At 36.0% G+C, this 144,179-nt stretch overlaps 1 protein-coding gene across 2 annotated transcripts; it reads left to right on the top strand.

Annotated features, from left to right (window-relative positions):
* Window positions 1–23,910: 23,910 nt before the first annotated feature.
* Window positions 23,911–103,771, top strand: GNAI1 (G protein subunit alpha i1). Of its 2 annotated transcripts, XM_063098766.1 has the most exons (9): window positions 23,911–23,935; window positions 24,427–24,703; window positions 72,005–72,047; window positions 72,143–72,284; window positions 86,094–86,251; window positions 89,781–89,909; window positions 97,383–97,512; window positions 98,567–98,720; window positions 102,948–103,771. In XM_063098766.1, the coding sequence occupies exons 2-9, from the start codon at window positions 24,586–24,588 to the stop codon at window positions 103,136–103,138; spliced, it is 1,065 nt and encodes a 354-aa protein (XP_062954836.1). In that variant the 5' UTR covers window positions 23,911–23,935; window positions 24,427–24,585; the 3' UTR covers window positions 103,139–103,771. The 2 variants fall into 2 exon arrangements, with proteins under 2 accessions (XP_062954836.1, XP_062954834.1); XM_063098764.1 differs by lacking the exon at window positions 23,911–23,935 and having other exon boundaries at window positions 24,281–24,703.
* Window positions 103,772–144,179: the final 40,408 nt, after the last annotated feature.

The raw sequence follows: 144,179 nt of genomic DNA on the forward strand, positions 1-144,179 counted from the left end.
TCAAAAATCAGTAAAATATAGAAAAGTTACTTATTGAAGTATTTCGTGTCAAACTGCTTATTTGGAAAAGAAAGTGCTTTCATCAGCTAAGCATATAATTTACTCAGTCCTCTCAATTAAACAAACAAATTCAAAATTGAACATGGCATAAATGTTTGCTAGAAGGCCAAGAGACACAAAATAAGACTCTTTACAAAAAAAAAAAAAGTTGTATAGATATTTGTGAAGCACAAAAATTCAAGGAACAATTTTTAAAGTATTTTAGTATTGTTATTCATATTTGTGACTTTTCTCCTTGCTTTTACTATGTATTTCTATGTACAAGAGCATTCAAGACTAAAAAGAAGAGTAATTGCAAGGTACAATTTTTGTATTCTGCTTAAGCATGTAGCTACTCATAGCGGGTTCTATTTCCGTGTGAAATCACACACTGCTTGGTATGAGCCAATCTAAACTTGGATTAAAAACAATGCCTATTTCTAGCAAATTAATCAATCCTACCCTTATGGTAAGCTACTCTGTGACAATTTTCTTCTGGCCCGCTGGGTTAATGATGAAAGAACACAGTTGCATTAAATGTAATGTTTGTCTTCTTGGTTTTTACTTTCTCTACCAAGAATTATTTATTTCTGAATGGATGTTAGTTTTCCAAATTGTACCACAATATCAGGTTCAAAAATGCAAAGGATACATCAGAAATATGGAATTATGGAAATGATCCTAGCCACACTTAAAAACGTTTATTGTAGGGCTGAGCCCGTTGCGCACTCGGGAGAGTGCGGCACTGGGAGCGCAGTGACGCTCCCGCCGCGGGTTCGGATCCGGATCCTATTAGGACTGGCTGGTGCACTCACTGGCTGAGTGCCGGTCACGAAAAAGACAAAAAAAAAAAAAAAAAAAAAAAACGTTTATTGTACTCATGTAAATGAGACTGCTTTAACTCAAAAATCAGATAGAAAATGAAGGTTCTGATTACCAATGAAATAGAAGAACTGAATTTTTAAATACCTGTTTTCTTAATATAACAAGGTAATATCAAGTCATTTCAAGGTTTACTGAGAGGTAGAAGAAGCAATATGTGGACTGAAGGATCTTGGTATACATCATCAAACATATAACTAATTGATAATAAAACATTACATTCATGATATTTTACATTTGCACTGTTATGCTAGATTTACTATTTTCTTTAAAAAAGAGGAATTGTAACATTTATTGTTTTAAAATATCATGATGCATAATAGAAATTTTCTTACAAATATATAATAATTAAACCAAGGGTAACAAATATTTATAGTAATATATTAAATAGTTTATAACAGAACAAGAGCACATAGGAAATTGATAATACTATTGTTCTTGAATTCTTGACTATTTGCCATGTTTTAAAAAATTTCTATGAACGTGGTATGCAAACTGAGTTTTGTGTTTGCAGCGAAGAACCTAGATAAAATATAAATTTATCACTTATGTTGATTAACACAGTTGTATGTGCCTAAATATCTTGTAATGCATAGAATGATTAATTAATGGTTTGTAGTAATTTGGGTAAACTCTCAGTTTTTACAACAGAAAGCTCATTTTTATGGTTCCACAACTCTGGGCAATGCTGGACCCACTCTTTAGTCCCTAATGACACATCAATATATTACCAAGGCTATTTATTGCAGTTTGTATATATTTTGTTTTGTTTTGTCAGAATTCTCTTCATAAAACATTCCTTATCATTAGTAGAAGAGCCTTATTACTCCAATGCGGTCACTGGATCATCAGTACCTGCATCTCCTGGGAGTTTATCAGAAATGCTGACTCAGGTCCCACTTCAGACCTGCTGAATTGTAATTTACATTTTAACAAGATTCCCAGGTGATTTGTACGCACATTAGAGTTTGAGCAGCAATGCTCAAGGGATTAAAAATCTAGTATGTTGGAAGGTTTAAAGGTCTCAGGTGGCATGGAAAGAAAATAAATTCCAAGGAAATGTAGCCCAAATCATATTCTTGTCATCTTGACTTTTTCTATCTTCAATTTGCTTTTTTGTTTGTTTGACTATTGTTGTATTAACTAGGGCTTGATGTCGTTTCTTTTTTTCTTTTTTTAAAAAATTTTTATTGAATCATAATTGATTGTACATATTTTGGGGTTCAACGTCGACATATCAAATCAATAGTTCTAGCATAAATATTGTTACAAATCATGCTAATTCTTTATGCCCTTTGTCCAACCTCTCCTCATCCCCCTCTCCTTCCCCCCGCACCACTGATAACCCTAGATTTCTTTTCTCCCTCTGAAAGAATAATGGTTACTCTGTTGATTTGTTGCCTAGATGATCTGTCCAATGCCGAGAGGTGTGTGTTCAGGTCCCCCTATATTATCATACAGCAGATGCTGCTTCTGTCACTCTGAAATGGGCTTTGTGGAGAGAGACATCCTATTCTTTTCTCTGGTCTCTGCTGGTCACTCTCCTTGTATCAATGCACTCCAGTGGCTGGCGGACCATGTGCATGGTGGTTGTGGTGTCTAGCTGCTTTCGCGGCAGCCGTGGTTATAGTGGTGGCTGTAGTGGGCCACCCACACGGAGGTGATGTTTTTGGCATGCTCCTTAGTGCTGGCAGTGTGCCAGTTTGTGGGGGGGGAGTTCGATCCCTGGCTCAGTGCCTCAGGACCCCGGGTGGGCCCCAAGATGCTGGCAGTGTGCCTGGTTGTAGGAAGAGGGTCTGGTCCCGCCTCCATGCCTCATATCTTCGAGTTTCTTTAGAATCTGTATATTTTACTGCAATCGGGCCATTAAGTGAGTCAGTTAGACAAATAAGCATAGTTCCGAATTCGGTGGAAATGAGATTTTATTTGCACAGTACTGTTGGAAAATGGTTTTTAAATAGAGAAAGATATCAAGTGATTATTAGTGATATGTTTTTCTGGTTAATTTCTTCATCATTTTAAATCACAATTTTAATATTTTCAATATGTCACTGAACCAAATGCAAAATTCTTAAATAATCAAATGATTGAGCATTTCATTCACTTTCTTTGCATGACTTGAAAAATATTTCCAAATCCAAGAAGCTGTAATACAGTGGAAAGTATAGGACTTGCTCCTATTTTGATAGTTCACTAACTGTATGTGCTGGAAGTTTTCTGCTTCATACATTGAATCCTCTACAAACATTTGTTAAATGAATGAGTTAGTGAGAAATCAAAGATAAGGACTATTCTTTCCAGAATAGACTGTAACAGAAAAAGACACAGGACGATATTCAAAAGGAAGATGCATTCAAAATGTTTGTTTGACTATTTATAATGCCAGAAAGCCAATTTGTTATTCTAAAATAATAATTACACTATCAAGAAAAAAGGATACTCATATTTGCTGATCAGTACATTTTCTTCTTGGGGAAAATATGTGTCAGAAGCAATGTTATAATCAGAAAGTTATTGTGAGCTGAAGACATTAGATGGATGATTATAATGGCCATTACCATCATGCCTGAAAAACTGATACATAGTTTTTTTACCACAGAGTATCCTAAACCCACAGAATACATACTTGATTTTGTAGGTTCAGGGCACTTCTTCATGATATCAGTACAGAGACATTTTATTACTGTGTGCCCTTCTGATTCTTCCTTCCTTTTCTTTCTTTTGGAGCACTGCTTGGAATGGGAATAAGAATAGATTGAGGGAGGCCGATTAGGAAACAATTGCTCCAATGTGTGTGTGCATGTGTGCATGCGTGTGACCTCAGGTACTAATTTGGCTGAAACAAGCCTTGTTTATACCTATTTAGCCTTTGTCCGGGATTTTTCATTTTTATCAAAGTATTATTATTAATATTTATTTTGTTAGATTTACTCTTTGTATCTCCAGCTTCTGTTATGGTCTGTCAGGCACATGATTATATTTTAAAATCGTTCTTCAATAATTATCTGCCTTTTCCTGAGCCTTTCTAGATTTTGTACAACTCACATCTCCCTTTCAAGGACAGCACACAGTAGCTCACTGATAAAACCAAGAACACTTGGACATGAGTGGCTAGGGTCAGTCAACTCTTTGCAGTTTCATGTGGTGATAGGAGAAGTTTTTGAAGCTGCAGCCTCACCGGACACTTGGTAATCCAGCCAGCTCTGTCACAGCATGTGCCACAGCCTGGAAGATGAAAGAAGCCAACAGTTAGCTGTTAGCAGGGTCAACATGAACTGTGGTAAACGAAGGGTTAGACATACGTGATACTTCTGTGGTATAATGTAGCAAGTACTTTAAAATCTCTTGCTACAGTAGGTTGTTGTTTATTGAAAACTATAACTCTATAAATAATTACTTTATTATTTGGTTAAGCTTTTTTATTTTGCTATAGACACTTTATCAGCAATGAACTCAAGATGTGAAGAGCATGCTTAATGAAAAATTTAGTATTGAATACCCACTTTTCAAACAAGTGAATAATTAATATACACTTGCATAAAAATGTTACTAATGCTTACCATTCACATAGGGGCCATACTAAAATTAATAATCACCAGAAGGCTAAAAAACACAAATCTCTGAGGAAACATTGACATCTATTTCAAATGTTAATAGGTATTTTGAGAAGGATGTTTCCAAAGATAATTTAAGACATGCAGCTGCTACATTCCATTCTGAAAAGCATGAGTTTTCATTTAGATCAAATGAGTATTCTTCTATATAATGTTGTTTTCAATTTCAATTTTTCTTAGGCACACATGAAAAGTGAAGCAAATAGTTCTAAAGGCAGTTTTATAAGTATAATTAGATGCTTCAACTAAGAAATCATGTAAGTTGATTCCAGTAACACAAGATGTTTTCCAACCCAATTCATGAAATCAAAGTAAAAAATTTGTAGAAAGTGAACATGTCATTTGTAACATAACATAAATGTAAATTCAATTTAAAAGTTCAACGTTTAAGATACAATTATTTATTTTTACAATGATAATATGAATACGAATTTTGGTAGAGCAAGCATTGTGGTAAAAACAATGTTGCAGGTAATTTAAGAAACTTATTGTATCAGTTGTCATTGCCACATTAATGCTCCATAATAAATCACACCCAAATACAGTGGTTCAAACAATGTTTATTCTCATGGATATGTGGTTAGCTGTCAGTAGTTAAGACCAGCTAAGGGATGAATGCAATAATTGAGTGAGATCATGGTGGCTCAGACTAGGATAAGAGTGACGGCTTGAGTGGTAGTAAGAAGTGACTGAATTTAAACATATGTGTTGGCTTTGCTTCAGACTGTGACAGCTCAGGGGTGACTGATCTGAGCTCCATTCAGCTGACACTGTATTCCATGTGTTTCTCATCCTTCTCATGGGAGCAGTGTGCTATACCAGAACCTGTTCTCATGGTGATGGCAAAAGCTCAGGAGGGCAAGCAGAATTACTGAAGGCCTCTTAAAGCCTAGTCTCAGATCTAGCGCACAATGAAATCTATCTACATGCCACTGTGGGCCAAAATAAGCCAAGGGATCGGGGACTACACTCTGCTCAAGACGGCAAGGGCACAGATGCAAAAAACTATGCAAAGATTTGGACCGGTTGTTCAATATACAAACTCTTCTTGCAGTAATAATCTCAAAAACAGACACATACTTGGAGTTGGCTGTGGTGCATCCCCAAAAGTGCAATAATGCTCTATAATCAAAACAGAGAATGTAGATGTCAGAATTTACACATTTTTACATTTTCACAGAGTAGGTGGACTACAAATTTTTTGTGCTAAAGCTGATGTTAAATTAAAACATACTTCAGCCTGGGAGTACACGCTTTCTCTCTTTGCTGCTCATTATGAATAAGATTTTAAAAATATTTGAGATTTGGAGGAATGAGCTTGTAAAATAACTTAAGAGGCCCACAGTGGAATTAAACCGTTTTTGAAAAAACAAAAAGCCTCTAAATTTTGGTTCATTTTGTTCAAAACTAAATTTGGAAAACTTTAATCAAAATATTGTACAAATGGAAGGATAAAAAACTGTAGCTTTTCAAGCTTTTGGAAAAGTAAAATTATTGAAAACATTATTTAAAACAGGAACATATTAAAATCTATCTCTGTAATAGAAAGGGAGAGACTGAATAAAGTAAGGGATGAGAGTTCGAATAGTATGCCTGATTTAATTTTGGAATCCTATAATTGCTCTTTAGAATATTTAAATTTGTGGGATGAAACTTTTGATGAAAGTCTTCTTTTTAATGGATAAATTTATAATTTCTACTAAAATTGAACAAAAGACTTACAATTTTAAAACTGGTGGAAACAACCAAAAGAATAATAAAAAGAGGTAACTTATTTGACTAGTTATTTTCCCTTATAAAATATACATCAAAGAAAGGTTTTCTGAATGGGGGCAAAAAGGTAAAACTTGTCAAATTATTTATGTTGTAATATTTGCACACTTGTATGCAAAAATAAAGAAAAGGAATTGACAATATCGTCTATTTAGCAAAATTTTCTCAGATCTTGCCAGCCATCTTAGCATCTATAAAGAGAATATTTGTTTAATTAAAAACATGATGGTCCAGAGGAGAAAATCAATCTCATTTTCAACAATTTACAATTTATTAACCATAAGATGAAACTTTTAGGAAGATTGCAGGTAATTTTATAAACACTGAAAATTATTAAGACCGTATTAAAAAAAACATTCTGGAGAAAAACACTAGCATTATTACACATAGAAACATCTAGCAAACTAATTAAAGAATATAAATATTTTCTAGGAACAATTATTCTGCTTATATTTTTAATATTAATAATAATAATGTTGATATATCCAGTAAAATCAATGTTAAAAATTTTGTTTCATTGAACATGGATATATACTACTTTTTTATTATAGAAATTATTTTATAGTTTCAGCATGGTAAAATTATTTTATTATAAAAAATAAAATTATTTTATTACCATGCTGAAACTATAAAATAATTTTTTTGGTAAAGAGAGAAACATTTTTTAAAAATATGTAATTTATTTTAGCAACCTCTTTCATTCTCAGAAGTATCCCAGATTGAGATTTAAAATAAATGGTCAAACATATATGAGGGTACTTCAAAAGTTTCATGGAAAGATATTTAAAATATCTTTTAAATCCACAAACTTATAAAAGTACCTTTATATTTCAGTAGTTTAGGCATAACATGATAGTAGCCAAAACTAGGTAGATGATACTTGTCAGAGAGAAACATGGATAGAGCTCAATTACATTTAATAAGTAAAATCAATAGGGTGTGAAGTAGATACTTCCAGGTTTTACATTTTGATTAGTTGAACTAGTTGGTTAGTGAAACTAGTTACTTAGTAGAAGGTGTTTGCCCTCATGGGATAAAAAAGAGAAAAAGCATAAAGAGGTAAAGTTTGGCGGGAAGCCAGTTTTCACGTGGGGAGGTTTAAGAGACACTGATACATGGGCCTGAAGCCCAGAGAAGTCTGGCCTACTGATATAAATTGAAGGACAGTTTCTTCCCTAGATGACTATATCCAAGGAATTTCTCTTATCAAATGTACAGAGTTCTAATCATTTGAAATCTCTGAATGTATAGTTATTATAGTTATTTTAAAACAATATTAAGAAAAGGATAACACTTTCTGTATTTATCTTGGTATGACAGAATACTAATAAGTTAGTAAACAAGAAAGAAAAAAATACTCGTTAGGTATTAATTTTCTGTGATACCTAGGCAAATCAATGAAGAGTCCACTAAGATAATACAGAACAAGTTAATTTTATAATTCCATTTACCCAGTAAACACAATGCATAATTCAACTAAACAATAAATCTGTTGGAATTTAGGGCTCTGAGGAAATTAAGAATTAATATATTTGCACTCTATATTGATTTATTTTATTACTTTTATGAAAAAGAAAACACTGTTTTGTCATGTACAAACATACACATGCTACATATACTGAAATAACAGCACATGTAATACTCCAGTTGAAAATGTATAGATGTAACATATAAAACTGGGGCAATTTGGCATTTTAAAAGTTTAAAAAATAGACTATTTCAAATTTTAAACCTGGTTAACCTTTTCTAAATTCATTTTTTTCTTTTTTTGTTATAATTACTATATTTATCATTACATGATGTTATCATTTTTTGTGGCCCTTTACCAGTTTCTTGCTAATTCCCCCTCCCCTTAACCCGCCTCCTTTGGTGACCTCACTTTTATTCTTTCCTTTTGAAAGTTCCATGAATTATTGTGATGCTGTCTTTCTTTCTTTCTTTGTTTCATTCTTCCTTTCTTCCTTCCTTCCCTCCTTCCTTTATTTCTTTCCTTAACTCCCACTTACGAGTGAGGACATGCAGTATTTCTCTTTCTGTTGCTGGCTTATTTCACTTAACAAAATTTTCTCTAAGTTCATCCGTGTAGCTGCAAATAGCAGAATTTCATACTTTTCAATGCAGAGTAGTATTCCATGTATATATATACCACATTGTCTTTATCCAGTTGTCCATTGATAGACATTTAGGTTGGTTCTATAACTTGGCTATTGTAAATAGAGCTGCAATAAACATGGTAGTGCAGGTATCCCTTGGACATGATGATGTGTATATACACCCAGTAATGAGATTGCTGGATCACATGGCAGTTCTATCTATAGTTGTTTGAGAAAACTTCATACTGTTTTCCATAATGGCTGTACTAATGTACAGTCCTACCAAGAGTGTAGGAGGATTCCCCTTTCTCCACATCCTCGCCAGCATTTGTTATTCTCTGTCTTTTTTATTATGGCGAGTCTAACTGGCATGAGTTGATATCTCAGTGTTGTTTTGTTTTGCATTTCCCTGATGCTGAATGATATTGAGCTTTTTGCCTGTGTCTGTTGGCCATTTGTATATCTTCCTTTGAGAAATGCCAGTTTAGCTCCTTTGCCCATTTTTTAATTGTTACTTGTTTTTTTACTGTTAAGTTGTTTGAGTTCCTTGTACATTCTGGATATTAACCCCATGTCAGATACATAGTTTGCGAATATTTTCTCCCACTCTGTAGGTTGTTTTTTCACTCTGTTAATTGTTTCTCTTGCTGTGCAGAAGCATTTCAGTTCGCTATGATCCAACTGATTTATTTTTTTCTTTTTCTTCCTCTGCTTTTGTGGTCTTATTCATAAAGTCTTCACCCAGTCCTGCTTCCTAAAGTGTTTCCCTTATGTTTTCTTTCAGTAGTTCTACCTTTTCAGATCTTATATTTAAGTCTTTAATCCATTTTGAGTTGATTTTGGTATATGGTGAGAGCTACAGATCTAGTTTCATTCTTCTACTTATGGGTGTCTAGTTTTCCCATCATCAGTTATGGAAGAGGCAGTCTTCCATATGTATTTACAATGTATGTTCTTAGTGTCTTTGCTGAAGATCAGTTGGCTGTAAGAATATGGGTTGTTTTCTGGGTTCTTTATTCTATTCCATTGGTCTGGGTGTCTCTTTTTATGTCAGTACCATGCTGTTTTGGTTACTATAGCTTTGTAGTATAATTTGAAGTTAGGTAGTGTTACACCTCTGGCTTTATTTTATTTACTTATCTTGTTGTTTAGGATTGCTTTGGCTATTCAGGGTCTTTTGTTGTTCCATATAAATGTTAGGATTGTTTTTTATATTTCTGTGAAGAATGTCATTGGTATATTGATGGAGATTGCATTGAGTCCATAGATCACTTTGGATAGTATGGACATTTTCACAATGTTTATTCTTCCAATCCTAGAGCATGGAATGTCTTTCCATATTTTTGTGTCCTCTTTAATTTCCTTCAGCAGTGATTTATAGTTTTCATTGTAGAGACCTTTCACCTATTTGGTTAAGTTGAATCCCAGGTATTTTATTTATTTATTTATTTATTGGTGACTACCGTAAACGTACAGGCTTGCTGTCTTTTTCTGCTAGTTCATTAATGGGTTATTAAAACACAGTTTATTTTTGTGTGTTGATTTCATATCCTGCAACTTACTGAAATTATTTATCAGCTCTAAGAGTTTTTTGGTAGAGTCTTTAGGTTTTTCTCTATGTAGGATCATGTCATCTGCAAACAGGGGCAGTTTGACTTCATCTTTTCCAATCTGGATGCCTTTTATTTCTTTCTCTTGCCTGATTGCTCTGGCTAGTACTTCCAAAACTGTGTTAGATAGGACTGATTCCTGTTCTTGAGAGGAAAGCTTTTCAGGATGATATCAGGATGATATTGGTAGTGGGGTTTTTGTATATGGCTTTTATTGTTTTGAGATACTTTCTTTTATACTCAGTTTACTGAGAGTCTTTATCATAAAGGGATGTTGAATTTTGTCAAAGTTTTAGTCATCTATTCAGTTAAACACTAGATACTGCTTTAGCACAAATTTGGTCCTTTATTTGCAAAATCTTATTATGATTACTAAAATCCTAAAATCCATGTTTTTGTGCTATTTTTTCAAGATCTTAAATTGTTTTGTAGGTTTATCTTAATCATTTATTTGAAAATCTTGAAAAGAAATTTTGCATATGTCTGTATGTGTTTAATTTGGAAAATTCTTGTAGATAATATGACATAGAATCCTGTGGTAATACAATGTCTGAGTTGACAGGATAGGAACTGGTATTTCGAAGACTACTCATTACGTCAGAGGGACTCAAAATACCAAATACCACTCTTTATTGAAGAGATTTTGATATTTAATCTGGCTAGGTGTCAGTAACTGTAGATAATCAAGTGCTTTCCAGACAACTAAAAACAGAATAGAAAATAAATGAGCTAAATAAAAACAGAATAAATTAGATTCTAACAATTAGAAAGCTAATTCTAAAATTAACATGAGGCCTTATTTTCCTAAACCTTTAAAAATGTATCATTCATACTACTTGATACACTTATCTTTTATACCTTGAAAAGTAACTCATTCATTATTCTAGAATACAACAGAAATATCCCCTCCTTGTTCCTGGTAAGCCCCCTTTTCCACTCCACCCCCAATTAACTGCTACCCAGGTCTCCCTCTTATTATCCTTGCCTCCCTTTTCCCTGCCTATAGCTCTTAGCTGATGTACTCCCCATGTCATTGTTCACTGAGATACATTACTACTGGGGAATTTCCTCACATTCTCAGTTAGGAATCTATCCACTTCCTCTGCCACACTACTACATAGGAACTAACTGTCCTATGGAACCTATTCTCATCAGCATAAAGATATGCTCTATTATTTCCATTTTAAAATCCCTTCCCCAACCCCGTTTTTCCTCCAGTAACTGCCCTATTTTTTTAGTCCTCTTCTCAGCAAAAATTCCCAGTTTAGTTGATTTGCTTACTCTCTCCAACTCCATTTCTCCAATTCATCTACCAAACTGCACATATCTGACTTTATTTTTCTTTCCACTATTTATCACAGAGTTGCCAATTCCAATAGTAACTTCTCTGTGTTTAACATACTTGGCAACACTGTTCTTCCAGAAACCTTTCCTCCTGGATTCCTTGACCTAATAGTTTCAGGCTTTTCTTCCTACCTCACTATCTCCTCCAACTCACTCTCTGATTTGGGTCCTCCTGCTATTTCTGACCCAAGACTTAGTTCCCCTACCCCCACGTCTTTACTACCCACATCTTCTTCCTAGACTGTCCCTTTCTTTCCTATTAGGTTTCTTTTTTATTAACTTTAGGTAGCATTCCTGTGCTCCCATGTCTCAAGTCTCTTTCTGAGGTCAGACCAATTCCCTTGGTCTGAATTCTAGGCTTGTGTAACTGCCTATCTGACATCTTCACTTAGATATCTGTATTAGTCCGTCTCTGTTGCTTATAGCAAAATACCTGGAACTGGGCAATTTGTAAAGAAACAATATTTATTGCTTCAGAACTGGGAAGTCCAAAGTCCAAGGAACACAACTGGTGAGGGCTTTGTTCTTGCTGGGGACTCTATTCCGTGTCATATGGTTGATGATAGAGCAAGAGAGGCAAAATCCTCACTCCTTTTCCTTTTAAATCCCTCAGAACCACACCCATGACCATCATTATTAATCTATTTCCTAGATGGTCTTCACAATCTAATCACCTCTTTAAGGCTCTACTTTTCAATTACCATAAAAGGATTACCCACCCTCAACAGTTACAGTGAGGATTAAGCTTCAATATACGGACTTTGGAGGACACAATTCAATCAATGGCAATACCTAAGTAGGCTGAAATGTTCAAAAGGTAGCTAGTGATTCTCTCCACTAACCCATTCTTCTCCCTGTTTTGAAATGAAATGGCCCTGCCAATTACTTAATATAAAACAAAAACAAAATAAATATCTAAAAATCATGCTTGATTTCTCCCTTTCTCTGTTCCACACCACCATCACTGACATCCAATTGATCAGCAGGTTTTGTTAGTTCTAACTCTGAACTGCCACTGCTGTATTCTAAGTTATCTTCATGTCTTTTTTAAAACACTGTGAGAACTTCATTACAATCCCTGCTCTCATTAACAACTCTTCTATTATCGAAATTGTGGCAAGAGTGAGCTTTTATTTTTTCAAATTTTTAAATTTATTTTTATTGAAACAATTAATTATACTTATTTGGGGGGTACAAAGTTGAATATCAATTCCTGTGTAAAATATGTGGTGATCAAATGAGGATAATTAGTACATTCCTCATTACACAATGTAATCATTTTTGGTGGAGTGTGCTTTTAAAATTAATCAGATAACATCTTTTTTCTGTTTATTTTCCTTTAATTGTTCCTATTGCACCTTTTTATGATCAAGCTCCTGTTGACCTCTGCAAACACAGGTCCTCCACCTCATCTCTTGCTTATTCCCTATGCTTCAGCCACCTGGCCTCCATGCTGCTCTTCAAATATCCATGTTACCTTTTTCTGCATGCTTTTCCTCCCACCCCTACCTTCATATAGCTTATTCTCATCCTTCGGATTTCAGCTCAAACTCTCCTTTTTGGCGAGCCCTCCCCTCCACCATACCATTTAAAATGGCCTCTGTCTACTAGTCTCTATCTTCTCCTGTTTATTTTGACCACATATATCTATGATCACGTGAAAACATCCTGTTTATTTTCTTGTTTACTATTGATCCATTTGGATTTCCATTTTAATGGAAGCTCCTGAAGAACAGGGACATTGTCTCTTTGGATCAGTTTTGTATTTTCTTGGCCCTAGACCAGTACGCACCCTGTATAGTGCTTGATAAGTAATTGCTTAATAAACCCATGGCTAAATGAATAGATTATTTACACAGCGTGTTTGTTGTACAAAATGATCAAGGATTGTGAAATTGAATGATATCACTATCTTACCCAAACCCTCAAATGTCTAGAAAATTCAGAAAGTATAAAATAATCTCATAAGGCATGGAGCAACAGCACAGGTGTTCTAGTGTGGCTACCAGAAAATTTAAATTACATGTATGGCTTACATTATATTTATATTGAATAGCACTTTTATACTTGGATATACACATATATTTTTTATAAAACATATTTTTTATAAACTACTCCTTTGACTTAATATTATAAAATCATCTTTTGAAGTCAACAAATACAGATTTATATTTACCCTGTTTGAATGATTGCTTAGTATTTCACTGTGTGGAATATTAGAGATACTTTTTATTAGTGAACATTGTAATGGTTTCTAGATTTTCACTTTTATACACAATGCTAGGAGAAACAGAGTAAACAGTGCTTTTATTGGTGAGGGTTTAGTATAAAGGCCAAGCACTTTCAATGATGAACTTCAAAAGAATTGGAGAAGGCCGTGGAAATTTTTAGAAAATAATTTTTATAAAATATATAAACTTATATACTTATATTTTATGAAGTAGACAAACTTATATACTTGTATTTTATATACCAAAGTACTTATTTTATATAAACTTTATAATGTATATGATTAAGATTTCTATCAACAACAATTAAAATTTTTTAAGTGCTAAAGACAGTTCAAATTTTCATACTCTGGTTTCTCTTCAGATCACATAAATCTTTCGCCTTTTACAGTTCAAATTTTCCAAAAAAAATATAGTATATGATGATTTCATCTCTCTGAGAACACTTTTCATAATTTTAGATAAATGAAATACTGCTATTTTAAAAAATGCAATACAAGCCTTTGGGTATAAAGGCTGAAATCTCTGGCCTATTTCTGTAGATTTTGCCTGTCTCTGAGAAGATGCCCTGAGTACAATCTCAGAAGACAAAGAGCCTGCATAGACAGGTACATTGGAGCAGTCCTCCTGAGAAAGTGTGTGTCATCCCTGTGCCGACATCATCCATCTATGCTCTCTGGCCAGGGGTTTGCAAAGATGTGGACTGGAATTGATTTCAGGCTAGGTTAGGGAGGCCTTTACCTCCGTGAAATCCAACGTGTTAAGCTACTCCAGGTTGCCAGAATCTATAACAATGTTGTCTCCAGAGAATCATAATACACTTCACATTAGAGGAAATAAACAGAGTAGGACTGACTGTCTTGATTTTCCAAGTGTTTTGAGTACACCATATGCTCAATATTTCAATATTGTATGAATTACGTACACCCTGTGTTCTTAGGTCACTATAAGGTTTTTAGATAGCAAAATATTCAAATTTAATATAGAGAAAATTATGATACAGAAAAGGAAATATTTTATGATATCATATCAAATAAAAAGTTAAAATTTAGTATTACTGGAAAAAGTCTTTTGTAGTACTTCCCCTAGAAATAAAATTGTATGACTTTCTTGGCTAAGATCAGTACAGTTCAGTCTTTTTCATTTGCTTGTGAAATCAATAAGGGTTTTGCCTTCTATGTCCTACATTGGAATTTTACTATAATTTCACTCAATTTAAATGGAGAATAAGTAGGACCCAAACATTGTTCTATTTCCAAGAGTTACATCTTTTATATAACTTAGGTTGGAAATTCAGTTAGCAGGCACTCCTCTCTACATCATGTCTGTAATGTCACAAAAGCACCCAGAAGCTCTGTCCTCTATTTCTGTCTCTGCCAGTTACTGATTATGTAACCGGGGATATGTCAATTAATCTCTCTGAAAGTCAATTTCCTCATCTACATGGGGACAATAAATCCTGTGCTATTTACTTCACAAGACTGTCATGAGAATCAAATGAGGTAAAACATATAAATACATTTTGGAAAAAAAGAAAAAAAAGAGAGATACCATTCCTGGAAACCTAGAACAATTTTAATTGTAATAACAATAACAAGTCCTCAATTGTAACTATTTCTTACATTAGGAATATTATGATTACAAGAAAAAGAAACCAATTGAAATTAGCTCAAGGGGAGCAAAAGGTGGAGAGAAGTTTTTAATTATGAGAATACAAAAGCATTTCCTGGTATCTGAAACCAGGAGCATATCAAAGTCTCGGGAAAGAACTAGAACCAATTACTACTCCTCTCTTCTCTTATATTTGTTCTCTGTTTGTCTGAAGCATTTTTACATATCTAAAGATAGATTTCTTCTGCTTATTCTTGCATGAAAATGTGGCTGCCCACAGATCAAGAGCATACATTTTACAGATTCAGCCACCTAAAGACACTGATTTCTCCATCATTTCCAACTACAAATTCACAGGAATCTGGTTATGCTTGGATTATGTGCCCACCTATAGTCCTATAAATTGTGATAAATGATCCAAAAAAAAGATAAATAAAATAGCTGTGAGGTGAATACTGCTATCCTCTAATATATTGGAAAGAGAGACCATTCCCCCCCCCCAAGAAAAGGGGTTGTTGAATATAGAGTTCCTTAGGTATCCACTACTCTCCTAAACTTTCCAAAGCACTTGCACATGTGAATGAAGTGAGAAAGTGTTTGATCTTAACAGATAGAAACAGAATTTCTCTGAGGGATGGGACTATTTTTGTTGAGAGGGGAAAAACAGATATTTTGACAAAAACTTTGAAAATGAAGTGAGATCTTGAGGGCATTCGTGCCAGCTGAGTCCCCAAAACAAGGGTGCTTAGAACGCTCTGCTTCCAAAAATGAGACACATTGGATGTTGCTTCTAATACGATTGGGAAGGAAAAAAGATTAAAAAAAAAAAAAAAAAAGAGGAGACTGGGAGGCAAAGAGACAGAGAAATGCTGTGCATCAAAGCTGCATGGAGTAAAGAACTTGTAAAAATATCACTGGTGGTACAGTCCGCTCTCGTCTCCGCACACCTCCGTCCCCCACCACACACACACACACACACACACACACACACACACACACACACACACACACTTTAAGAAAAGGATCCAATATGTGCAATATGTGATTTTTAGTTGTTTTTGTATAATTTGGGTTATATGTCTACTTTTTGGATGTCATCTGAATAAGGTAAGAGAGAGAGAGAGAAAGTGTGTGTGTGTGTGTGTGTGTGTGTGTGTGTGTGTGTGTAAATTAAGTACTTCTGGATCAAATCAGTATAGAACAGAGAGAATGTGTGCTCCAGCAGGAGCAGAGGCAGAACATACACCACCCAAGATGTCAAGGGCAGGTAGGCAGCAGCTGGCTGTGGGTTATAAATGCATTATTTCCTATGATCTGCCTAACCACTTGTCAAGTAATTGAAACAAATATCATTACCATTTGACAGATGAGGAAACTGAAGGCAATCATTTCCCCGGTGTCTTACAGCAAATTAGTCTCAGAGCACAACTGAAGCCTATATGTCTCTTCACTCCTGGACTCATGTTATTGCATTACATTTACTTCCTTTGAATGTCATGACAATGACAGAACAGTGGTAGCATACCTTAGAGGCAAGAGCCAAAAAGACATCCCTTTAAATAAAATGCTTTTATTGCAACCACTGAGATGACCTTTTATTCATTTTTCCATTCATTCAATTATATATTTGTTGAATTCCTACCCTGTAACCAGCACTGATAGGTGTCACCCCTTAATTTATAAGTAAGAATCATTTCACTAAAGTGAATCTTAAAATCATAAAAGAAAAAAAAAAAAAACAGGAGGGCCATGAAATTCACCGTATTCTTGATTTTTTTTTTTTGTACTTTTTGAAATTGCAGTGACATACAGTGTTATCTGGTTTCAGCAGCAGATGTGACTAATTAAGAACTCAATACTAACTCCATCAACCCTCATGCACTGATGGTGGAAATGTAACAGTGCAGCCACTTTCAAAAACAGCTTGGTAGTCCCTCAAAAAGTTAAACATCGAATTACCAGATGACAAGCAATTTCCCTTCTAGTTATATGACCAAGAGAAATGAAAACAGGTATTCAAACCAATACATGTGCGCAAATGTTCATACCAACACTATTTACAGTAGTCAACAAGTGAAAAAACTCAAATGTCCATCAACTGGTGTATAGATAAACAAAATGTAGCGTATCCATACAATAAAATAATATTATTCAGCAATAAAAAGGAATGAAGTATTCATACATGCTACAAAATGGATGAAACTCAAAAACAGTATGCTTGATGAAAAAAGCAAGACACAAAAGGTCACATATTATATGATTCCATTTATACAAAATGTCTAAAATAGGCAAATCCATAGATAGAAAGTAGATTGGTGATTACTGGGGGTTGGAGTGAGTAAGGGATTGGGAGTGACTGCTAAAGATTATGGGCTTTCTGTTGGGGGTGATAAAAATGTTCTGGAATTATGGTAATGATTGCACAATCTTGTGAATATGTTAAAAACCACTGACCTGTACATTTTTAAATGGTGAATTTAATATGTGAATTATATCCCAATTAGAAAAAATAAATAACCACATCTCAGTTCTACTTGTATACAGGATAATAAAACCAGTGTAAAAATGAACATTAACCACTCTGAAATCACAGTACTACACACATCGCTACATTGCTACATTCTCCTTTTCAAAATTTTCCTATGTTATCCAAAATTTTCTTCAGTCAGCCACTTTCTGTTAAAAAGCAATCTCAATAGTCTCGAGGAAGCTGAACTTCTAAAAAGGAATTATGCCTTGGTTTATCCTTCGTTTTCAATATTCTGGCTCTATTTTGCTATTTTTAGCTACTGTTCTCAAAATAAACTTTTTGTTGTTGAAAAGTGGCTTAGTGGCTCATCTCTGCTTTGAGAATTGTTAGAGGTTAAGGGTAAAGCTTTGATAATTATTTAAAAGTTTCTTTTCTAGAATGAAGAAATGCTTGGTAAGTGCCCAGCCATCTTAAATACTGTTTCTCATCCAGGAGTTCCCAAGGAGCATGCTATGGTCGGAGTGTTTGTGTTCCCCAGATTGCATATGTTGAAACCAAATCCCTAAGTCAATGGCATTAAGAGGTAGGACCTTTGGGAGGCAATAGCCCTCTTGAATGGAATTAGTACCCTTACATAAGAGGCCCTGGGAAGTTTGTTTGCCTCTTCTGCCAAGTGAGTTCAAATAAAAGGTGTCACTTATGAGGAATGGGCCCTTACAAGACACTGTATCTGCTGGTGACTTGATCTTAGACTTTCCATCCTCTAGAACCGTGAGCAATAAATTTCTGTTGTTCATAAATTATTCAGTCGAAGGTATTTTTTTACAGCAACCCAAGTGGACTAAGACAGAGCTGTTTAGAAAAGGGACAGGGGAACTTTGTGAACTAAAGCACAACTCTGTCAATAGCTGTGTAGCACCAGATACCCAAAATAGAGCCTCAGTAAAAGGAAGAGGTTGAATTTATGGATGAAGCTTGAGGGTTAAATAGCACCTCCCAGTCAATGCAAATTAAAAACATGTGGGCCAATGTGCTCTGGCTTGCTTGTGAAAAAAACAGTGTAATCATTCAGGTGCATTAAATAGAAGAGAGACAGTTGTAGAGGCCCTGCTGAGTCTCCTACCTCATGCAGACTAGAAATTGGGCATGCAAGCAGAATGTGGAGTCTGGAAGCCTGCCTTTAAAGGAAGTCAGTGCTCTGGAACCCACTACATGTCTAAGGCTTTGGCCTACTGAATTATTTAATGTGTCTTCCTGGGTGTTAGGGTAACAGTAAGTAGGAATAATGAGGGCAGGCGTAGGCCGGGCACAAGAGGCAACCAAAGATTTTATTTCAATACATGTATATTGCCCCAGTTATTTTCTCATAGGAGATCTAGAATGTGATCTTTAGCAGTTGGCTGATTGTCTACATTTTTGCATGCTGCTGTGGTTAGGTATATGGAAGATCTGGATATGTTTATTCCTTAAAGACCTTTGTATGTGATTTTTCCCTATTCAATGGCCCTGAACTCTCACAAAGAGATTATTTCTTAAATACGTAATATAAAACATTGTTTGTCCCTTTTAGCTTCTAGTACATATATAGCTTAACGAGGTGTTGATAGTCAACAAGTGTTGGCTAAACTCCTTAACACCATTATTTGGAATAATATTGCCACTAACAGTAATGAGGACAGAAAAGCTCTCAGTGCTTCCCTGAATCCCTTTGGCCTGGTTCCTACTCCCAGTCCTCTGTCAACCCTTCTGTTGCAGTTCCTGCTGAGCCGAACAAGAGACACATGTCAGCTTCACAGTTTAAACAGAGAGCTACAGTGAAAGGAAAACAGCTGAGCCAGCAGGAAGCATAAACGGGGTGGCGGGGGGATCAATATAGCTGTTCTTTTAATCCAATGTAGTAAATAAACACATAGGCTTTAATAAAGCCAGGTAGCTCCTTTCTTGAGAAGCTAGCCTATACTTCCGGATTGGCCCTTTTTTCTTAAATTTCTTCCTATTTTACTTATGTGCTGTCTTAATCTTCACTGCTCCCTGGCCTCATCAACAATAACTTTAAGACTTACCTCTTTGGCAAGAAATTGTCTCCTAAAAGTGTTCCCCAAATATTTCTGAGAGTCCACAAAGCAGGCATCATATTCACAAGCTAGTCTTTTAGTTGAAGTCACTGCCTAATATCCTCTCTCTTCTGCTTAACAGTTCTCTTCTGTCACAGCCACTGTCTATGAAGCTACCTGAGGGAGACAAAGTATTGCCAGTGGTGCAGGGCCCATCAGAAGACCAAGAAGTTCATACCCAAGGTGCTGTCTCTAAATTCTTTCAGCCCATCTCTGGGGCCTGAGTGGTGGCATGTTTGTTCTGTGCAGAAACGATGGCCTCCACATTATCTCTGCCACAGCATTGTAAACCTGTGTACCCAATGGGTGCTACTTATCTCATAAAGTCTCCCAGTAATAACTCAATGGACTTTTGTTTGTCAATCTTTGCCCAGAATCTCATATCTCTAATGAAAATAGTCTTGATTTGGAGCATTTTTATCTCTAACTATAGAAGAGTACATATGCCAGGCTACGCCCTTTATCCTCCTAAATATTCCTAGCCTCACCCAAACCAAACTCTTTCCTTCTCTCTCTTTCCTTTCCTTTAGAAAGCAAAAACCTCAGTGCAAATCTGCTTGCAACCTAGCTAGCCAAAGATATACTCTGCCCTTCTGAAGTCTCTCTTTCTCTGTCTTTATACACACACACACACACACACACACGCACACACACACGCGCGCGCACGCACACACACACACACGTATGTCAGGTTGTCCTGACTCTGTCTCCCTATCTTCACACTAATCTACCAACATACCAAACCAACAATCTCAGATGAACTCTTCTTTCTCACTTTTGCTTGTTTGTGTGATATCAGGATGAGTAGGGAAAGCATTAGAGGCCAGAAGAAGTTTCTGAGTTTTAGTCTCAGTTTGATACTAAACCCATTTGACATAATATAGAATCTCAAAGTTGAAAGAGATCCTAAAAGTTCACCTAGCTCTAAATTGTGCACAGTATAAGATCAAGTCTAGATTTTTACATCTCAGTCAAGAATGGATGGGTTTCTAAGGTTGCCTATTACCTTTGTGAGAATTGTATATTGGTTTTCCTCACACCAAAGTGAAATTTTGTTTGCTGTAGTTTTCTTTCAATACTTCTGAATGTATCACTTTGAAGCCAGATGGAAAACGTCTGACCTCATTGATTTAGGACACCTCTTCAGTCATTTGGAAATAGCTATCATGTCACTTTGTATCTTCCATTCCTATGTTAAATATCCCCCATTTCTTATTCTGTATGAGTTTGAAGTTAGTTTAAAATCTGATGCTCTCAGTTGAATGTGCTCCAATTTGTGTCAACATATGTCTCTAACTTTCTCAACATATGATGTTCAGTGATATTCAGCAATAAAAAGAAATGAAGTACTGACACATGCTACAACATGCACAAACTTAAAACTTTATGCTAAGTGAAAGAAGCAAGGCACAAAAAACTACATAACTATATTGTTTCTTTTATATAAAATTTCCAGAATAGGCCTATCTAGAGAGACAGAAATTAGATTAGTGGCTGTCTAGAACTAGGAAGATGGAAGGACTGGGGATGACATTGGCTAAGGGATATAGAATTTCTCTTTGGTGTGACAAAAATGTTCTACAATGGATTGTGGTCAGGTTGCACAACTCCATGAATATGCTAAAAGCTACTGAATCTTATACTTTGAATGGGTAAATTCTACGGTATGTGGTTTACATAGCTCAATCAAGCTGTTAAACAAGTGAACATGATGTTCAGAACGGAAAACAGTACTCTGAGTGCTTTAACCTCTGTAATTTCAATTTCACTTTCTATAAAATACATGAGTTAATAATCTGCTCCACCTCCTTGACAAGGTTATTGAATCATATTTTGCAGCATCATAATTATGTAAGTTGTTAGTTTGAGTGACTCTTACCACCTCATATCTGGATTACTAATGCAATCCACTTACTGATAACTCATTTGTTTTACACATAGTGGTAAGAGTTTTTTTATTTACAAAAAAAAAAACAAAAAACCTCAAGGGAATGTAAGGGACACTTAGTACCCACTGCATCAAGACCAACTCTTCCCCTTAACATTTAAAGCTCTTTCCCAACTTTGTCCTGAACATCCTATCGTTCTTCAGTCAGGCTACATTTCAATTATAAAACAATTGCTTTCTTCTATGTGTGCTTTGCATATTAACCCTTTAGCTGGTTATTTTTCTCAAACAAAATATACTCTACTATGGACTGAATGTTTGTTCTACCCAATATTCATATTTTGAAGCCTTAACCCCCAGTGTGATGTTATTTAGAAGTGGGGTCTTTGGGAAGTAATGAAGTTTAGATAAGGTCTTGAGAGTAAGATTCTTATGATGGGATCAACGACTTTATAAGAAGAGAAAGAGAGACCAGAGCTGTCTCTCTTTCTCTCTGCCATGTGAGGACACAACAAGAAGGTGGCCATCTGCAAACCAGGAAGAGAGCCCCCATTGGGAAACTGAGTCAGCTGGCACCTTTATCTGATACTTATCAGCCTCCAGAACTGGGAGAAATACATTCCTGTTGTTTAAGCCACTCAGTCCATGATATTTTACTATGGTAGCCTGAACTGACTAATACATACTCCTTGACACTTCCCACCAATACCCTGTCATTATTCCCTTCAAAAGTTTTTTCAAAACTTTCTTCTCTTGGAATTTCACACCTTACTGATCACTCCCTTACTCTGCATCGTCTTAGAAGTTTTGCTTCCTGTAAAGCTAATTTGCAGTTCTTATTCTTCTATGTATTACATTTTAACCTCTCACCTTCTTGACAAGCTTTTCAAATAAAAGGTGCAATGTGTGTAATTCTGTTACATCTCCATTTTTCCAAAACACCAGTTTTGTGGTCATTTCCACCAGTATTCAGCCATGATTACTGCCTCTTCTACTGAAACTTGTTCCCACACTCAATTTAGCCTGAATCTTATAGGAAAAAGTCAGAATAACAGATAATCCAAAAGAGCTAATACACAAACATTGTGTTGAAAGTTGATTTTGTTATGTTTAATTCCAGAGTTCCTGATAAGCATTACCATTTAGAGTGCCTAGAACTGCAAAGCGGGTAGAAGGTGATTAAGTACAATTAAAGATCGCTCCTTTTTGTTGTTATATTACAAAAGGATACAGGAAAAGTTAATGCAGATCTTGAAATTACAACTCTTGTGCAGAGCATGTTTGACTATTTATTATAGGAGAACAGAAAAGGGAGTGTCCCATCAGGAGGGAACCAACAATCTCTGCTAGCTCACAGGCCTGATGTAAGTGACCCACTCTAAAGCTATTCTGCCTGTATCATTGCTCCGCCTCACTTTTTTGGAAAACCCAAGTCCAGTTTTCCCAAATGATTTTTAGAAAATAAAACTTCCAGACGGGAACCAAAGAGTAATTTCCTAATTTTTAATACACCAAGGAAGATTTTTTGTTGTTGTTGTTGTTAGCTAGACTCATCTTCTAAACAGTCAGCACTTCCTATAGTGTCTGTAAGGGAAAGGTGTAGCAATTGAAAGGGAGAGACCAGACCTTAAATCTATGCTCATTCACTCTGTGCTGGGTGGAATGTCTTGCAGGCCCCAGGAGCGATAGCATAGATCAACTTCTCATTTTATGGGCAAAGAAGCTAAGGCCCGCAAAAAGGAATGACATACCCGATGACACAGGGGTCACTAACATGGTCATAAATGTTGGTTCAGAACTTGGCGTGGAAGCTTACATGTTTCCCTAGAGGAGATCAGTTATGTGTGGAGTAATTTGTCTGGGTGTGTTTTATTGCTCTTATCATATTTTAATATACACTTTGATTCTTTGTCTCACGTTTTCTCAGCTTATGCGGAAATCCTTCAAAATGTGAGAACGAATGGATATTGGGAAGCACAGAAGGATGAAACAAGGAAGAAAGTTGACCCTGGTGCCCCCCTCCTTCTGTGTTCTCCACCGTCCCCACCTCTGGTTTCACCAGGGCTCCATTCCCTTCCCAGCTCCCTCTGGTTCCCATGGCCCTGAACGCCAGCCGACAGGGGTTTGCATTCTGAAAACCCTGGCGTGGCTGCCGGCGCTGGGCATGCTCAAACGCTCAGGACTGGCTTTATTTTTTTCCGGCTTCCAACTTTGGCAGCTTTCCCACCCCCACCCGAAGGTAGGGGCAGGAACGCACAGATCCCTCGGTGTGAGTAAACGGGAAGAAATTACCCCACTCCCATGGAGGGAATGGGGAAAGAAAGCGCGAGGGGCCAAAGCCACGTCCCCGCGGGGCAGTACCGCGCTCCGGGGAGATTCCAGGGGGAGCGCGTGGGGACGCCGCGACCTCGGGGTTGCGCCGCGCAGGGGTCGGCGGCCACGCGGACGGGTGGGCGACCGCGCGCGCGCGCCCCTCCGAGGGGCGCTGTCCGAGGGCACGTGCGCGGGCGGGCGGGCGCGCGCTCTGGGAGTGGTCGCGGGGTGGCGGGAGGGGCGGGCAGGGGCGGGGCCGCGGCGGCGCGCGGACGCCGAGCTCGGCTGGGCTGTGCGAGGCTGCGGCGAGGCCACCGGCGGGAGGGCGGCAGCCTCTGTACCCGGAGCTTCTCAACCCCAAACCCGGGACTCGGGGGCACTGAGCGGCGCCAGGAGCGGAGGCCGGCCGTGGGAAACAGCCGCCCGGCGCTGCTTGCTCCTTTGCAGACAGCGTTTCCCTCGACTCCGCTTCGGAAGTGTGGTGGGGGTGGTGTGGCCAACGTCGGGAGCTACTCGAAGGCCCGCATCGAGAGCGAGAATTCACCTGTGCTTGGCGGCGGCACCCGGGCGTGGAGGGAGCGGCGGCGAGCTCTCGCTCTCGGCACCATGGGCTGTACGCTGAGCGCCGAGGACAAGGCGGCGGTGGAGCGGAGTAAGATGATCGACCGCAACCTCCGCGAGGACGGCGAGAAGGCGGCGCGCGAGGTCAAGCTGCTGCTGCTCGGTAAGGGCGGCCGGGCGGGGCCCGGGGGTCGGGCGGGTGGGCGCGGCGCGGCGGACGCTGCGGGGCCCTCGGCGTGTTGAAAGCCGGAGGGAACGTGCAGCAGCGGCCGAGCAGGGTTTCCGAGCGAGAGCCGGGCTTGTGCGGTGCCGAGCCCCGGCGGGTCCTCCCCTCACGGGTCCCCGTCCTCCCTCCTCCCTGTCGGGGGCGAACTCCCCGCCGTGGGGCAGGCGCTTCACTTCTCTCGGATGCGCAGTGTGACCCCGGGAGAAGCCGAGGAGCGATTCGAGGGCGGGGGTCTCGTGCAAACCCTGTTCTTTGAAGTTTAGCTGTGCCTTGTAGAGATGAAAGGGCATTCGCCACCAGAAAATAAAAGCACGCTGCGCCCCCCCGCCCCTGAAAACCCTTCATACGAGGCGGTGTATCGCGGTTGTGGCTTTCCCATGCCGAGAGTGACACGTTTGGTGAAATCGGTGCACCTTTTGGGGGGTTGGGGGGCTTGAAATGTGTCTTTCCTGTTAACTTCCTGTGGCGACTCAGTAAGTGTTCAAGGAGCACTGGTTACGTGCACCGTTCTTAAGGAAATAGGCTGCGCTGGGTGCTGGATTTTTATTATTGTGGGGGCATGGAAACCACCAAAGTTGGGTACATTTGGTCCAGTAGTAGGTAAGGCAGACTCTCGAGTGGAAAAACCGCTGTCAGGGGTGCGAGAGGGTCACGCCGCCGGACAGCAGGATTCTCTCTCCGCTGCCGCGGTTTCCGATGAATGAGGTTTGCCAGGTACCCGCCAGGCTCCTTTTTGTTCTTAGCACTGTTTTCTTCGTGAAACGCTACGTGGAGGTCTTTTCCAGTTGTTTGAACGGGAGGAAAATCAAGAGTAAACCAGGGTTTTGAGGGAGGGGTATATTAGGAGAACATTCACAGCTTAAGAGTTTTAGATCTATGAGTTAGGATTTGCTTTTGTTCGCTTGTTTTTCCTTTCACACTTCATAGGTACTTAGGTAGAAAAGATTTATCAGAATCTTCATTTGAACCTCCAGCAATTGGCTTGTATTTGTGTAACAGTTATAATAAGAGAGAAACATTGTTCAAACCCGTTTTCAGTAAGCTTCTGTTTCGTTGGCTTAATCACTGCGGAAAAAATGGTGGGGTTTTTTCTCTATTACTAATAGGCGTAGAAGAGCAAACTTGGCATGACTGAAAGTAATAATGATCTGAGTCATTTTGTAAGTAAACTGTGAAATAACTTTGCATTTTAAAGACCTGGGTGGCTTTCTTCACCCTCCCGCCCCCAACATAAATCTTTCTCAGATAATACTGCTTACCTCAGTTTTTACATGATAAGAAATATTAATAATATTTTGACGAGGTCAGTGTATTTTTGGTATATTGAACGTAGAAGAAACAACTTGATACGGAACCGTGTAAGGAGCTCATGCTCCTCTTCTGAATTGAATGTGCTTGAGACAGAAAAGAAATAGAAGGAAGATTAAAAAGTTCTCTGCAGTTTCTGCACTCCTGCTCTGATACATTATATCAGTGTATTTCTGGGTGACTCCTAGATTGAGCCAAATATCCACCATGTTTAAAGAGATTGAAAAATGAATTCTTTGGCGTTGTTGTTTTGTCCTTTAATTAGATGACTATTAGAGAGATACGAACTAGGATAAAGGTCCCAAGAGTAGCCTTTTTGCTTGTATTCAGAAGAGATCAACGTTGCTTAAAACTTAGCACTACTTGCATTTTGGGGTGGATAGTTCTTTGTTGTGCAGGCTGTCTTGGACATTGTAGGATGTTTCCCAGCATCTTTGGCCTTTACCCATTAGAAGCTAGTAGTTGCCCCCCCAGTCTATGACCCTCAAAATTGTCTCCAGATATTGCCAAACGTCTACTGGGGGTAAAATTTAACCTTGGTTGAGATCCACTGTTGTAGATTAGCAATTAAATATAGTTGAATGTGTAGTATAGAACCAAAAGTAGAGTCTCTACAGCCATCTGTATTGAGTTATGAGAAAGATGTAGCATAGTCTTGATTTTCAGAAGAAATTTTGGAATTGTGATTTTTCCATACCAGAAACATTAGGAAGATTTCAAAATGATTTTTAAAAATCTTTAAGTGACTGAATTCCTTCAGCTGTCTTTTTTAGCACTGGTCTTTGCTTTTCCTGAGTATCTTCTGTCTGTGGAACTCCTGCCACATCCCTGTGTGTTGGCCCAGCCCTCCTCCTCATCCTTCTCCTCTGCTCCACTCTACCCTTTTGCCCAGAGTTCCAAAAACCCTGGGTCCTATAAACAGAAAGCTGGCTTACTTATTTCATAATTCTTAATTCTTGGGATGTTTGAAAGCATTTTTTTCCCTAATTTGACTTTAGCAGTGAATTGTGACCTTTGTTTCCTTTTTTGGGTGTTTAAAGCATATGTGTAAGCCCATCAATGAAATCATTCCATCTAAAACATGGAAACTGAATCAACTAGAAATGTAAGATGGTTTCTAGGTAATCTCTAGTGTCACTTCCATTTACATCCGGTCTTCTTCCTCTTCAATTATTTTGTTTTTCTCATCGTGTTTTTTTTTGTTTGTTTGTTTTTTGTTTTTCATTTAAGGCATAGTCTCTAAAGTACATTTAAGGCAGTGTATTAAATAGTTTATTGTATTGCATTTTTTCTCTTAAGGCACATATTGTATTTTTAGACATCTGGGCTGAAAGATTCAGGTATGAGACTTGCACATTATTAGTAAAGATTTTGCTACTGTGTGTCTAAAATATATGATTTAAATCAGAGGTATTTCACTATGCTATTTAGGAGCAGTGAATTAGGCCTTAAAAAAGAGAGGACCTAATCTAATCATTGACCTAAAGGAAATTATGTCAGTGTTTGAGTGGTTTAAGGTTTAAGACTTTTTGGTTTAGTTTTCAGGATTTAATATTAGAATAATAATCCTAAATGGCAAAACTTACTATAATAAAACGAATAATAATGATAGTTTTCTTTCTGTTATATATGGCTGTCACAGGGAATGTCATTTATCGTTATATCTTTGAGAATGTTACAATTTATCATTAGGCCTCGGCTGTTTTTTAGTAAGACTATAAGTCTAATATAAACTACTACTACTAGTACTTATTAAATATTATTCTGTTATGATTTTTGAAGATATAAGGAGTTAGACTATATAAAAGTGAAGTTTTCATGAGTTAATTGTCCCTAAATCATTTCACTCCAAAACTTTGAGCTTTATTCTCCTTCTCTCCACCTCACTATCCACCCACCCCCACAAACAGAGATCCACCCATATCTCCTTTTTTATTTGGTTTAAACATTACAGATTTGGGTGAAAATGAGGTGAAGGATTGGATCTCTTCTGTTCGTTGGATATTTTTCCATTGCCACCAGCAACCAGCTATTTGGGATGATCCACCACCATTAATCATTTTTACTCCCTTTGAACTTGCCCTATGACTTACCTAGTTGAGAAATTCTGGCATTGCAGGACTTTTGATTTTGCATTGCTCTAGCTATTTCCTTAGAAGTGGCTCAGGATCTTAGATGCCAAAAGCCCATTTCCTTGAATAAATAGACCTGGTATTTCAACACGGGTTGCGTGTTTTTCTCTCACTGGAATACCTTGTTTCAGCAGTTACTTTAATAGAAGCCTTTAATAGAATATAAAAGGATGTTTTGAAAGCACTGATTCTTCTGTTTTTCATTCTCATGTTCATAGTGAAGTCTTTCTCTGCCTCTGGTAGCCTAATTCCAGGAGACTGTCCTGCTTCTGGTCTTTCTCTCTAGCCTGTCCTTCTTACCATTGGTATCATGCTACTTCCTTGTTCAGAAACCTTTGTTGACTTCTCCATTGACTGCAGAATAAAACCTTTTTGATACTTGTCTTTCCTCTGTCCTTGTACCATTATCCTCAGGGCACCCACCCTCTCTAAACAGGCACAGTTGGGATATATTACAGAGTATTTGCACTTGGTTTCAAGTGTTGTTTAGTCTTAACACTATGATGGTTTCTTACTACTGTGAGCCCTTCAGGGGCAGAAGCTTTGTAAGTGATATTTGTATTCCTAACAACCTTTCTACTTTGTCATGTGTGAAGTGAGTTCTTAATTATCTCAAATTATTATTTTGCTGGAATATAAATCTTGTACCCTGCCAGTTTCAGTATGGATGGGAGTAAATAACTGCCCAAACAATGTAAGCAAGAAAGAAATGGTAAAGTATGTGATGACTAAAGTAAACGCATAATATCTAAAAGCAAATTGTTTGGTTTAAGATTTTTTCCATATCTATAAGCTTTTCACAGTCATTTGGTTATTTGATAAATTAGATAAATTAGAGAAAATGACAATGGACATTCATCAAAGGAGATCTGTTATGTTGCAGTTGTGGTGTTATTCCTTAATTTTTTATTTTTTATTTTTTGGTAAGGGTAAATCTCATGTTCTAATCTTTATTTTTGCCTCTTTGTATTATAAATAAAGAGCATAAGTCTTGTTAAATTTATCAATTGTGGGAAATATAATGCCTGTCTTGTAGGATTTAGTAGAAGATGTTATTTAAACCTGAAAAAGATTGCTGTAATTATTAAGCAAAAATTGGGTATGCAACCACAGTATTAATTTTTATTTTGTTTTGCATTTCTCATTGCCTTGGAAAATTCAAGATACAGCAGATTCAAGTGGGAGGACCTGAGTGTGTTGGTCACATTTCTAGGTCACATATTTCTTGGTCACATGTTCTGGCATGCAGTTACCCAGTGTGTACTACTCAGAGAATGACATTGGTGAAATTTAGATCCCAGATGGCATTTGAGCCTTATGAACGAAAGTCAGCTTTACCTAATCTTGTTGGGTTTAGGCCGCTTTCTGTCATGAATTGTTAAGTACTAATTAAAAACCTTAACAGAAATAGGGTTAAAATAATTTTAAAATAACTATCATTACCATAAACTTAGTGACTTAAAACAATGCGACATTTATTATCCTACAATTCTAGAGGTCAGAAGACTGAAAAGTATTTCCACTGGGCTAAAATCAGGATATCAGCAGGGCTTCTTTTCTTCTGGAGGTTAGGAGAATCTATTCCCTTGCTTTTTCCAACCTCTGTCTACGGGCTACCTGCTTTCACTGGCTCACGGTGCCTTTCTCCATCTTCAAAGCCAGCAGCATCCGGTGGAGTCTTTCTCTTGTGGCATCACTTTCCTGTCTCCCACTTTCACTTATAAGGACGTTTGTGATTACATTGATATCACCCACATAATCCAGGATAACAGCCCCATCTTAAGATTCTTAACTTAATCAAACCTGCAGAATTCCTTTTGCCATATAAGGTAACTTATTTACAGATTCCAGAGTTTGGAACATATGTATCTTTGGGAGCTGTTATTCTTCCTGTCACAGTTTGCCCTCTGGCTCCCAAAGATTGATATCTGTCCTGCATGAAAAATACATTTACCTTTCTCAGCATTTTCAAAAGTCTCAACCCGTTTAAGCACCAATTCAGATTCCAAAATCTTATCCAAAGCTCATGATCTAACTTAGGAATGGGTGAGATTCTGGGTATTACCCGTACTGAGACAAAATTCTTCTCTATTTGTGGACCACGAAACTAGAAAACAAGTTATCTACTTCCAGAATATAATGGTGGGACAGGCATAGGTTATCAGTCATAGACATTCTCATTCAGAAGGGAGAAAAATGGAAAGATAAAAGTAGTCATCAGTCTCAAGCACTTTCAAAACTCCATTTAGTTTCAAGGCCTGGGCATAGTCCTCTGTGACTCTGCTCTACCTTTTGGGCACCGGATTCTGCCCTTGGACTCATCCTTTCTTTCTAATGAAAAGTAGCACATGTTTGCAGCTGAGTAGCATTATCAGCCTGTTCCTTGCCTGTAGAATTATGATGGTCTGATAATATTATTTCATTTTGTACTTACTTCATTTCTTTTTTTCCTCTTGTACTTCACTATAACCCCAAGAAGGAAACAGGCCATACGTTCAACATGTTGCTTGGAAATCTACTCATTTCAGTATCCAAGTTCACAGCTTATAATGTCTGCTTTTCCACGTTAACTGCAAGACATAATTGAGCTAAGCTTTCTGCCTCTGTAAAGGATTCCTTTCCTCTAGTTTCTAATAATATCTTCCTCTTTTCCATTGAAGTCCTCATTAACAGCACATTTAAAGTTCATGTATCTATCAATAGTCTTTTCATGAGAATTTAGATATTTTCTAAGATATGTTTCTCTACCATGTTTCTCGCTTCCTTCTGAGCCCTCACTAGGAGAGACATTAACATTGTAATTCTACTGTGTCAAGGCAATCTAGGCTTTTTCCGTGCTCCTCATAATGCTTAAAATTCTTTCAGCCTCCGTCCATTGCCCAACTCCAAAGCCATTTCTACATTTTTAGGTGTTTGTTATAGCAACACCCCACTTACAGGTATCTTTATTGATGTCTCTTGCATAACTTTAGGGAATGCATGGTGATTGTAATTTTCTATTCTCCAATGCTTTGTAATTTGTGTAACTCTCATGGTAACACTAAAATCACCAGGTTCTAGCACTTTGTGTTGAACCCATGGTATTTTACTCAGGTCAAACTGAAAAAAACTTTTCTTTGTTTGCCTTCTCTTCAATTAAGTTTTTCCTGATCATCCAGTCTAAATTAGTCTTCCTTCCTCTCCCTTCTTAATTACACCATATTGAAATCATCTTATGCATTTACCTTTTTATTGTCTGTTGCCACTTTCTATGGGGTTGATTCCATCAGAGCATGAATCCCGTCGGACTTGTTTATAACCTGTTGGGATGTCACTTAGTAGCCTTTTCAGAAATGTTGGTTAAATGAATGAATAAATTATTGAACGTTAATTTTGACTAGAGCCCTTTAAAGGGAAAACTTTGATACATTTTTCTTGTGCTTTGTGCCATTCGAGTGAATTTTGGCTCAATGTATCTCCGTTTATCTTTTTTATATCTTGCTTGTTAGAGTAACTAAAACCTAAATTATTTCTAATACAACTCTAAAAATTAAATTATTTGGCAGACCAAATTCTTATTGTATGATCAGGAAAATATCATGACTCTTGGTAAATTAAGTGGTAGAGGGAGGTGTGATTTTTGTATTTGTATATCCTGGGCACTGTTTTCAGCAGTATTGTTTGTTGCGTTGCTTCATGTCAACTGCTTTCTTAAAATGCATACAGTAATACAACCAGGCATTTGATATAGCTCACAACTATATATATAACACAGTATGATGTGATTATGGGCAACGCTGGCTTTCAGGAGCCAGCAGGGTGCTCAGAAGCTCAACACCAGTCTTTATGCCTTGCCTGTCCTTATGTGGTGAGAATTATCATTGACATTTGTAAAGTGTGTTCTATGTTTTGGTGTCAGGTTATGCCCTTGGTTTACCAGTTGTTAAGAAAATTTACCGTCTACCTAGGGAAATAACATAAATACATAAAAATAATTCCTCATAATGGCAAATGAGGAAGAAGTAGAATAATAATAGATATTTGAGGAGGTGAGATTCAATGTTGGGGACTTCAATATTGATCTTGTGGGGTGGGGGTGAAGGTGATGGTATCATGCCTCTCAGAAATTACTGTGGTTATAAATCTTTCAGTTTCCTTTATGTAGTTCTGAGTGTATTATTTGATCCTGACTGTCTCCACACCCTGTGTGGTATAGAAACTTAAAATTTAGAAGAGACTTTGCTACCTATGAATTTAGTTTTCTTACATTCTCCGCATATAAGTAATTTATCTCTTCGAGGTTTATTTAGCTCTGTAGGGAGTCCAGGTAGGAAAAAGCAGTTGACTTAGAACTTTGAGGGTAAAATTTATCCCTTGAGACCTTGGGCAAATTATCCAAATTATTTAAGCTTCAGTTTTCTTTTATATAAAAGCATGATAATAAATTTATCTGCCTTGTAGGGCTGGGGACAAAGTAAGCTGATGTATCTGAAATACATAGAACAGTACATGGCATGTAAGTTCTTCATAAATATAAGCTGTTATTATAAATACTTTAGAGGCTCTCTGGGATCAGCCCTCCCTTGCAGTTTGATCCATTTATGGTCATAGACATTAAATCCTTCTGTTGGCTTTTCTTAGCCAAGGGTATGTATATAACAAAGACTTCAAGAAGTATAAAATCAATTTTAAGTACTACTTTCTGATCCCACCATAGATTCCTTATGGGATTTGGATTTCTGTTAACAGTCTCCTCCCTGGAACTGGACCAGGTAAATATCTGTGCCATGTTAAGAATTCATTTGACTTGATTCAAATGTGAATATGCCATTTCTCAGGGGAGTTTATGATTACTTCCCACAAAATTTAAAACCTTTCTGAAATTTTTTGTACTGTTGACTCAGAGATTCCTAATAAAACTCTAGAATACCATGAATTTACTTTTAGGAAAGGAGAAGCATCTCTTGAAAAGTGCTAGTAACCTTGAAATAGAAACAGTGAAGCATTAAATCTGTGATAGTATTTGTGCTTTTTAATAAATTGTAAAAGGAGTCCCTTAAAACTAAGTTGTCTGGAACTCCTCCTGTTTACCTAAGGCACAGTCTAGAATTTTTTCCAATAATTTATTTATCTAATCTGTATTATATATTTTTCTTGATTAGGCACATGCCTTTTATTTGACAGCCTTTTCTTGAAGCTCACTAATTTTGTTCTTCATGGTATTTACGAGGCATGGAATTTGTGAATAAACCTGCAGCGGAGATGAATATGATGTAGCAGGAGTTAGAAAACTGCCTTCATATGAGTTGATTCTGAAGTTGATCTGGTTTCAAGATTTTCATTTATGTCTGTACAGTTTAAAATTGGTCCACGTATGGTAGCTCACTGAGTTTTCACAAACTGAGCACATCAGTACAATCAGCAGTCAGATCAAGAAATGCATACACGGGGTGTGGGTTGTGATTATAAAAAGTGGTAACACTGGAACTAATGAGATAATGCTCCCCTAATTCAAGGCCAGCACTCTGCACTTGCCCCTGCCCATTTGTCCAGCACCTATTTCCATCCACCTGATTCTCTAGCATCTTCACACTGCTTTCAAGACTCTGGGTCCTGGTCCATATACATACTCAAGTCATGCGTAGCATTAAAAGTAATATAATGCAAACAAAACTGTTCATGCACCCCTTAAATACTTTTTAATCTCTCATTTTTTTCATCCAAACTTTTCAAAATATTAGGATGCAATCCTATTTTTACTTTTTCACTTTCCAGTGAAAAATTGCTTTTTACTTCGAATTATGGACTTTTTCATGGATATAGAAGTGCTGAGAAATAGAACAGACATTCATGTAACCATACTTATGTATATATATTTTTTAGAGATAACGTCTTGTACCTATTTTCTCTCTTCTCTCCTTCTGGAATTCACTTTATATGTAGTTTGGGCTTCTCATTCTATCTTCTATTTAACCTATCTCTGGTTTTTTATCTCTTTGTCTTTTTGTGCTATTTAATGTATCCTTTAGGTTCATTTTAATTTGTTCAGTAATAACATAATTTGCCTTTTAATGTATTAAGTTTTTAGTTTTAATGGTAACATTTCCATTTCTAGAAACTTTTTTAACCTTTCTTTTAAAAATTGTTTATTATTCTGTTTATTTTTTAGCTATTTTTTAGTCACTTTCATTATACCATAACTATTTTATAGTCTGTGAAAATTTATTATTTGAAGTTCTTGGAGTTCAGCTGTTTGTGATGTCTTGGCTGTATCTCATGGTAGTTTGTATCCTCTTGTAATTTTTCACTGTGAATGTGTATTAAGCAGCGCATTATCTATGTGAATCCTTTGGCCCCTGAGTTGGCTGTAATTTCCCTTTCATTCCCTGGGATAAGGGATGGAGAGGGCAGGTTTATTTCTAATTTACCTTAACACGATATGTCCAAAAGCCGAAGGTTATCATCTCTCACCTCTTATTCTACCACATTCTCCTTCTCCCTGTTTTCTCTTACATCGTGGCATCATCAATCCTTGACATCTCGTTTGCCTTCACACAGATAAGTCCAAAGCCCCATTTATTCTAAATATTTTACTCATTTTCTTGCCTCACATTTTTTGACCTCGCAACAATGAACTTATAGTTTCCCTTAAGAAAGTAGGGTGGGGGAGAGTCTCCTGCTGCTGTTCTGTGGATCCCCATGACATCCATGGTGTCACTGTCCCTGGTGTCCCACTCATTTCTTGTGTGCTAGCATCCACTGCTGAAGTATGAATATACTTAGTTCATCATCTCTAATTTTGGTCACAGCCAGGACCATCTCTCTTAATGTCTTGGCCCTACTTTGTCTCTTGAGGATACCGTGGCCCTTCCAGTCCCCGTTTTCCCCAGGCAGCCCTTTGTAGCAGAGCCAGTCTGTGATGGCCAGGCTCTTAGCTATCAGGAGTGCTCTGCCTTCTCCGGTCGTCTCAAGCAGGAGGAAAATAAAATGCTGTATCCATTCCCCGTGGGTGCCACAGTGCTGGGGAGATGCGCTCAGGTGTTCCCTCTGCTTAGCCACACTTCTCCGGACTGCTTGGATGTTTCTTATTCCAAATTGGCCCCTCTGCCTTTAGCAGTTTCTTCATTTTCTCTGACATACTGTTCACCTCTGTAACTTTGGCTGAGAGAGCAGATCAAAATAGAGGTCTAATTCTCTGCCTCTCTGATCCCTATCTTCCTTGTTGCTACAGATTGTCCTGTGGCTCCCAGTCTTGCAGGCTGTCCCATGGGATACCTCAGAAAGTAAGCCATGTACTCTTCCATTTCTGCCTGGGTGACATGAGTGTCTGCCTCTTCTCCCATGATTCATGTAAATTCAAAAGGTGAAAAAGCACATTCATAATTTTCAGCCTGTTTCTCCCATTACATTCTCTATTGTCCTGCTCTGAAGTTAGGGGTTTTTTTGTTTTTGTTCTTTCCCACAATTGTTCCTATTGTTCTTGCTGCACCACATGTGCTAACCTTATTTTTCTAGAGCCAATCTTCTTAAACTTAAACATGCATAGAAATAATCTGGAATCTTTTGAAATGCAGATTCTCATTCTGTAGGTCTGGGGTGGAGCCTGAGACTCTGTATTTCTCAAAAACTCCCAGGGGATGTCTTGTTGCTGATCCACAGTCCAGTCCATACTTTGAGAAGCAAAGTCCTAGTGGAGCTGACCAGCTGACTCTTTTGTTTATCCATTTCATAAGCATTTTGTAAGTCTTATCTGGTCTTTACCACATAACCTTATCAATCAAGTGTTTAAAATAGTGCCTCGCACAAAATAAGCACTCATTTTGTTTTATAAATTCACATATACACACAGACACACACACACATATATATTTATATATATTGACTGTCGCACTCAATATTTTTGTTGTTCTGTAATTAAACTTCTTCTGATGTTAATCCAGGACCTTGTTTTAGTAGTGCATTTTGAGAAAAATAAATTGATTTTATCTTACATGGAAACATGCACTTCCTGGGGACTGACCAAAAACTATAATTAGTGATAATGAATCTTCCGTGTATTTAGCAAGAACTTTTTAAAGTAGATTTCTTCTTTTGATGATATGATTATTCAGGTCAGGTTGAAAGTGTCCCCATAATAGTTTTTATGACTGTTTTCATTTGGCGATGTTCATGATGAAATTCTTTTCTCAGAAGGAAATAAAGGGTGGTTGCTGCTATGGATGAATGTTTCTGTCCTCCCCAAATTTACATGTTGAAACTCTAACCCCCAATATGATAGTATTTGGAGAAGGGGCATTTGGGAGGTAATTAGGGTTAAATTAGGTTATGAGGGTTGGGCCTTCATTAGGTGTTTAATACCCTTATAAAAAGTGAAGGACACACAGGAGCTTTCTGTGTGTGATGAGTGGCCACGTGAGGACATACCCAGGAGGAGGGCCATCCTGGGGCCCAAGAACATGACCATGCTGGCACTCTGGTTTTGGATTTCCAGAGCTGTAAGAAATAAATGTTTGTTGTGCAGCCACCCAGTCTATAGCATCCTGAACCGACCGAGACAGTTATAAATTCTGGTAAAGTTTGGACTTGAAATAAACGATTCTGCTATTTTTATATAACCTCAGCTCTCCTAATCTATAGGCATATACAACGTATTTACCATTACCTTTAAAAGGGAATTCTGGTCTTTAGAAACTACCCTTCACTTGAATATTTAGTGATAAAATAAGATTAAACAGATTAAACGTAGCGTTAAGTGTTCTGTAGCTTCTGCTTTCATCATAGTATCATTTGCTGGTTAGGCTTACTTGAAGTTAGTCATGACATCTGGTTCTTATGAAACGTGTTAATTCATTCAGCAGATATTTATAGACTGCCTACTCTATGGCACACGATTTCTAGATTTCTGAGAATGAAACAATCTTTGAGAAGCTGATATAAATTAAAGCAGAGAAAATATTCTTTAAACATTTTACCATTAGGTAAAACAATATGGTTATTTTGGCTTGTTTAGTTATAAGTGTTTAAAAAAGAAGGGTTCTGGGTTTTTTTCCTCTTCCATTTGTCTTAGTTTGCTCTTGTAATAGATCATCTTAACTTTGTTTTGGATGATTGCTCTTTATAGGTCAGGGTTGAATTTTATTACTTTTTGTCAAAAGCTATTCCAAAACTTTCAGAGCAAAGACTAAGCAATGAGCTCCACAGTAATTTATGCTGCGCACATGGTGGTGCTTGGAGTTTCAGAACTAATTTCCTGAAAAGTTTTCAACTGACAAATGTAGTCCATTGTAGACTTAGCAGTCACATCTGAAATAACATAAGCTCTAATTTAAAAAGTAACTGGTATAAAAGGAGTGATTCTGAAAAATATAAAACTTTTAATGAGATCTTAATAGTGGTTCCCTTTGGATAATCAGCAGGACTTATGCTTTATAATTCATAGCCTTGTATGGATTTTGAGTTGTATTTGGGTATATGTGGATATTTTTGTCCATCAATGAGCAAATGTTATTTTAAAAAAAAAAAAAAAAAAACTTTGAAAATTCAGGTACCTGAACAAATCTGTCAGATGAGCAACTTCATATTTTCTGAATATAAGTAAAAATTGCTGTGAGGAATTTTTAGAATAGGTCTGTATATATGAGGAAATAAGTTGAGAGCTGAACATTATTTTAGAATTGTATAGTAGTATCCTGGAAAAGATGTACCATAAAGGTATGTCTGTGTTTCTGAAAATTAAGATTAGGTATTAATATTTATGATAGTTTTAATCATTAAATGTTATGTGGATAAGTTTACAACTAATATAGCCAGCTTATTTGAAAGAACTTTTGAAGTTCTATAGAAATATATTTGAAGAAATATAGAAGTATAAGTTACTTGTCATGTATTTCCCATATATATAGTCTGTGATTGAAGAAGTGTTGGTTTTTAATAATGTATATATCATTTACATTTGTGGCATTTTCAAGGTTTAGTTTACTATAATTTAGTTTCTAAACTTGATATGTGAGTGCCTTAAATTGAAGTATTCAACTAGAGCACTTCTCTTATTTGTAGTAATCCTCTGAATATGTTTCTTTTACTAATAATGAATTATATGGTATAGATCCAAGATTGTTTCATATTTTAATGCAATCTCTTGTGATATCAGTATAAAGACTTTATAAAAGATGCATTCTGCAACTTTGTTGGTCATAAAATATTTATGAAGTGTTTTTCTTTTCTAGCTAACTCTGTCTCTCTGATCTTATATTTAATGCTTATATATCATTATCTTATAAGAATAAATTGGTATCAGTGCTGGTAGATATGGTAAATATTCGGCATGGTGTGTGAAGAAGACTTCTGATTTTAGGTAGGGCTCTTTAGGGGTAGGAAGAGAGACTCCTCAAGCTAGCTCTAACAAAGGAGGTGTTCCATAGAAGACTGTATGGCATGGCCAGGTAATTTCCATCCAACCTTCTGGTTTCCTTACTTCATGAGCTTTAAGCTCAGTTCACACCACTCACTGCCTCAAACTCTTAATTAGTTTTCCCAAAACAGACAAATCTGATCTGCCCATCTCTGCTTTTGCCCAGGCTGTGCAGTCTTAGGCCCTTGGCTGGTTAAGATTGAGCTGTGTTTTGGTTAGGCACTCCTCTGTGGTCCAGGCAGTGGTGGTCAGGAGTTACAGTGTAGAGTCACTGTACCCACTTCTCAGCAAAGCCAGGGAAAGGGCTGTCAGACTGTTTTTTAAAAAAAGCTTCTAAATCCTTCATATCTCCAGTATCAGAAAGTAGTGTTTTATTGTCTTTCAAACAGAGAAATAGCTTTTTATTAAGCTCTTCTAGCTATGATGACATATGTTAATTTTCTCTGATATGAGATATTACTAAGTAATATCTCAATGTAACTTGAATATCTTAAGTTATATGCAGAAGCAGTATTTTATTATAGGAAGAATATATAGGCATTGCTTTCTTTTTTTCTAGTATTTAATTTATTTTCAAATGCTGATACTCTAATTATAAAGTATTATGTGTATACTTTGTACGTTTAGGAAAAAATCACTTGAGGAAATTCCTTTTCTCTCTAAATTTTGAATAGCTGACATCATACTGTGCACTTTTTTTTTGGCTTAAGCATTTACCCATCATTAAACATTTTCTGTAAATCCCAAGTTTAGTGGCTACATAAAAATCCATTGTATAGACTGACCATAATTTTTTTAATCAGGCTAATGTTGACACTTGACATCTTCCTGTTTGACAATCATGTATTATCTTGTGGTAATCATATTTTATGTGTATTATTGCCTGTATTCCTGATTATTTCCTTAAATTACTGGATTAAAAATTTGAACTGATTTAAGGCTTCTGATGTGTATAGGTAGATTGCTTTCACCAAATATTCCAGTTTTTCCCGCTACAAGAAGTATGTGAGGCTGCTGTGTTTTATCTCACCCTCATCAGCATGGAATGTTCTTGTAATTATCTGTACTAAGTTGATGGGTAAAAATGGCTTGGCATTGTTACTTTAATCTGCAGTTTTGGAGTTGCCGAGGAGTAGTAAAAGGACTTTCTGTTTTAAAGAAGTTAATGTGGTCCATTTTGAGATTTGTCAGAACCTGTCCTGCAATACTTTGCATATTTTTATATTTTTCCCCACTTGTGAACGTCTCGATTTTGGTACTTTTTGACATAGAGAGCTTGTTTTATTTCAAGTTAAATGAGAAGATTTAGAATTGTTGAAATTGTTGGCCCATATAATTATTCCTTGAGTGGTTTTAAAAAGGCATTTTAAAATTCATTTAATTGTAAATGCCTGCAGGATGTATACAACCTAGAACTTTTTTCATCAGAAGTAGAGGAGAATTTTTTAAGAAAAAATGCAAACTATAGTAATTAATCAACACAAGATTGATTAATCTATGTTAACACTGAAGATATACGAATATGTACCATAAACAAAGTGGGGCATAAAGCATACCATATACCACCTGTTATCATAGAAGTGCAAGTTAAAATAAGATACCATTTCACATCTGCTAGAATCAGACAATACCAAATGTTGACTTGGACAACTTTAATACACTGTTGGTGGGAGCATCAGTTGGTAGAACCATTCTGGGTAAAGCTTTGTCAATATTTATTACAGATACATGTACTCTTGGACCCAGTAATCCCACTCCTAGGCATAGACTCCAGAGAAAGTATTGTACATGTACCAAGGAAAATATTTACTGCAACTTTGCTAGTAAGAGCAAAATTTGGAAATAACTAAATTATTCATCATCAGGGAAGATAAATATGTGAGCAGGAATGAATATATAAATGAGGGTGTGTATTAAAAATGAAGTACTATGTTACAACTATACAAATGAAATACTGCACAGAGAAAGTGAATGTATGATAAATCTTGATGACAGATTAAGTTAAATATGCAGTTTGAAAAATGACATACTCTCTGACTCATTCATATGAAATTTAAAAATTTTTAAACCTGTACAATTTATTTATACATACAGACATATGTAGGAAAAGTGTAAAGAAATGCAGGGAGAGGATAGACAGCAGCTTCACAGTGCTGGTTACTTCTGAGGAGGGACAGAGGGAAGTGGATCAGGAAGAGGCATGTGGGGTCCTATAATGTTTTCATTCTTAAGCTGGATGAGGGATACACAGATGTATATTATCTTATTTTCTAGATATTTTTGTATAACTAAAGTATTTCATAAGTAAAAAGAAATTTTGTTATTGTAGGCTATTCATGTCAATTTTGGCGTACTCTCTCCCCCTGCTTTTGCAACCGGTTAGTTCCTAGGTCTTGGTTACCTTCATTTGCATTGCTTGTCCATCATCCTCGTTTCTTTGTTTTCACACGTTGGTCTGTTGTAATGTCCTCCTACCTGGTCTTCCTACCTACATGCTTTCCACCCTTCAATCTATATTAATCCTCCTGAATGACAGCTTTGATCTTATCGGTAACTGCTCAGAAGTCTTCAGTATTTCTGACTATTTACAGGTATTGCCCTGCCCAGTTTATTAGCATGGTATTTGAGAGCTTCTGTGTTGTGGCTTTCCATATTCTCATGATTATCTCTTGCTGCTCTCTGAGCACTACCTATGTTTTCCTGTCCTAATACCCTTTCTTATGCTGTTCCTCTTTCCACCCTTATCTGTTTCCAGTCCTAACTGTGTATGTTCATGAACAGAGTTTGGGACAGATTTTTTTCAAAATTGAATAATATCTGGATCCTTAATAAAACAATTCTTGTGGATTCCTAATATTGATATTAAATGTGTTCCGGTATCATTTAGATATATACAATTATACAAACATACAAGTTAGATATAAAAATCATGTCTCACTCCTAGGTAACCACAAAGCCAAAAAAACTACACGGAAAACTAATACAGTTCTCATTAACATTACTTATTCTGTGCTGGTCGTGATGTCAATCAGGTATGAACTACTTTTGCATTTGAAATGCCTACTACCAGATGCCACAAGATGTCTCAATTCTCCCCTCCCCTTTCTCTAATTGCAAAACCTGCATTCCTGGCTGCTCCCACAGTTCAGTGGAATAAATGCCTCAATGAGACATCATCTGTGGTATCATGAGTCATAAGGCTCAACAGTGTTCCTACCAAGTGCCTGCTTTTATACATGAAAAATATGTATATATATCTGCACCTAACTTCAAATTGCCTAAGTGCAGATAAACATTCAGTAAATATTAAGTTAGCTATGGGCTGTGTCAAAGGTTGTGTGGATCCAAACATGCACCAAACCTGGAACCTACCCTTACAGAGTTTAGTGGCAAAAGAAAATAAATGAAACATTATTTACAGCAGGGATAAATGCTGGGGAGTGGGATTTAAATTTGTTTAGGGAGCCACCTGAATTTCAGGTTCAGAGCTGTTAACTACTTAGCCCTTTTGCTGTTAAAGTTAAGTACATGAGCAAGAATATGAGGTCGATGTGTTTATTTTGAGTTGGTTTCTCTGTTTTTATACTTATGTTCTCCTTTCATTGCCTCTTCTTGTTTCTTTTCATGGACCCTATTTCCTTCTGTTTTCTAGAACTAAGATAGATAGTATTAATCCCATGTTACAAAGCAGGAAATTGAGGCTTTGACGGGTAAGTAATTTTCCCATGGACATATACAGCTAGTAAGTAGCTAGTCTGATTTCTGGCTCTTAACATACTGCCTCTTAGTACTTTCTTATGCTTGAATCTATAGTACGCTTCTATCCTTATGTTTTTTTTCATGTGGACATTTGCAATTGTGAAATGAAAGGGTGTTTTCCCGCTCATTAGGGGGACAGGTAAAAAGGGAATGTTTAAGGAAATGTTTGAATAAAATAATTACTAAGGAAATGTTTGTTGAATAAATTAACAGTTGCAGCTTATGTTGAAAGAATTAATTAACAACTATAACTTATAATACCAATATTAACTGATATACTTAATCAGGTGTTTTAAAAGGGAGACTAAATCTATACTAAATGTATGTATCGTATATATATAGTACATTAAAATAGTGTCAGTGTTTTTTTTTTTTTTTTTTTTAAGTGAGTAAGAGAAACCAAGTTCATGATATTATCTGGGGTTACTATGGATTCAGTTTCATCTCTTCTGTCTTCAATATCTAGGGCTAAAGTATTACAAATGAATAGTGAAAATGTATTTTTTAAAAAACCTGAGGCAATTTAATATCCTGAATCTTTGAAGAGAAAGTTAATTATATTAAGTATACTATATATGCCATAGGAAGTATGGTGTGTAGACTCCTATTTTAGAAAGTTTTTTTTTTTCTTTTTTAACACCAGTGACTTTCCCATTAACCATGGTAACTAAAATAGTGAACTTGTGAGAATATACAATAATGTAAAAATATCCCTGTCATTGACAGGCTGGCGTGATGGTGTTGGAGACTCCAATAGGGCAGATTAAATTAATTGAGTTTGTTATCTTAAGGTAGTCTTCAAGAAAGATCGAAGTATTCTTTTTAACTTTGTACTCTTGTTTTCCTTTGATATAACCTTATATAGTTTCACATCTCTGATTTAAAATTTTGGTTGGGAAATGTATATTTTAAAAATGAATAAGGTGTAGTTAATGCTTACATTTTTCTAATAACTTTTTAAGTGTGTTTGAATGTTGATTTGACTAATAATCAAATTGAAATTAAAACCATTTCCAGTTCTGGAAATTAACCAGGAATATATTGGGGGTATTTTTTCTCTGATACGGAAAGAGAAAAATAGTGAAATGATGAATGAACAAGTCAGATGGTTGGGACAGGATGCTACTCCCATCTAAATTGCTAAAATAGTGTAGATATACAAACGAGTGTTTCTGGTCAGGTTTTTTTATTATTGAAACATTTTGATTGTACCTTTTAGGTGGTACAGAGTAATATTTCAATACATGTATACAGAACATGTATAATCAGGCTAATTAGCATATTCATCATTGCAAAACTTAATTTTGAGGGATTATATTAGTTAATGACATCAGCATTCTGAAACATGGCCCTAGATACTTTTCTCCAAAGCAGTCAAGAAGAGATATACATATATATCCTTTGTGCCATGGTCAAAGAGAGGAAAACATTTTAGTGAACAGAAAGCAATACTTTTTTTTTTCTTGCATTTAGGAGATTGCTTAGTTTTCCCAATCTTACTCTAATCTTACTCTTACCTTCTGTGATTTCTATTTTGTTTCCTTCAATATAACTCCTAGAAATATTTCAGACAGCCAGTTTACGTAAGTTTCTATGGAAATCAAGCTATTATATAGTCACCGAAGTGATTTTTCAGGAAAGAAATAGAAGGATGCATCTTTATTTCAATTGTTATTTTTATGGTTGTAATGTCTGTGTTTAATTGAATTCTGGGTTGTAAATATTTTGTTAAGGGTGTATTTTAAGCCTCTGTGTGAATTTGGTGAGATTTGTATTGATGCAGTTATGGAAAACTACAATTGAAGTTGGTGCACAGGGACTTCAGAAATAAAGCCCTATTATTCCCCAAGTTCTTGGGGGTCTGCCCTGGAAAGTGTGGTAGAGGTGGGATGACAGTGTGATTCTCTGAACACTGTATATACATTAATTTCCAAACTCAAGTTAACTGGGACTTTCAGTTTTTATTTGGGTGTTTCTTACATAAAACAAGCTTCTAGGATAGTTTTGATTCTTTACTAGAGAAACTTTAAGTACGTAGTTGACAAATGATACAGTTCAGTTATTGCATCAGTTTTTAGGGTTGGTTTTCTTTACCTGTGTTAAAGGAAATGATTACATTTTACATTTAAGAGAAAGCTGTATCATTTGAAAATAGTATTTTTCCTGAGTTGCAAGAATGTAGAAAGATTTCAGTTATTATGACTGGAACTTTTGGGCTCAGCAATAGCTTTCTGGGCTGTGTTCCAGAATCTCATGAGGGGTACAATTGCGAAAGACTTGGATTTACAATTTACTAGGTTAGACATATTTTTAAAATTTCTGTAAGTCTGGGTTCATCTCTAATGAGATATATTACAGCAGGAAAGATACCTTTTACATACTACAGAAAAAGTAAAATAACATGTTGGTTATTCTTTATTTCATTTTAGCCTGTTTTTGAATTTATTGTTAAATGTATTGTTTATGCTATAAATGTTGTATATCTGAAATGCAGAGATTTTTTCATAATTATTGACTCAATATGTGGGATTGTGCAACTTTTGAATTATTGAGCTTTTCTTGGTAAAATGAAAAGTTTAATGCTTTTTTATAAAGTCTCTTTACGTAAATAAAGATAAAACATTCTGAGTTGATTTTAATCAAACACATGAATTATTTTGTTTTTTGGGGTATTTTAATCATAATTGTACTGTTTTTCTTACATAAAAAGTAAAATTTCCTTTGATATATTTTCAATTTCAAATAATTTCTAATTTTGTATTTCAGATAATACATGTGTAAATGCATAAAAAATGGTTTTTTTTTTGGTGTGTGCAAAGTCTGTAATTAAGGGTTGTAGTGATTCAGAGTTCACTTGTTAGAGATTTTGTTTTTATTTATTCTGAAATCACATGATTTCATTGAGATGAAACAAAAACTCCTATGTGCTTATCTTCTTTAAATATATTTTATGTAGTCTAGTTTTCAAGATTTTGTACTCTTAGTCATTAAGGTGTCAAAGTCAGTGAGTAGGCTGGTGTCTTTAGTATTAAAGATCAGTGATTATAATTGAGGTTTTGAAATTTTAAGTAGCAGTGGAATTCCAGTAGGAATGATAGCATAATCACTGAGCAGACTATTAGAAAGCTAATGTACATATCAGTAGGCAAGTCTGCCTCTCTTCCCTATGACCTTAAAATAAAGTTGTTGGAGAGGGCTTTAATTGTCTCAGGAATCTGTATTTATTTTCATAATCTTCCCAAACAATTTCCCCTGTCTTAAAAAAATACTGTATTCATTAAGCATTTATTGTGTGCTTATCATGTACAATGTGTCCCCTTAGAAGAAGTGAAAGAAAACAAGGAAAGAGAAGATTGTTGTACTCAGGATCTAGCAGTGAGTGAGAGATTTAAGATATCCTTCTGGAAGGTGAAACAAATCCTCAAGTATATGCTATATGTCCACTTGTTATAAAGGATGGTTTTTGAGTATTGAAATGAAATAATTGCTTTTTAATTTCATAACTTATTTTCAACAGACTTTATTGTTTTGAGCAGTTTTAGGTTCACAGAAATACTGAGGAGAAGGTCCAGATATTTCCCATATATTTCCCCTCCTCAAACTGGACACACACATAGCCTCCCCCCATTATCGACATTCCCCACCAGAACGGTTCATTTGTTATGGTCGATGAGCCTGCAGTGACACATCATTATCATTCAAAGTTTGTAGATTACATTGAGGTTCACCCTTGGTGGTGTATATTCTATGGATTTGGATAAATGTATAATGACATCATACACCACCATTGTAGAATCACACTGCCCTAAAAATCCTCTGTGCTCCTCCTATTTATCTCACCTAACGCTTGGCAACCACTGATCTTTTTTACTTTCTTCTTAATTTTGCCTTTTCCAGAATGTTATATAGTTGTAATCATGCAGTATGTAGGCTTTTTGGATGGGCTTCTTTTGCTTAGTAATATGTATTTAAGGCTCCTTCATGTCTGTTCTTGGCTTGATAACTCATTTCTTTTTAGCACTGAATAATATTTCATTGTCTGGATGTAGCACAGTTTATCCATTCACCTACTGAAGGACATCTTGGTTGCTTCCAGGTTGTGGCAATTATGAATAAAGCTGCTATAAACATCTGTATGCATCTGTATGCACATGTTTTCATTTCCTTTGGGTAAATACCAAGGAGTGTGATTGCTGGATTGTATAGTAAGAGTATGTTTAGTTTTCTAAGAAACTGCCAAACTGTTTTCCAAAGTGGATGTACCATTTTGCATTCCCCCCAGCAATGAATAAGAGTTCCTTTGCTCCACATTCTCACCAGCATTTGGGGTTGTCAGTGTTCTGGATTTTGGCCATTCTAACAGGTAGGTAGTGGTATCTCATTGTTGTTTTAATTTGCATTTCCCTGATGACATATGAGGTAGACATCTTTTCATGTGCTTATTTGCCATCTGTGTATCTTCTTTGGTGAGGCATCTGTTAAGATCTTTGGCCCATTTTGTTAATTAGGTTGTTTATTAATTGTTGAGTTTTAAGAGTTCTTTGTATATTTTGTGTTTGCTTAAGATTATTATTTTTTAAATTGACAAAAATTTGTATATTTTGGATAACAGTCCTTTAACAGTATGTCTTTGCAAATATTTTTTTCCCAGTCTGGCTTTTCATTCTCTTGACAGAGAAGAATATTTTAATGAAGTCCAACTTATCAATTTTTTCTTTCATGCATCTTGCCTTCAGTGTTGTATCTAAAAAGTCACTGCCAAACCCTGCATCTTCTAGATTTTCTCCTGTTATCTTTTAGGAGTTTTATAGTTTGAATTTTACATTTAGATCTACAATCCATTTGAGTTAAGTTTTGTGAAGGATGGATTCAGTTTCTTGCATGTGGATTTCTAGTTTTAGCACCATTTGTTGAAAAGACTATCTTTTCTCCATTGTATTGTCTTTGCTCCTTTGTCAAAGATCACGTATTTATATTTATGTGGGTTTATTTTGGGTTCTCTGTTCTTATCCATTGATCTACCTGTCTGTCCTTTCACCAGTACCACACTGTCTTAATTACTATAGCTTTACAGTGTCTTAAGGACAGATAGTCCAGTTTTGTTCTCCTGCAATATTGTGTTGGCAACTCTGGATCTTTTGCCTCTTGATATAAACTTTAGAGTCAGTTTGTTGATATTCACAAAATAACTTGCTCGCTAATTCCATAATTCTTAATGAGATAGTTGTTGTTTAATCAATATGCTAATATTTAACAGTATTTCTCTATGTTTATTAAATTCTGTTTTTTTCTAAAGGGTGACCTTTAGATAAAAAGCCACAGTACAAATGGCAAAATACTATTTTCTCAATTTGCACTGAGCTACCTCTTGCCAGCCTCAGGAAATACATCCCTTTTCAAATTCCATCCTGGGATTTGGCAGGGAGGATCTCTGAGCTGTAATCGTTGAGTTAGGGCTCTTGGTTTCCACGTGGACTCTGTCATTTTCCTCCTCCCTTGCTATGGTTCATAGTGGTGATGATGTCTTCTAAAGCTGTTGAGGTTAGGGGTGGTGTAGTTTCTGCCACTGCCCACTGTAGACACACTGAGACCGCTGGTGCCCAGGCTTGAGTTTGCCATTTTTGTCTTGTAGCCTTGCGAAGTCCCTTGTGATGTTCTCCTTGCCAAGCTGAGAGTTGCAGAATAAGTAAATAAATCTTGTGTTGCTGTGCCTTGTGCATTCACAGTCCCACAGAGACTTTTGAGAAATAGTTCTTTTTAGATTTCACTTGCTTTCTTATTGCAGTACCCTTGTGCCCTGTTCTGGTTCTAGTTCCGATAGTCTGGGCTGAGTGACACCACACCCAGAACATAGTTCAGAGGTTGGCCCTTTGTTTTTGAGCCAGACTCTAAGGATTGACACCCACCCCACTCTCCCGTCCTTTCTCCTAAGATATGTCTAGAAAAGCTTAATTCAGCACAGGTTCAAGTAGTATACTTAGCCCATAGAAGGCACTTTAAACATTTCTATTTACTGTCATCTTTTTCAGCAAAATGCTAACATTTTAAAATACTCTTTTTTTTTGTTAGGTTGGTGTAGAATATTTAGTTGTGGTTATTTCCAGGGAGATTTTCTTCATATCACTTTTCTGTGCTAAAAGAGCCTAGTAGTATTCAAGCAGGCAGAATATAGTTTGAATCTCCACTTCCTCACTAACTGGTGGGGTGATCGTGACACATTACTAAATTTCTGGGGATTCAATCTCCTCACCTGTGTAATTGGCAGAAATCACCAGTCTCATAGGGATTGTACCGGGATTAGAGATATGTATTGAGTGCTGGGCACATGCTATATGCTCACCATGTGGTACTAATGTTGATCTTTCTGAGTTGGTTGGATCACTCATTAATCATCAGTCAGTAAATTTCTTGTTACTTTGCTTTATAGATCTGTGCTTAGAGGCAGCCCGATTGCAAATCAATTCCCTTAAGCCTCTCTGGGAAGATGACTGCTTCTCCTTTAAATGATCACACCAACACCCCACAAGTGACTTTTGCATACTGTATAGATAGCCTCCCTTAAGTGAGGTCATTGAAGACAGTTTCCCTTTCAAAATTGAGAGCAACACAGAACTGTTTTCATATAATGTGAGCATGCAACAGTTAGCAGAGTGTAGATTAAAAGAAACGATATCCTCCAGAGCCTAGCTTCTATTTAAGTCCTCTGGACCTCAGTTTTGTTGTTAGGAAAAATGGGAGGAATGAACTTTTCTGTGTTGAAAATAAATTTGTTATTATTAAGACAAGATCTGCTGTGCTCAACTTTGCATTTTAGACAGGTGGTTTGAATATAACTAGAGTATTATGGTATTTCCATCATGGAATAAGCAAGTGTCTAGGAGAAATTTAGTATAAATCAGAGTTTGGAAGTTAACCAGACAGTTTTTAGCTCCTTTTGGTTGTGGCCTTCAAAGATTTTCTTTGCATTTAAAAAATGAAACTTGGGATATCCATTTACAAGTCAAGTCTTCATTTTAAGCTATTTGCCAATGTAGTGATTTTATCAGTTATAAGTTTTAAGAAGAAGAATATTACATTGAATTTTTACAGCAGTCATATTCTTCAGAGCAATGTGAAAATGTGATTAAGGAAGATATTTTAGAAAAATAGTTTGATTATTTCCTAAGGAAGACAGGAAGTGTATTTTTTATATTCTTTCCATTTAGTAATAATTCTAATTTAAAAAAAAAAATTCTTGTAACGAGAATTATATTAAGTGAAATGAGTCAGGCACAGAAAGAGAAATACCACATGTTCTCACTTATTGGTGGGAGCTAAAAATGAATATATAAATTCACACACACACACACAAAAATCCGGGGGTGGGGGGGGGGGAGAAGATATAACAACCACAATTACTTGAAGTTGATACAACAAGCAAACAGAAAGGACATTGTTGTGGGGGAGGGAGGAGAGGGAGGAGAGAGGGAGGTTTTGGTAAGGGGCAACAATAGGAGGTTTTGGTAAGGGGCAACAATAATCAACCACAATGTATATCGACAAAATAAAATTAAAAAAAAAATTCTTGTAACTAATGTAAAAGTCAATAATGTGTACTATATCACCTTTCACTCTTGTCCAGAACACAGAACTTCCACAAATCAGTAAAGTGCCTTTCTAGTTAATTACATCTAAGAAGTGTTGAGTTAAAGAAAGTTAACAGAGTTTTCAAATGTGGTGCTCCAGTTAGGTGTTGTTTTACTGGTCAGGTACGTACATCAGGTACTTCTGAGAAATTGTAGCTATGTTATGAAGGCTCAAACTTATTTCCTTGGAGATTAGTCTGTGTTGAGAAGGAAATTAGATCTTAAATCAGCAACAGTAGGTTGTTTTGAGAAGTATTTGAGAAGTTAATTGAGTACAGCTTTGGTGATTAAAGAGAAATCTGTGAGAAGATGTTGATTTAGAAAATGAGAATTTAAGAATGTTGAGTATTTATTACTGGGCATGCTAGTGAAATTTTCCACTCCTTAATTATGTTTGTGTCAACAAGAAAGAATTTCTTTAAATGTCATATATTTTTAGAGGTTCATTATGGCTCTGCAACATAAACACTCTGAGTTCTTGTTAAATTAAATTTAAATATACATTAATCTGTAAGGTTATTAAGTCTGTGTTTGTTTCTAGTGTGGGAGCTCTGCCATCCAAAATACTCTTATTCATAGGCTGATAGGAAGTGGCTTCCAAAGAGATTTTTGCCATCCTTTCATCCATGCTCCTATTCAAAAAGCTGAAATTATCCCTGCAACTGCTGGATCATGGAATTGTATATAGCATCATTGAAAATCAGTGGAAGGGTGCTCAATTGTTTTCTTTATTAACAGATACTTATACAGAGGTTACCATTTGCCAGGCAGTGTACTAAGATATCTATACATATCAGATTATTTAATTAATAGTTGTTGAGTATGTGTGCTATGGACTGAATGTTTATGTGTCCCCTTCTCCCCCCAAATTCTATGTTGAAATCCTAACCCACAACGTGATGGCATTTGGAGGTGGGACCTTTGGAAGGTAATTGGGTTTGAATGAGGTCTTGGAGTGGAGCCCCCACGATGGGACCGTGACCTTACAAGGGTATGAAGGGACCAAAGTTCTCTCTACCATGTGAGGATATAGCAAGAATGTAGCCCTCTGTGAACCAGGAAAAGGGCCCTTACCAAGAATCTGACCATGCTGGTAGTCAGATCTTGGATATCCAGCCTCCAGAACTGTGAGAAATACTCATAAATGCTTGTGGTTTAAGCCACCCATTCTATGGTATTCTTTTGTAGCAGCCTAAACTGACTAAGACAGTCTGCTGATGTGTCAGATTGTTTGCCTGGTTCTTTTTCTAAATATTATTAAATTCAACAAGAACTCACTGAGGAAATTTGTATTATTATACTCATTTAATAGACGAGGAAACAAATACTCTTCTAATCTCATGCTTCTCAAAGTGAAGGTGGACAGCAGTACACCAAGGTTAATACTTGTACAAGCAGCAGGAAAAGAACTATACTTCATCTTTATGGTTTGGCTTTGTTGATGCACAAGCAAAATTAGCTGAATTCTTTTCAGTTTCATGTTTTCAAATGGAAAGTTTCGCTCTTGGACCTACCAGTTCAATAGCAGTGGAAAATCTCTCCACCTAGAAAGAAACCCTTCTTGTGTTGAATGAATACTATAAACAGCTCCTTGAGGTTGAGGGAGGGATATTTAAGACATTTACCTGGGAGAAATAATAGATGATCCTTACTCACATGCTAGGATCTGGTGTAGCTGAGCATGGTGGGTGGGTTTTGAGACATGGTGTGGGAAGAGATTAGAGAGCGGGAAGGTGGCTTTCAATGAAAAGGAACAAGGAAAGGAAGAATGGCTGTGTGTGGGAATATTGAGAAGTTTCTTCTCTGTATTGTGTGCGGTAAATCTTATTCTTTGTCTCCCCACAAAATCTCTATTAAACATTTGTTTTTAAAAATAATTTGTAAAGCTGGATTTGTTTAGGGAATGTGGCCAAGTACTAACTACAGTTTCGGGGGAGGCTTACAGGACTTGCTGAGGCCACCCAAGGGAGGCTGACATCTAGGTTTCATTTTTCTCTCTAGGACTGTGTTTATTTCCCTCTGGTAGTATATGTGGCAGTTTTCTTTATGAGGGTACTTCAAAAGCTCATGGAAAAATAAAGTTAAAAGAGAATGCAAATTTTCCATGAACTTTTTGAAATACCCTCACATAAATAGCATCTGAAAGGTTTTAGGTGTTTGACAGAACCCCTGGATTTAAGCTGAATAGCTTTAGTTCTATAATCATATTTACCACATTACCCCCAGACACCTCAGCATCCTGCTAGCCTTTCTGTGGGCAAACCCATGCCTACAAGGGTACTTCAAAAATTTCATGGAAAGATTCATATTATCGTTTAATTCTATTTATCTACTAATTTTTGAAGTACCCTTGTATTTGCAAAATCCAGAAGTATTCTGAATAACAGCAAGTACTCAAACCTTGCTTGATCGCTACATGTCCTCTTAGTATAATGAGGAGATATATGTGTGTGTATATATATATGTATATATGAGTAATATGAGTTAATATAGAGTAGATTCTCCATGACTCCGTTTTGTGTTTAGCAAACTCTTCAGTGTTGGCATGTTAATTGTATTCAACTGAAATTTACTTAAGTAACTATTTAGCTCAATTCAGTGATACATATTTGAGAAATTGTATATTTCAAGTCTAAGTACTATATTACACATTAATTTTAACATGTGTGAAAATTGTTTTAGCCCATTAATACTGAATTTTGAACTATCTAGAGATGCTAGTTTTCTTTCCATCTTTTTGCCCATCTCATAGTCAAAGTACACACATTATTCACATGTTGATACTAATTCATTAATCAGTGTTTTTCAAATAGAGTTGTCCCACCAGGTAAAAACCCACCTAAATGAACTAGAGTCTAGCACTGTATTCTTTTATTGAACACAAGAGTATCATAGGACATATTGTTAAAGCCTTGCTGAAATTAGGCTAATCCAGGTCTTGGATATAGTCATGCCTTTTTCTCTTTCTTATAATCCAGTCAAAACAGTACTGAATTTTTTAGTGAACCTGTGCTACTTTCTCATACCAGTGTTTTGTTTTCTGCATGCTCACAATTTACCATTTAATGAGTTATCTTCAGAATTGTCAGAAATTGATTCTAGGCTTTACCTGATTTTCCCACTCCCCCTTTTATTTTGGGGTTTTTGTCTATCTCTTCTCTTCTCTAACATTCTTTATAATTTCTCATGATTCCATTTGACAAATTTACAAAAATACCAGTAATTGAAACAGCCAGGATGATGGCTTAATGGTTGACATTTCAGAGCATTGGAGTACTACCTGCTTTTTACCCAGCCTTTTAACAGTAATGGAGAGGCATCACAGAAAAAGGGTTTATAAAAGTTTAGAAAATAAAGCCTATGAGAAAAAGCTAAAGGTGGCTATTCATCCCCTCAAAAAGAGAAAACTGAAGACTTTATGTGTGAGGAAATATTGTAATGGTCAGCTATTTTGCACATTCCCCAAAGACCAAACACACAGAAATGAATGTAAGCTATATTATTCAAGGATTTATGTTGAGTATATAAATAGGAAGTTTATGTTCTAAATATTGTTCATCTCTGGAGTGACTTTTTGTAGGAAGTTGTGATTTTTCTCCCCTCCAAAATCTCTGAAAACAACTTAACTTTTCATCCTTCAGTAATGTTGTAGTCTAACAGTGATCCCAGAGGCTAAGAGAGATACTAAGTGACCTTTATAAGTCTGTCTTGCTCCGTGATTCTGTCTTTTCACAAATCTCACCTCACAGCTAGAGGTCTGTTGCATTAGATTCACTTTGGTTTCTCTCTTTCTATCATTTCAGGTGCTGTTAACATTCTATCATGAATCTGCTAATGGAAAGGTGACCAGGAAGTTTAGTGTGGTATTCTCAGTGTAGAAATAAAACTCTACTTTGTATGTTTATATAAAATATCAATACTTCATGCAATATTTTAGTAATTTAAAAAGCGTAAGATACTTGATAAATTATTTTTAAAGACCATGTTTATTTTCAGTCTATCTTCAGAGTTTTTGGCAGAGCATCTTTTCTTTCTATTGTGAAATTAAACATGCTGTGCATTCATTTTTATTTTTTCCTTCAAGCATTTTATTACTAGTTAGTTTTTTCAGTTAAAATATTCTGTAACTGGAGATATTTTTCACTGTAATACTTTTTAAAAACTTAATTTCTACCAGTCAGGTCATATCATCTATCCCAAAAGAACAAATGCTATTTGGAATATCATCTCTGAAAGTTTCTGATTTGGAAATAAAGTAAATTATAGCTATAAACAAAATATTAAAGTAAATGTGTTAAATATTTCCCTAACAGCTATTGCACCATTTGGATAGCATGGTCGCATTTGACCTTTGTTACTTTGTACTTCATTGAGGATTAAAAACAGCAAAGATAAATTAATATAAAATCTTTGACTCCTGGATCTCTGCTTACAAATGGTGTGACTTTGGGCAAGTTTTTAAATCTTTGTTAAGCCTCAGTTTTACCATTTATAATATAATATAATGATTGATAACATAGCACTTGTTAAGACTGGTGAAAAAATGAATGCAAAATGCTTAGCATAGTGCTAGTCACTCAGTAAGAGCTATAAAGGTAATTATTTTTGTGCATTAACAAAAACGTGTAGTTTGCTTATGATTGTTCACTAGACATTATGCTAGGCACTGAGCATGTAAAAATGAAAATAGTTCTTGCTCTGGGGGAGCTCTCATGCTTGCATGGGAAACAGGTAGAAACAAATGGTTGTGACACAAGAGTGAGCATAGAAATGCAGTCAGAAAGGAGGGCTTGAAAATATTTTAGATTGATCATTGGGGAAAAAAGAACTTCCAAATTGTTTAAAATAAAAAAAAAGAGAGGGTACTGTTTCTTTAGATTGTTTTTCTTTGTGCAGACTAGATTGATACATTGCCCTTATAAATAATTGTAAAGTTAGTGAAAAAGTTTTCATTTGAGTATAAATGAGCACTGTTGGAGGAAGTGGAGACTATCCCAGTTCCATTATGAATATTTACCTATTGATATTAATTTAATATTCTAGGTTAACTTTAGGATTGCTCATTGAATTTTCATTCTAATTTTGTTTCTTTAACTCTACATACTACAACTTAATTTTAGTCCCTATGAATTACATGGGAGTTTTGACAGTAATATCTGTATTTATAAAGTTATTTTAAGTTTTATTTTTGCCCCCATAATCCTAACGTCATATATTGGGGGATGAAATGTTCCAAATCAATCTTTTTCCACACATAATCACTTTTAAGAACCACAGATACTTAAAAGTGATTTGCTCCAGTACCCTAGGAGGTTCCAGGTGCTCTTTTCGTTTTTAGTTATCAGGTTTATAAGTTGACAAGGTTTATAACGAATTTTTGTCATGACAGGTTTATTTGTCATCATTAGGGTATATTACCTGGGGTGTCATGTTGCCTTGAGAACTGATGAGGTGGATGGCATCATTATAAATAAATAATACCTAGTGAGAGTGAGTAGGTTAATGGATTGCTATTTCCTGGTAGTGTTTTAAAACCCAAAGTTACCTGGGAACCATTGGTAGTTTCTTAGAGTTTTTAGAGTTGGAAAGAAACTTGGAGTTGAGCCTAGTCCAGCCTGACAGCTAATGTAAGAATGACCTTTGTCATTCTGCATCTCTGATTGGTGGGCATCCATCCTCCAAGCACTGTACATGGGTGGATGGAAGAAAGAGAAGAAAGTTTTCTTGGTAGTATTTACCATTCTGTGAAGGACATACATTTACAATGTCTGTAATGCATAGCAGGAGGCATATGGAGTTAGTTTCACTTTTCTGTGCTTAAGATGGTGATCAGTGTCACTAAAGCAAAGACAGAGTCAGAAGTCTGGCAAAGGAAAAGAAGTTAGTATTTTACTTGCCCTAGAGCAGTCGTCCCATTCTATCAGACTCAATGCCCCCTATTATAACAAATAATTTTAATGCTCGTATAATATCCTGAAACAATTTGTAGATAATAATAACCTATCTTTATATATTTACTAAAAACCAATCAGTATTGTGTTGGTCCATTTTTGTTGCTTATAACAAAATACCTGGAACTGGGCGATCTATAAAGAAAAACAAAATTTATTGCTTACAGTTTCTGAGGCTGGGAAGTACAAGGTCCATCTGGTGGTGGCAACAGTAACCCAGGGGTCCCACATTGCAAGATGGTGGAAGCAGAGCAGAGAGAGTGCTGACTCTCCTTTTAAAGCCCTCAGAACCATGTCCCTGACTACCATTTTTAATCGATTCATTATGGCATAGTCCTACAATCTAATCACTGCTTCAAGGCTCTACCTTTCAAATACCGTAATAGGATTTCCCATCCTCTTAACAGTCACAGTGGGGGCTAAGTTTCTAATACATAAAACTTTGGAGACAATTCAAGCACCAGTGAGTTTTGGGGGAACATAATTCAATCCACTACAAATATAAAATGCCTTAACTGTAATGTATTAGAGAAATAAAAGAAAGTAATTTATGTTTTTCAGTATGTAAATACCCAGCCATAACTACAAATCATTAAAAAGTCACAGTTATTGTTTCTATACATAGAATCATTTGTAGTTTGCTATACATGCAAACTGCAGTAGGTGTGCCACTGAGAATATAGCCTGCAGAAGTGACACACAGCTTTTCTGAAATTTCCATATGATAAGGATACAACCTTTTCCCTGTTTATTTAGTAGTTACATTCCTGAAAAAATTCAGGATGTATTAAAACCATGCAAAAAGTTCTTTGTTTTTATGTGGAAAATTAATTAGGTTATAGATTCAGATATTATAAACATTTTTTTTTTTTACCAACAGGATATCCAGAGTTTTACTAGAAAATTGTGCTGGACACAGAACAGTACTTCATTGATGGGATTGTTCTGTATATTGCAGTAGTTAGTATACCCAACCACTCCAGTAACCAAAAATGCTCTTACAAATTTCTATTACATTGCCCATGAGGTGGGTGGAACCATCCTTTTTGAGAATCACTGCCCTGTGCTGACTCCACTAGAACTTCACCCAGCAACTTTAGGCCCTAGGAGCCACCTCAGGCCAGAGAACTTACATGAACCTGTGCATCTGAGAAGTGCCCTAGAAATCTGCAGTCATGCATTTAACCCTCTTTTCACTAACTTCCTAAATTTTTTTTTTAAAGATTACTGAAATTTATTAGAAACAAGCCCTCATGCACACAAAGGCCACACCTAGTACACCAAATTCACTTTTTTTGAAATTGTGGCAAAATGTATGTAATATGAAAGTCACCATTTAACCATTTTTTAAGTATACAATTCTGTGGCATTGAGTATAATCACATTGTTGTTCAACCATCACCAGTGTCCATCTCCAGAACTTTCACGTCATCCCGAACTGAAACTCAGTACCCATTAAACAAAGTGACTCCCCATTGCATCATCCTCCCAGCTCCTGGCATCCACCATTCCACTTTGTGTTTCTATGAATTTGACTATTCTGTATACCTCATATAAATGGAATTGTACAAAAATATTTGTCCTATTGTGTCTGGCTTGTTTCACTTAGCATAATGTCTTCAAGGTTCATCCATGTTGTTGCATGTATCAAATTTTTTTTTCTTTTTAAGGCTGAATAATATTCCATTTTTCACATATATCCATTGAGCAATTGGTGGACATTTGGGTTGTTTCCATCTTTTGGCTATTGTGAATAATGCTGCAGTGAACATGAGTGTACAAATACCTCTTCAAGACCCTGCTTTTTTAACTCTTTTGGGTATATACACGGAAGTAGAATTGATGGATCATGTGCTAATTCCTTTTCATTTTTAGGATAAAAAATTCTATTTTTTATTTTAAATTTCCATACTGTTTTCCATAGCATGTGTACCATTTCACATTCCCACTGACAGTTCGCAAGCTTTTCAATTTCTCCACATTCTCGCCAACATTTGTTATTTTGCTCTCCCCCATAACAGCCAACCTAATAGGTATGAGGTGGTATCTTTCTATAGTTTTGACTTTCATTTCCCTAATGATTAGTGATGCTGAGTATCTTTTCGTGTGTTTATTGACCATTTGTATATCTTCTTTGGAGATGTCTGTTCAAGTCCTTTGTCCATTTTATAATTGGGTTGTTTGTCTTTTTGTTGATGGGCTATAGGAATTCTATATTTATTCTGTATGTTAATCTCTTATCAGATATCTGATTCGCAGATATCTTATTTCATTCTGTAGGTTGCCTTTTCATTTTCTTTTTAGTGTCTTTTGATGTACAAGTTTTTAATTTTGAAGTTCAGTTTAGTTATTTTTCCTTTTGTTGCTTGTGCTTCTGGTGTTATATCGAAGAAATCATTGTCACATCCCATGTCATAAAGCTTTTCCCGTTTTCTTCTGAGGATTTTATAAGTTTTATCTCTCATGTTTAGGTTTTGGGTCCATTTTAAGTTAATTTTTGTACATGGTGTAAGGGTCCTGCTTCCTTCTTTTTGCATAGATTTTTAACTTTTAACTTTTTATTTTGAAAATTATCATTTATAGAGTTAGTTATCTTACCATAGTAATGTCTTAATCCCCTTGTTACGTGTAATGTTTTTCTACTTATTTTTAAAATTATCCTACATATTTTCTAATTTGTGTTATGCATTCATTTTTTATTCTTAAATATGTGTGCATTTTATTTTTTTGAATGTCTTCAGTTGTTTTAGCTTTGTCTTTTTCAACCTTTCTTATCTTTAACCATCATAGGTCTCATGTGACATATGATGGTTAAAGAAAGGTTGCCTAATAGATATATTATTGACTTTGAATGCTATTTTCCCATTGTAAGATAACTATTCTAATATAAAGTAATGTATGATTATTATAAAAAGAAATCACCAAGAAAGGTGTATAAATTAGAAAATGAAAAACACTCATAATTTCAGCTTACAGAGGTAATAATTTGCTGTACAGCATTCCAGATACTGATTGATTATAGATATACATACATACATATTTCCTTAATCTATTCACTTTCATAGCCTGCTTTTTTCCACACAGTGTATCCTGTATGGTTTTCTATATTGACTTGTGTATAGCCATCACATTTTTCAGGCTTGTATAGGAATACATTATATATGGCTATATCATAATTTTTCTATCTACATAAACGTTTCCTGATTAGGGTACCAGTAATTGCCAACCTATTTTATCATATCCTAACCAATCATGAGGTATTTGATGCATTATTTATATTCATTTTTTAAAAAGAACAATTCCCTGTTTCCTTGTTAAAAAAAACAAAACAAAACATGAATTGGTTCATAAAAACTCAAGACTGTTTGCTGTATTCTTTATAAACTCGAGGTCTGTGTGTCAGTGTGCATGAAGGAGTGCAGGGACTTAGTTAAAGCTGTACCATCATTTATCATTGTTAGACTCACTCTTGTCTGTTGGAGACAGCTGATGAAAAGCAGTAGTGAAGGCTTATCTTTTATTGATCTCCATTGGACTTTGACCCTCTGCAGAAACTGGCTAGCCAGAATGTATGAACTCAGTGTAGTCTTTTATTATTGCTGTCTGTATGAAACCTACATTTTAACACAACTGCATGAGTCAGTATAGTACAGGTACTTTTAATGATTTCCAGTAGTGTGATCCAGTGGAGTTTTGCCCCATTTCTTTTTAATTTATATCTTGATGTAAAATGGCATCTAGTGATACTATATGCAGTTGTGCTTCCTGAGTAGAGAACTGGGGTAGGCGGGTGACAGTCCTATTGACAGATGATATAGTGTTATAGACTCTGGCATCATATTATTAATAGATTACTCTTTTTCCAGAGCCAAATTTGTTTCTATATAGCTTGCCATTGATCTGAATTCTTGTCTCTTATTATATAACTTCTCTTACCACAAGCTGAAGAGGGCTCTTCAGCTATTTATTAGGTACCTTATTTTCCCCTAGTTTTTTTCTTCCCTAAACATTCCTCCCCCATTCAACCTTTCTTAAAACGAAGTAGTTTATAGTTTTCTGAACCACCTTTCTGAACATAATCCTATTTACCAATGTCAAATAGTGATTTTAGAAATGGTGTTTGAAATGTTAGTAGACCAAAGAAAAGTCGGAGAGCTGTAGTTCTCGTACTTTGGGATTATATGTACGTGTCCATGGTTTTTTTGTATCAGTTTTTCTGTAGTCTCTTACTGTCATTTTCTTTGTCACTAATTTAGTCTATACAGTGAGTTACTAGATACATTAATTTGTTGTTAAGCTACATTACTAGCAAGGGTTGGTATGTTCGGTAAACTGTCTACATGCATTAATTACTTCCTTTCCTTGCCACACAATCTGAAGTGTTTCCTGCCACCTGTTCTGCCCCCTCATGTTAACAGGAACGGCAACTCTTACTACTACTGACTGTGTCCTCAGTGTCCAGCATTGTGCCTGCCATATCATGGGTACTTAATAACATGTTTTTAAATGAAGAAATAGATATTGTGGTTGTTCCTTTGAAAGACTCTCTTCTTATAGTCTTGCTGAACTCTCTAGAATCAGGACCCATATCTTATTCAACTTTGACTTGAGTGTTTAACATGGTCCTGGCTGTGTGGAGTAGATAGTTTATTTTGAAGATTTATATGGCTAGAGAATGGATAGAGAGGTATGTTGTAAAAAGAGGGGAGGCTGAAAGGCCTCTGGATCCAATCCTAGAGTGCTTGGAATGCCATGCTGAGAAGTTTGCATTAAAAAGTTGATACACATTGAAACATTTTAGAAAAATAGTTCTTAGAGGAGTACAAAATTAGGAGATGGAGGAAATTACATCATGAATATGTTGGTATTCAGGGGGAGTTTCCTCTGTAATGATGGGATCATAATTTATTTGTTAAAAACAATCGGTCTTAAGAGGAAGTCCTAAAAATAAAATAAAATTTTTAAAAATTGCAAAAATACCTTGAGTATTTTATTTTAGTCATAATCAATAAGTATACTTTTATTCAGCAATCTTTTGATGTAGGGTCATGGCTTTTTTTTTTTTTTTTTGAGTATGTTTACTTATTATAGTTCAGAGTTTTCTTTTTCCGTAATGGACCTCTTCTTTCCAGTTTCTGTTTCTTTCACGTGAGAATATAAAGATACTTTCAAGACGGTCTAAATGAAGTAATCCTTCCAGATTTCAAAGCTCTTTTCCCTCCCTACATAATCTCTCACTCTTACCTAATTCAGTAGCAGCTTGCCTTATTTCTTGTCCTTCCAAGGCATTCCGCTTAGTTTTCAGGAGGAAAGCCAAAACAAATTAAAAACAAACAAACAACTCAAATGATTTTCATTTTGCGTATGTTGATTTGCATAATATTTAATTTAAAAAAATTTTTAACTTTAAGGTGGAACACAGGGCAAAAGAAGAAAAGTAGAGGCTTATGGAGTACAGCAGAGACTTCTGGTTATCTCCCAATATCCAGTGTTACTCAGTGTCTGTTTCTGGGCACAAGTTCACACAGGTAGTGACTATGTTTCTCAACCTTACATACAGCTGAATGAGGTCAGAAGACGAGGTCATGGCCATGGGGGATGGAGTGGAAGTGATGGGTACACTTTTTTGTGTGTGTATTGTGCCTTGTGGCATTCTCTCCACTTCCCTACTTGTTCTCTCCCTCCCACTGACTGCAAGGTCAGGTGCAGGTGGGATCATGAACAGATATCTTACATCTGAGATGGAAACCATGTCAGGGAGATGGCGGAACAGAAGTATAACATTCAAGCCCCTTTCTAAATATGTTTAAAAACCTATTACTTAGGTATTAATAGTGAGGGTTATAAGAATTACTTCATACTATAGCTTAGATGTGGAGGAAAAAAATCATTTTAATTTATCCTAAAATCAAACCTGCATCCTGCTGAGCCCCTATGTGCTGATTAGTAAGGAAAAAATACAAAATGTTCAGAAACTGCAAAATGCTTAAGAATTAGTCCTGTCTGATTATTTAAACATGTAGTGTTCAAATAAACATGTTACATCACTTGCCATATTCCCCTTCTGCTGTGGGGGACAGTGGGTGGGTCGGAGGGGAGGGAAGAGTGGCTTACTTGAACTCATTGCAGCAAGGACAGTCTGGTCCCTTAGATGTAATGTGTTCTGCCTCCTCTGGTCTTGGAGGTGGTGGCCCTCACCTAGGTACTTCTGGCATCACAGTTGAAGTCTCTGTTGCTATAACAAACTCACGGCTTGTGCAGAGCCTGCTGCTTGGGCTCCCTCTCAGTGCGGGCCTCAGATCCCTCACCTAAGGGCTCTGGTCTTGGTGGTCCTCCTTCCTGTTGCCATATTGGGCCAGGTAGCAGCCCAGTGTCTGTCAACACAGTGACCATGCTCTGAAAATTGGAGGTGACTTGATTGGGAAATGTCAATCCCAGAGGCTCTCCTGCCTAAGCAAGGTGTAGTCCTTTTTAGGGTCCATGTTAATAAGGGGCTCAACTTGGTAGAAAGTGCAGGGGAGGAGTAGAGGCAGGGATGATCATGAAACTTTGAGAGTAAAAGTAATTTGCTGCGACTGGAATATGAGATTTATGCAGGAGTGATGAGATGGAAGGTGGGTTGATGTAAATGAGAGGAAGGAAAATGATTTTATTCAACTTTAAGCATAGGAGAGATATCAAATTTTTCTAAACAAATTGCATAATTTTAATTTACTATAAAAATTTAGAAATTACGAAAATGCTTGAGGAATAAAATCACATTACCCACATATAAGCACCTATCTTTTCAGTGTATTTTTTTTCATGTACTTTTCTTGTTGCGTGAATATATGTATATTTATATATAACTTTAAACTACTATATTTACTTCAGGTAGTATGTGGAAAAATTGAATGAAAACATAGTACGAATCCTTCCATGAGGTTTTTGAAGACTGCTCATATGCTTGTTTGTTTTTCCTTTATGAATTGTTTCTGTGTCTTTTGCTGTTGTTTTAGAATATTGATATTTTCTTGCCAATTAAAGTTAGTTCATTATATATTAAAGAAATCTATAGTGTGATATTCATTAATTATGAGTATTTTTCCTTACTCTGTAGTTTGCCTGTCCAGTTCATTTATGGTAATTTTTTTAAAAAAAAACTATGTAGGTTAGGGGGCCTTTTAGTTTGTTTATATATTATGTTTGTATATTTATATATTTGTTTATATATTTAAATCTAGCTAGCTTTTAAAAAATTTGGCAGCATAAAGATCAAGCTCTTGTATCAAAGAAACCTCACCTGACCATGGCTTAAAGAAGATAGATGTTTGTTTCTCTCATGTACCAAATCAAAAGTTAAATAGTGCTGGAGTGCTCTGCCTCACACGGTCATTCAGGGATCCAAGTACTAGTAGTAGTCGTATACTTCATTACCATGCACATGTGATTAAAAAAAAAAAAAAGTAAAGAAGTAAAAATTGCAAAAATTACTATTTTTATTAAACCTTGACCTGTAGATATACACCTCTTTCATGTTCCCTGTGACCAGATGGGAAGTACAGCCAGAGCACTTCTGCTGTATACCAAAGTGTGATGGTTGGTTGTCTCGAGGAAAAGGAGTTGTTGGATTGAGTTGTGAACTGAACTAGTTGTTGTTTTCTTGGAAAATCTTTTTTAATTGATAGACAAATTATGGTTAGTCCAGCCTGGGGATTTGGCAGAGTTAACCTTTCACTGCAAGGAAGACAGCTAATAAGATTTGTTGCCAAATAAAATTTGAGCTTTCAAGCAAAAAAAGAAAAAAAATTAAAAATATTAAAAATCTTGTCCCTACTACTGATATCTTGACATTTTCCCAAGACTTAAAGCTTTTTCTGATGAAATTATTGGTAATATTAAAAAGAGATTTATAAAAACATACATGTGTATTTCTGTGTGTGTGTGTATATGTTTGTGTAAAAATAATAAAATATGTCAACATTCCATTCTGCATAATTCAGTGGACTGATTTCCAAATCAGACATGGGTAAAAAATCCATTCCAAGTACAAGATAGACTGATGGATTTAATGTACCTTTAAACTTTTTGTATGAAAAGTTTATAGAAATGATTTCAGATTCCACATTGTAACCAAACTTTAAGAAGTTACATCTTTTCAAATTTTAGTGTAGAATAAAAGGAGACTATCTACAATTATCTATAAAGATTATTGAATATCTTTCCCTTTTCTAACTGCATAATTATGTGAAAATTGGTTTTCTTAATATATTTCAAACAATGTAATATATTGTAGTATATTAAATGCAGAAGTAGATATGAGAATCCATCTGTTTATTGTAATCCATTGTACTATTTGCAGAAATATAAAATGATGCTTCTTGTCTTACTATTTTGGGGGGGGAAGAATATAATTATTTCATAAAAATAATGTATTTTGGATATCTAGTCAGCAACTTAGTAACTATAATTATTATGATTATTAACAACAAAAAAACTGAGGTGATCTTTTTCTACCTCATTGGTTCTTAATCTTTAGCATGCATTCGAATCACTTAGATTGTTAAGACGTATTGATGGACCTCATTCCCAGAGTTTCTGATTCAGTAAACCCGGGTAGGGCCTGAGAATGTAACAGATTCCCAGGTGATATGGATCCTGCTGTCATGCTTCGAGGACCACTATTCTATTTCCTTGGATTTAATGGACAAACTGCCATTTGGGAGAGGAAAAAGGTCAGAAATTTAAAAAAAATAAGTAATACAGTTATAAAGACAATGGTTGGAAGTGTCCTTGGTTGCCAAAAATTTGGGAATTAAAACAAAATTAAGCAGAGCAGTTTGTCAGGAACTGTTCTGTGTCTGAGGCTTTACCCTTCTTAGAAGCTAACAAGTTAGCCTACCACAATTTCAAGGATGCTGGCAAAAAACATGAGATTCCTGATTCAGAGATGAAAAAGGACTTCATTACTGCAGTTATGCCAGGGAATTAGCAATTGTGATGGTTGACCAAACCCCAGATTCCTAAGGACAACATGAACAGGGCCAGATGATGGCTACACAAGCAGTGGGTTATGTAGAGTAAAAGAATCCCTATAGTAGGTATTCCCGATTTTTATTTTTTTGTACTATATAGTAATTCTGCCTGACTTTTGTCACAGAGGATACATTATCTTTATTATGCTTGACAATAAACACACTTTCCCTCTGCTCCAGAGGAAGATATTATCTCTTATATACTAAGGCTTTTCTCTATACAATTATATTTGAAAAGATAGTAGGAATTAAGGTAGTAGTTGTCTTTGCTCACAAATATTAAGGAATGTGAGAGAGGCCCATGAACAATTATAGCTTGACTTAGAAAAAGTTGAGAAAGTTTGTATATGTTTATTATTTACCAGTCCTTAGCAGTAAAAAGCAAAAACAGGAGCAATTAGACTTGGGCATTAGACAAAGCAGTGTATGGTTCCCTGATGAAGTAAAACGTTCTCCCCTTATGTGGTTCTCAATTATTTTCATAAATGTATATAACTGTCATAGGGAGTAAAATTCCCAGTGCTTATATGTCTTATATCAAGTATAAAATAAGAACATTATTACAAACTAACATATAAATTTAAAATGTCATTATGAATTTAATGACAAATAATATGTTAGCTACAATAAACTGCACTTGATATATGATTCTTTTGATTTAGCATACGTCTTCTACAGTGGGCTGTATAATGACTAATTTTCCCACATCTTTTTCTATCTAAACTTCTGTAACTTTCTTTTGTACAGCACACAGATTATTATTAGACCTTCACTTGGTGCAAATGCATCATTAACCTCCTTTGTTTTTCCTTCATCAGCTCAAGATAATTAAAGTAATGCTACTTGGCACAGGGTTAGTCTAAACTCTGGGTCCACATGACAGAAAGCACATTCATAACTCACTCTCATAGTTTGGAAATAAAGGTGGACTTGTCCTCAGTTATGACCAGAATGATGCATTTCCTGCATTGCCCAGCTCAGTCCTGGTTTAGCTTATGTCTGCTCTATAGCATCCCGATTTGGATGGTAAATTATATGTTCTCCCTAACCATGACTTCATTTAAAGGTTCGAGCAGTGCTGCCAGGTGTTCTTCGGTCTTAGCTTTCTCCCAGTCTCTCAGTGCTGTTCTCCTCTGTTTTGGCCTCCTCCTTTAATGGTGTCTTTTGTGATGTGATCATGGGAAAATGGCTTGTGGGCCAGATTTTACATCATCCTTTCAATGCTGTGCTCTTTCTTGGCAGCTTTTATATAAAAGGCCAGGGAAGGAATCTGGTGCCTAGATCTCATTCCTTTTTTTGGTGGGGAAGCACTGTATCCACGGTGATTTGTTTTATAAGTTTTTATATATATATAATGTATGTTATAGATAAATATTCTCACATACATTAATTTGTAAACATTTTGTTTAATACTTAGTATAAGACATATGAGCATAAGGAATTTTACTCCCAGTGACACAACTCTGATAAGCCAGTGCCCCTTCTTTTGTGGTAAGGGGTCGGGGTATTTGACAGCCAAACTAGAGGGAGTGGTGGATGGAAAGGTCCCCAAGCCACAATATTTAACACTTGCTTAAGTATCTTAGGCACTTATAAACACAAATTCAAATGAAATATATGACTCTGTTCAGACATATGGAGTCATTCAAGTGATGTAGAATTTCTTGTTATTTTTTTTCATTATGTAAATAAAAGCACTGTATTAAAAATTATTGTGGAAAATTTTGGGACCCCCAAGAATATGCTTGTGGCCTTCAGTCTTCCACCCTTCCTCACGCTCACTCGTGGGTCTGTAAACCTGAATTGTGGAAACATTGGTCTGTGTTCTCTTTGACTGGGCTGCCAGGAAAGAGCTTCATGGACTGCACGCAATTCTCCTTTCTTTTGTTCTACCTTTACAGCATAGCCTTGTGTGTGTATTCATTCTTTTTTTTTCTAATTTTATTTTAACCACGTAAATTTATTTTATCACAGTTCTGGAGGATAAAGGTCCAAAATCAAAGTGTCAGCAGAGTTGGTTCTTTCCTCCGCCCCCGCCCCCTGACATATGAGGGTGCTTCAAAACTTCATAGAAAGATTTGTATTGTCTTTTAATTCTATTTTTCCACTAGCTTTTTAAAGTATTAAAGTTATATACATATATATTTACATTTCAGAACATGATGTTTTAGTATATGTACACATAAATAATTAACACATCTATGACCTCACGTGTTTTTCATTATTTTGTGGAGAAAACATTTAAGATCATCTTAGCAATTTTCAAGTATTAAGTATAGTCGCCATGCTGTTCAGTAGATCTCCAGAACTTATTCATCTTGTCTAACTGAAACTTTGTACCCTTTGACCAATATTTCCTCTTTCCCAGCCTCTGGTGATGACAGTTCTACTCTCAGTTTCTGTGAGTTCACCTTTTTTTAGATTCCACATATAAGTGAGATCACGTGGTATTTGTTTTTTCTGTGCCTGGCTTATTTTTCTTAAGCACGATGTCCTCAAGATTCATCCATATGTCACAAATGGCAGGATTTCCTTCTTTTTAAGGTTGAACAGTATTCCATTGTGTGTGTGTGTGTGTGTGTGTGTGTGTGTGTGTGTGTGTACACACTTGTATATACATCTCACATTTTCTTTGTCGATTCATTCATCCACAGACATTTAGGTAATTCCATATTTTGGCTATTGTGAATAAAGCTGCGGTGAAATGAGAGTGCAGATATCTCCTCAACATATTGATTTGATTTCCTTTGTTTCCATTCATTCTTGTTCATTATAATAGTATGATGACTATCTCAGGTATGATTGGCTTGGGGAGTAGTTTTATAAGAAGTTAAAATTTCAAAGAGAGGGGAAAGTATTTCCAGTTATAATTTTTCTAAAGTAAATGCTCTAAGAAAAAGGAGGGGAGGGAAATCTTTTCCCTTACCCTCAATAGGAAGAATTAAGCCTCTTATTTTTAATTTATATTTGCTCTTATACCCCGCTTATTTGCTCCTATCTTAAATATAAGGACCTTAATCTTGTTAAACTTATAGTAGCACTACAATAAGCAGAAGTGATTTTTAAGTACACTTGTAATTTAGTTTTATTCCATTTTAAACTAAGTTGTAGCTTAGTTTTATTCAGTGTTAACATTTTAAATTGCTAAATTGCACATAAAAATTAGGATTTCGTAAAAGGAGAGTATAGTGTCAAGAATTCAGTGCTAGATATCTTGACTAAATCACCATATTCGTTAATAGCCGAACAGTCTGTGATGTTGGGCAGCTTACAACCCTGAAGCTAGGAAATAAACGATATAAATGTGACCCTATAAATGTGAACAAAGTATTTTCTTTTTTTTAAAAAAAAATGGTTTTTGTTTTCTGAGGTCAGAGGTTTCTTTGTTTTTTAAAACTTTGCTAGCAGTTGAAACTTTAAAATTTCCTGTACTGACCCTCAACAAAATCAGGGGCAGACACTGATTATTTTTGTAGTGGTGAATTACATAATTCTATTCAAGGAATTAGAATCTGGCCAAGGGTCATTTTACTTAGATCTTGATTAGCTTTTAGTTTTTCCCTTCCCCTCCCTTTTCTTGTCCTCACTCTATGCATTTCCCTCCCAAAAATCCCATCAGTAAGTTGCTGCACGTCTGCCACCCCAAAATGTCCATGTCCTCCTCCTTCGCAGCAGTGTCGTTGCAGTGGTGCTCCTCTGTCCTTACAGCATCTGCTCGGTGCTCTGCTCTGTGCACCAGCTGGGCTCCACATTTGCTCTCAGAGAGGCAGTTTCCGTCAGCTACTTCCTCCTTAAAGGAGAACTGAGGGAGGACTCCTCTCAGTGGTCCCATCTTTGCTTTATAGCCACAGACCCACCATGACCAGGGTGAGAGTCACATTCTCCCTTCCCACTGCTCTACAGTCTCACTCACTTCACAGTGACCAGCTTGTTGACGGTTACTTTACAGGTCACTTGGTCACCTTGAGCAGCCAGGCCTTGTGACCGTAAGTGGTCACAGACTTGGATCTTTCTTGACTGATACATGATGTATATGCCTTTGTTTCTTCTCCAGGCTGCTGTTGTTAGACAAGGAGTATTGTTTATCCCACTCTGGATTTAAGTGAAAAGTAATAGCTGCCGGGCTGAGTACAGCTAGGAAACTTTGTCCTTTTCTCCCTGCTCCTGCCACTGTGCTGTGCGCGCGCACGTGTGTGTGTGTGTGTGTGTGTGTGTGTGTGTGTGTCTGAAATTTGTAGAGAACAACCTTGAGCTCTTTCCTGTATACTATATGGGAAAAATATCAGTATTTGAATGTTGAAATCTTAACCATGTAGCATTTTAAATTTTCTTCTTAGGAATCTCTCTGCATGGAAGTGAGAATTGAGAACTAATTACGTAAATTGCTGAGCTTTGAAAGATTTGTGTAGGGTTTCTGCCTCTAGATATCTCTTCCACAAAGAGTGTCTTGTGACTAGTAAAGAAAATAGAAATTCATTTAATAAGACTGCCATCCCACTCTTGAATGTTAAACAGATTTAAGGATTTTTTGAACCATGAGCCATTGACTAGATATTCTCTGCAAAGTAAGCTAAGTGTCCCACCTCACCAATTATTTTAAGAGATATAAAGTGAATTACAATTTTAAAGATAATTTCTAACATCAGGAAAATGTGTGTGTCTGTGTGCGTTTTCCTCACTAAGGTTTAAAAAAATCTCATCTTGTTCCACACGCACGTAGTTCAGCTGGGAGCGGTCTTACCCTTTACTACTTCTGAATTTTCTCCTTGCATGGCTCTCAAACCTAACTACCTTATATCACTTTGAACCCTTCTCTGAGCCTTTAAGTTGTTTCACTAACAGAATGGACCATTGGCTGAAGCTCACTATGCCTGTGGAATCACCACCCCTGTGTATAGATACTGGGATCTGGAATGTCCCATCATCACAGCGTGGCAGCGGCTAACTCAACTTGCTGTACTCTAGAAATACAGAGTTGCCTTGTAAAGTCAGCCCTGCTGAAAACTGCCTAGGGTGTGTTACTTTGGTGGACCGCCCCTGCATTACAGAGATGTGTGAGCCATAATGCCTGTAATTGTGCTTATACAGAGCCACATACACTGTTGCTGATTAATAAATTATGGGTGGTTTATCATAGAATTGTTTTTATTGGCAGATGCTCTGAAAGATGCAAAGGCTGTGTGTAAATGAAGAATGCCCTCGTTGTTTATTCAGTTCCTGCTTTTCTATTTAATATAAGGGTATCTTGGGAAAATTTCTTGAATATCAAACCACAAGTAAAATTTAGGCAGTTTTCTACCTAGATTTTTAAATAGGCCATTTGACTACAACATGTTTTCAGTTGCCTCTGATGATTTGGATATGGGTGTGTGTCTGTCCACGTTTGGCTGGAGGGAGAAAGTGGTGAAAAGAGATGAAGCCCAGAAGTTGATCATCTAGTTGTATCCGTCACAAATCGCTTAAATAAATTCAATTGAAATTCTGGTTAGTTGACTGTTTGTAGCATAGCTAGCTGCTGAGAATTCAAACAGAAACATATGCAAAGTGAGAGGACAGGACATAGGAATCACGTGCGAAGTAGGTCAGGAGAGGTTGACAAAGGAAATAAGTTTGATATGTAATAGAGAATCATGAGGGTTGCCAGAGGAAGCAGGGCAAATTGCATTTTCACAGGGAAAACAGTATGTTTGAAGATGTGTGACATGATCAGAAGCAGGTGTTCCTGGAACCGTAAGTTGTTCAGTGATGTTAAGCATAAAGTGCTGTATAGCCCTGAGAAAATGGGAATATGGCACCTAGGTAATGAAAAATCCCGGGGCCTGTCTCTGTAAAGCAGTAATAAATTCTTCCAGGATATGTAGGCTTGACCAAAAAGAATGTGAAGCCAAATGATAGATTTGTCTTTTGTCCTATGCTCAAATGTTGTCAATATCCAGCAATCAAGAGTTGCCTGACAATCAATCTAATTTGATATAAAGATAGCAGCTACTGTTAAGTGGGAATGGTATTTAAGAAGCCCCCAATTTTATACGTGGTCATTTTGTGAGTAATATTTTCATGTTTGGGTAGTATAATGCTAGGGACTTCAGTCAGCAGGAGACCCTGCATATGTAGAGAGTAAAATGCAGAATTCTGAGGATGGCTTTATGACTTGCATGAAAAAGATGAAAAAACTCGGAAGGAGACATTTTTATTCAACACACAGTCGCATCTTCAGTGCTAGCATACCATGTTGCCTATGTGTTAGGTGTTTAAGAATGGTAATTGAACATATATTGCATGAGACATAGCTATTTTAACATATAATATTTTAAAATTATTTTTCGTGTGGCTTCTTGGCACCACTGCTGTCTATTTCACAAGAGCCAAAGGTTACAGTTAAGGTAAATGGTCAAGCAGTTAAAACATCTTCCAATGGGGAGAGAAAGTTTGAATAAAACTAACTTATAGTGCTTTACTTTAAGTTAAAGAATGAGTTTTTTAATACTTCAGGGAATATACACAAACAACAATGAAAGCATTTTTTTTTTCAGTTGAGTTTATTGAATTGAAAGTATTATGAAGTAATAGGCAGATGGACTTATTTCTGAGAATTTTTCTATGTTTGGAAACCAGTAAAGCTCATTTTATTTATCTTTTTAATTTTTTAAATAAATTTTATTGTATATAGTTAAGGTATACAGTATGATCTTATAAGATGCATATGTATAGTAAAATGGTTACTGCAGTGGAAAAAATTAATATTCATCATCTCACATATTTACTTCTTCTTTTCCCTTGTGGCAAGAACAGCTATAATCTACTCATTTAGCAAAGTCCTAAGTACATACACTATTAACTGTAGTCCTCATATTGTACATTAGACATTTAGACTTGTTTATCCTACATATTTGCTGCCTTGTATCTCGTTTTAATATAAAACAGAATTCAGCTGTAAAAGAGAGAGAGAGAGAGAGAGAGAGAGAGAGAGAGAGTGTGTGTGTGTGTATTGGGAGTTGGATATACTTAAGTGATGATGAAGTTATAAATCCCTTATTTTATTTTATTTATTTTTTTTAGGTGCTGGTGAATCTGGGAAAAGTACAATTGTGAAGCAGATGAAGTAAGTAGTTTTAAAATATTAAATTCTTTTTTATGTACAAGTGTACCATTCCATCAAAGGAAGTAAGTGTTCTTTTTTTCCTTTCATCTCGTTAGAATTATCCATGAAGCTGGTTATTCGGAAGAGGAATGTAAACAGTACAAAGCAGTGGTCTACAGTAACACCATCCAGTCAATCATTGCTATCATTAGGGCCATGGGGAGGTTGAAGATAGACTTTGGTGACTCAGCTCGGGCGGTAAGTTATAAAAGTGTTGGAGCAGGCCTGATAAGTAAAAAGGGTAACTTGCATAATGATCCCATGCTATATCACATAGGCTTGCCACCTTCAGGACTGTTTTATAAAAGCAGTCAAAGCGATAGAAGTGAGTGAAGTGAGTCAGGAGTTTTATAAGTGAGTGAAATAAGAATATATAGGATTACATAATCTTCCCTTTATAGCTATACTTTTCTTATCCATCACATGATTTGGACAACTCAATAATTACTACAATATTTTCTGTATAATATATACAGAAATATATATAACATGTTTATATCAGGTACCCTTGTATCCCTGTAATAATTTTTAGTAGTTAGTACTGAGTGAACTGCTTACACTGGCGCTCTTCAAAATCTGTTTTTGTAATTTGGGATACTGAAATGATCTTGTTATTTGTACCTGTGCCCAGACGAAAAAGTGATCTAATTTCGAATAATAAAAACAGTATAAAGATTTGCCTATCTTTGGAATAGGAAAATACTGGCTATTAAAAAACATGTATCAGAATTTTAGAGCTAAAGAGGACCTTTGGAGAAAAGCAAGTTCCACCCCTTAATTTTACCAGTAAAGAATCTGGAACCCAGGAAATTACATGATAGGAAGATTACCACACAGTTAATGGTAACCAGGGCACTATGCCTATGCTTCCTTATTTGGTCCAATAACTTGTTTTCTGTTTGATTGGAAGCAGCCCTGGTCTTATACATAGGACACTTTCTTTTTCTTCTTTTCCTCCAGCCCCCATTTGATTGCTTTATCTGTTTGTTTCAAGTTTTTTATTTGTATATATAATTCATACTTCACCGGTTCTTTTTATAATAACTCATATAAAATTTGACCTGACCAGAGCCTTTAACTGAAAACCTTAATTTTTAGGTTAATTTTTAGTACAATATAGATGTATTATTATATTATTACTACTGTTGATTTTTATAGTTCCTTTGTATTTTTGTGTATTCAATATGTATGTGCGTGCTGTCTCTCTGCTAAGAATATGACGATTTTGTGTATAGAGAGTATAACTTTTTTCTTTCTTTTTTTTTAAGCACTCAGGCTCAATTTATGCTTAATAGGAAAGAAAAATTAATGAAAGCAGCATTAGGGAATATGCCTTGGAGAAATCTATAAAATAAACCTGTTTATTTTTATTAGTTACTTTAAGATTTTCTTTTAAGTTACTAGGCCATAATAATTTACTAAGGTTTTCATTTTAAACAATGATTTAAAAGCATAGTGTGATTAAATTTTTCAAGTAGATTTCAAGATCATTTTAAGTAATTTATGCATTTATTCATTCAACAAATACTTTCTGAGCTCAAAAGTGTTGAATAAATAAATCTTAAATGTATATTGCAGAGTGAATGAATGGATAGTAGATAGGGCAAAAAAGTGTTCAGGATATGATCAAATCTTGTTTCAGAAAAGACAGTTTAGAACAATGTTATGAATTATTTTTAAAAACAATCTTGAAATCTACTTGGAAATATCGATCAGCCACACTAAGAAGCTTTTTAATCTTTGTTTAAAAGAACTATACCGAAGGGAACCACCCTTAGATTAAGAAGGAATTAAAATTGTACTTTACACCAATTCTGATTACTGTAATTTAAATCTTTTATCAAATTCACGTGTACAGTATTCTGCTTTCAGGTCTTATATGTGGTTGTAAGAGAGAAAGGTTTTGTAGTTTCCATTTTAGGAAATAATGAAAGGTCAATACAAGCAGCTTTTTATGGAGTCTATTTTCATATTTTTCTCTCAAGGAATGTCATTTTTTGCTTTAAAAAAAAAAAACAAAACAAAGCAAAATATAACTTGAGCTTAGTTTCAGAACTGACTCACTGACTGGGAATAACAACTCTCCTATCACAAGCTTTTCTTTTTTAAATCAGTTTTGCTTTGGAATGTATATATGGGCCTGGTTTGCTCTTTTTGTTTCACTAGTAGGACCCACTTTTTAGACTCTCTCTGGCTATATCCCAGTAACTGTTTTCTTCCTACCTTCAGACCATTACTTGTGTCTGCTTTAGCCATCCACACAGATGTCTTTATGTTCTCACATTGCTTCTGATTGGCTTACTCTGTGATTTGTGTTGCCTTGCCTCTATGTAAGTTTTAAAATACTGCTAGGCTCTTGGATTGTGCTAAAGAATACAAAGAGGCATTAAACCTGGCCTGAACGTGAGGAAGGGACATTTGAACTGAGTATTGAAACATGAGTAAGAGTTTTCTAGACAAAATCAAAGAAATAGCATTCTATGAATAGAAACAGTATAGGCAAAGGCAGTCTGAATATTTCTATTTCTGGAGTATCAGTTCCTGAAATGTTAGTCCTGACTTGAAGGCAAACCAGATATTAATTCTGGTAGCTACCAAAGATTTGCTGTCCAAAGAAAAGCCATATGAATAATCTTTTCTAGCAACTGTGCAACAATGTGTGTTTTCTCAGTCTCACCAACTTTGATATTATCATTTTAATTTTTAATAGCTTATGAATGTCTCTTCTTTTTATTTATTCTTATTTGTCTGATTTTTAGTGAGGTTGAGAATAGTTTTAGAACATTTTGTTCATTTGTATTTCTCCTGTGAATTCCTCATTCTTTACTCATTTCTGTTAAATTACTTGTCCTGTTCACATTGATTCTCTTTGAGTATTAGGAATATTAAGCCTTCAATATATACTGCAAGCATTTTTGCCCGGCATATTTATTTCACTTTTTTGAAATAGTACTTTTCTTGCTACAGAACTGTTAAGTTTTTTGCAATTGATTCTTCTGTATTTGCGTCTTGTTAGAAAGGGATTCTTCACCTTACAATTATTTTTCAAACTTCTATTTTTCTAGAATGCTTATAATTTTATTTTATATATATATATATATATATATATTTTTTTTTTTTTGTCCTTTTTGTGACCGGTAAGGGGATCGCAACCCTTGGCGTGGTGTCGCCCGCACTGCACTCAGCCAGTGAGCGCACCAGCCATCCTTATGTAGGATCCGAACCTGCGCAGTGGGAGCGCCACTGCGCTCCCAGCGCTGCACTTTCCCGAATGCACCACGCAGTTGGCCCTTATTTTTTTGTATTTATCTCCTCATCCACCTGGAAATGTTGTTTATGTTTGTTGCTATGTATGTTCTAAGTATATTTTATAATCTGATCATCTCTTGCCTTACAGCTATTTATTAAATAATTAGTTCATTCCTCAGTTACTTGACAGTGCCACCCTAAGCATTAAATTGAGCGTTTCTGGACTCCATTGTTTTTTCCACTGATATAATCTTTTTACCCCCCCAGATCAGTCACTAATTAAATTACTTCTCTAAGCTTGTTTTACCATAATAAAATGAAAGTAACAATGACATCTACCTTGTAGAGTTGTGAGAAGTAATGACAAAATGAATATCAAACATTTGCTATATGCCTTGGTCATAATAGATGCCCAATAAATGTTTATTGATGTTATTGTTATTTTTATAATTAGTATTATATTGGTATTACTATTCTTGTCAGAATCACATTATTTTGATTTCTGTTGCTTTCTAGGATTAACTGGTGTCTGGTAGCGTAAAATTACCTCATTCTGTTGTTTTTTTACCAAATATCAAGGCTATCTATCATTCATTTCTCTTGCAAATGAACTTGGCAATTAACTAATATTTGGCAGTTACCAGATTTGCAAAGCAGATTACACATTATTTATTTAAAAGTAGGGGAAACAAAATTGTTTTTAAGGCTGGCATAGAGCAGTCAAATTTTACACCTAATGTCTTTTTAAAACTTTCTCAGAGGGCCGAGCCCGTGGCACACTTGGTAGAGTGCGGCGCTGGGAGCCCTGCGACGCTCCCGCCGCGGGTTCGGATCCTGTATAGGAGTGGCCGGTGCACTCACTGGCTGAGTACCGGTCACGAAAAAGACAAAAAAAAAAAAAAAAAAAAACTTTCTCAGAATGAGGTTAGTCCATCTGTGTATGGTAATATATTGATAATTTTGGTTATAACATTCCTAATAATAATGTAAAGTTAGGGAAACATTCTGTGGGGACCTATTAGCATGTCTTAGGCACAGTTTGTTTAGGGCATTACTGCTCAAAATGTGGTCGAACCAGTGTGTGTCTACATGAATGTGCACAAAATAAGTGCAGAAATGAAGGGTTAGGGTTTAGACAGATTTATAGCAATTGACAGAGTAATTTATATGTTAATTCTGATAGTTTTAAAAATATGGATTTAGTTTTTATATGTCATTTAATTTTGTTTTTCTAGTAGTTTTGGTTCTTAAATAGATAGAAAACAAATGAAAATAAAACAAACCTCAGGACTGGTTTCTTGTCACAGATAGTTGGAGAATCACTTACTTGGAATATCTTATTAGGCTGTGAGGAACAGGAAACCTTGCCTTGAATTGACTTAAACAACCTTCTTTTCTCCCCCAAGCCTCAGTATGCTCCAGCACAATGGCCACTTCTCTGTTTCAATAATTTTGTGATTTATTTTCATTACTCAGTCAGTCAGTTTTTGTGTGTCTGCCAGATTTGACAGATAGCTTTTGAGAAAGGTTATATCAATTTATCTTCCTAGCAGCAGTTTATGAGAGTGCTGGGAAGTCAAAACTTAGGAGTCTTACATTTACAAAAAGCTTTGCTAACTTGTTAAACATCTTATATCAATTTAATTTGAATTTTCAATTTTTAGTTTAGTTGTACAGTTTTCCATATCATTACTGACCATACTTTTATTTCTCTGTATTTGTGGCTTGTGTCCTTTATTCATTTACCTGTGGGAGTCTTGGTGTTTTGATTATTTACTTGTTTGTACATATGCATTAACCCTTTGCCCACTAATATACATGTTCTCTCATATTTTGCTTATTGCCTTTAATTTTATGGTAACATATTTTCTAAATTTTTAAAATTTTTTCTTGTATTTTTTCCATTACATTTAAATGTAGAACATCCTCTCTCAACCAAAGGTTTACCAAATATTCATGCTATTTTTAAAAGTTTTTTAGAGGAGTGAATTTTAACATTTGTGTTTTGTTCTTTAATCCCTCTGAAAATTGTTTTATTGTATGAATGGAGTAAGGATCTACATTATTTTATCTCTCTTCAGATGGCTATCTGATTATCCACCGGTATTTTTGAATAATTGTGTATTTTCCTACTGTTTTATCTTGCCACCTTTATCATATAATATATTTAGATTTGGGATTTTTTTCTTATTGATCTATGTTGATACCAGACTGTTCTGCTTATTGTAGGCTTTTAATATTCAAAACTTTCAGTCCTCTTTCCCAAGTCTTTTTCAAAATGTTCCTAGTTATTTTTACTTGTTATTTTTCCACATGAATGTTTGAATCATTTACAGTTGTATTCTAGTTTATGTTTGAGAACTAGATGAAGAAGCTTATGATTTTTCATTGTTTTGATTCTGAGAAATATTGATGTATGTATGTGGCAAAATATTATCTGTCATTTAAAATATGTGTTTCTAGCACAGTATATTTCTACTTCCCTCAGTTCATTTATCAGTTATATTTCTCTGTTTTGACAACAGGTTCTATTGTCCATACAAAGAACACTAAAATGTCAGTATTTCTTCATTTAAATAATTTGAAAAACATATCTGTACGCTTATAAGATTTGTAAATATGTTCATAAGTTATATTTCCATAATACATGTAATGGTAATTTCCCTTGACATAAAGAAGCACATGCTTCACCCTAAATTGTGTTCACTGCAATTTAGTCAAAATGTTTGCTCACTGCAATTTAGTTAAAATTAACTTAAATTGTTTTATTTTTAGTCTATTTCCCTCTTTTAAGCAATCATATAGGAAAAAAGAATAATGACATATTTCCTTACCTCAAGTCATTTTTACTTTGATTACATTTGTATTTTTAGAGGAAATGTGTTTTACACTTGTGTATTTCTTTTTTAATTTTAACATTTATTTATACATATTTGTGGGGTACAGTGTGTTGTTTTAATATATACATATACTGTGCATTGATTCACTTTGGTAAATAGCATAGCTTTGTACCTGTTAATCCACAACTTCTCCTCCCCTCTAAGCCTCTCATAACTGTTATTCTACTCTCTGCTTCTGTGAGAACCACATATGAGTGATACCATGCAGTATTTGTCTTTCTCTGCCTGACTTACTTCACTTAACATGATGGTCTCCCATTCCATCCATGTTGCTGTAAATGACAGTATTTCATTATTTTTTAAATAGCTAAATAGTATTATCCCATTGTGTATATATGCCAGTTTTCTTATCTATTCACTTGTTCATGGGCATTTAGGTTGATTCCATCTCTTGGCTGTTGTAAGTAGTATTGCAGTGAACCTGGAGTGCAGGTGTCTCCAATATATTCATTTCATTTCCTTTGGGTATATACCCAGTACTGGGATTGCTGGGTCATAGGGTAATTCAATTTTTAGTTTTCTGAGGAACCTCCGTACTGTTTTCCACAATGGCTGTAACAGTTTACACTCCAACCAACAATGTAGGAGAGTTTCCTTTTCTCCACATTCTCACCAGCATTTGTTATTTTCTCTCTTGTTGATAACAGCCATTCTAACCAGAGTAAGGTTATCTTACTTAATTAAGGTTGTATCTCACTGTGGTTTTGATTTGCATTTCCCTGATGATTAGTGCTGTTGAGCATTTTTTCATGTGCCTGTTGGCTATTTGTATGTCTTCTTTTGAGAATTGTCTGTTTGGTTTCTTTGCCTATTTTTTAATTGGGTTACTTGTTTTTCTCCTGTTGAGTTTTTTGAGTTACTTACATATTATGAATAATAGCCCCTTGTCTGATGTTTAGTTTGCTATACTTTGTCCCATTCTGTAGGTTGTTTCTTGACTTGGTTGACTGCATTTTTTGCTGTACAGAAGAAGTTTTAGTTTGATGTAGTCCCCTTTGTGTATTTTTGCTTTATTTTCCTGTGCCATTGTAATCTTGTTCCAAAATACACTGCCAATTCCAGTTTTTTGTAGCATTTTCCCTATGCTTTCTTGTAGTAGTCTCACAGTTTTGTGTCTTAAATTTAGATCTTTAATCCATTTTGAGTTGATTTTTGTGTATGGTGAGAGATAGGGGTCTAGTTTCAGCCTTCTGCATGTCAATATCCAGTTTTCCCAGCACCATTTATTAAAGAGCCTGTCCTTTACCAAATGTATATTCTTGGCACCTTTTTGAAAATCAGTTGACTGTAAGTGCATGGGTTTATATTGGGGCTCTCTATTCTGTTCCATTGGTCTGTTTGTGTGTTTTTATACCAGTATCATGCTGTTTTGGTTACTATAACTTTACAGCATATTTTGAAGTCAGGAAGTGTGATGCCTCCAACTATGTTCTTTTAGTTCAAAATTGCTTTTGCTGTACAGGGTCTCTTTGTTAAATTTCTTGTCAATATCATGAATTTTTTTTTTTGATTTTGTTGAATTGTCTCTCTGTATTCTTTTTTACCTGAATTTTCTTAAGATTATTACTTTGAATTCCTTTTCTGGTAGTACATTGATTTCCTTTTCTTTGGGGTCTTTCACTGACATGTGTTCCTTTAGTGGAGTCATATTTTCTTGGTTATTTATGTTTCTTGTGTCCTTGCATTGATGTCTGTGCATATGGTGAAATGATTGCCTCTTCCAGCCTTTACAGAATGGCCTTCATAAACAGAGTCTTTTACCTACAGTTTGTCTTAATGTGTTAGTTGACAAGGATGTGATGGTTTTGTTTCCACACAGAGGCAGTGGTTTAGTCTCTGGACAGGTTCTTCAGCTGCAGTCAACATTGCCACTAACTGTGGGTATCTCAGTGCCCTAGGCTGTAGAAGTCTGAGGCTATGGTAATGGCAGTGGCATAGGTTGTTAAGGTGTTCAGTGGCAAGGGCTTTTGGAATCCTTCTATTCTTGTTTTTCCCACAGTGGGGCATCTTGGTCAAGGGGATTCTTTTTGGTACTGGGTCTTCCCTGACCTACAAGCATTTACAGTGGTGCTAGGTTCCAGGTGCAGGTCCTTGGAGCAGCTGTGGAGCTGGGATCCTGGGCTCAGTGTCTTATAAACCTATTGTGGCACCTGGGTCTTGGGGTGCAGGTTCACTCTGTGGTAGGGTTACATGTCAATTGCCCACAGTGCCAGGGTCTGTGCCTCTGAGTGCCCCCAGGCAGCTCAGGCTCTGTGGGCCAGTTTACAGCTGTTACTCTGACCCTGAGCACAGCACTGGCCTGATTTGGGAGAAGGATTGCTCTGGAGATTTGGGCCTGGGGAGTAGAGTATGGCTGCAATTCTGGAACCAGAGCAAATGTGGCTCAGTTGTCACTTGATTCTTAAGGGATGAGGTACCTTATAGTGGTGCCTTTAGCCCCTGAAACTATGGAACTTGGCAGTATCTCAGTCTCTGTGAGGTCAGGTGCAGCAGCTGCAAGAACCCAGAATGGGGGGGCGGTTAGGGTGCTGCAGCTGTTGTTTAGGCCTTTGGGGATAGAGAGCAACACAGTGCTGACTTCACTCACAGGGAAGGCGTGTTTCAACAGCTCAGTGTCTAGGGGAAATAGTTCAGCTCCAGGGAAGCAGAGTATTAGAGCTTTTCGGCCCCTAGGGTAGGGCATCTCAGCTCAGCCACTGCTCTTTTTCCCAAGGAGGCAAGGTACTACATCTCCTCAGCCTGGGCATGCATAGCTGCTCAGCTCCACCAAGCAGCTTCTTAGCCAGACAACTTCTCAGCCAAGATAGCAGTTGTGATGTGCCCCTTCAGCTCTGTCCCAGAGGATGGGGCCCAGCCATGACTGGGAGCCATAGTTAAAGATTCACCAAGAGGGAGTGTGCAGCTTCTCAGATTCAGTTCAAGCCTGAGGGGATGGGGCACAGCTGCAACTGGGAGGGACGGGTGGAGCAGCTCCCCCCTCAAGGCAGTGTGTAACAGCTGCTCTCAGGTGGCTTGGGGTAGTCAGTTCAGTGGTAGCTTAGTCTCTGGGATAAAAGGGCATCAACTCACCCCCAGGGTAAGACACCCTCTAGCAACAATTTCAATTCCAAGATAACAGTAGCCATGCCAGCCTCAGCATGCTGAGCACAGTGTCTGCTCCTCTGGGGGAGTGCAACTGTGTTGCCTCCAGGCAGTTCCTTCCGCTGGTCTTAGTGCCTGTGAGGACTGCCATGGTCCCCAGTGGTGAGGACAGTAGGTGTCCAAGGTGTTGATGAGGGCTGCTAAGTTCCTCTCACTTACATTTTTCCTGCAAGGAGAAGTTCCTCCTGATTCCCTGCTGCTTCTGTCAGAGAGATGGGGTGGTGGAGGCTGGGTGTTCTTTATGTGGCTTTTCTGAGTTTCTGTGCTCACTAGCAATTTCTGTTACTTTATTGATGTGTTCCAGTGCTTTCCTTTAGTTATTTTCATCCAAGTGTAGTTGTTTATCCATTGTTTAGTCTGTCATTGTGGGAGAGAAGACTAGTAGAGTCCTCCTTTGCATAATTCTTGATAACAACTCAGATTTATGTATTTCGTAATGCAACTCTTTAACACCTGAGACTGGCAGCATGAGCCATGGAGTGATGAATCCACTTAAGTTCTTAGGGTTTCATTAAAGGCACACTAACTGATAAGTGCTGTATAGCTGTCTTGAATTTATAAGAATGATAATGCATGCTATAAAATGTGGTAGATTAAATATATGAGAAGTTCTCATTATATGTGATGTTCAGTATTGCTGGCTAATGTTATTAATGAAACAATTAAGCTAAGCCATTGAAATAGGATTTCCATACATGTGTCAATCATGACATCAGTATATTATTGCTATGGCTAAAAATTCAAAGGTCTCACTATTTTTTAACGCTCCTTTATCATATTATTTAGTGTCTATCTTGTAAGGGCTTTCTTTCTGATGTTTTTTATCTAAACTCTTAATCTCATTCATAAATTCTTATCTGCCTATATCACAATAAATGGTCATCTAGCCTTTGCTTAAAAACCTCCATCTCTCACTCCCCCTCCCTTTTTTGTTTTATAGATGGCTGTGATTGTTAAAAAGTGTTCCTCTTATTGAGTTGAAATCTGATGTCTTTGCCCTAAGAATGCTCCTTTTTCTGCACTGTGCCTAAACAGGAAGTCAGCTCTTTCTCACCTTTTATGATCCTTAATATGTCAGAAGATAATCATCGTGGCCCCTCAGTCTTCTCTTCTCCATCTTGGGCAGACTCTTCTGAATTCTCATAAAGTAGATGACAGCTTCAAATAAAATGTGCTGTTACTGAATAACTACAGATTGCTAGGTGTTCCCTGACCATTACTGGGGAAAGAGGGCCTATTATGTGTCTCTTGACCCAATAGAGTCTCATTGCTCCTTTCCGAGTTCCCAAAACACACAATTATATGCACTGGAATTTGCATTCTCTAAATCATTTTATTTTCATTTAGTTCTTAGTAATTTTAAAACATTTTAACTTGGCTACCTACATCCAAGGATTTTTTTCTTGCTACTCTAAAATAATTGCCTGGCAAAATAACATTTTCTTTTTAACACCACGAAAGAATTCCTGTAAACTGCTTTACTAACTTGTAGCCCTCTTGACCAAACTCTGGTCTTCTCTTCAATAATCACTATCCTTTTTCTACCCCATGACACTGTTTGGTAAATTCACGTTTATATTTGTGTGTTCTGAAGTAGTTTTGTTTTACATAAATCTTGCAGTCATTCCATGGCAAGATGAAATCATTGTCGTCATTCTGCAGTTTTTAAATTTAGTATGTTTTAAACAATGGATACTTACTAATTGATTTACTAATTTAGATGAGTGGGTGACTGATTAGCCATGAAACTTTAAATACGTGGCTTAATCTGTCTGTGCTTTGGGTTTTTTAAATGCAAAACAAAAATTAGGTAAAATAATTTCTACATGTGCCTTCCTGCTCAAATTTATTACCTGAAAGCTCATCTATGGACATCTGAATGCCCTGCTAATGACCTGGAGGGGAAATATTCCAATTAGTTTATATTCCAATTAGTTTTTCGAGAAGAAGAGGCTATTTTACATTTTGTGAAGAAGAGACTTTTAAAAAAAATAAATTTTATCATGTATATTTCAGGTTTACAACTTGAGGTTATAGGATACGTATAGATAGATTAAAATGGTTACTATAGTTGTATTAGTCCGTTTATTTTGCTTATAACAGAATACCTGAAACTGGGTAATTTATAAAGAAATAAAATGTATTTTTTACAGTTTTGGAGGCTGGAATGTTCACAGTCCAAAGGATGCATCTGGGCAGGGCCTTCTTGGTGGTGACTTTCTAAAGCAACACAGGTTATCACATATGAGTGGCAAGAGCAAGAGAGTGAACCTTCACACTTGCTCTCCTTTTAAAGCCATCAGAAGCATGCCCATTACTAATGAATCAATCCATTGATGAGGGTACAGTCCTCACAATCTAATTACCTCTTAAAGGCCCCAGCTTCCAAATACCATCATTGGATTTTCCATTCTCTTAACACTGTTACAGTGGGGGCCAAGTTTCCAATCCATGAATTTTGAGTGATACATTTAACTCACAGCAATAGTGAAACATTAACATATCCATCATCTCATATAATTACCTTTTTTTTGTAACAAGAGCAGCTAAAATCTATTTAACAAAGATTCCTAATACAGTACAATTTTGTTATCTATAGTCCTCATGTTGTGCATTAGATCTCTAGACTTGTTCATCCTACATATCTGCTACTGTGTATCCTTTGAGCTGTATCTCCTCATTTCCTCCTCTACCTCCTCTCGTAGGCCCCCTCCCCGTGACGCCAAGCCCCTGGTAACAACTATTTTATTCTGTCTGTATATTTGACCTCCCCCGCAGTGCCCCCTGGACCTGGAGGACATTATGCTAAGTGAAGTAAGTCAGACACAGAGAGAAAAATATCGCATGATCTCACTTACATATAAGTGACATTTTTGAATGCCACAAAGAGAGTGCAGTTTATAAATACATCTTCCAAAAGTTTCTTCTGTTTTTACTTCAGGCTTCTTTCTAGAAAGTTTGAAGAGAATGTGATATTATGACCCATACTGTAGGGCATTATTAGTCTTTTCTGTCAAAAAATTTTATTGAAATTGAATAAAGATATAATGAAAGCTCATTTAAAAACCTACGTAAGTGAAAAGTACTTATGTTTGATAAATAAAAATAGTCAAATTTAGAAATTTCTCATGTAGGCAATTATTAGGAAAATCAAATACTTTTTTTTTACTGGAATTAGGATAAGAATGACTTGAAACCATGGTATTTGTGATTTGTGAAAGATACAATGCACATGTTGCCTGCTTGCATGCATTTCTCTTGTGATTTACTAAAAAGGGAAACATATGCTTGAATAATATGTTCCCATGCTGAGAGACTTAATTATTTTTCATGAGGGGTTCCAGCTGAAGAGAAGCTGTTTCACAAGTTGGCTACAGGATGAATTTATATTGTCTGCTAATACTGTTAGCCTTTCTCTACACCTTATAAGGTGCACTATCACTTTATAACCATCTACTACAGTACTTTGGAAGAATGCCCCTTGAGAGAAACTAGGAGTTGTCCATCCAGTTAATAAGAAGCTATATGTCTCATGCTAAAAACAATTTCCATGAAGGTAGCAACTTCACATCTGTCCTTTTTTTTTTTTTTTTTTTTGATTAAGTGTTTTATTATCTGGGGACTAGAGTTATATTATCTAATATGGTGGCTACTACCCACATATGGATATTGAGTACTTAAAATGTGTCTAGTCTGAATTGAAGTGTGCTATATGTATAAAATATAACAGATTTCAAATCTTACTATAAAAGAATATGAAATATCTCAATAATTTTATATTGATTACATGTCAAAACGATATTACTTTTACATTTATATATAGATTAAGTTAGGAATATTGTTAAAATTAATTTCACCTGGCTCCTTTTTGGTTTTTTTTTTTTTTTTTTTTTAATGCGGCTATTAGAAAACTGAGATTACATTAGTTACTCACATTATATTTCTCTTGGACTGGGCTGGTCTAGAGTGGTTGATTACTTGTGGATCAGAGTAACTGTAAAATTTAGGTAAAATTTAATCATATATACAGTATTCCTTTATTTAGAAATTCTTGCATGCCATCTTCGTCTTGAGTATTTCTTACTCCAGAGTTATGCTCATTTTGGTTTCTATGCCTGGATTAGCAAACACCTGCTCCCGACTCCTGCCCCATTGATTTTAATGGGGGGAGACCTTAAGGTCTCCTGACAATCTCAGACCATGCTGTACAGCTATTCTTGCTTACTGCACATTGATTTCTCCCTTCTCTGAACTTATTTTGCATCTACAAAGTATATCAGAAAGCTAACAATTAGGTTCTACCTTAAAATTATCTTTAAAGATGTTATGTGTTTCTTATATTAGAAGCATTTTGAAGAGGGAGGAATAAGACTCAGATTCTTCTATTTTCTGAAAAATGATCATCTTCAGTACACTACAAACTGTCAGTGAATAGTTGGATAATGTATCCTTCATGAGCTGTAACTTTAGTCATTCTTCCCGCTTCCTAGTGCCTTACTGGATATTAATAATAAACTTATGATTTATGATTATGCTCTTTTGGCTAAGCCAAATTTTTAAGTGGTACTTTAGAGAAAGAAAAGTTATGTCTGACACTTCTAAAAATCATAAAGGAAATTTACTATTGCATTTTTAAAAAATCTATAGTGCCCCCTTTGTACTTTTTTCTCTAATGTCTCCCTTTATACTTTTTTAAAAATGGTTTTTGAATGCTCAGGATGATGCTCGACAACTCTTTGTGCTTGCTGGAGCAGCTGAAGAAGGCTTTATGACTGCAGAACTTGCTGGAGTTATAAAGAGATTATGGAAAGATAGTGGTGTACAAGCCTGTTTCAACAGATCCCGAGAGTACCAGCTTAATGATTCTGCAGCATAGTAAGTAATCATAACTTCAGAACTAAACTATCGTGAATAATTACTCACAAGTCAAATATACCTCCAAGTCAATGTTATTGCTGAATTAGCTGATGCATTCTTCTACAATTCAGGATATTCAGGCTGACAGCATTTTAAAATTTTCTCTGTCTTTTCTGTGTGTTGGTAGATAGCAATACTGTTATTTTCTATGTGTTCAGTAGTATTTCAAGGGACTCATGTTTTTGTAACTCTAATTGAAACATGCAAAATGGGACTGTTTCCAGTATGTTTCCAAGGAAGTAATTGGAACTTCCCAAAATTCATTCTGAATTTGGGTGTATCTCTAGTTTACTCAGAGCTAGCCAGAGGAGCGGGTATCTGATTTGGGTTCTTTTCATTATTATACTAATGGTAGCTGAGAAGAGTTACTTTTTCAATGACAGGCACCATAACTAGGGACTTTTTGAAAGGGTGTATGGGGATACCAAGATATTTTCTCACTAAGTAAAATAGCTCTCTACACTGGAAAATCTTCAATTGTCTGTGCCCTGTTGCATTAGACACTGTTTACAGGTATTTAAGTATAGTTTTTTGAAAGAAAAATTTGCCCTCATTTTCTAGGTAGTGACCCCAGAAAGTTTACAAAGCAAGTTGTGATAAAAGCTAACCAGGGAGCTTTCTGTTTGGTGATCTCTACATTGAATAAAAAACAAATTAAGTATTTGTTTCCATAATTTGGCACATATACACAAAAATGTCAGATATGATATGTGTAGCATTAATTGGTCTTTAAAACATGTGCACTCATTTTACTTTCTAGTATTCCATTTTCTTGACAGTTATTGGCTCTTAGGGACACAAGAACTAGATAATAGATAACAGGTATTGGAACATTTAGGTAAATGTATGCACTTTGCCACAAAGAAAAACCAACAAACGGGGTATGGTTCCTGAGGACCTAATTATCTTATTATAATACATCATTTGCTGAATGTCAGAGTACTCAGTATGGGTTGTGTGATTTAGTATGAGTGAATAAATAATACACATCGTTGTATCACCCATAGCAGTCTTGATAATCCTGTATTTCTTAATCTGTTTTTAATATTTTATACTTATATAAACATATATATTATTATGTATATTGTTTATATATGTATGCACATATTCTTGTTGAATATATAGCCCATCTCTCCAACTGGTATCATCACTTTTACAAGGAAATAGTCTTTGACCAACTAAGTTGGTCCTCGCTTCCCAGTTATAGGTACTCATTATGTGATGTACTATTCCTTCAGATTTACAATTATTTTGGGGTTATTTGACTTATATTTATGTTGTGACTGTTGATTATTTTCTCTGTCACTACACTGTAAATTCAATAATGTCTGTTTTTGCCTAACGTTGTATTCCCATAGCCTGACACATAGTCATCACTCAGCATGATCTTGTTTAATAATGAACTTGACAGAGACTAGAAGACAAATTAGAAAAATTACTTAGAGGAAGAACACAACTGTTAAATGATAATATTTGCTTTGGCATCACCAGTAAGAAGATTGATCTGAATTGAGCCCAACAAAAGGAGATATTTCAGTAGTGAAGGAGTGCTACTTGGGGATGATAGGTCGAAATCGTTTGCCTCACCATATAGGGGGACTTTCAGATCCCCTATGTCTCTTGAGCAAGACCCTCCTGTGCACCCTACTTGAACATGCATTGAGAAAAATGTGTTGCTTTGGCATTCCATTATTTTATTTATAATTCTGACTGTAAGATAGCAATAATGCAGCTGTTTTTCAAGGATGAAGAATGCCACAGAAACCTTTTTCTTTGTAGTGCTTAGAGGGCATCTTGATTTCTGAGTTCTTGACTGGAGATGGTGGGATGCTGCCAAGTTGCTCATTGGGACTGTCTTATTACCAATTTACACTTTAAACATGTGATCATTTGAAACAATTGGAGTTTTTCACACTGCCTCTCTTTTTTTGCCTTGTTGAAATATAAATGTGCATTATTTATAGAAACTGTTAGAACTATCTATAGCAGTTTTAAGCAAAGAAATGGATCTTTTAATAATGAGAGCACCTTTAAATAAGAGTAGCTCACTATTTTAAAGGGGCGGTTAGTAAAATCTTACTATGGCTTCTTTTGTTTGTTAAGCCAGATTTTTTTTACAATAAAGTATAACACTATATTTGTGGAATTAAAAGCACAGATAAAGTACTGGGGAATTATCACTAATGTGATAATAAGATTCTGTTAAATTCATTAAATACAATATAGGTAACCCAAGTTGTCATCTCTCCTTGTGTTCTAGTGTCAACACAGCATACATATGCTTGACCGTCTAAAACATTTTTGTTACTAATTCAGTGTTTGAATAGTTTTCCAACTCTGTTCCTGACAAATCAAGCATTTATTGAGCTCCTTTTGTTTGCAAGACCACATTCTGAATGGCTAAGCATCAGTTTCAGAGGATAATACCAATTTAAAGTTGCAATAGTCGGTGCCTCTCTGTACGTAGATTTATTTTCCAAGTTTCTATCCTGAACTATTATAGTATCACAAAGCACTGCAGTGATATGCCCCCACGTTCGGCTCACCTTAGAATTCTTTCCAGACTTCTCATTAAAGGTGATACATGTCCTGCCAGTGGGCTTACTCTCCAAGGAACAAGACATGACTGTTCCTGTCTCCAGACTGATTTACAGCTTCTTCTGATGGGAATGACATTCCCTTTTTTCAGTTCCATTATTCACATGTCTATGTTTCCAAGAATTACAATTGTCATTATCCATGAATTCTTCTTTAATCACCTAGGTCAGTGTTAATCTCTTCATACCTGTACTTTCTGTGAATTACTGAATTTACCATATGACTTGACAAAATATTTTACTCTCTTACATTGCATGGCATGATACCACTACACTGTTATATCACAACATGTTCGGCATTATTGGCACACTATTAGATGAGTGGCTAAAATTGAGTGAGAGCAGTAAAATGCAGAATAAATGAGCATGGGCTGTATTTTCCTGTGTGGGTAAATACTGGTTGAAAAGAAACATCTCATTTGGGCTTTGGCCAGAGGTCTCCTCACTACTTGTTCCAAAATTAAAACTTTAAAAATCTTCAACAAAAGAATGATGTCTGGAACATAAACACAGTACTACATCAAAAGAGTGTAATAAATAATTTTAAGAAAGAAACTCATGGTGTGCATTAGTTTTTAAAAATAATTTTAAAAAGTTATTATTTTCTTTCCTTTGAATTACTGATTACTGCCCTCAAAAAACAAAGTACACATTTTAAAAATACCAAAAGAGGCTTGTGGCCTGGAGAAGTATAAACATTTTTATTTCAGTGGGAATTATGTAAGATAGAATTTGAATTGGTTGTTTAATATTATTGCACAGAAATTTTAAGATTTCTGGTGACTTCCTAATATTGCATGCATTGAGAAATATGTTTTTATTTGTTTTAGATTATTTTTATTGGCTATATTTACTATTAGCATGTTTTGTTTTGTTGTTTATTTTTTCAGCTATTTGAATGACTTGGACAGAATAGCACAACCAAATTATATCCCAACTCAACAAGATGTTCTCAGAACTAGAGTGAAAACAACTGGAATTGTTGAAACCCATTTTACTTTCAAAGATCTTCATTTTAAGTGAGTAGCTTTGAAACATGTAATTTATAAATTTAGATATAAAAGACATTGCTTTCGTAATAAAAGGTACAATAATAAAAGCTGACATTTTAACATTTGGAAATTACAGTTGGAAAACACTTTTCTCAGATGATTGGACAAACGAATTTTGGGGTGACAGTGGGCAAAAACGCATTCTTAGAAAGACTATTTTTGATTTAAGAAAAATAGCCAGCCAAATTTTGCTTATAGTTTTTTGCCTATAGTTTTGTAGTGATTTAAACAAGATAGTTTTTGGCTTTTATTTCAGAAAATACTACTATAATATCGTGTATTTTAGAAATGTGTTGCCATCCATTTTTAGATAAAAAAAGAGATAAAGGTTTTTGATGGGTTATATGCTTATTTATGGAAATGTTAAAAAGGATACCTTTTTAAAATTTTTTCACAACTATTTTTATTCATACTGAACTGATGTTTGCACTGTATCATGATGAGAAGCGTTTATTTAATTTAAAGTGTACTGAATATTAACTTCCTGAGATCTGAGCAGAGAAGCACTGACGTGTTGCCTTTAGAAATAGAAGGGATCCTGGAGTTCGTTTTCTCCATTTCTCTCATTTAATAATAACCAGGCTCAGAGAAGTTCAGTAAAACATTATTCACATTTAGAGAACTGCATTTCTCTTTTTCCAATAAATAACAATTTTGAAGGTATGAAAAAAACTGTTGGACTTAAACATAATGAGATATTTCAGTTTACAGATTCTTGTATTATCTTTCCAGCTTTCCTGGGTGCAGTTGCTTTAATCTGTTTTTCCTTTCCAGATCATCTGCTACCTGATTTTAAGGTGCCATGACTTGCTTCTTCTAAATGCTCCACTTATTAATTCTGTTATTCACCTGATTGAATATTGTGCATTGCTATTCATCATTTCTGTTCACCTTTTTAAAAAAAGAGGTTGTATATCCCATGTAAAAGTATATACATGAGTAAGGTAATTTACCATCACAGGATTTACTACTGAAACAAAACTGTGTTTTTATAGAAATCCCAGACCACTGTAGTGTTACTTGATCTTAAAAAATACTGATTAAAATAATATTTACAGATATTCCTTTTTTCTCCCTTTAATTTTATTTTTTTCAGCATGTTGAAGCTAAATAAAGGAGCTTGCAGAAGTTCTTTTTTTAAAAACTCCTAGTTTCTCATAATTCAAATTCATTTAAAATGTCACATTTCCTAAGTGCCAGTTGAGTGTGCAGCAGGAGGAACACTGAACACAAAGCCCTTGAACAGCTTGCGAGGCCCTTGTAAGGGGCAGTGCCTAATAATATCAACATGATACGTTATATTACATTATTCACGCTATATTAAAACCCATGCGTTCCCTACACCATGTGAATATTCACTAATAAATGTTCTTGGAAATAAAAATTTTAAAATGCTAGATAGAATTAAATAAGTAGTAGATTTGCGGTCTTTTCGCTTTAGTTTTTCTTAGTTTAACAGGTAGGTCTTTTTTGTATTTTAACCCAACAAGATCAAAATTGATTTTAAGGCATATTGCAACTGGGGTCAGTCAGGGGTGTCCTTCAGATCACACCTGCAGAGCTTTATAGACATGTTGACTTAAATTGAACACACTCCAGTTGTTCCTAGAGAAAATTCGATTAGAAAAGGCATTTATGAGATATTTATTCTTTATGAAAATTTTTATGATTTTTGTACTCTATACTTCTCCAAGTTTTAATTTTTTAAATACTAAAAGGGATTAGATAAGTGATTTGTTATCAATGATTTGTGATATATTTTTTTTAGATTAGGTTCAGTGGAGGTTTTTGGTTTCTTTGCAGAAATTAAAGTTCACAAGACTGTGTCTATATTCCCTTAACTTTTACCCTACTACATCCCCACTATACCAAAGAAATAGAGTAAAAAAAAAGACGAAGATAAACAAAAGCAACAAACTGTAATCAGTCTAAATTTGTCAAGAAGTAATGTATATACATTTGGTTTGCAAATGGAGTATCGCAATATTGTTATTAAAATTAATTTTTCTCTTTTACTTTGATTAAAAATGTCATGATTCAAGATAATCATTGTAAATAAGCCTTTCATATGAATTAAGGATTAGACTATGCTTCAGTTAAGTCTAATGTTTTGAAACAGTAATGATAATAAAGCAGAATTTCTAAAAGCATCTTAAATAAAAGGTTCCTACTCAGAGATAAAAAAACAAATAATTATCAGTTTACCTGATAAACTCACTATTACATGTTGTGAGCACAGTGAAATATATTCAGCTAACTCTGATTGTTTCCATAAGTATTTTAAATATATTTGTTACTACCATTTTTCACTAATTTGTCAGTGGTTCATGTAATTGAATTTTCCAAATAACTAAAATTTAATTTTAATGTTCCATGGCCACTCCCCCCAAAAAAACTCACGTTGCCCTGCTTTCTTAAATGAATATATAGATCATATTTAGTTATCTGGAAATATTAATGTTATGCTTTAATACTAAAATACAATAATTTTTCATGGTTTTGCATATGCTTTTAGTTTTTTTCTGTTTCATTCTTTTTTAAGCCCTCGGGGGACATTTTTTGCTGCTGGCATTGAAATCATTTACCTTCTTTTAGTCTGCTTATTATTACTTCTAGAATATTAGATAACCATACTCAGTACTCTGATTTTTAATAATGTGATATGTCTGATATAGGGACTGTTTTCAGTTTTGTCTTAAAACAGGGAAGTGATTATAATTATAAGGAAATTCACTCTTAGAATGAGACTTTAAAATTTGTTTGTTTTTTAAAGCTAGTGGACCTTAGATTCTGATTTTTTGTTTTTGGTATACCTTATTTTAAAAACCATGTTCTAAAGCAAACTGATATCATTATGTTCAGGTAATGGCTTATTTCTACCCAATATAGTCTGAGGAGGAAGTGCATGGAGTTGAGACTAGCAAAAGGATTCTAAACCTAGGCTCCCCCTATTAAGTAGCTGGGCAAACTTGGTTAAGACTCTTAACAGAGAGACTATTACAGTCTTGTCCTTTGTCAGAGGCTTAAAGATAGAGTGGAGCTATTTCCCATAAGAAAACAATGTTGTAAAGGTGAGAACTCTGTAAATGGTGAGAAACAGCAATAGCAAATGTTAAATCAATTACTGGTACTTAAGGCACTCTGACTATATAAAATTCACTTTTAACTTTGGTTATATGCACTCTTAAACATTTACTTCCAGACCATACTTTTCGCTTCCAGCCTGGGTTTTTCAAAATTATTTCAAAATTCAGCAAGTACTGGAATTCAGTAAAGTTGACTCTCTCCATGATCCTTCCAGGAAGTCCATTTATCTTATACTCCATTTATAGGCTCATTGGGTGAGGTAGAACCTCACAGGATGTATATAGTTACTGTTTTCATTTGCTTACTTAAAGATAAACATAGGTTTGTCAGGAACTTCAGATAAACTATCTTATTTTAGAGTTGAAATTTGTTAAATTACTATCATTTCTAACAGTCGGTTCCAACTTTGCTTTTTATATGTTAAATAAAACCAGATGAATGAGGGCAGAAACGCATTTAGAATCATTCTGCTGAAAATTCTTGAGTGTGGTCATCATTTTGTAGTTCTGTGTGCATTTTGTGTTGTAAATCTTTATGTGATTTTAACTGCTGAGTAAAATTTCAGTTCCATTTTTTTTTGTGTGTGTATGATTGCTATTAACAAATTCAAAATGAGGCAATAGGGCATTATAATTTAAGAATTTATATTGTCATCTCTATCACTAGGCATTATGGCCAGTGTCTATGTGGATTATTTTGCTTCAATTAAAGAATCAGAGTTGTATTTTACTATGATATTTTTTGCCAGATACAAAGCATCCCTTCTATATAAAATTATCATAAAACAAATTTCTATTCTTTTTCTATAGTAATGTAAATGTGTAATAGATTTTGGAGTACAGTGTCCCATTTATGAGTTTGTTATCCATATATGGTCAGCTAGCTGTGTACTAATCAATCTTGGTCACAGTGATATTAGAGGACAGTCTAAGGATAAGTCAGCACATCTCAGGATCTCTGACATTCCCTTCCACCTCACTCTCCAAAAAAGCCTCTTGGAAAACTCAAATTCATTCCCTATTTGATGCTAGTCAAAAGTCTCATCTTTTCATATGAAAGAGAACATAATATATTTTTTTGTTTTGGGGTGTTTTTGTTGTTATTTTTTATTCTCTGAAAAATAGAAGTATAGAATTTAAAGAACAGTATAAAGTAATTAAGATGTTTCTAATGTGTGCATGGAACAATGAATAGTGCTCTGTTCTTTTTTAACTACCCTTTCATGAAATATGAAAGTGGTGATAAAAATTAGTTTCTTCTGCGAGATAGTATCTTCATGTAGCTCTCTCTAAATGCTAGTAAATTGTTAAGCACAGTCTGATCATTTATAGTATCAGTTAAGTAATTTTTGCTTCCATCTGGTAATACTGATGCACACCATAGTTTGAGAACCACTGGCTTACACCATATGTTCTTTGTTTGTTAACAGTATATGAACAACCCTCCTTCATTTATAGTTCATAATTTAAACAAATTGAAGAGATTTCTTCTGTATTTAAATAATTTGATTATCCAATTAAAGCTCTTTTATATTTAACATACCCACAACATAACTGGTAGATCTAGATCTTGAACATGGCAAAGTTAGTCCATTATTTTTTGAAAGTGTTTGAAAATATTCTGTATTCATTTATCCAGTAAGTATTTATGAAGTACTAGCAGTGTGTCCACTGTTTGAGACATAAAGTAAACGAAAAGAAACAAAGTGTCTTTACATTCTTGGGGTAGAATAGGGTTAAGGTGGAGGAGATGAAATAGCTATTTAATATTAAGGGATAATAATTGCTGTACAGAAAATAGAATATATAGAAAATATATATGTATATAAAATTATGGTAGAAGAACATATTCATTTCCTAGGAGTGCTGTAACAAATTTCCACAAACGGGGTGCATAAACCAGTAGAAATGTGTCCTCTCTTAGTTCTGGAGGTTAGAAGCTGAGATGGGTGTGTTAGCAAGGCCATGCTCCATCTGAAGGCTCAGAAGAAGCATCCTTCCTTGCCTCTTCCTAGCTTCTGGTGGTCGCTGGCAGTTCATAGTGTTACTTGGCTTGTAGCTGTGTTACTCCAGTCTCTACCTCTGTTGTCGCTTGTCTTTCTTCCCTGTGTGTGAGGGGTTCCTTTTTCTTAATTGGTAATTCCTCAGTATCTCTTTTCACTCTCATTTTGTGATAAGCAGCAAGGAGAAACTAGGCTGCAGTTTTCCATGCTTTGCTTGCAAATCTCCTCAGCCAAATATCCAAGTTCATTGCTTACAAGTTCTACCTTCCACCCCACATTGGGACACAGTTCAGCCATCTGTTTGCCATTTTGTAACAAGGATTACCTTACCTCTACTGCCTAATAACATGTTTTTCATTTCCTTCTGAGTCCTCATTAAAAGCACCTTTAACATTCTTTTCATGACAATATATGTATTTTCTAAGACAAGAGAAGCTTTTCTACTGTTTGCTTCCATCTGAGCTCTTACCAGAATTGCCTTTAATGCCCGTTATTCTACCATGCATCTCGTGAAGGTGATCTAGATCTTTTTCTGTCAAGTGCTTTAGTATTCTTCCAGCTTCTACCCTTTACCCAGTTCCAAAGCCACTTCCACAGTTTTAGGTATGTATTAGAGTAGCACCTGACTCTTGGTATAAAATTTATGTCAGTCGGTATTCTACAGACAAGGAGAACCAGTAGGTTGTGTTTGTTTCAAGGAATTGGTTTATGTGATTGTGGAGGCTCACAAATCTGAAGTTGGTAGGGCAGGCCAGCAGGCTTGGACATGAGAGTTATTGAGGTCTTGAGGAAGAATTCATCTTCTTCTGGGAAACCTCCATTTTAGTTCTTAAAGTCTTTTGACTATCTGAATGAGGCCTGTCCACATTATTGAAGACGGTCTTCATTACTTAAAGCCAGTTGATTATAGGTGTTAACCACATCTATAAAATACTTTACAGCAGCATCTGATCTAAGTGCTTGCTTAAATAACTGATGTGATAGCCTGGCCAAGTTGATGCACGAAACTAACCATCACAGAGACAAAATGTGGGATGGAGTGAGTTGGGTTGTTATTTTATATTGAATGGACAGGGAATATGTGACATGTGATCAGAGAAATTATCTTTTTCATGAAGTTATTTTTAAATTTTGTTTGTAGGCAGTTTAACAAATGGTTACCCAATTAATATCATTTTCTTTTATTTTGTTCTTGTTTGATCTTTATTACCAGCTGTCCTTTTTGTATCCTAATTATTTTGGTTTATTATGTGATGGACTCATTTTGTTATATAGCATTCTTAAATTTAATGAACAGTTTACTAGCTAAACCAAAAGAAAGAAGGCCACTCGAATGATGATAAAAGTAGCAATACAAGTTGATGTACTCAGATTTGGTTTATAGGCCAATACTGCTCTGTAGGGAAAATTCTTTTTGCCTGGGAATTAAATAGGGACTATTTTAATTAGTGCACTGTCTAGATAAATGGAGCCTTTAAAAATGTACTGGTTCCTATAGTGTTTCCATTACATAAGTGGTAATTTCTAGGTTGCCTGATGTAGTCTAAGCGAATTTCAGCTTTTGCTTAACTTTATATACTCTTGGTTTAAGAAAAAAGAGGAAAAGACCATTATCTTTATATTTTTTGTGTGTGTTACTACCCCATCCACTAACCTACAATGGTTCACTATTGTATATTGTGTAAAAATAACGTTTTTTCACTCTAAATTACAAAGCTATTCAGTAGGGCCATCCATTTATTTTATATTTCAATGCCCTCATTTTTTTCTCTATACCATGGTTTTATTTTTGAATTTAGGCAAGCCTATTTGCCCCTATCTGAATTTGATTTACTTGCTCTGCATTATTTTTTTTCTTTTTAGCCTGGAATGGTTTCTTCTTTTCCTCAAAGTCCTGCTTATTGACTGAGAGAAATGAGTATTTTGTAGTAGGAAGGGAGCCATGTCCTGTGACTGTGGCACATTGAATGTCTACACAGATCTCTGCACTCTCCAGTTTCTTCTTGGGACTACTCAGTGTTACTAGCACAAAGCGCTTCTATTTGTATTTGCTTTAATGTTCTAAGTGTTCTCATGTTAAGGAATGTCTTGTTTTCTGAGGGTGTTTCTTGGTCCTACTTTTGTTTTAGAGATACCCTCTCTTCAATCAAAACTTTGAAAAACCAAGCAGACATTTTTTCCCTTTGAGAAAAGCAATTTGTGACATTGTTTTCCTCCCATAAAGTCCTTTTCTCCTTTCTTCCTGTCCCACATTTTTCCAGCTATTTGGAGCTTTTTTGTTGGCATTACAGAACTTCTTGGTGCTTGTGAACATTAATGTGACTGTCACCTCATTATTTTTTCTTTTACAGAATGTTCGATGTGGGAGGTCAGAGATCTGAGCGGAAAAAGTGGATTCATTGCTTCGAAGGAGTGACCGCAATTATCTTCTGTGTGGCACTGAGTGACTATGATCTGGTTCTAGCTGAAGATGAAGAGATGGTAGGTAGAACCCCTTTTAAGGATTGAGCATGAACTGTGAAGAGCTGGAGATGTTTTTCTCAGAAAAGTTTTTGGGAAATTATTGCTAATGCATGAATTATTTGGAAGTTTAAGTTCTTTCTTCTAACCTCTCTGTTTGCATAATAAAAGAGAAGTATCAAAGTATTAAAGAAGCAGAAATGGATTCAATCTCACCCCAGCCCTGTGTGTTTAACTACGTATTCCTACATCTGATGTCTGCAACCTGAAAGAAAATAAAATTAGTTTCATAGTAGTCCAAGGCTCATTTTTCTTCACTTGTTACTTCGGCCAGTTTAGTAAACTTTGATACATGTTACATTTTGTTAATGCCATGTAATTTCTAGATGTGTTTTAATATGCCAGTAATCTGGGGGAAATATTCTTAAACTCAGTCATTTAAAAATAACTTTAGAACAAGGTGGGAAACAAAAAGATAGAAATATCAGTTTTATATTTTAAAAATCAGGTATGTACAGTTTTAGTGCAGCAGGTGCAATGTAGTAGATACCTCACGTTCATTTTTCTCATTTCAACACTGTAAATATCAGTGCCCTTATTGAACCCAGATACTGGAAGGATAGGAAACAGGAATTGGAAGTCTCCTCCCCTAATATTTAGAGTGTTGGACTAACTGAGCTTCAACTTTAATTTAATCTTTAAAACCTTTATTTATCTTTTAATGGAAACTTAGGTGAACTCTATAACAGTGACATTTCTTTTCAAATGTTCACACTTGGCATCCCTAGATTTTAATGTCCTGCAGAAGGATGTTCTCTGGCACAGTGCCTGACACACACGGGCCACTCAGCAAGTAATGGGTCTAATGCTGAAAGGGATGAGTGATGGATGATTAGACATTTATCTCATTTAAGTGTGCTTGTTCTGACATGGCAGAGATGTATTTTTGTGGTATATTACCTATTGTTCAACTAACTAATAAGCTCTGTTTTATTACAACACTTGTTATTTTTTAAAATATTCCACAAAATTCTTGCTGTTAGTGACAAATTTGCTTTATTCTTTTCTACTACAGAATCGAATGCATGAAAGCATGAAGTTGTTTGACAGCATTTGTAACAACAAATGGTTTACAGATACATCTATTATACTTTTTCTAAACAAGAAGGATCTCTTCGAAGAAAAAATCAAAAAGAGCCCTCTCACTATATGCTATCCAGAATATGCAGGTATTTTACTTTCTGAAAATAACTTACCAAAACATATTTCTAAGTACAACTTCCCCTAAGACAAGATTTTAGTTGCTGATTTGACTGTCTTAGCTTAGTAATTCTTATGCCTTTAAGGAACATTATTTATCAAACTTTGTTCTGGCACAAATAGTTCCTTAAGATGTGAATGAGATTACTAAAAGTAACATATTCATTTTATGAAAAAGATGTTAGATAATTTTCAGATATTGTGTGATGCACATTAAATAAGACATGTCTCTCCTTATTGTCTAATCTCAAAGACAAATCTACAGATAAACAAACAACGTACAATAGCCGTAAAACATTCTACAAAAAATGAACATGCACGTTATCTTAAGGGGAAAAATGGAGAAGAAATCAGTGAGGCAGTTAACCCCTGCAGAGAGCCAGGAAGGTTTCCCAGGAAATCTAAACTTTGGTAATGAGACTGTTAATGGTACTTTTTACTACTGTGGAAAATGCCCTGGAGTGAGAAAAGTAGACTGAAGGCAAAGTCCTGGCTATTCCATAATTCAAGGCAGTTCCTTTACCTATGTCTCAGTACCCCATCAGGAACATTAATAGTTGGGCTAAAGTACTGGTTTTAGTTTCTTTTAGTTCCTTGGAGCACCTTCTGGGCTGTCACTGAAAGTGGGGTAAGGTATAGGGGACAGAGCTGCTAAACTCCCTCTGCCCCCCCCAAAAAAACTCCTCTTTCTTTAAAGCAGAGTAACTCAGCTTTCATCTGTTTTACATATTGTACCTGTGAAGAAGGTTTTATTTTAGAGAAGAGAACTCTGTGGCTTCGAAAAAAGAATTCGACTACCATGGTTTATATGATGTCTAAATCTAAATATTCTGAAGAATTTAGTTGATTTGGTTACTTACCCTCACTCCGTTCTTCCTGTTTAAAAAAAAAATCTCAAGAACTTGTCTCATTATAAACAAAATTTTAGTCAGTCTTGTATTGAGTCAGTTACATGATGAACTTTTCACAGGCCATGTTAAGACAGTCCTATGATTTCAGCACTAGGATATCCCCACATACAGGTGAGAACAGTGGGGCTTAATGAAGCCACCACAGAGTACAGATCCAGACCCAAGTCTATTGCATGCTTGTACCCACACCATTAACAATTAGGCTACATTGAATTAAATTTTTTTTGGAACCAAAAAAGGAGAGTTATTTGATAAGTATTATCATGCTACTCATCATGACAGCCCTTTTTGGGTACTGTGAAGTTATACTTCAGTTCAAAATAATTTCACACAGTTGCTCACTTAAAAACTTTTGATTTTTAGTGAAAGTCATAGGATCCTAAATCACCTTATTCAGAAACATTTTTCATGCTTATTAGGAATAAAATCATTTATTTTTCTAATTCCGAGATTGAAGTTATCCAGAATCAGGGTGGTTTAGTTTTTCCCTTACTTGAATCTGTCTTTCATTTTATCACTTTCTTTGATAAAGTAGCCATTTTTTACTACTTTACATTAGCAAAATCCCCAAATGCATCCTTAAATAGTGTATACCTACAGGTATTTGAGAGCAACCAGGAACTACTTGTTTGCGCTTTTCTTGCCAGGTACATAGCGTGTTCAAGAATTTTTGCTTATGTTGTCAAGATAATAAGGATTCCTGATCTCAGAATCTTTGCAAAAAATGAGTATTACATAATTCTTTCACATGCCCAGTGTTAAGATTATAATTTAAAATCTCCACTGCATGTCTTCAGTATTGATACAGTTGCTTTTTGCTTCCACCTCTACTCTCGGGTCCTGTGGCTATTGCTTCCTAGAGAAGAACCCTGTGTAACACTCCCAGTACTCATTTGGTTTATCCTTCCTGCCTCTGTCTGCTTCTGTCTCCTCCTCCTCCTCCTTCTTTTTCCTGACTGTGGCCATTTCACCAGATTCCATCTGCAGTCCTGAAATCATTTAGCACTCTATCCTTTTATAGTCATATGTTAACTGTGCTAAATTCTCTCATCAACTCTAATTTCTTCCGGGAGCCTCAGGCTTGTATTACTAACTGCTTGTTGAACATGTACATGTGTTTTTAGCACCTGAAACTCAGACTATACTCATCTTGGGTTTTTTTCCCCCCTGAAATCTCTCTTTCTCTTTTGATTATATCATCGACCTCCCAATTTCCATTCTGGAGCCAGCTTATCATTTATACTTACTTTTATTCGGGACAATTCCATCACGTTAGAAAATATCTGTCACATTTCCTCTCCCCGCATCCTCCCCTTTGCCATTCTTTTCTTAAGACCTAAAATCAGATTGAGGAATGTGCTCATTAGTTCATTCATATATCTTGTTGCTCTTGGAGTGCAGTAATCAAGCTAGCTACTCAGAATATATATAGCAAATTGAGCTATGCCCTCAGTGTAAGCTTTTTCTCTAAAACATAATTTAGGAGTTGCATTAGTTTCTGTGGGCCAACAAGACAGTGTTTATTGTTTTAGAATTTCAGAGCACCAACCTTATTATAAAACAAAGTAAAATTTGATTTCTAAAAGTACATGGTAGTCTGGTAGTGACATAAAAGAATTTGAGACTGTGTAAAAGAGTATAACAAAAACTGAAATGGAGTGTTTCTACAATGTATAGGAGGGGAAAAAAGTTTTTAAGCGGTGGAGAACCCATCTGGATTTGGTTAATTAGGAAAAGTTATGTGGAGTACCAATTTTGAACAAATGTAAAGGCGGTCCAAGGAGTTAGCCAGCGAGTGCAGCAGAGAGGAAGTATCACAGTACCACAGGTGGCAGTTTATATATTGGGTCTTCGTGGCTGGGTAGTTAGAGGACCTTGAAAGCCTGGCAGTTTTTTCAGATGACCATTTTATTACAGTACTACATATATCATTGCATTATTTACATTAATATATATTATTATATTCTTACATATGTACACACACACATACTCAGCACGTGTGAAGCTCATTGAATTTTAAAAAGTGAGTATACTGGTATCTACCACTCAGGTCAAGAAATAGAACATTTCCAGGACCCCAGAAGCCCCATCATGCCTCCTCCAGTCTTAACTAATCAAACCACCCACCCTGCACCACACACCCAGCCTTCCACTCCCCCCCAACTCCCCCCCCCAACCACACACAGAGTAATCATTAGTTTGATTTTTGTCCTCATCAATTCATTTGGATTATTTTTCAGACGTCAGTTGGATCAAACAGTATGCTCTCTGTTTGTGTCTGGCTTCTTTTGTTCAACAGTGTGTTTATGAGATTCATACGTATTACCGTGTGTAGCAGTAGTACTTTCATTCTGATTTTTCATTACCATATGGCAGCTCATTGTGTAAAAATACTGGAGTTTATTAGCCAGATACAGTTAATGAACTTTTAGGTTGTTTCTTAAAGTAGAAGTTACAGCTGCTGTTAACATTCTTTATATATCTTCTGGTGAAATATGTATATAGTTCTGTCAAGTGTACACCTAGAAACTGATTGGCTGAGTCAGAGTACGCCTATGATTATCTTTAGATACTGACAAACAATTTCTGGAGTGTTTGTACTCAGAGGAAGACTTTAGTTAGTAACCTGAAATCAGGAGTGTGTCATTCACTTTTTAATACCCTCATAGCCCTAAACCACATTATAGACCCTTACTCAGTTTTTGAATATACCCTCATAGCCCTAAACCACATTATAGACCCTTACTCAGTTTTTGAATATACCCTCATAGCCCTAAACCACATTATAGACCCTTACTCAGTTTTTGAATAAAGAAAAATGAGTGAGACATATTAATGTGTATATAGAAAAGGAAATAAAAAATACTGATCAGCATTCTGCCAACATTTATTGATTCACCAGTGGGCTAGAACTGAAATAGCATGCCACCATCAGTCAATTGAGCAATCCATTGTTAACAGTGTAGAGGATAGGGGATAAGAGAAAAAAGGAGATCTGGCATTTGGAGACAGAGGCAGGAACAGAGGTCATGGTGAAGGTGGAATGCCATGCAAGGAAGATTTGTTTTCTTTTTTCTTTTAGGGATAACTTACAGCCATTAAGAGGTAAACATGGGGTGTTTTCTTCATTTAGAAGAATAGTTTCTCCCATTCTAGAAAGGAAAATGCAGTTATGGAATCCACATATTTTATGTGTATGAAACTGATTTCAGTATTTTAAGGTCCATTTTGCTTTGCAGTATACTTATTTAAACTTTTTGCATTATGTTTTCTTTCCCATCTCAGGATCAAACACATATGAAGAGGCAGCTGCATATATTCAGTGTCAGTTTGAAGACCTCAATAAAAGAAAGGACACAAAGGAAATATACACCCACTTTACATGTGCCACAGATACCAAGAATGTGCAGTTTGTTTTTGATGCTGTAACAGATGTCATCATTAAAAATAATCTAAAAGATTGTGGTCTTTTCTAAGTTTTGTAGTTAATGATGAAATGCATTTTCAAACCAAAAGAGTGCTTATATATGGATCTGTCTAGGCTAGAGTCTTGCAGCAACACAGAATGTAATATATGGCAAATGCATCTGAGACTTGACCCAAGTTGTTCTGTTTTGTTTTTTTAACTGAAAGTAATAGAAAGACCTTTCCTTAATGTGAAAGATGGTCCTGCAGTGTGAAACTGAACGACAAAGCTTGGCTCTAGTATATTGTTGATTTTGGAATAAGTGTAAATATGCAAATGTATGTATACATGTATTTATAACTTTAGTTTTCAACATTACGTTTACATTTTAAGAATGGCAACTTATGACTCTAGCATGATGGCATTGGAAATAACAAATATTAAGTACCTTGTACTGAGTGACAGACTATTACTGTGTTTGCCGGTTTAAAATGGCTTTATTTATGTTCATGTCCTGTAAATTTTTAAGTATAGTAAGTAATATTGGGAAATCTGGCAGCCTTTATTTTGATTATATGTGCACTTGTATTCATAAAAATGTTATTTGTACAAACATTGCACAGACTATTTTGATAACATGGTTTGTTCCTTAAATTTAATGTGTTTTACTGAAATGTTCTTAAAAAGGATGAATATAACTGCCTTTGGATCAATTATTTAAACATTTTAATTTTTGTTTTATTTTAAGGAAATAAAATGATTTTACATTCATTAGATTTGGTTTGAAAAACTAAAATTTCAGATTTTTGAGGATATACTATCTTGGACTTAATATAAGTGCTAATTTTTATTCCGTTTGTTTTCACTTTGAATTTTAATATTTGGATGGTATTCATGCATTGCCTTAAAGGTGGTGCCAGATTAATTTTTATACACTTTAGATAACTACATTTTTATTTATAACTAAGTTTAGGTGGTTGTTGAGAGCATTTTTGTGGGTAAAAACATGTCAGCATAATGAATTTTGAGACATTCATTAGTGTATTTCCTTTGGGAACTCCCTTGTACTTAGCATACATGATAGTTCCTTGTTTGGAAAATAACAAGAAAGATCTTTCAATACTCTGTTGCTGATATAATTCAATCTTTAAATTGATATATGTAACTTGTTTTGAATTTAATTATCACACTATGTTAAAGTTATTATTTTCCCTTAGGTATACAAATTGCCTCCACCTGCTTCAGTTTATATTTTTAAGTTATGCTATTATTTCTGAGAACGAAATGGACAATTATACTTAGAAAATGAGTAATAGAATTTAATAAGGTCAGTGATTATATGTATGCTCGGAAAAGTGTTACATATCAGCTAGATATTGAACTTTGATAGAATCATTTTTCTTTTGATTATTCACAATATGTCTCTGTGACTTTACGCAAAATGAACAGCATTCCCACCCCACCTCCCCTTTTTTGTTTAACTCATCTTGGAACAATTAGTCTTTCAGTAAGCTTTGCTGGTGAGTAGTTTCTTAGTTATGTGTGGTCATTTTGTTGAAGTATGTGTATGTGTGTGTGTATAGGTAACCATAAACTACATTTGTATGTTTCATTTGGGGGATTTTTTTTTCTTTGTAATGTAAAGAAATTAAAAGCTATCAAAATCCCTTAAATGTGTTAGTTTAGATTCTTTATGTGCCTTTCATGAAAGATATGTTTTCATTAATTTCACTGATGGAAGACCTGTAATATACACATTGTGAAGCTGTGTATGAAACTTAACTGTAATATGAATAAATTTGAATCATGAGAAATACGGTTTTAAAAGCCACAAAGAAGCACATATTGGTGACCATCATTGATGAATTTCTGAACTTTATTCTGTGTAATTGTGTTACTAATAAATCCTAATAAATTTAAATTTTTAAAATTTTACAACCCTGTTGGTTAGATACATTTTGCATTAGAATTTAAGTATCAGTCTATTGTATCTTTATTTCTTCTTTCTCTATGCCCTTTTTGCAGTTTCATCTACCATAAGCTTGAGTTTTCCCTGTCCCAAGTTTTCTCTTGAGATACGATAATGCCCATTTGCAGATGCCTCTTTGATACCCCCTTCTGACAACTCATAGCCTGTTCCACCTCAGTATGACCAAAACCAAATTCATCATCATTCTCACCTTAAACCAGTTCTCACCCCTAACCTTGCCGTTTTGGCTACTAAGTACCATCATCATTTACTCCTTCAATGGGTAATATTTTAACCATTTGGAACTCTTCTTAACCCTCATCTCCATCTCTGTTTACTGGTAGTTCTACTTTCCCAGTGCTTCATATCTGTTTTTTTGTTTTGTTTTCTTTTCCATTTCTACTACCACCAACTGAATTCAGGTCTTTGCTGAACTTCCACTTGAAATGGCTTGTTCATTAAATTCCTCACTTCCTATTTCTCCCTCTTCTAATCCAGGTTAGTTATCCTAACATAGAACTGTGGCTTTGTTGCCTTCTGTGATTTACCTGCACTGACTTTTAACTTGTCAGTGATAACTTAGGCTCCCATAAAGCCTCTTTATCATCTGGGCCCACTTCACTGCTCTCCTCTTCTAGTACCCTACCCTACACACAAATAGTGACCTGGGCATAGCCTGGGCTTTCCTGCAAGCAATATAGTGCATACTGTGTGTGCATGGAACATGGGAAGTGTTCGTTTGTGTCTGCTAATGTTATTATCCTGTATTGATTAGCACTTTTGTTTGTGATACCTTTTTAAGATTCCACTGGCATCTATCTATTTTTCATTCTGCCCTTTCAGGAACTTGATGGTTCTGGTAGGGCTGCCAATCACATTTCTCCCTCCCCTGGCTACAGGCTCAGACCTGCCCAGTCCTCATTCCCCATGGACGGTTAAGTGACCCAAACTGAGTCAATCATAGTCCCAGTTCCCATTCCTCAAGTCCCTCTCTGTGGTTCCTTAAATTCCCTTCATTTCATACCCTTCTGAAAAAAACTGCTTTTATGCTTTATCTAATTCAATTGGGTTTATTCTTTTACTGCAAAAGTACTGACTAAAATGAATATGTTCTTATTGAATGCCGACAATAACTGCGAGATAGATCGAAAAAGGTTCAGAGAGGTTAACTTGAGCAAGACCAGATTAAGCTTTCAAGCTTAGGACTTCTGATCCCATGTCTATCATAGGACTCCAAAGAATGCTACCTTCTTTCCCGAAAATGTGTTAAGTAGTCCTATCCCCTCTACCCTTCTGAGTTTCTCTGAACCAAAATTTGCTTTTTTAAATTTAAAAATATATATTATGCCTTGAATCAAAGCTATTTGTTATCTTAACACCTTAACACCTTTTAGATTTGAATCTACTTAAGGGCACAGTTATGTGCATTTTTACATCATTTATTGTCTGCTTAACCACTCATGGTGCCTTGTATAAATGAATTTAGCCAATACTGTAATCACTACTACAGTTGTTAGCACTGTCATTATTTAGTGTGTTATTTTAGAGAGAAATAGAAAGTGATGGTGAAAATCCTAGGCTCTGGCACCCAGTCTGGGTTCAAATCCCGGCTCTTCCTCTTATTAACTTCCTTTTATTAACTTGGACAAGTTAATCTTGCTCTGCCTCCTTTTTATGATCTGAAAAAAAATAGGGATTAAATAATCAGACCATTAATCTTAATGGTTGTTGTCAGCATTAAATAAATTCACAGTACATGTTAAGCACTTAGAAGGGGGTGTGGCATGTGATAAGCCCTCAAATTTTGCTGTTATGTGATTATAAAGAATAATTTTCGAGTGTCTTTAAAATCATAATCAGCACCCAACATAGTTGATAGAAGCTTTCGATGGAATGCCTCAAAAAGAAAACAGCTATCATAATTTATAGTTAAAAATTCTGAGTGTCACATTGACATTGATACTGGAAAATGTAAATGAGAAGAAGATCCACTTTAATCAACTTCAGGACACTTCTCTGATAATGCAACCCAAAATATCAAAGATTTGTTATTTTAAAGTTAGTTTGGGAATTTTTTTTCTTTTAGTTGCTTTTCAAAGCCCTACCTTAATAGTTGAAATGGATTTATATCAAATGTTTTATATTTCCCAACTCCACTGGCCTGTTTCCCAGGCATTTTTTTCCTTAACCAATAACTGGTTGCTTTGGTATTTATTGTGATTTCTAATATTTACTTGGATTTCTTAGTTACTTTAAAAGTTATGAAACATTGCATCATGTCTAAAGGCACCCAAATATGCCCAGTTAGGAATCAGCTGTGGTTGTCTGGGCCAGAGCTTATGAGGCCAGAACTGGAGCAGCCCCACTGTAAGCATCACGTATGAGGTCAGATATTTCCAGCTTCCTTGATTTTACTGCCCATCTTCGTGGATCTCCATTCGTGAAATGAATGGAAACACTGTATTGCAAAAAGATAGTTCTTCAAATTAAGACTGCATTGTAATTGATTAAAAATGAGATAATAGTGTTGAGGAAAACATGCATAAAAGATCAATCTGGCAGGGTCTATTTTAGCAGATGGATGAGAGTGCCACTTTTAGTAAATGAAGGTGATGTTTCTTCCTGAATGCTGTAGTGCATTGCCTAAAAGAAAGCATTGTGAGCTGAGACTATCATGTCAATAATGCATTAATGCACCTAACCTGCTGCTAAACAGCATAGCTTAGCTTAACCTACCTTAAATGAGATCAAAGCACTTAACATTAGCCTACAGTTGGACAAAATCATCTAATTCAAAGCCTATTTTGTAATAAAGTGTTGAATATCTCATGTATTGAATACTGTACTGAAAGTAAAAAACAATGGTTGTATGGGTACTCAAAGTTGGGCTTCTATGGAATGCATGTCATTTCCACACTATCATAAAGTTGAAAAATCTTAAGTTGAACAACTGTGAGTTCAGACTGTCTATACTTGACAGTAAGACCCTCAAGCACCTAAGGGCCAAATAAATTCCTTTTCCAACTGCTGTGTCTATGAAGGGATTCTTCAAATTAACTTTATCCTTGCACAAACATGCTATATATTTATCTCTATCTTAGCAGGATTTTCTGTTTTTGCTAAATTAGATTTCCAGTTTTGAAGTTAATTTTTATTAAATTGACAAGTGTTTGTACAATTTCAGTGTAAAGCTAGTCTTCAAAATAAACCACTGTAAAGACTGGATATTATCTGCGATTTTCTGTTATGCCCTCTTAACATTTTAATTATTTTCTGTGGAAACTTCACAGAATTTCAGCTTTAATCCTCTTCTCACTGGTGAAAATCCAGAGAGTGAAGTCAAAGCTACTTCCTTCAAATTATTATGTTCTTTCATGGGCCAAAATTTTTTTGTACTGTCCCTCTTATCTGTTTCACCCAGTTTTAATAAAAGAAACTTCTGAAGGAAAAAAAAAAAAAAAACTACTTCCGAACAATTCTGTCTTTAAATAGTACTGAATTGTCAATTTTGTAGCTTGTTGAATCTGGACTGTCCCAGCAGCAAATTCATGATTTGCATAGCACTCACTTTGCAGTGCTCTGCTATAGTGTAAACTGTGTTTCTCTTATTTGCAAATATAAGTATCTTTCCATGGAAGTGACCAGTTCTCCTAGAGACCAACTTCACAAGGCAATTTACCTCTAATAAATAGAACTTGTTTTGCAGACTTGGGTGTACATTTTACTCATTCTTAAATTCCCTGTTATAGTAGATTGCAAAATAATTTTAACTGTGGATCTTTTTCTTCAAAAGATTGCTTATCTAAAGTCTAATAAAGAATTTTTCTGGCTGAGGCTGGAGTGGAAAGCTTGGAGCCAGCATAAAGAGCCCTTTCTTCTGTCTGTGACGTGGGCTTCTGATCTCATCTATGTAAGGCATCTACATGCAAATCTGAAACAACATAGTTCTAAATCAAGTCCCCTGAAAAGTTTACTCACATAGTAGAGTTCATTCAAAACCATTAACTCATACATAGTTTCAAATATACTCTGTCCCTTCTAATATCATAAATATGTAGAGAAAGTGCATATATAATACATTTATTGAGTGCCTGCAGTGCACCAGGTACTCTTCTGGGTGCTTTACTGATGATCTCGTAGTCATCAGAACAGTTCTGCAAAGTTGGGAAAATTTCTATTTTCCAGATAAGGGGACAAATTTGAGAGGTTGGTATTTTGTGCAATACTGGCTACATAATAAATGGCAGAGCTGGGAGTAAAATCCAGAGCTATATGTCATTTGTCAGCCATATCTTCAAACTCCAGTGGCATAAAGAAGTTTGTTCTAAGGATGTCATGTGATGCAGTGCAACATGTCCAGTGGTGGTACTTGAACAGATGTTAATACATATGCATAAGGCACATTAGCATGTCAATGGCTATGAAAAGTCCCGCAGTAAAGAAGTCTATATGTATTAACCCTCTGTTTCACAGACACTGGAGCTACACTAACACAGCAGCCACTGCCCATATATGGCTATAGAGCACCTGAAATGTAGCTAGTCCAAACTGAGATGTGCTATATAGTATAAAAATACACATGGGAGTTCAAAGACTTATACAAATAATTACTCATGTGTCTTGGGTTATATTTCTGTTTGGGAAGTGGAACACTTTTTTTTTCTTCCACAGCAACTATTTGCATACCATGGAAAAGTCCAAGTTTTAGAGAGAGAGGTATTATGGATAGAAAGCAAAAATTTGAATGTGGAAGATTTGAGTCTTGGTGCCTTGAATAAATCACTTCTTTAGTGACTCCGTTGGAAAATGGCGGTCCTCAGTGAAGGATTGGATTGATCCAGCTCTCCAATGCTATGCATGGTTTGTTTTGATGTAATATGGTCTTTCCTTTGGGGTGAAAAATTCATCTCATTTTCACTTCATCTTATAAATGTCAGCTGTAATAGAAGAGAGAAGTGTACATTTTAAAATCTATACTCTAAAACAGTTTTAAAATTAGCAACCTCTTTATTTTTAGTTCCAATAGTCAGAGGAGGAGCAGACACATCACGGCACTCACTGGAAAATTACTAAACCCTGGTTTCAAAACCCAGCTCTTCAGTGTTCTTTTGCCAAATCACAAGATTCGTTTTTCTAATGTTGTTATTGTGTTGTGGTTTGTTTCTTAATATGTTTCAATTCCCACAGCCAAATTCCATTCTCCCTTTACACCTCCCACAGGACTGGGCTGAACACAGTCATGCGTTAAAAAAGCTTCTGAACTTTTTTTTGGAAAGAGTAGCTTCCTGGAGCTGTGGAGGAGGACGGGAATTTGATATGCTGCAGGACTTCAATAAGGATAGGGTATCAAATATTCCAAGGCCTTAGATGCATATGTTGTTTTTGAAAAAGACTGAAAATGGTTTGCTCTTTAAGCACTGATAAAATCATATCTGCTAATCTGTATAATTGAAGCTTACTGGATTCTCAAACTTCCTTCATGATTTGAGTTTATTAGTTTAATGGAATCAGTCTGAGAAAGGTTATTAAACCTATGTGCCTATTTTAGCTATTCTTGTCCATAGTGAGTGTGTGTGTATGTGTGTGTCTCTTGCTCCCTGAGAACTATGATGATATTCTTCTTGGCACAATGTGCATCAAATAAATTTAACTATATTGGAATATGTGAATAATTTCATTTGTAATTAGTTGAAATTGTCAAGACATATTTTAGAAGAATGTCCTATTACTTTTTTATTAAGTTTGAAAGCACCTAAATGATTAAACCTGATTTAAGTTGCTCTAAAAATTATGAAGAAGAAAAAGACTAGGTTTTATATCAACTTAATTGTCATTTGACTAAACAATTACGTATCTAATAAAGACATTAAGATTTAAGTAAATATATATCCATATTATTTTATATCAAATTTATTCCATATTATTTTATATCAAAGAACCTGTTTGAAAAAAATAATTTGTTCTTTATCAAATCATCATACTCATACTTATACAAGTCCTATCATCATTCAGGCAATTCCACTTATTTTTACCCCTCCTATCACTAAATTAGTGGAATTATTTACCTTTATCTAAATGCATCATTGTTCACATAGGAAGCAGAGCTTTCCATGGAAAAGTAGCAGTATCAATCCTGCTACCTAATGTCTCTGAGTCCCACTTTATCTTTTAGGCCTGTGATTTTTCTTGGCATAAGTGTGTGAATAATCAAAGTCAGTGGTTATTCCATTTACTAAGTAGCAGAAGACTTCAAACACTCGGCTGGCAGTCCAAGCCCAGCTGTTTTTCAATACGGTATGTCTTAAATTTAGCAAAAGAGTTCATTTAAGAAGCCATGTAAATGCTCCATCTTTTCTAATTAAATGTTATCCCGCTTTTCCATGTACCTTTAGCAAAAATGCCCTTTCTGTTTAGTTACTGTCAAGGACAGTTGGAAAGCGTTTGACCTGTTAAGGAAAATACAGATGCCAGCTCTACTTACATACACTGTGGTTAAGTGCTAATGAAAAAGCAACTTAAAGTGTATATATTCCTTTCAATAATTATTATTTCCCGAAGTCAATTCTAATAATTTTAACTCAAGTTTAAAAAGACTAAGGACAACATTTTGTGTGAATAGCATTTTATTTTATTTGCCTCAGAGGTTTGGATAGAACACAAAGTCTTACACTGATATCATTTGTGTCCTAAACCCCTTTTTCCACTAATATTTAGTATTGGGGTGTAAGTGTGTGGACCTAGGTGTCCTTTATTTTTCACATAACTACTTAGCACGTTCTCTGTGAAAAGTTCAATTTGCGAAGGCAACACTGGAATAGTTATGAAGCCAGACTGTCTGAAACTAAATCCTGGCCCTGCTACCTCTATTATGTGACTTTGAGTGAGTTACTTTAACCTCTGCGTAACTCAATAATTCCTCTATAAAATGAGGATAATATTAGTGCTATCCTCCTGTACTTGATGCAAGGATTAAATGAGTTATTAATGTAAAGTACATGATGTGCCCAACACATAATAGTGTGATGGAAGCTGTATAATCTTCATGATAGAGATGGTGATGATAATGAAGATGAATATATTAAGAAAAATAGAGACAAAGAGGAAACCCATAGGGAAGATAGAGATGTAAGCAATTAATTGTAACTCAAGGCAAAACGAAGTGGGTACTGTAGTGGAAATATAAGTAGGCTGATATTTCTTATCATCTGTCCAAGCACAGTTCCAGTTTACCCTTGTTGTCCCAGCATAATTATTAACTTCATCCCATTGCGCTGTCAGAATAAACCTATGGACCTGAAAATAAAAGCAACCTGATATGAGAGGCCACAAGATGGACTTAAGGCCTCATGGGAAAAAAGAGTTGTGAACGAACTCATAAAGAGAACGGGGGTAGAGAGGGAAAGTCATGTCTCTGTTCCGTGCCAAGCTCCTCCTGAAAGAAAACTGGAAGGGTGAAAACTAAATTACCCTTTAGTTTTCTGCAGAGCAGAAAACAGCAAAATTCCAAACAAGATCATTAGTTTCCTATTGCTGCTGGAACAAATTACCACAAAACTAGTGGCTCAAAGCAATACAGATTTATTATCTTAAATTCTGGGGGTCAGAAGTCTAAAATGGGTCCACAGAACCACACATCATTGGGAGGCTGTGGAGAAGATTCTATCTCCTTGTCTTTTCCAGCTATTAGAGACTGTTCACATTCCTTGGCTCATGGTCCTTTCCTCTATCTTTAAAACCCACAGCCTAATCTCTTCTCCCTTATATCTGCTTCTGTCCTTTCATTTTTAATATATGTTCTGACCTTCTTGGTTCTGTCTTCCAAGAACCCTTGGGATTACATCGGGGCCACCTGAGTAATCCGGGATAATCTCCCCATTTTAAGTTCCTGAACTTAAACACATCTGCAAAGTCCCTTTTACCATATAAAGTAATGTATCCACAGGCTCCAGGAACTAGAACATAGACATCTTTGGGGGGCCAGAATTCAGCCTACCACAGAGACTCATTGCTTTCATTGCCCTGGTATCAAGAGCATAGTGTGTAAACCCAAATGCTATCCTATTAAAGATGAAAGGTTCAATATTTTAGCAATCTCATACACATGGTTAAGTCAGCTAACTTAATTTCCAAAACCAGATTCGGGAACTCATTGAGAAAATAGGGCTCCAGACTTCAATGTGACTTTTTAGATATGTGTTTAGGAGAATACCAGTGCAAGAAATCCTTATTATCTGACAATAATTGGTAGTGGAAAGGATCTTAAAGTAAGTCCCCTTAAAATAGAAAACTACGTAGTAAATAACGATAAACAAGGTTGACTGGGTGTTTTCTTGGAAAATGAAATTTAAAATTTCAAAAAATAAGTGTGCTGTCTTATGTTTAACAAAATTTAGATTATAATTTCAATCATGATCTAATTTGTTGAACAAAGAGTAGAGCAAGTAGACTCTTTTGGTATAGTATTTCTCAAAAACAATATGGAAAAGCACATGACAGCCTTCCTATGTGGCTTTCATAGAGTGACCATAAAGAGTTATTTCTGGAAATATATTTGAGGGCTTACATGGTTTCTCAAGCACCTCCCTTAATAGTTCACTTCTGAATAATCTATTTTGTTCTGATTCTCTCACATATTTTTCTTTATTTTTTAACAATTCTAATTCTGCCAGATCTTCATTTCTTTATGGGACTTGATTAGAATTCTTCTCCAACATTATTTTCATCAATTGCATTAAATCTTATATTTAGAATGACATTTCTAATTTTATTCATAGTTGATTTGAATCATGTTTGCATACAACGTCAGATTTCACAACACAAATATGGTCATTAAAAGCTTGGATGGGCAAAGACGTTGCTGTCATGGAAGGGGCTAGGTACTCCTAATAACGGGAGAAGGACATTTCAGCAGGGATTAACTGAATCAAAAGTTCTAAATAATTTTTTCATCATACAATGACTTTTTCTTCTTTAATCAATCCTTTTACTATGGACAAATCAAATAATAAATTCCCAGCTAACCAATGCAGACTTTTAATTGAATAGAGTTATAATAATTTAGAAAAAAAAATTGGGACTAAAAATCACATTAAATTTGTTTTAAAATTATGTTTTTTATTTTACTATTATACGAAGTACATTTAATAGAGAGGTGATTAATTTATAATGACATTTTTCTTCCATTTAAGCTCCACGAGGACAATAACTATGTCTATATTGTTCACTATTATGTCCCAAGCACTAAGATAACATCTCATAGAGTAGGCATTCATTCAGTTTGGGGGAGAAAACAAGTTGTAAAATGTTTTAAAAGATGATTATATTGAGAGAACATTCAGTTATAACTGTAATACTTGCCATAGAAAATTTGTTATATCCATATCAAAAAAGAATTTATTGTAGAAGTGGGAGAATTCAGTGAAAATGTTAACTACAGAAAAAAGTATAACCCCTTCTCCTTATACTATGAGAACATTCTTGGCGGTAATTTGAACTCACCATTTTTGGTATTTTTCCTCTGGGCATGGTATTATTTGAGATAGGTTTTTGGAAAACAGGGAAATTTATTTTATCCAAAAATTTGAAAATAAACACCATTCTATATCCTTCTCACTTTAGAGTTCTAAAGACTGATAAATCCTGCTGCTGCCAAAAAAAACCCACCCCACCCCGACCCCCCACCAAATACCTACAGGGGCACAATCATAAGTGTACTTAGAATAGTTTTTAAGAGATACTTTCTTTGCTTTTCCAGTTCTTCCCACCCCATCTCTTTTATTGTGAGCTATATCAACTTGGCAAGTAGAGAGTGAAGGAAAAATAAAAAAGGAAAAATAGGTCAAGAAAGGAAGGGAGAAGGAGGAAAAAAGTTGGAAGAGTAGAAATGTTCAACAAATGTAGAGTAGATGGGTAGACAAGAGACTCTACTCTGGAGCCATGGTCACCTGGACAGGAGGGATTGGTAATACCAAAACTGCCGGGTCGAGACTGTGGTGGTCATCAGCCACAGCAAGGCTTTTACAGGAGGAAGCTATCCAGTGTTTAACGACATGCTCACAAATGACTGTGGTTGTTCACAGAGAAACACTAGGGAAGAGTTAATATTCTGGTTCTTTCTCTCTCAGAAAGCCCCTGGGAAGCTTATGCAAATAGATCTTTAGCTCCCTAGAGTTTTGTGAGCCAGAGAGTTAAAGGAGAGGCCTGAAGATTTGCCAACTGGACTCGCACTCATAGAACTAAAGTGCTCTCTTAAGTGAGTCTTTATAAAAATTGTGTAATTATGAAATTATGTATGTGTTGGGTAATGGGTTTGCACAACACATATTTTGTATATGGTATATGTGTACTGTATATGTGTTTGGCTTAAACAAGAAATACAACAAACACTGTGTTGTCTATTATATATAAGGTCACAATGTCTTTGTAGTTCCCCATGTCCTGTCCCTGATCACAGCTCTCTGTCTCCTGCAGAACTAACCAGGATCCTGAAGACTGTGTGCATTATTCCCTTGTGGTTGTTTTTTTAATTGATATACCACGTATGTACATATCTTTTAAATATATATCATTTAATTTTTCATATTTGTTAACTTTAAATATATAGCCTCCAACTGTAGGTGTTCTTCTACAACTTGCTTTTTTTATTGTTCAACATTGTTGGTGAGGTTTATCTATGTTGGTGTATATTGCTCTTTACTTATTTTCACCTCTAAATTTCAATCCATTGTATGATGTATTAGTTCATTTTGTGTTGCTATAACAGAATACCTGAGACTGGGCTATTTATAAAGAAAAGAGGTTTATTTGGCTCATGATTCTGGGACAGCTGCATCTGGCACAGGCCTCAGGCTGCTTCAACTAATGGTGGAAAGCCACAGGCAGCTGGTGGGTACAAGCAGATCACATGGTGAGAGGAAGCAAGAGAGAGAGGGGAGGTGCCAGGGTCTTTTAAACAACCAGCTCTCGCAGGAATTAATAGAGTGAGAATGCATTACCCCCACACCCCAGGGAGAGCATTAATCCATTCATGAGGGATCTGCCCCCATGACACACACAGCTCCCAACACTGCCACATTGGGAATCAGATTTCCACATGAGTTTTGGGGGAACAACAATCCAAACTCTATCATGTGGCCATATCATAATTTATTTGGTCATTCTCTATTGCTGGACATTTTGACGATTTTCCCTGTTTTGGCCAATACTGCCATAAATATGCTCGTCTTTAGCATATAGTCAGGGAGTGAAATTATTGAGCACAAGCATATTCCCATCTTTAACTTTGCTAGATGTGAAATTATTTTTCAAGGTGGGTTTAGCAATTTATACTCCTACCAGCATTTTATAACACTTGCGGTTTATTCGCATTCTCAAGAACACTTGGTATTATTAAACTTGTAGCCAATTTGCAGCAGGGCAGCAAAATTTGTTCTGTAATCACCTGCTAGGAGGCAGAGCTTGTGGAATTTTGAGTTTACCCTCTAGGAACATATTTATACTACTTTCTTGTGAGTCAGCATGAGTTCAGACCCAGCCAGTCTGGTATGATATCTGAGAAAATAAATATTTACCTAGGATTTTTATCTTTGAAGCTGAAAGATGGTTACCACTCCATCCTGTGCAGTTATCTGTCCTAGCAAGGGCATTCCTGCAAGAGGGGAGAAACATCTGACTATCTGAGATGCACGTGACCAAATCAGTGGTGAATGTGGACTAGTCTGACTTTGCAGTTCTCTTTTCCTGTCTAGTGTTTGGAAGCATTGAGTTAGCCCCTTGGTGCTGGGACAATTCAATGTGGGGTTGGGGTGGGAGTATAGGGGGCTTCTTAAAAAGGGAAATAAAGGACCTCATGATGTATAAGGAAACTCAAACGCTCAAACAACTAACTGAAAAGTAAGACATTTGACTGTCTTTACACCGCAAGCAAGTTAGACAGGTGATAGTAAATCCATATTATTAGATGATATAAAAATCCTGCTCTTGCCTCCTAAACCATTCGTATCATTTATACTAAATCCAATTTAAATTTCTCTGACAAGCTGCACCCTAACCCAACCCTCTTATAACTAGTCAGTCTTATTTTTCACAACTCCTTTCAAAATTTCACCTTGCCTCGTCAGTTAGGTCTTTTCAAAGCTTTTTGAGTATGCCGAGGCTTATCATCAATACTCCCATTTCTCTGGAGTCACCTCTTCTCACTTGTTTCTCTGATGTAAGTCGTCATGCAGTCCCACAATATCCTAGTTTGGACATGGCAAGATTCGCATTTCAGAAAGATAATGCTACTACTACAATGTGAAGAATAGACTACAAAGGGATAAAACTAAAAGCAAGATCAGTGGAGGTCTATCTAACAAGCCAAGGGAGAGTGGACTGATGTTTAAATTGAATATAAAAGTTTCCAAAATGGGAGCCACTGATATGCAGGCCACTCTGGTAGCTAGGTGTGGGAATGAAAAATTAGCTATAGATATATGAAAATACCTTCTTTAACTTTCTTGCTCTCTCTGGCTCTTTGTAGCTTCAGCTAATGGAGTAATGAGGAGCAGCAGGGAAAACAGGGGCAACAAGTATAACTACATATTAGTGTGCGTTTAATATGCAGCAAGTGGTTGACCTATGGAACAGTACGTGTTGCTCAGAACAAAGTCTCTCTATTCTGCCTGGTCATTAGGACCAACAGAGAGATTTTAAAAACCCTGATGCTAGGGCAGAAAATTCTGATTCAATTTATCTGGTTTTGGGTCTTGTAAATACCCCAAGTGGGACCAGTGGACAGGAGTGAAATTCAGTGAGAACGAGTAAGTCTCCACAGGAATTCAGAGCCACCTATTTCAGCTTTGTCAGTTTACTTCCCATAGTCAAAAGTAGTGGCTCTGAAACTTTAACATCAGAATTACATGGGAGGCTTTCAAAACTCAGACTGATCGGCCCTACTCTGAGAGTTTCTGATTCAGGAAGTCTGGGTGGGACCTGAGAGTATGTGTTTATAGTAAGTTCTCACCTGTTGGTGCTGCTGGTCCAGAGAACAGGCTTCCAGAACCACTAGTCTCAGATAATCATCTTGGAAATGAGGACTTTAAAAAAGGATTTATTTTTTGCTGGAGGAACTGACTTTTCTTATTTTATTCCATTGTTAATTTAAATAACTGGAGTCTTTTAGTTTCACAGCCGTGTACTGCAAAACCACTAAAATGGAAACAACGAATAAGAAACTATGATGTGCTTTTATTTCATTTATAGACTTGAGAAATAAATACAGGGCTTTCAAGAACTTCCTCAAAATACTTTCTATGCTGAAACAACTTCTTATAAAAATTTTTATTCTGATTCAAATGAGGGAGGAAACACACGTTTTTAAAATGAGGCATATACAGTGAGAAAACATTAAATAATCTGATGGTCAACCACTGTTCATGATTTAGAGAAAGCTTACCCACCATCATCCTTAGGGTGGCCTGTCTAACCTACTTTTCCCTCCAGAATGAGTCTGTAGCTTATGATAAAACCCAGTACCTGGGGCTAGCTGTGTAGCCTCATAACTCAGAGTCAGAATCAAGCACATCATAGTCTGATCATGCTAATTAATTATTTCTTGTATGGCATTACTCTTATTCTGATTCTCTAGGAATCTTGGTTAGTTTATAAAAGACCCTCCCCATTTTTACAGCAAAATATTATCAAGGAAAATTTGACTTTATGGTTAAGTTTGACATGTTTCTCAATATACACAAATCATCTCAAACAAAGTTCTTGTCGAAAATAAAATCTACTTTTAAACTGTGCATGGTTTAATCACATCAAATATAATTTATTAATTGTATTTAATTAAATATATAGAGTTTAATATATAAATATAATACATAAATATACTTAATGACAAATATAACATTTAATTTAATTATATGTAATTAAATTATAATATAATTTAGGTCAAAAATTTAATGTTTTATCACAAAATAACTTTTATGCTTAAAAAAATATGTTCCACAATGTCAAAGTTCTTAGCATTACTCTTTCTGCTTAGCACATTAACATTTCTTATGCCCATTGGTGAATGATGTCTTATGAGCAGCACAAAATTTTCATGCTGAATAATTTACAAAAAATACATGTTTTAAAATAAGTTTGGCATTTTTTTACATATCATATATTTTCTTTCACCAATATTATTTTTAGCAGTAACAAAATGAAATCTACCCAAGGGCCAAAAACATAAAAACCACTATAGATTTTACTTCTAAAAACACAGCAATATAAAACATCATAGAAACTATGAATATAAAAGCAAAACCATCAAAATAAAATGAAATTTGGAAATTAAGGAACCAGCTGATGTCTCTTCAATTAGGAAAAAAATCTGGCTAAGCAGATGGATCAGGTACTGAGGCCTAAGGCCAATAGACTTGACTTTATTGGACCATGACCATTAGCCATGGATTTGTCCTTTCCTTGTCATTAACTCGTAACACTTTACCCGACTGTAATATTCCAAAAGTAAGGTGACTAGTCAATCAGCTTTTGGGAACATCTTAAAAATTGGTAGGAAAAGCCAACAAACCAACACTTTTAAACTCATCATTCCAGATTAACACCAAACAAACTTTTAATCAATTTTGAATGATTACTGAATTTAATTTTTACCCCAATTTTTTCTGATACACCCTTCTTCAGTAAGATGGTCCCTGCACTTACCAACATTCCATTATGAAAAAAATGTCATTCCTCAATCTCACTATTGTGAAAACATACCCTAAGAACATTCCCTAAGAACTCATAATTTATCCAGAGCAATTTCAGCATTTCAGGGTAATGGGAAATTATTTTAAGATACATTAAAATTATAAACAAAGGAAACTGAAGCCTCTGTAATCTCCTGGAAAGATTTACTGTTGATTAATTAAACCATGCAAAAGGTGTTTTTTAAAATCATTATTTGTGTTAGAATTTGGGGAGTATTTAATCACCAGTCAAGAAACATTTACTGAGTACCAATGCAAGACATTGTGCTAGATGCTTCTTAACATAGGTTTAGTTTCGCTGTAAGTGTATATATTGCTCATCATACTTTTTCATAGGTTAAGAAGCATGTTTTAACTCAAAGCAATAATAGGAAACCTGAATGGTTAAACACATAATCAAATTAGCCATTAATAGAAAATAAGTCATTAATATAGATTGGATGTTTATAATTATTAATAAAGAATACTTATGACTAAAATTAAACATTAGATAAAAATGGGATATTATTGGATATTACTGACTTTTTGATATTCTAAGTATTTGATATTTTCATTTAATTTGGTCATCTCTTAAGATTGCCCACAAATATGATCACCGTTTTGAATATTTTGAGTAAGAAGAAATAAATTTGTAAAAAGTGGATCAAATGAACAGAACGTTTAGAATGTTCTGTCTCTGTCCCCCTTGTTTTGTGCCAAAAAGGGCAATAAACTTGAAATATTTGCCTCTAGCCAATGCAATAAATGACATGGTAAAGCAGGAGACTCAGGGAAAACCATATAACATTATTTATGGTTCTTAGAAGTGACTATGTATATAGGTTGATAAAAAGCAATTTAATCATAGCTCTTTAGAACAGGAAGAAAAATTAGAGATAAATTATTTCCACAAACTCATTTTACCCATGAAGAAACTGAAGCCTATAACTAATACCAGTACTGATTGTAGGTAGACTTTTGTCATATTTACTCCTGAAGTATAGATAGCACACCTGGTGGCACATTCTGGTATGGTATAGTATAGCATAAACTAGGAAAAGTTTATTGGTGGTTCTCAAGTTTTTGTGTGCTGGTGTATTTGTTAATGCCCAGAGAACCCATCCAATAAGTCTGAATGGAACAGAGGCAGCTGCAAAATCATAGTTATTATGATGCAAGTCATCCCTGGTTGGTACTAGGAAATACACAACTATAGAAAAAGTGCTAAAAAGGAATTTTATGCGAAGTGAGTACACTTTCCCAAACAACTCAGTTTTTTTCAATCAAATGTAATCATTTTTTCCTTTCTTTGTAATTCTAAGGAAAAAAGAATGTTGTTTAAACAAGAACCTGGGAAGACCACAGAGCAATAATTGAATAACTTCCCACACTTGACTAATAATCAGAATCAACTGGGGATACAGGTACTTGTAAAAGGCATGTTGTGGGATCCAGGAACCTGTAGTTTTCAGAATCACTCCTGGTGATTCTGTTAACCAACCCCGTTTGAAAACTCAGCCCTAATCTGTTATATCAGAATATGCTTCAGCAGTTCTCAGCTTTGGTATACAGAATCAAATCAACTAGGGGCTAGGCCTCACTGCCAGAGCTTCTGAATGTGTAGGTCTTCGGTGGAGACAAGAATTTGCACTCCTAGTAAGTTTCCAGGTGATGCTGATGATGCAGTTTCAGGAATGACACTTTGAGAACCGCTGGGCTAGAGTATGCTGTGCTAACTGAGGCAGATATAGATGACTTACAGGAAAGTGCCTAGAAGCTGCTGCAGTAGCTCTGCTAAACCCCACGCATTTGCTTACTGTTGCCCTAAGAACAATAATATGTCTTCCATTTCTTTTCTTTTTTCCATACATCAAGCAGGGGCTGCTGATTAGCAGAACCTAAATTGGAAACTCCTGCTAGGGATTCTGGCAAATGGAGTTCCCAGGCTCGTAGCTGTTACAGTGGTCGGGTGTGCCAGGGCTTGAGTGGGGGTTAGAAGAGCGGTGATAGAGTTTGGATGTGTTGTCCCCTCCAAAACTCATGTGGAAATTTGATCCCCAATGTGGCAGTGTTGGAAACTGATTGAGTCATGAGGGTGGATCCTTCATGAATGGATTAATGCTCTCCCCGTGGATGGGGGGATAATGAGAAGGTTCTCCCTCTATTAGTTCCCACGAGAGCAGGTTGTTTACAGGACTGTGGCACCTCTCCTCTCTGCCTCTTGCTTTCTCTGGCCATGTGATCTGCTTGTACCCACCAGCTGCCTGCCGCTTTCCGCCATGAGTAGAAGCAGCTTGAGGCCCGTGCCAGATGCAGCAGCTGTCCCAGAATCGTAAGCCAAATAAACCTCTGTTCTTTATAAATTACCCAGTTTCAAGTATTTCTGTTATAGCAACACAAAACAGACTAATACAAGGGGAAATAGTGTTCAGTTGCCAACACACAAGGTAACATAGATATGCAATTAGACTTTAGTAGTAGTTGGTCTCAAGCTATGGAAGTCAGTTAATCCCTGGCCATATAACAAATATCAAGAGATCAGTAGTATCTGAGGACCTGGGAGATGGAAAAAATAAGACACCTGAAAGAGAGAAAAAAATATTTTAGGGTTGAGGTGATCAGGATGAGACCAGACTGCTCAATTTGGATAATATGAATAATGCAGATAGAATCAGGAGGTTGAGCAAGGCCAAAAAGAAATGTGATCAATGAAGGAAGTCATTGTTCTTTTGACAAAGCATCCAAATGTAGAATCCCACAAAAGACCTGGATATCTGAAAACTATGCCAAAAAGAAATGTGATCAATGAAGGAAGTCATTGTTCTTTTGACAAAGCATCCAAATGTAGAATCCCACAAAAGACCTGGATATCTGAAAACTATGCTTATATGTGGAAGTGATCAGTAGAAAGAGTAGATTTTGGAAGCAAAAACAGAGATCACAAGAAGAGCCACAAATCTGTGTTGAAGAAAGAAAGGGTTGCACCGAACAAAGCATGTGTCAAGTGAGAATACAAGAGAGAAAAGAAAACTGAAATCTGATCTGAATGTACAGGGGTAAGTCTTACATTTACCAGGTAAACGAATGAACTAATGTGCAATGATAAAAATAAAAGATAAAATGTCTAGAGACAGAGAAATAATGAATGTTAAAGTTATAACCGTAGAGGAAAGCAGCAGCTCAGGAAAGAAGCTTAGTGTTCCAAATCAGAGTTCAGTGACTGGAAAGAAGAAAATTATTGATTTGTAGATTCTAGTTAGCTTGACTGACTTCTGCCAGGTGTGCATTTGTTCAGACACCATTTGTAAAATCAGGTATTGGAACAGAGAATATCTTTGTTATAAAAGATTCAGTTTTACAAATGACACTAAACGGGGACATTGAAACTGTCATTGATTTGGGGAGCTCAAGGTAACTAGATAATCACACCAGCACAGAAACAGACTTTCAAACACTAGATTATATTTAATTTTCTCTGGAATCTTAATCTTAGCTATATTTTAGGGAGATAAAAAAAAGCAATATTCTTTGCTCTCAGCAAATTAATTAAATGACTTACATTGCTTTAATATCTAAATGCATTTCAGCTCCCATTTAAGCATTTAGAAATGCTTACATAGAAGAAATCCTAGAACAATAAACATAGATGTGACCACATTAAAATTTAAAACTTCCTTATATTAAAAACAGAAGCAAACAAATGATATGTATTTGAAGAGAAAGGTGCCTTTGATAAATATATAGAGCAAACAAAGCAAATTGCAATGTAATATGTATGCTGTAATCACATCTTGTGAGGTTAATAAATGAATATGGAGAAATAAACATTAAATGGTAAAGTGCACACATCTGGGAATGGTAAAGGCAGGAAAGGGAGACAGGGGAGCTTAAACTTTGTACTTTATACAGGAGTTCTACTCAAATATTTTATAACAGGTCTTTAGTTTTGTAAATATAAAAGATTTATCACTTAAATATTAAAATACTGGATTTAGGAAAGTTAATTATTTGCACATTTTCATGACTCCCTGGCTTTAGATATCTTCTCAGCAGCATTTTATACCACAAATCAATGGAATAAAATCTACTGAGTTGTGAGGGAAAAATTTGTTTCACAAAAATGTGATATTAATTTAAGGCATCAGAAAGACATTTTCCAATGAGCAAGTACACAAGTAATATATTATGCATGTACCCCTAAATACTACATCCATATACCCATATATTCATAGATACAAAATTCATTAATTAGAAGTTACAGTGCAAAAGACCACTTATGAATATATAATCCATTGAAACATAGAATTAATGCTAAAATAATATGGAATAAAAAACATAGAAGTTGCAATTCTTAAAAGCTACATAACAAAAATAATAATTTCTCTATTAAAAAAATAAAGCAAAAATTATGCAGCGTATCCCCCAAATGAGCAAATAGGGGTAGGAGGAAGCATAACTGCAAAAATGGTCTCGTTTTTCATGTGTGAAGTGTCGCGAATGCTGTGGTGTACTATCCAGATGCTTCTTCAGGAGTTATAACATTTCCTCAGCTCCCAGAAAAGTTGCTGGGTGGGCTGCCCAGTCACCAGCCCTCATCCTCAGCAACCTTTGGGAACTGCCTCATTTGAAATGACCTGGCCAGAGGTCATGCCCCTTTCCAGGACAGTAAGCATAACAATGACTGCTGCTCTGGGGTGCTCTTGCCCCAAATCCGAAGGACTGATTGTCCAAGTCTCCGAGTTCCATGTGGGTTGCTAAGGACTTTACTGAGATTCATAACTACTGTCCTGTCTCTGTCCAGTCCTGTTTCCTTCTCTTCTCTCCCTCAGGTGTTGATTCCAAGAACTCTCCCCTCAAGTCTTCCTGCACTCACATCTCCATCTCAGAGGATTTTATGGTAAGTTGTAGCTCATATGGTTAATAAGAAATAAATTAGATATAAATTATTGAAAAGAGAAAAATTATTATCTTAAGGAAAAAAACTAAAGAAAATGAACAAATGTAAAACTCATATGAATTCCATAGGGGATGATCAATAAGAGAACCATATAGTAAAATCTACAGTCCCCTCATCTCAAAATAAGAATTTGAAATAAATGGAATAATTCTGAATAGCAACAGAAAGATAAAATGTCACAAAATAAATCTAAAAAGAAAAGCATGTGCTATATATGAAATAAATGTAAATTTTATTAAAAAGGAGGACAATGAGGAGGAAGGTCTTACCCTACCATTTATCAAAATGTCATGTAAAACAATGGCAATTTTATCAATTTGATATTGGATGATGAATAAAGATGTTATGAAATAGAAGAGTCTAAAAACAAGCTCATGAATATATGAGGATTTAGTTTGTGACAAAAGTAGCAGTTTGGTTCCCAAGCTCCTGAACTCTTCCTATGGGGAACACAGCTCCGTACAGTAGTTGTTGATTTAGGCTGTACAGGACACTCTGGAATGTGGTGCCCATTCTCACATGGAGTCTTTTCTCCGCTGGCACCTCAGCTATGCTTTTAAGAGGTCAACCCATCCCTATTAGGCTGACTGATCTGGAGTTGTGTGGTATGTGATAGGACCAGTGGATCCCTTAGTCTCGTAAAGGGTCAGGACAAGTGTGAGGCAAGAGAGTCACCTTGGGTGCAACATTTAAGGAGGCACTCAACCTCAGGGTTATTGCTTACCTTAGGCCACTTCTCTTTGCATGAGAAATGGCCAGCCAGGTCCACCACAGGGAGCTGTGCCCATCAGGAGGATTTCTCTTCACCGATGACTTTCAGGGCCAGGCTTGAGTGAGATTGTAGAGCAGAAACAGCCCTTGTTAGCTTGGACCCACCATACCAGCTGACCCATCCATTAATCCTGTTTGTCATTTTTCCTTCTCTTTGGTTGCCTATGGACTTTCAAAGTAGCAATGGACTGAGGGAAAAGTGCCCTACAACACTGGCGGTTGACTTTATTAGTCCATTTCTGTTACTTATAACAAAATACACGGAACTGGGTATTTTATAAAGAAAACAAAATTTATTTGTTACAGTTTCTGAGGCTAGGAAGTCCAAAGTTCAGGGAACACATCTGGTGAGGGTCTTGGTGGTGGCAATAGTGACCCAGGGGTTTCACATTGCAAGATGGTGGAAGCAGAGAGAGCAAGAGAGAGAGAGAGACAGACTCTTCTCTTCTTTTAAAGCCCTCAGAACCACACCCCTGACCACTATTTTTAATCCATTCACTACAGCACAGTCCTACAATCCAATCACCTCTTTAAGGCCCCACCTTGCAATTACCCTAATAGGATTTTCAACCCTCTTAACAGTCACAGTGGGGGCCAAGTTTCCAACACATAAAACTTGGGGGACACAATTCAAGCTTCAATGAGTTTTGGGGGGACTTAATTCAATCCACTACAACAGGGGATCTGGACCACATGCTCATGCAGTTTACTTGTGTTTTCTGGCCCTGTCTGCTCAATTGCAGATGTACCAATTGCATCTTATAGTGATTGCTGAGGGTCCTTCCCAGATTATGATTTGGTGATTTTGACAGATTGCAGCTCATAAGGAAAAGTCAGGCCATGTGTTCACTTGGTCCAGGAACAGATGCTCCCCCCAATCGGACTTGCTGTAAAATCCACACAGTGCCTATTCTCACTACAGATAACTCCAGTACTAGAGAGCCCCAGGTTGTATGGCCTGCATGACATGGTTGTTTGCACTATAGCCTAGACTTGTTCTTTCCTGCAAAGCTCTTTCCTGCTTCTTGTCTGCACTCAAAGATGGCAACTTTTCATGTATCTGGTAAATGGGTTAAATCAGTACCTTCAGCTGTAGAACTCTAAAATATCTGCCAAATGTGGTAATGTTTTTTTTAGTTGCGGGAGATACATGCAAGTAAGTTAACCCTTATTTTGAAAGGGATGTCCTGACGCACACAAAATTACTGGATCCCTAAAGACTTCATTGACAAGGCAGTTTGCTAAAACATTGTGGGGTTTATCTCCCACCCAATAAAGTGTGTGTGCTTACTGAACTTCTGGCATACTATATACTACTTGCTTATCCCAGCAGATTAAAACAATGTCTCTGTGAAATGTCCAGATCAAGTTTCTTCAGATTGTGTTATGATAGACAACAGAAGAGTTGATAGTGCCCTGGGGCTAGACCATAAATGTATACTTGTGTCTATTGCACATGAATTTGAACTACTCCTTATCCTATTTCTCCCATAAATGGGAAAGAGGGCATTTGCCAGGTTAAGGGGCTGTATAACATGTTCCAGAGGCTATGTTCATCTGTCCTGGCAAACCCCTTGTCAGGCACAGTGGCTTCAATTGAGACTACTATTTGGTTAAAATTGTGGTAGTCTACCAGCAACCACCATGATCTATCTGATTTTTGCAAATTAAATGGTGATCTTATGGGGACAACCACCTTAAATCTCTGAGGGTAGTACTCCCCCAGAGATAAAGTATTGGTTTCTCATTTACTACCAGGGTTGGATGTAGGAACTGAAGGAAACACAGACTAGCCCATTGGAATAGCTCTTACCTAACAGGTCAAGAGCCAATGCAAGGGGTCTGCCCATCATCAAGTATATCTACTCCAAATTTGAGTTTGGAGACCAGGGAAATAGCCAACAGCTGGGGCTGTGGGCCCAGTGGAATGACTATGAGCCAGACCTAGGCAGGAACTGCATTTATTATCTTTCCTCCTGTAGGTACCCACTCCAGGGGAAGTAGGAGTAGAGGCTAAAGAGGGCAAACATTGTCTTGTGAGGTCTCTCAATCACTGGAGGTCTCTGCATGATCTTCAAGCAATGGGAACAGCCAGCTGTCTTTTAACCAGAGGGAATGGGCCACTTCTTCAGGCTCAGTGGTTTCATGGGACTCTAGAAGTTCAAGGTACTCAACAGCATCTTCCCCTACCAAGTACCACTCTTTTGCTATTAGGACTCTACCATGATATTGAAGATCTTTCAAAGGAGAGAATTCAACCTCTTTGAAGTTCCTCTACTCATAAATAAATTGTGAGCCTGGTTCTCTCCTCATTCTGGTTTTAGGAGATTAGAATTTTCATGAAAGATGCCAAGGAGTCCCTCTGACTCTCACATTTTGCTTTTAATTGGTGCTTTATGATTTTGAGCCCATCTTTAAGGCTATTCGGTGGCTATTGCTTCAGTGATAATCAGCAACAGCCGCTGAATTTCAGAATGTATTTTAACTCATTTCTTTCAAGTGCCAAAGATATTCCGTCAGTCAACCCATCCTTTCCCACTGGAATCCCATCCCACTTTACTCCATGTGAGTTATAACAGTGGCACTATCACAGCATTCCAGGAGCTGTCCATGCTCTAACTACTACCACTGCTGTGGTCCTCAGCACCAGCTGGCCAGTGAGAGATCCATTTCCAAACTCCAATTTAGAGTCCACTTTGTTGGACCACTTTTTGTACCAGCTGTCTTAAACTGGGTTTCCTGAAATGAACTCTGACATGCAGAGTTGTGAGCAGAAAGTTGATTGGGGATTATCCTTGAGAGATTCATTTGTACAGAAGTGGTAGAAAGTAGGATTGGGCAGAAGGAAAATCTGACCCACAATACAATTATAGCTGCGGTCTCAGCTAAAACTATGAGAGCTTTGGAACTGAGATAGCCTTTCAGAGTTATCCCAAATTGACAGCAGAGATCTTTGTATTCCCGCATATTTGGTCATGAGTCATTATTAGGAGAGAATATCATTCTGGGCAAGGAGGTGTCCTGGGGCTGAGGGAATTCCCACTGAGGGGTGCAGCTGAGAGATAATAACTGTAGATATTCAGAGCAGCTGGGGGGATGGATTTTTGGACCCTAGAGCGGAGATCTGGGTAGAGCACTCTGCTCTACTGCTCCACAGAATCTATGCCTGTTTTGTTGCCAAATCCAACAAACACTTTTTGATTTTATTTTACTTGACTTTATCCCAGCATTAGATTTTGTGGTCATCACTCACTTCTTGAAACTCTCCTTCTCTGACTTCCTTTTATAGAGTAATCTCTTGGATTCCCCATCTGGCTGCTGAGTGGTCTCTGCTGCAGGTTCTCTTTCTCTGCACATCCCTTAGATGTTGGTTTTCCTCAGGATTCTGTCTATGGTCCTTCTCATCCCCAGTCCATGTCACATAGTTGTGCAGTCAATTACAGTCCATGTAATGATGGCTTCTGAATACATATCATATATATATTTTTTTGGCAGCCGGCTGATATGGGGATCTGAACCCTTGACCTTGATACCATGCTCTAACCAACTGAGCTTACTGGCCAGACCTATATCATATTTTTATAACGATTTTATCCTAAATAGGTAAATTGCTTTCTGGATATTTGAAAGGCCACACTTAAGTTAAGCTCAACATGTCAAAATTGGAAACTTTCTTCTCTTCTTAGAGGCTCCTGTTCCCAGGTTTCCTATCTCAGTGGAAGGTACTGCTTTCCAACAATTACTTTAACCTGGAAGTCTCCCTCGCTCACTCTCTTTCTCACACTCAATATTCTGTCACCAATTGCAGTTGATCTACCTCAAGTCCATTTACTTTTCTCTACTTTATTTGCCCCATCTTTGATGAGACCACATCAGCCACCTCCTAATTGGCTGCTATTGCTGTATGGCTGAAATCCAGACTTAGGGAATTTTCCAGTCTCTTTTATTATCTGATCACTCCCCGCTCCTTACAGCCTCATTTTTCACTACTTCTCTATTTATATTTTTTCTGTTCACCCCTGGCCTTTGGCTAGATAATTTTTTCACAGCTCTGAGATCATAGTTGATGCTCATTTTTGAGGAAATGCTATTAAACACAGGTAAAAGAGTTTAGTGTATTGGCTAATAGAATATATCCTGAAGTCACACTCCCGTAGGTCAAAAGTTTCACTGCTTGTTTGCTGTGAGTCCTCTGACAAATTATTACATCTCTTTGTGCTTCAATTCCCTTCTCTGTGAAATAGGTATACATTTTCTTCCTCATCATTTTTTGATAAGAATTAGATGAGGTAACACATATAATATATTTAAGATAATATATGAAACACGTAATGCACTAAACTAATAACAATTTTTAAAAATTTTCCCATTAATTTCTATTATTACCCCTTCTACTAAACTTTACATATGTTATTGTAATTGCCTGTTTTCTATTTTCTCCCTTACATTCTTTTCTATATTACATGTTCCTTGGGAACCTAACATATTCTCTGTTCTAACTGCAAGATCTAGTGATTATTATGCAAGATTTTTCTAGAATGCAATGGCAATGATATAAGAATGTCTAAATCATTCTGAGGGATTAGGGAGTGTTCAGAGAAGGAGCAAAACCTTGACCTGAGCTCTGAAGATTATACAGGAGAGATACAAGCCAGGAAGAGAGAAAAGGGCAGTCCTGTAGAGATGACAGGATCTGTGAGGGCTTAGATGCAGTAAACAGCAGTGTAACAAGCAGTTGATATGCCTGCTGCAGAAGGGTGAGTAGAGAAGCTGTGGAGCCACGGCCAGTGACTGGTAGTGAACAGATGACTGCACAGGTAAAGGCACTGTTTCTCAGGGATGCCTTACATCTCTGTGATTCACTGTGAGTCTAGAAGGGCCTTAGGAAAGCAAAAATTGGTTTTCCCAACATCCTGGCTGGATGGAGATCTAAAATCTATTAATTTGATTGAAAGAATTAAAAAAAAATTTTTTTTTCAGATGTGTGTGTCTGGGTGAGTTTCAGTGAAGTATTATCAGCTACACTGCCTTGGGGTTTAGATCAAATTTAAGCTGAGGGAGCGATGATGATGGTAGTGAATACTGCTTTGTCAAGAAGGTGTATTGTAAACAACAGGAGAAAGAGAAGAGGGTAACTATGATGTAAGCCAGGATCAAAGACAAGCTGTCTGTTCAAGATGGATGGGACTTGACAGTGTTTGAAAGTTATATAAAGAGGAAGCCATAGACTGATAAATTTCTGTAAGCAAAATGCAATAGAATCTAAAGAACAGGAGGAAGAATTAGCCTTGAACTGGAATGGAGAGAGACATCTTCCACCAAGACAGAGGGAAGCAGAGAAGGAAGGGCACAAATTAAATGAATGTTATTTTTACATGGGGAAGAGGGAGTTTAAGTCCCTGGGACAATGAGGAGACACTGGGGAGGGAGGACACTCGTGAAGAAGATACAAACTTCGTGCTACAGTCTGATGCTCCTATACCCCCACCCCCAAATTCATATGTTGAAATCTTAACCCCCAACATGATGGTATTAGGAAGGAGGCCTTTGGGAGATGATTGGTCCATGAAGATGGAGCCCTCATAGTGGGATTAGTGCTCTTATAAAAGAGGCCCCAGAAAGCTGCCTTGCCCTTTCACCACGGAAAGATGCACAAGGAGGCATCATTATGAACCAGGAAGAGGGTCCTCAGCAGACTCCAAATTTGCTGGCTCCTGGGACTTGGACTTTACAGCTTCCAGACTGCGAGGAATGCATTTCTGTTGTTGTATAAGCCACCCAGTTAATTTATGGCATTTTGTAGCACCTGGAATGGGCTGAGATACTTGGAAATTCCCTTGAGAAGAAAAGAGAGATGAGGGTAGTAGGGACCTTTAGAATTACGTCTGGGTAGACGTGAGGGTAGGCCTAATATATTGGTATAGTTGCATCTTGAAGACAGAGATTCTGTGGGAGGGTGGAGGAGTGATGGTCTGCAATGGCAACGAAAGGCAAAAAAAACCATGGTGTTATCTATTATCATCTTTAACCATATCGCATGAGGATTATCTGTTCACTGTCCTGCTTTATGGCAGGCTGTAAAATCTAAAAAGACAATGACCGTGTCCTTTTATATTTTTGTATCCCTGGCACTAGAACTATTTCTGTATCCACATAGTAAGAGCTGACAGGAACTGACAAGGGGCTGTTTGTGAAGAAAACATTCTGTTAAAAAAAAACTTTAAAAAGGTTGAGAGTACATTTCCAATACAATAGGGGTTTCAGGAGACAAGATGGAAAGTTACAATAAGAAATATTAAGTTGTGGAGCTGGGGAGAGGAAGAAGAACAGAGCAGAGTTTCAGGGACAATGCAGTGTAGGAGGAAGGGACAGAGGGATTCGCACAGAGGCTTCTTATTGAGTAGCACAAAGATGAGAAGCAAGTGGGGTGAACTGACCTCAACCTGAAATTCCGGCCTCAAGGTGTGTCCATATTAAAGCAGTGAAAGACTCTTTTGAGCTTGAAGGCTAGACTGCATGTTCTGTTTGGGTTCTAGCCAAGAAGGGCAGGCTCTGCTGCCCAAATCTTAGTGGGAGGTTGTTCTTTACCTGCTCGGAACTAAACAAAAGGAATGGTGTGGTTAACCCAAGTCAGGAAGTCATGACAGAACAACCAATACTAGGGTAAGCTTCTACCTAATCCCTCAATGTATAAACCATTATCCTAGATTATCACAGTGAGTATTTAACTCTGAGGACCCAGTATCATTTCTGCCTCTTCCCTCCCTTTCCTTCTCTTGACTTTTTCTTTTCCTTCTTCTTTCTCCTTCCTGTTGTACTTCTGCTTCTCATATTTTCTTTCTCTTTCTTTCTTTTTCTTTCTTTCTTTCTTTCTTTCTTTCTTTCTTTCTTTCTTTCTTTCTTTCTTTCTTTCTTTCTTTCTTTCTTTCTTTCTTTCTTTCTTTCTTTCTTTCTCTGTCTCTCATCTCTCTCTCTTTCTTTCTTTTTAAATCTACCCTTTGTGAGATGTAAGCAAAAAAAGAAAAATCAAGATGATTTAAAGAGAAGGTTTATGAAGTACGAAGATCATGACTTTCTATTCCTGTTCTGTAAAAATGTCCCCCACAGTCTGTGTTTGGTTAGAAATAAGTTGCACCAGTTGTCCAAGTTGAACAACGGACAGGGATGGAGGAATTTCAGGGTCACAGGAAGCTCTGAGCCTGAACTCAAATGCACCTGGCCTTTAATTCTAGCGTTGGCATTTGCTACTAACTGTGTGACTTCTGTCAAATTCTTTATCCTGTCTGAATCTAAACTTTCTTGTTTCTGAAGTAAGAATGTTATCATCTAACTGTGGTAAACATGAATTTGGCCCCTGATGTCATACCCAGGAATATGTCATTTTACATGACAAGAGAGAATTTCTGGTCATAAATAAGGTTACTAATATGTTGAGTTTAAGATTTGGAGATTATCCTGAGTTATCTAGGTTCACCCAGTATACTGCCATTGGACCTTCGAAGCAGAAGAGGAAAGCAGAAGGAGTGAATCAGAGAGATGTGGAGCATGAGAAGTATTCTTGTGCCAATGCACTGTTGCTGGCTTGAAGATCAAGGGGGCCACCTGGAAATCATGAGAAGAAGTCAATTCTGGCTACAATCAGTTGTCTTGGTAGAGAACCCTCAGCCTCCGTTGAGAACTGCAGCCCCAGCCAACACTTTGATTCAGCTCATTCAGATGCTGAGCAAAGGAAGTGGCCATGTGGTACTGGGCTTCTGACTTACAGAAACGATGAGATAATAAACTTGATTTGTTTAGAGGAGCTGAATTTGTGATAATTTGTCATGGCAGCAATAGAAAATTAACACTCATACTAAGAATATTGCAAGAATTAAAGGAATTGACATATATATTGGGGTTTTCAGGAGTCAGTAAATCACATCCATTTTGTTTCTTACACATAGGATCAACTGAGAAAGAAGACACAAAAAGCAAACAAAAATAATACTAGGATTACTACTGATAAAGACTAAATTGCATGATGTATCCTCAATGTGTGGCCACTATGGGCTTTCTAATATTTCACTCCAGAAATAAATTCTCACTTTTAGTCCTGAGTAGAGTCAAAGACCTCAGGCTTGTTAGTAGATGAAGACTGCTTACTATGTGGTTGAGAAGAGACTTAATAGCAGCCCTCTCCAAAAGTAGGCAGATATGGAAGAGAGAGACCCTGTGTGTTTGAGCTGAGTGTGATTATTTCCTCCTTACAAACGCACTTATCAGGTAAGTCCTACTTTTCCAATTGATGGAGAGAGAGATGGGGAGGACTATGCCAATTATAATGCTTCAACATGGAGAGACAGACTATGAGAATGACGTCCTCAGAAAAGAACCTGGCACAAATCACATGCCTCACGTCTAGTTACCAAAGAGTGGTAATTATTTGGCTTTCCTGGCACTGTCAAATTTGCTGGGTCTGGGATGCATCCCATTCCAGTGTGGCTCTTTTTTCTGAATCTGGTCCTACTCCTCACATTGACTTCCCTTTGCTGAGTCAAGGCCCAGAGACCTTCATTTCAGTGCTCAGCTGAGGCTGGCGTCTCATGCTTGTAAACCCTCATGTTGCTGCCCTGCTCCCTTCACCTTCTCTTCTCTTACCCATTGGCATTGGCCTGTTAGGTCTCATGAACTTGGGGCCAGAATCTCTATGCTTCTGCAAATGTAAACTTATAAAGAATATAAAGTAATCACTGTAGATGACCTTTCAGTAAAAGAGGACTCTCTTCTCTCCCCACTGGAACTCAAATCCCTTGGAATTCAAAAGATCCCTCGTTGAACTTGAATATTTTGGGAATTCATCCAGTAGTGGCAGCCTGTGTCTAATTTTAAGAAACAAATGAAGCTAATAAATGAAATTTTATACTTTGAACTATTTTTCCTAAAACTTTGCTAAATGTATGTCATAATCTAGTGACCATGGTATTCAATTTGGTACAAAATTACAGTGCTACACAATGAGCATAGTGACTTTCATGTCTTTCACCAGAACAAATTTGATTTAAAAAAATGGTATTACATAGAAGTGATAATTAGTGGTGGTAATTTTAGACTCGGTAAGAAAAGGTGTAGTTCTCTGGTGAAGGATTCTGAAGGAGGAGCACATGTTGCAGAGGAGCCTCATAAATCACAAACTTAAGTAGTCACTGACTTTAAAATCTAGGCTGTCTCTGACTATAATACTATTTTATGTTCCTCTTTCCCAGCCAATTAAAATTCCAGTAATTATGTGGCATTCCAGTTGGCTATTTTTGCTGTCTGCATGAAGGCAGACTATCATCTTGAATCATAGCATGTGGAAGGGAAGTGAGAATAGTGCAAATTCCTCTTAGTTAAAAAAAAAAAGCATGTGATATTTTGTTGAGCTTCACCAGAAGAAAAATGTGTATTCCTCTTATGGCACTACCTAGATGCCATGGTCAATTCCAAAATATTTGTGGATATTGTCATGTTCTTTAAAAATATCTATTGTTCTTGCTGCATTTATGCAAAATACTTGCAAAAATCTGTGGGAGATTTGACAGCTTATTTTTCTTCTCTGTGCTTCAGCTTTTTTACTGAAAAATGGGAACAATAATATTAATTTCATAGGGTGTTTTTGAGTATTAAGTTAGCGCCTCTATTTTTCTTTTACTCTCTACACACACACACACACACACACACACACACACACACACTGCTTAGCATAGTGCCGAACTCATAAAACTATATAAGGCACTATATTGCTATTATTCCTTAACACTATTTAAATTGAATGACGTATTCTTTCTGTGACAGTATTTATATAGTATGTGCAAATATTTTCTGTATGTGGAGTGCTTTAATAGTTTACGAAGTTTAACCCTGTTGTGTAGTCATATAAGCAGGCCAGGGAGAATTATATCTATCTAATAGATGAAAAAAATTGAACTATAAATTCTACGTTTTAAAGAAAAGTTAGCCTTGGGATTGAAACGTATTTTCAACTTCCAATTAGGATTATTTTATTATATAATTAATATGAAAACCATATGAATATTAGCAAAACTGTTTTGAGTTTTTCATCTTCTATGAAAAAATTTTTCTCAGGATATCAAATATAAGATTATTTTCAAAAGAGAAATTCTTAATTTAATCTCAATTTGCCTTAAAAATGCTTCATTCTCAGTAGTCGATGTTTTTGATAGAGTAAAAGGAAACACATTTATGTATTCTCTGAGTTCTGAAACAGTAAACATTTATTTCAGCTTGTAACAGGACTCCTTGGCAAGTGGTTGCTAATGACAAATGTTTACCATTCTCTGATCTTAGAGGAAGGATTTCTTTGAGCTGTAGAATTTATGTTGTCTCAGGACAGCAGTGACTAGACTGACCTTTGCAAAATGCTCCAAAATTGATTGTAAGAAGATAGAGGCTTCAATGAAATAAATAAATATGTTTTAAAAGGTAACAAGAAATGCACAAGAAGGCACAGACAAATCAGAGCAAAGTATACACTGAAGCCCAAAGAAATCACATGTTGCTCAAGAAATCAGACCAATGAGGTAAATAGGAATGAGATATAAAATAGATGGTGAGACAGAGAAACATCCAAATGCTGGTCATCTTTTACTTCTAAGTCAAATGCAGACAGGTATCTTCACCAAATGGAGCAATAGTTCCTCGACTTTATTTAGCAGGACTGTTTAGCTTGCAACAAAATGCAAATTTCTGGGCTTCCTCCATGCTTTGCTTAAAGTCTCTGAGAACACATTTTTGACATTCATTGCATCAGACTCTAAGGAGACTAAGTTTAAGAATAGCGGCTCTAACTTGGGCCTCAATCTTCCTATCATTTGTACCCTAAGGGCAGGTTCCAGCTGGAAGAAGAAGCATAAGGCATTGTAGTTCTTGGGTCTGGGAGTGGGAAAATAGCATACACTGGAAGCATAGAAGAGAACTCCAATAAAGGGAAAATGAGATTGGGGAGGGTTGGGTTAAAGGTAGTTTGGACATTGAGAAAAAAAAATTAAATATTGCCTGGGTCTGTACTAATCACATTTCTTGCTTTCAAGTATTGGAATCAAACTCTGGCTATCTTAAGCAAAAAAAAGGATTTTATTGGAAGGACAATGGAGACTGACAAAATTCATGGCAAGCTGGATTGTCTGTCATTCAGTTCTTCCTGCTTACTAGTTACTAGGATTGTGTTATTTTTCTGAACATGTTTGAACAGATTGAATAAAACCTTGCTCAGTTCCTTATTGGATACTATCTGTGTTTGGAAACAGTACACTGTAAAGACAGAGACTATCCAAAGAGAAAATACATTGTCAAAATTCTTAATTTTACTTCCTGGTTATTACAATAACCATAGTTTTTAACAGTTATGCTTCAACTAAAAAAAAACCCCACATAGTACTAGAATATTTTTATATTTTGTTAAATGAGTCAAATTAGTTTACGAATATATTTCCAACTAACTTAAATCAAATGAATCAATCAAATATTTACCAAATCCCACCTTGGTTGTTCATCATTCTTCTCGAACTTGTTCTAAATGAAATTTCAGTTTAGTGGGGAGGTAAAAATTAGATTAGACACATTTTAATAATATGGTATATTATACTCTTTGATAGTGTCTTAGTCTATTTCTATTGCTTATAACAAAATACCTGGAACTGAGTGATGTATAAGAAAATGAAAATTTATTGCTTAGAGTTTCAGAGGCTGGGAAGTCCAAAGTCCAGGGAACACATCTGGTGAGGGTCTTCTTTGGTGGTGGCTTTACAGCAGTACAGGGGTCTCACATGGCAGAAAATGGCAGAGCAGAGAGAGAGAACTTCTCACGTGCTCTTCTTTTAAAACCCTCAGAAACAAGCCCTTGACCACCATTATTAATCCATTCACTACAGCATGGTCCTGCAATCTAATCGCCTCTTCAAGGCCCCAACTTTCAGTTATCATAATAAGATTTCCCACTCTCTCAACACTGTCACAGTGGGGGCCAGATTACCCATACCTGGAACTTAGGGGGACACAATTTAAGCTTCAATGAGTTTGGAGGGGACTTTCAATCCACAGAAGAAGTGTTTGTAAACACAAGATAAACCTTCATAAAAGAAATGAAACCTCACTCAGACCTTAAAGAATGAAGAGGATCTAGATAATTGAAAGGGAGGAAATCAGATTTGGTGGAGCTATGCTGTGTTCTCCACTTAAAGGCAAACTTCGACTGGTTAATGCCTTTGTAATTAGGCATTCTTTCAACCCTATTACTTCCTTATCCAATAAGCTGTTCTACCCAGTAGTAACTTGAATTTCCTCTTATTTTAGAAGATTTTTTCTTCAGCTCTATCATGGTTGCATATGGAATTTTTATTTTATTTTTTTTTTATTTTTTATTTTTTTTAATTTTTTAATTTTTTTATTTTTTTATTTTATTTTATTTTTCAACCTTGTTATTTTTTCATTTATTTATTTTTTTTTAATTTTATTATGTCGATATACATTGTAGCTGATTATTGCTCCCCATCACCAAAACCTCCCTCCCTTCTCCCTCCCCTCCTCCCCCCCAACAATGTCCTTTCTCTTTGCTTGTTGTATCAACTTCAAATAATTGTGGTTGTTATATCTTCTTGCCCCCCCCCCCCGGTTTGTGTGTGTGTGTGTGTATGTGTGTGTGTGAATTTATATATTAATTTTTAGCTCCCTCCAATAAGTGAGAACATGTGGTATTTCTCTTTCTGTGCCTGACTTGTTTCACTTAATATAATTCTCTCAAGGTCCATCCATGTTGTTGCAAATGGCAGTATTTCATTCGTTTTTATAGCTGAGTAGTATTCCATTGTGTAGATGTACCACATTTTCCATATCCACTCATCTGATGATGGGCATTTGGGCTGGTTCCAACTCTTGGCTATTGTAAAGAGTGCTGCGATGAACATTGGGGAACAGGTATACCTTCGACTTGATGATTTCCATTCCTCTGGGTATATTCCCAACAGTGGGATGGCTGGGTCGTATGGTAGATCTATTTGCAATTGTTTAAGGAACCTCCATACCATTTTCCATAGAGGCTGCACCATTTTGCAGTCCCACCAACAATGTATGAGAGTTCCTTTTTCTCCGCAGCCTCGCCAGCATTTATTGTTCATAGTCTTTTGGATTTTAGCCATCCTAACTGGGGTTAGATGGTATCTCAATGTGGTTTTGATTTGCATTTCCTGGATGCTGAGTGATGTTGAGCATTTTTTCATATGTCTGTTGGCCATTTGTATATCTTCCTTAGAGAAATGCCTACTTAGCTCTTTTGCCCATTTTTTAATTGGGTTGCTTGTTTTCTTCTTGTAAAGTTGTTTGAGTTCCTTATATATTCTGGATATTAATCCTTTGTCAGATGTATATTTTGCAAATATTTTCTCCCACTCTGTTGGTTGTCTTTTAACTCTTTTAATTGTTTCTTTTGCTGTGCAGAAGCTTTTTAGTTTGATATAATCCCATTTGTTTATTTTTCCTTTGGTTGCCCGTGCTTTTGGGGTCGTATTCATGAAGTCTGTGCCCAGTCCTATTTCCTGAAGTGTTTCTCTTATGTTTTCTTTAAGAAGTGTTATTGTCTCAGGGTGTATATTTAAATCCTTAATCCATTTTGAGTTGATTTTAGTATACGGTGAGAGGTATGGATCTAGTTTCATTCTCCTGCATATCGATATCCAGTTATCCCAGCACCACTTGCTGAAGAGGCAGTCCCTTCCCCAGTGAATAGGCTTGGTGCCTTTGTCAAAGATCAGATGGCAGTAAGTGTGTGGGTTGATTTCTGGATTCTCTATTCTATTCCATTGGTCAGTGTGTCTGTTTTTATGCCAGTACCATACTGTTTTGGTTATTATAGCTTTGTAGTATAGCTTAAAGTCAGGTAGTGTTATGCCTCCAGCTTTATTTTTTTTGCTGAGCATTGCTTTGGCTATTCGTGGTCTTTTATTGTTCCATATAAATGTCTGAATAGTTTTTTCCATTTCTGAGAAAAATGTCTTTGGAATTTTGATGGGGATTGCATTGAATTTGTATATCACTTTGGGTAGTATGGACATTTTCACTATGTTGATTCTTCCAATCCACGAGCATGGAATATCTTTCCATCTTCTTGTATCCTCTCTAATTTCTCTCAGAGCAATCAGAGAAGAGAAGGAAATAAAGGGCATCCAGATTGGAAAAGATGAAGTCAAACTGTCCCTGTTTGCAGATGACATGATCCTATATATCGAACAGCCTAAAACCTCTACAAAAAAACTGTTGGAATTGATAAATGATTTCAGCACAGTAGCAGGATACAAAATCAACACACAAAAATCAGTAGCATTTCTTTTCTCCAATAGTGAACATGCAGAAGGAGAAATCAAGAAAGCCTGCCCATTTACAATAGCCACCAAAAAAATAAAATACTTAGGAATAGAGTTAACCAAGGAGGTGAAAAATCTCTATAATGAGAACTACATATGGAATTTTTAAATGTTTGGTAGTGATTTGATCTACTGATGCTAGATGTGGGATACTTTGCAGGCAATACCCTTAGTGCTAAAATGTCAAGAGAACATGGGTCCTCTAGAAACTTTTCAGTGATAAGTGGCAGATATTAAAAGCCACTTCAAGACTCATAATATTTTTCCAGAACCTATCTCTGAAGTAGAAGCAAAGTGGAATTGGTATGCTCTCTTCTCCCTTCTCCAAGGAGGAGAAAAAGCAATCATGACATGAAAATTGGATGTCAACCCCCTGCTAAAATTCTCCAACAGCCTCCCACTTTACCAGGATAAAGTCCAAATTCCATACTGTGGTCCACAAGGTCCTGGATGATTTGTGCCTGCCTTCTTTCCTACCTCAGTTTGTGCCATTGTCTCCCTTCCTCACTATGCTGTAACCACACTGGACCTTTGTATTACCCAGATACATCAATGTCCTTCCAACCTCTGTGTTTTTGTTCTTCTTGGTTCCACGACTGGGAATATTCTTTCCAGGCTTTTGAAATGCAGCATCTTTTTATCAGGACTTATCTCACATTGCACTACCTCAGAAAACCTTCCTTGATGACTCAGTCCATAGTAGTCGTCTCTCCTTTATCCAATTTACTCTCTGTTGCATTATCCTGTTTATTTGATAGCACTTGTCACCTGGAAATCATCTTGTTTATGTTGTTATGTTTACTGTCTCTCTCCACTAAAATATTAGCTCCAGAAGGACAGAGATAGGATAGATCTTGATAAACAGTGAATTGCTGGTGCCTTGAAGATCACTTGGTGTATAGAAACTGAACGGATAAATATTGTGTATGACAAATATTGACCGTGTTTGTCATAGATGAAGTAGAATAGAGACAAGTACAGAAGGCACAACTTTTATAACAATGGGGAAAAAAAGTAACTTATATGCCTTATGAGTGTATTCGAGCTGCATTTGATCCATTACATTACTTGCTCCATTGATGGTGATAATCATCATAAGATCAATAAACTTATTGATATTCTGGAAGCCATACCTTTTCTTTACTCATTCCATGACCCCAAAGGTAGTCACTAAGAAGGGACAGTTCTTATAATAATTCAGATTTAAGTGATGAGAAGGAAAAAAAGCATTTTGGGGAGATATAGCAGCATTGGCTGGAGCCTGTAGACATGAATAAACAGAGACAGAGCTAAGATTCTGACTAATGTGGGTATTGATTAGGGGAGCTGTAAGGAACAGAATTCTTTGGAAGTAAGGTTAGATTATTGTGAAGGTATAGTTAAACTAAAGAATAGATCATAAATCCAGGAATAAAAGTCTGAACTTGATGCTGGAAACACTTGGGGACAAATTTAAGTCCTTCTATAGGGAAGTAGTCCAAAGATAGCAGTGTTTATAGAGTAATCTGTCAGTTATATATTGGGTGGATTCCAAATGGGAGGAAATGGAAGAAAGAAGGATTTTTGAGATACACAACTAATGTTTCCATAACTGCCAAGAAGCTAACTGCTTTTACTTTGATAAATCTAAATTTTAATATTTGTTTGAGCTCTTTTGCCAGAAGAACATACATTTTCTCTTTACTGCATAAATTATTGGGATTTCATTACGTACAGAAAAAATAAAAGTAATAGGTATTCACAACTGTATAGTGAGTGGAATAACTGATGTATTGGCCTTAATTGATTTCTTTGTATTTTTTCTCTTTCCTTTCTCTTTCACACATTCCTTCTTTCATTTTCACTGTTCCTCTTTCTTTTTAATAGACATTTATTTTACGGAGTTTTTAATGTGAGTTCAACAAGATACTGTGGGAGATGCATGAAAAGAAAAAATCTAGAACAGGCTCAGGAATTTGGAGGAAGGAGTGGTGAGTGTGGGCAGGAGATGTTGGAGAAGGACCCAGAAATATGTGACTGACTGCAGGTCTGCTTTGACTCACTCACAGGCGCCATTCAGTTTCTTAAGGGCAGAAATCGCTCTTTGTCTTCTGAATTTAGCAACCCGAGTCATCTTTTCCTAGGCTGCCAAAAAAGAGAGAAACTCATGAAGTCACTTCAACTTTTGTTCCTGCTGACTCAAATCTATTCTCCATATGAATGTTAGAGGTGGTTTTTTGTTTGTTTGTTTCCCAGATAAGTTTTAGTTTGCAATTACATTATGTGGTCCCTTAAAGCATGAGTTATTTTCACTTTACGTTATTCTTTCTCTCTGATGACTTTAGAAGTTTTCCTTTATTTTTAATGGGTGGAAGATACTCTATAATGTGTTCAGGTGTGAGGTTTTATTTGTTGCTTGTTTGTTTGATTGTTTTGATTTTGCTTGACATTATGCAGGCTTTCGTAATATATGTTATCATGTATTCCTGCAGTTCTGAGAAATTCTTGCTCATTATTTCCTCAAATATTGTATTTCATTTATTTTCTCTCTTATCTCATCTGGCATTCCATTTAATACATTTTTGAACTTCTAGATTTTTCCTCCATGTTTCTTAACTTCTTTTGATAATTTCAGGGTTAGTTCTCTATGGTAGTTGTGTTCTATAAGGTCTCCAGAATTAGCAAATACTGAACCATTGCTCCTGGGGTACAGTCTCCCCAGATTATAATCTTAAATCCTAAAAAGCAATTTATTTTGGTAGATTTTATTTTCTTTATTTTATGAAAGGGAAACGACATTCAGAAATGTTAAATGACTTGTCTAAGCAGTCCCACTAACAGTTGCCAGATTTGAGAATCAAACACGGTCCAGCTTACCCCAGAGCCAGAGCTCCATGCACTGCAGTGTACCACCTTAGTCATCTCTGTATGAGAGCTGAAACAAGAAGGTAGTTCATCAACTTGTTGACCTCTGGGAACACGTACATTGGGTAACTCAAATCTTTCACCACTCTGTGCATGTCTGAATGACAGCAAAAGTGCTGTGAGTATTGCTTTTAGGGTTACAGATAAATTTTAGCAAGTAGAAAATTTTCTGAATATGAAATCTGTGAATAATGAAAATCAGCTGTGTGTGTTTGTATCTCCACCAGGGAGAATTCCTCAATTTTCCTGATCACTATTTTGTTTTTTAGCTAGGTTCCATTTGCTATTTAACCTTTGATCCTTAGTTTCAAACAAATTGGTGTCTCTATGATCTCTACGTTTTTTCCACAACTGTTAATTTTTGCTTTATAACTATTTAGTTTTGAGTCACTATTTATTTCTTTGAAAATAGTAACTATACTTATTCCAACTCTTTCTTGTATTCTTATGTTATCTCTATGTTATTTGGTATAAATTCTTTGGTTCATGAGTTTGTTGCCTTTCTTTCTGGCCTTTCTCAGAAGATTGATGATTCTTAGTTATGCATTCATCATATGTCCTTGATTGTTACCACGTGCTGACAACATGATTTTTCAGTGCAGTCACCTTCACGGTGATATCATTTAGTTTAGGTCTAGCACTAGTGGAAGCCTTTGTTTACTGTTTTGCCTCTGGTAAATACCTTTTATCCCACTGTTTCCTCTTATTATTGCTATGCATTAATTATTATTTGTTTTATAAACTTTCTATTATGTCAGTGTTAAAGTGATAAACTACAATGTCAGTTTTGAAAAGAAACAGAAATGCTGGTGTGAATGTTTAGTCTACCATCTTGACACTAGAAAGCCCATGATATTGTCAGAACCTGGTAGGAGATGTAGCTATGGAAATAGAGATCTCTGACAAAAGACCATAGCAAAAAGTGCATCAATAGCCAAATAGTATCTCAGAATGGGGGTGGGGGGAGGTGGGGGAATCAATGCTCTGAACTCTGTTTCCTCCCTTTTCTCATGTCTGGGCCAGACCCAATCATAAGGCAGAAGTTGGTAAACCCAGGAGGTGCATTCAGTTAAGAATTTTAGGGCAGACCCTAGAAGAAGCTATAAATGGAGGGGGAAAAATAAAGCACATGAAATTACTTTTTCTTTTTCTTTTTCTTTTTTTTTTTTAGTTTGCCAACATCTTACCTTTATGTATAAAATGTAGTGTTTAATTGATTATGAACCTATAACTGAGGACTGACTTCTTATATTAGCCAAAATTAACGTGCCTGTTAGCATAATGTAACCCTTTAATTATGTCTTTTTTCAGGCTAAAAAGTTCACTAATTTATAATCAACATCTATAATCTAGAGTATATATTTATGTATAAATTTTCCCATTTATTTACACAGGTA

The sequence above is a fragment of the Cynocephalus volans genome, chromosome 6, assembly GCF_027409185.1.
Source record: "Cynocephalus volans isolate mCynVol1 chromosome 6, mCynVol1.pri, whole genome shotgun sequence".
Taxonomy (NCBI): Eukaryota; Metazoa; Chordata; class Mammalia; order Dermoptera; family Cynocephalidae; genus Cynocephalus; species Cynocephalus volans.

Coding starts and splice junctions, on each gene's coding strand:
- GNAI1 (XM_063098766.1), top strand. CDS start 24,586: ATGGGCTGTACGCTGAGCGCCGAGGACAAGGCGGCGGTGGAGCGGAGT. Junction 72,048..72,142: donor ACAATTGTGAAGCAGATGAA/GTAAGTAGTTTT, acceptor TCATCTCGTTAG/AATTATCCATGAAGCTGGTT. Junction 98,721..102,947: donor ATGCTATCCAGAATATGCAG/GTATTTTACTTT, acceptor TTCCCATCTCAG/GATCAAACACATATGAAGAG.